This window comes from Bidens hawaiensis, unplaced genomic scaffold (genome assembly GCF_021521415.1).
Source record: "Bidens hawaiensis isolate Kalapana, Puna unplaced genomic scaffold, B.hawaiensis_p1.1 tig00004618_1, whole genome shotgun sequence".
NCBI classification, from domain to species: domain Eukaryota; kingdom Viridiplantae; phylum Streptophyta; class Magnoliopsida; order Asterales; family Asteraceae; genus Bidens; species Bidens hawaiensis.
Genome location: NW_027491282.1, coordinates 3,634 through 147,812, shown reverse-complemented (window position 1 = coordinate 147,812; position 144,179 = coordinate 3,634). Strand labels below are relative to the sequence as shown.

The window sequence follows — 144,179 nt, the reverse complement described above, 5'->3', positions numbered from 1 at the left end:
TACAGTACGTGGATGCAATTGGGATAAATGAATCCCGTAGGCAGTCAATACCTTCATAAAGAATTGTCGTTTTGGGAAAACGGAATTGGTAAGTCGGTAAAAAACAGGGAATCGGTCTAGGTGTGGCACCATATCACGTGCTATACATACGAATTCGTAATGGCGAATTCGCATTACAGTACGTGGATGCAACTGGGATAAATGAATCACGTAGGCAGTCAATACCTTCATAAAGAATTGTCGTTTTGGGAAAACGGAAGTTCCCACAGACGAAGTAATCAGCATGACAGCCATTTTACCAGGTGGTGACAAACTGGCTATAGAACCAGGGGAGGGAAATTCCGGCTCTCATTCCGGTGGAATACCGTAGGTCTCTAACAACTTCTCATACTCTGAATAGTCCCATGAAACCTCTATCTCGTCAATCTCAGTTTGAACATTCGACATTATAGAAAATTTGATGAAAGGATATATGAGAAAGCTCAATGCTTTATCAGAGAGAAAGCAAAATGATAATCAGGAAATCAAAGACGATAAAACTTCGAACAGAAGAAATCTCTCCCTATTTATACCCATCGCAGTTAATGTGATGGGATATGAACAGTTGGGAGAGAAACTCATCGTCTAATCAGCAACCGCCACGTCACGCGGGAAATTCGAAAAAGAGAAAAAGTTGCACAGTCGGGTACAGTGACAGCCGTCATAAACGTTCCATCATCTGTTCACGCGCCTGCGAGTGGCCAACTTGTCCTTTTTTCATGATTATCTATACCAACAGAAGATATTTTCTACCTAACTTCAAAAATTCAAAAACCCCCAACATGCATTAAGTCCAGAATTTCACCCGCATAAAGATTTCACACAGAATAAACACTAGACTGGGGGACTTATAAAGGTAGGGTACCAAAAAGACCCAAATACCCTTAAGTACCACCTGCGGGTGTAAGGCCCCGAACCCGACAGCCCTACTTTAACGTCGGATTTACTCATAAACACAGTTCTTACAATTAGAGTTACTTAAAACTTTTCACGGAATATAAAACATCAATCATTTGTTACAAAACATTAAATCTTTCTTTGATACCATAACACAAATCATTATATTTAAAACATCTTTTCTTCTATCTTCAGATGCCAGCCGTTCAATCCATGCCATGTGCCATCCTCATGCCAACTCTATTATCAGCTCACCTACGTGCATACTAAAAGTCAGCTACGCTGAGTGAGTTCTTGTTAATCAAGCAACTTATCATACAACCACTACATGCATCATATACGTATCCAAAGACACGTAGTCCACTATCTAACCTGCTCATCTTACCACTTAACCTCTTATTTACCCCTACCACTTTGCCACTTTAATAACGAATAACGTTATGCCACTTTGCCACTTTAATAACGAAGTCACGTATAGGCTTACCCTACCACATACTATCGCCATGCCACTATCACACTTACTAGACTCTTGCCACTTCTAACACGCTCTACCCATACTTGTCTACAACACACTTCATATCATTACACCATTTACATAATAAGCAAGTCACACATAACATCTACACACTTATAACCACATAGAGATCATTTCCCTTGCTGACACGTGCAATATCCTAAGATCATTCACGCACCGGCAAGCTTTCTTTCATAACGTTCATACATCATCCTTACATTACATACAATATTCATATCTTAATTTATAACCTGACAGTACGTGCAGTATCCGAAGATCGTTCACGCACCGACAAGCAATCATATAATAGCTACCTCGTATATCATCTATAGCATACACTTACCACTTAAGGTAAGCGTATTCATGCTTCACATCGAGTATGCACACAGTCCCGAAAACATAACAAGGAAATGGGGCTAGAAACTCACCTGAACATGGTTAACAGTTACTCCTTTTTTAACTGTGCGCGACTAACTGTATAACAGATACACATATCAATTAACTATTACTATCCATATCGCGTTTCTAGTCTATTTACAACCCTCAACGAACGGGGTCCGGGGGCAGCGCCCCTGGCAGCGGGGTTTAGGGGCGGCAGCCCCTAGCAGGATCCAAGGGGCAGAGCCCCTTGCTAGGGTCGAGCTTGGAAAATTGTTATTTCTATTAACTGTCTTATCACATTTTCCATTAGGATTTTAAGTCATTATCTAATTCGCCGTCCCAATCCTTACAACGAATTAAGCCTAATTCGTTAACCAATTCGTTGTCTTAAGTGATCTGGTTCGTTAACTAATTCGTCCTCTAATCAGCATCTGATTCATTATCTGAACATCATGCGATTCGTTATTCTAATTCGTTAGCTAATTCGTTATTCTGGTTCGTCATCTTCCATAACGAGTTGAACCTTTATAACGAACTGGTCCCTTAACGAACTGAATCCTTAACGAACTACTTAACGAATTGTGTCTGCTTCGTTATCTCCCCTTGGCGAATCATATAACGGATTACCTTCTAGTTCGTTAAGTATCCGTTAACGAACTAGGTTTAGGTCAGGGAATGTCAGAATGTTCTCTGACATTCTCTTAACCTCGTACAACATTTCCGGCGCCGTCATCGTCGGAAATCCGGGATCTCGCCGGAAAAACGAGATCTCAGCCGTTTCATCACCGTTTTCACCGTTTTTCGTCCCGTTCGATCCAGATCTGAGCTAGGGTAATCCCTAAGCTCATCTTAGGTTCGGTTTATACCCGATTCCACCGGATCTCGTGACTTCAACGGTTAAACGGTGTCGACTCGTCGTTTCGTGACTAGATCTAACGGAGTTGAGTTCATACAACATAATACTATCATTACCTTGGGTCGTAAACTGATTCTCCTCCTTATTCTTCTTCTTCTAGTTTTCGGCTTAGAGAGAGAGAGAGAGTAGGATGAGAGAGAGCTAAGTGTGTGTTTTGGTGGTGTATGGAATATGAAAAATGAAGGATTAATGGTGATTTAAGGTTTATATAATTATGGATCATGGACTTAGGCACATGGTCCTTCCCTCTTTCCTTCATAACCCAAGTCCATAACCCGTATCCATTACCCAACACTAGCCCGACCCATACCAACTCCCACTCTATTTAATTATTTCCCATTAACCCGAGTAAACTTTCCCTCCAATATTAAATAATATAGTTAATATTACTTTGGAAATTTCAGGATGTTACAGCGGGTCATAGAGGAACTCCTCACATAACACCCGCGGGACATATGGATCACCCGCATATCATGGTAGAGGAAGAACGTCCTCGTACCATACGCTGAAGCATCCTGGCACCCTCAGAAGTCATCCGCAGGACATGACGTTTGCCCGCCATAATGACCGGAAAGCAATGCCAATGGGACAGTTGTCACCAATTAACTATCCTCTAGAAGAATGACCACGATTGTTACTTGAAGAATACGTGACCTACCAGCAAATGAGCAAAGGACACATGGCCAGGTTGTTATGACCGTGCACATGGCCAGGGTGCAATTTGTTCTATCATTAGGCGATGCGTGTCCAGGTTGTTATACCCATGCACATGGGACGTATAGCTCAACCTATCATAAGAGGACACGCGTCCAGGCAGTTATCAAAGATCTTCTAGAAGAGGACAGCTGGCCCAATCATCTTCCTGATCCTTCGGCTATAAATACCTCGTCAAACCATATGAGGTATTCATTCATTCACATCCACTCTTATTCACTTATACTTTGACTACACTCAGTCGATATACTTCAGTACTTTCTTCATTACGAACGATACTGATACTCACGCCGGAGGATGGTTACAGGAAGACCCCCCTCTTGTCCTTCCTGTAACGAGACTCACGGTGTCTGTTTTGCAGGTTCCGGTCACTGGACTTTGGGAAGTTGTACTCATACCGTGTTAGTAGTTATCCGTATTTTACCCTGTGGACTCATTGGATCCAGGACCCATACCCGGGGATCGGATACGTGTTTCTTCAATAAATATTATAAACGAATAATGTAAAACAACGTAGTCATACACGCCGATAAAAGAGGTGAACACATATTTCATGTTTATATAATTTGGTTCGGTTTTCGGTTAATCGGTCAAGCCGACATACACCAAAACCGAAACATAACCATAACTTTTGGCTATTTGGTTATGGTTAACCCAAACTATCAGTTATTTATTTGGTTCGGCCAGTTCGCTTAATACGATCATCGTTTGGTTGATTTCGTTATCTGCTCACTCTACCTTCACCCCCTTTCCCACTGTCATCATCATCTGCCGTCACTAACCCCGTAAAATCAATATAGCTACCACACCCATTTTATTTAATTTTTTGTTCTAAAACAATCAACTTTAAGGTTAAACTCGTTTTGGGCATAACTCGTTTTTTACTCGAATCATGTTTTTTGCTTAGGTAGCGCCACAGGGCGTGGGGGACATCGGACAAGCCCAATTCATTATGGTTTGCAGCCCAATTCATACCATCGGCCCACTTGAGCTGATATGCTGCCTGCTTAGCCCATCCCCAATAGTTGGCAACCCACTTGGCCTACTCGTTCACATTCTTATTTTTTAGGTTTAGTTTAGATATCGTGACGAACCTAATTTGATTTGACTATCCATCATAATAGTAAGGTTTTACCAACATATGGATTTAACAAATTTATGTTTTTAGCATATATAACTTTTAAATATGTTCATCTAACGAAATTATTTTTTTGTTTAGTTCCAATATCGTAACGAACCAAAGTGAAGCCGTACGAATTCGTATTGACTCGCTGTCGCAACACCCGAGTTTTACTTTTTTATATAAAAAATTACACGAGTATCAAAACTATTTTGGATGTTTAAAAATCACTTTTTAAGCTTAGCACCAATACTATGATCAGCATAATCGATACCAATCGAATTCGACCTAACATTTTGGATTGGGCTTATTATTTATGGCGGGAAAATCACTCTCACTTTCGCCCCCTTTTTATTAATAACAAGCCCTAATTTTCATCTTCCTTTTGTCTTGAAATTCACAATAACTTGTTACTCATAATTTATCAACCATTTCGTGTACTGTATTGTATGTATGATCCGCACGGCAACGCTTGATTCCTTTATTATATAATTAGTAAGTATACTATACGCTTTCATGTTCCACGCACCTAGGTTTTCATTTTATTGTACCGTAAATCATCAATTCACGTGCGAATTTTGTCAATTAGTTTGTCGATTTACAAGCTAGGGTTGCTGATTATTATAATTTGTAGAACGAATAAACATGGCTGATGTGTTCGAAGAGGAAACTGAGCAAACGGTGTCACTGAATGAGTACCTTGATGAAGTTGAAGATCAGGAGCTTGTAAGTGTGTTCAATTTTTTAATTACTGTATTATTAATGTTTTTTGGATGTATATAATGAGGTTTTACTGTTTTAGTATGTTATTGGCTTAAAAATTTGTGATATTAGACTATTAATTAGTTAATTATTTATTCTAGGGTTTGTTTTAGGATCTTTTAAGAACTGAAGCTCCTACTGAAAGTTAACTACTGCTGGGACACGCAATAACCGAACCGAAAACTGAATTAACCATAAATTGGTTATCGGCTTTTTTTGGTACCCTCGGTTAACCGAACCAAACTGAGTCATTCGTATTTTCGTATATTTCTAGCTCTTTTTACCTCTATTCCATGTATTTATGCTTCCATTTCATACATTTCTAAGCAAAAATATTAGCCCGAGTTTGATTGTGTGGTTATTAGCCGAAATTAATTGAACTGAACTGAAAACTGACAGACTAACCGAGTAAACTGAACCAATTGACAGAAGACTGATTGGTTAATTCAGTTGAGGCTAATACCTGAACCGAAGTGTGCACACCTCTAGGTCATAGTATGTTATTAGCTTAAGAATTTGTGATGTTACTGATTCTAGGGTTAGTTTTAGGATTTTTTACGAGCAGAAGCTCCCATTGAAAAATTAAGTTCTGCTTGGATGACAAAGTTTTTAGCTTTGATATTGTTAGAATAATTAAGTTATTAAAAATAGAGCTAGCAGTAAGCATGGGGCTTTGAGTAGGGGTGTGCACGGTTCAGTTTGGGTCGGTTTTGGGATTTGGGCTAAAGCCGAACCAAATACCAAAAGTTGGGTTTTATATTTTTGAAAACGTTCGGTTTCAGCTTTTTGGGTTTTGGTTATTCAGTTTTGGGGGTTGGGCTATTTTTTAAGCATCTTACTTGTATGTACGCCATAATACATACACTTTAGCCATTTGAGTTCGAAAATTTTGGGCTGAGAAGTTATTATTGGCCGAAATCATTTTTGTTAGTTAATAACTTATTGAATATTATACTGTTGAGCTTAAATATTTGAGTTATTTATTTAGTTTTATTAGTTACTTAAAATAAGAAACAAAAAATGAAAATCTATAAAGGTTTGTATCACATGCAAAATCAAAAACCAAATCGCAAGTCCGGTTTTGATAAAAACATAAAACCAAACTGTTCGTTTTTGTTTCGGTTTGTTTTTTTGGTTTCATGCTCACTTCTACCTTTTTAGCTATTTTACCAAATAATCTTTTTTAATAATCACACCCCAAAAGATTATTCTTGTTTTTCATGTTATTTTACACTTTTCAGCTACATCTATAGCTACTTTCCCGAAAATTTCTATATAATTGGTAGCTATAACTCGATGACTCATATCTACAGTCACAAGACACAATTAGCAATATAGTTTGTTAGCAAAGGTTCACAAGCTAAAACAATTGGATGTCTTTTAGTTTTTAACTATATATTTGTTGTTTTAGTATGAACATCACTGCTGTATTAGGTAGGTTATCACCTGATGTCAGTTTTGCACAAAGTTTGATATATACCTTTGAACATATACCTACATAAATAATGCAATTAACCCAATTGTTGGATAGTGAAAGTATTGCTTGAGCGCACATTCAATCTTAATTGGTTACAGATGAATTCCATACACAAAAGTAGAAGAACTTATTCAATGGTATTGTCTGGGATGTTAGTTTACAAGTTGTGTGATTGTTGACGAACTTTTTGTACTTTGGTTTTTCATTAAAGGAAGCAGATTTAGTTTTGGGCGGTGATGAGGGAAAGGAATGCACATATGCCAAAGGCTATATGAAGAGGCAAGCAATCTTTTCATGCTTAACATGCACTCCAGATGGAAATGCAGGTGTTTGCACTGCATGCAGTTTATCTTGCCATGATGGTCACGAGGTTCTTTTATTAACATTTATACTTAATAACCTTGCCAATTAACACATGATGAGAAAATAATACATTTAACAACTGGTGTAGATCATAGAACTTTGGACCAAGAGAAAGTTCAGGTGTGACTGTGGCAATTCAAAATTTGGAGAATTCTATTTCAAGCTTTTAGCAAGCAAAGATATTGAAAATGAAGAGAACAGTTACAACCACAATTTCAAGGGGAAATACTGCATCTGTGGTCGACCTTATCCCGATCCAGATGTTGAGGAGCAAGTTGAGATGATTCAATGCTGCATGTGTGAAGATTGGTTTCATGAGGAACATCTTGGTCTTGATTCCACCAATAAGGTGAACATCCATAATCATATGACACCTCATCATCTTTTTTTGCTGTAAATCATGTTTAGACATTAACGTTTAGTTACAGATTCCTAGAGATGAAGACGGTGAGCCTCTGTATGAAGATCTTATCTGCCACATGTGCTCGCCAATCTGTTCTTTTTTAACCCTTTACCCTAAAACCATATTCGCGTCAAATCAGCAACCAGATTCTGCAACTCCTTCCAAAGATAAAGGCGTACAGACTGCACCGTCTGCTTCTGCTTCTGGATCTGGATCCTCTACAATTGCTGAAAATGGTACCTCAGAGCTTCTTACTACAGACCCTGCTGTACCTGATAACAACTCCAAAAGTTTGGGCGATGAGAAGCCTGATGCTTGTGTTCTTGGTGCTGACTTGTTGACTGCGGAGTTGACATCTGAAGAAAAAAGTCAACTGATGTTTCTTGTTAAGAATTGGAGGAGGTGCTATGCAAATGTGATAAGTGTTCAGATTTCTATGTAAAGAAGGGAATCAGTTTCTTGGTTGATAAGGAAGATTCGATTGCTGAATATGAGAAAATTGCAAAGCAGAAACGTGATGAGAAAATGCAGCAACAAGAAGGGGCAGAATTGAATTTTTTAAATAATCTTGGGCATGTGGAGAAAATGGAAATACTCTCTGGTATTGCTGATATGAAAGACGAGATCCGCTCGTTCCTGGTAAGTTTAATATTTCCAAAACATTTGATTTGTATACATAGTGCCGTTGGTTTTCTTAACCATATAGGCTTGAGTTTCATTGTTGCCTTTTGACTTCAGAGTTAGTCTAGTCTAGGGCTTTAAATGAGTTGAGCTGGGTTGGGCATGGGCTTGGGCTCGAACTTAAATGAGCTAGCTCGGCTTGTTTGTTTTGACGAGCTGAAAAGTGGAGCTCGAGCTCGGCTTGTAAAAAGCTCAAGCCAGCTCGTGTTACGTCGAGTTGGCTTGTTAAGTTTTTTATTTTTAATTTTTTGACACGTATTTATGTATTGTTTTTGTTTAATTTTTCAATATTTATATGTTATTATTATTATATATTAAAATTTGATGTTAAATTTGAATGAGCCAATGGGCCAGTTATTGAGCGAGCCAGCTCTGGTTCGGGCTTGGCTCGTTTACAGACCAACTCGGCTTGTATACAAATGAGCCTTTCTTAGCGAGCCTTTTGAGAGCTTTTGTTTAGTCATTCATTTACGCCCTGTTCTTGAGTTTTTTTAAAGGATGGAAAAGAAAAGAAAACTAAGGATAGTTAAAAAATGGGTGTTGTTGAGTTTTTTTTTCTTAGGATGGAAAGGAAAGGAGTAGGGGGGATTAAATTAATGTATTTTCCCAATAAGTTATCCTCCCAAAAATGGGATGATTACTAAGGATAACTATTTTCTAACATAGTTATCATTTCCTTTCCCCCTAATTTCCTTTCAACTCAAGAACACACCTAATTAAAAAAAAATTCCTTCCCTTCCCTTTCTTATCCTTCCCTCTCCTTTCCTTTTCTTTCCTTGGTTAAAAAAAATTCCTTCCCTTCCATTTCTTTTCTTAAAGCTGAATTATTATTGGTTTTGTTTGTTTTCTTAATTGTTGATAGCAATCTTTTGATGGATCCAAACCAATCACATCCGATGATATCCACCAAGTGTTTGACAACCTGAAGAAACGTAGAAGAATGGATTGACGTGGGAAACAGTAAGTTACTGTTGTGTGAAAGAGAAAGCATGGGTGGTCTGTTTGGTTTATAGATAATGTTAATCCGCAGTTTGAAACTATGGTTTATTTATTACCGTTTCTGTATCTGTAAGCTGTAAAACTGAACTAGATCTTTGTTTCAGACTTTGTATGTTTGTTGACGTGTTCTAGACTTGCAGGTATGACTTTGACCTTGATCTATTGTGTTTGTGTGATGAAAGTAGCAATATTTTTAACCTTGATCAAGATAGTTATTTGTTTCGAAGGCTGAAAATATAATGCCTAATACTTTTTAGCCTCGAGTGTTGATGAGTTATTTCTTGGTGCATTACTAACTTATATAATTTGTCAAATATGATTTATATATTTCTAAATTTTTTTTTCTTAATAAACATAAGCATAATTAGAGGTGGTAAATGGGTTGGGTTGGGTTGGGTTGAACGAGTCATGGGTTGAAATGAGTCATGGGTCAAAACGAGTATGAGTCAAAATGAGTTTGGGTCAAAACGAGTCAATTAAAAAAAAGGTTGTTTTTGTTTGGGTCAAAAAAGGTTAGGGTCAAACCGTTTTGTTTTTTTTTTTTGGTTTTTTTTTTGAACGAGAATAACGGCGGAAACATTTTAGTTTTTTTAGATATTTCGTTTTTTACTTATATTTTAAGTTATGATTTTTTTAATTATTTTTTTTTGAATTTTTGTTTAGGGGTTTTCTATTAAGATCAAAAACCCTAAAAAAACATTCAAAAATAATAATAAAAAAATTATAACTCAAAATATAAATCATAAACAAAAAAAGTAAAAACACTAAAATGTTTCATACGTTGTATTCGTTCCATAAAAAAAAACCCATCTAGAATCGAACCGAAACCGAAAGAATCGACGAAAATGAAACAAAGAAACAAAAAGCCAAAACCGGACCACATCAATCGAAATCGAAAAAATCAATCAAAACGAAACTAAAAGAATTCATACCGAACAAAAACAAAACTGAAAAAACGTACAAAAACGAGTCCGGAATCGACCAGAAAGAAACCAAAACCCAACACGTCACGGGTGAAAACTCGTGTTGACTTGAAACCTAAACCGAACCCGTTCCGATCTGAAACCCGTTTCGTACCGAAACCTGTCTTGTACAAAAACCCCTTCCGATCCGAAACCTGTCACATTTCCTTATGACACTAACCCACATCGACCCATTTCTTTGAACTTGTCGACCCGTTTTGACCCGAAAATAAAAGGATGGAATTTCAAATGACTCATTTTAACCCATTTATTTAAAATCTTTTACCCAAACAAACTCATTTAACTTTTAAAACAACTCAAATTGACTCATTTGAAAGAGTTTGGGTCAAGATTGCCACCCTAAGCATAATCATATTCGGTTGAACTTCAAAGTCAAATCATCACGTCTGTGTTGTCAATCACATTGCTTTATCAGTATATATGTTTGGTCATTTAAATCTAATTTGCTACAGCCTACATGTGCTTACCAGTTGACCCTTCACCATCAAGCCATATAGTTCATTAGTTTCTCAATGACACTCATGAGTCGTGACCGTGCAGTATACACAAACTATTGTCTATTGATAGACAACAATCCCAACTAACAAAATATTTTGACAGTTTCACCTTGTAACATATTTCACCTAATGTTCCCTTACTAACTGAATCCTACCGTCATTGTCTGTTGATGACATGACACGCTCGCATGTTAAAACGTGGTTATGTGGCATATACGTGTTAAAGTCGTGTTAAAACGTGGTTATGTGGCATATACGTGTTAAAGTCGTGCCTATGTGGAAGATTGCACCATGTTTTTAAGTTTCCTTGGGTGGACTCATTTTCAAAGACACTAGGAATAGATTTGGATCGATGGTGTAAATTTGATATGAGCAATCTGTAAATTATACCCTAGTATATTGTTTTGTTTTGGTGATGAAGAGGTAAGTCCCAGCAGAGCCCAGTTGGACCCGCAAGACTAACCTTGAAGATGGACGTCTGCGCAAGGACCAACTGGTTCCACAGGACCCACCATGCTCAGAGATGAAGACCTTACGCGCAGTACGCCAGCTGTTCCCGCAGGAAAAGCCTCCCAATGGTGAAGTACCCCCGCCTGTCCCCGCAGTTGCGGATACAAGCCATCAGGGAAGGCTACCCGCACTAATAGCAAGGCTACACGCACAAGGCACTCAATAATTCAGTGTCACCTGAAGGAATGAGCAAGGCGGGAATACTCCCGCCCAAATGAGCCAGTCCGTATGCTTCTGGAAGATCTTTTGTACTATATCTGCCAAGGTATGGACAAAATAGACAAGATCTGACCAAAGCAGCCCATGAACCAATCACAGGGTGACAGCTCACCGACAAACAGTACGAGGAGCATGCTCTAGTACTGTTTGTCACTATTAGCCGCTGCCTACTCACCAACCCTTGTCATGGCACGCACATAGCCTGCAGTTGGTGGAAAAGGAATAGTACACAGCCGGCCTGGTCACTATCAGCCGCTGCCTACCCACCAACCAGCATGGCACGTGCGTAGCCCGTAGTTGGTAGAACAGGAATATTATACAGCTGGCTGTACCTGCTTGGAAACCTTACCTTCGGCTATAAATACTCCAACACCTTGGAACGGTAGGATCATCTGGTATTTTACCTTCACTAGCTATTTCTCTCAATATACACTTATATTCAGAGCAATCTAGTCTGATTCTCACGCCGGAGGGTGGTCACAAGGAGGAACCCCCCCTTCTCAGTGACGAGCTCACGGTGTCTGTTTTGCAGGTCATCCGAAGAACATCCTTCTTTGCCAGACCCAATCCCTGTGGGAAACATTATTTAAACCCCAAATTATCCGTAATCTGCCCCGGGTCGCTTAGTGTTTCTTCATTGGCGCCATCCGTGCATAAAAGCTAGAACTAATTCTCAGTTTTTTCAAAATTTCTGAAGAAATGGTTAACGTTACTCCGGTCCCGAGGCCAGTAAGTGACCAAGAAACCCCGATAACCACAACCCAAGCTACTGAACACCAGCGGCTATACAAATTTTACGAACACTACCCCGGTTACCCAAGCCGGGGCAAGTGCAGTAAACAATATTTCACTGGGGTTCACTGATGCCCAGTTGGAAAAACAGGCGAGGCTCCCTCGCCAAACACTCGATTAAGTTAAGGCGTGGGCCGAAGCACGTCAGAAAGAGTTCCAAGCTGAATTGGATGAACGCTTGCGTTCAATCCAACAGACTGACGAATTCGGAAGTACTCGACAACAGCTCAACATGAACAGTGAATGCGAGTACTCGGATGATGATCGGGAGGAATCCGACACCAACGCAAACCCTCGCCACAAGGCGAAAGGGAAGCGTAAGGAAACGGACTTCCAACCAAGGAATTTTGGAGAAACCTTCAAACCAAGGAACGCTGGAGGAAACCCACGTGATTTCTCCAAAACCTTTAGACCAACTGCCGCAAATGCGGGAAAGTCCAAGTTTGCAAGGGACATTGCGGAAGCAATCGCCCCGAGAAGTGCCAAACAGATGTCTAACATCGGCACTTATGATGGTCTATCCGACCCAGACGATCACTTGAACAGATTCATAGCGGGGGCAACCGTCAGTAACTGGACGGAACCCACGTGGTGTTATATGTTCCAAATGACGCTGGTTGGGGCGGCCAGGGCGTGGTTTGATCGTTTACCGGTCCACCACATCTATGATTGGGCGGACTTTCAGCACAAGTTCAGCCAACACTTCATTCAACAGAGGAAATATACTGAAGAGCAGTGGACGATCCTTAACTGCGTAAGAGAGGAAGATGAATCTTTACTAGACTTCATCACTCGCTTCAACTCCAAAAAGCTGAGTCTGGGCAACATAAGTGAAGATCTTGTTCGCGCCGCTTTCATCCAAGGTGCCGAATACCCAGAGCTTATCCGCACGTTGACAGGTAAGGACGGTATGCCATCCACATGGGATGCCATCATGACGGCGGCCAAGCGCTTTGCCGAGACGGAGAAGCAACTGGGTAGGGACCTTCCCCAGAGTACACATCTCTACACGCAGAGGACCAGAGAAAACAATGTTCGGATCGCCCGGCAGAACAAAAAGAGGAAGCTAGGCATTTGGCAGTCAAGGGTAAACTTTGACACCTCATCCAGCTCTCGCCCTCTTGTTGGCGGAAGGGATAACACGCACCCTTCAAGCCGAAAACACCGGTGGACGCCACTCACCAAAAGCGTCACGGAGATATTCGCCACCGAAAAACTCCCATGGTCAAAAGCTCCAATGATCCGGCAATGACCTAATGCGGATCAGAGCAAATTCTGTGACTTCCACGGGACAAAGGGTCACAGTACAGAGGAGTGTACATCCTTGAAGGATGTTGTTGAAACATTCGTCAAGGATGGAAGACTTACACACCTTGTGGCATCAATCAAGAAGGGAGGAAGGAATGATAACCGGTATAAAGGCAATGGACGAAAGCCCGTTGACATCAGCATCCACATGGTTCATGGCTGCACCAGAGGAAGAAAAAGACGAACGACAGAACCATGCGAATGGAAGGAAGCTGAGGTGCGCTTCCCGCGAGTACCAGGAGGACCCAGCAAGGAAGGCCCTATTGTCATCAAAAGCCAGCTGGGGCATTACATAACTTCCCGCACTCTTGCTGACAACGGCGCTTCGTTAACGATTATGTACAGGCAGTTCTTCGACAAGCTAGACGACGAAGACAAAGAACGTCTGGAAACGGTTCACGCCACAATGGAAGGGTTCGACGGCAGAACAAATACCCCTCTGGGTATCCTATCTTTCCCCGTCATTCTCACGGACGGGAAATACTCCCGCACAGAAGACGTGGACTTCGTCGTGATGAGGAAGCCACATCACACATACGACATTCTCTTCGGGAGAGACGGGATGGCAAGATTCAACGCCGTGGTATCTTCAGTCCACGGCATGATGGGATGGCCAACAGTTGAGGGTGTAGCGATGATCACCGGCATTCCCCAGGTATGCATCGCATCTGTCTCATCTAAACCCAAACCAAAGATGGCTAAATCAACCATTATCGAACCAGAAAAATGGGCCCTCAATGGCAGATACCCTGACCAGGCTGTTACAATTGGCCCAACAATCGCTGATCCTACGCGCACCTTACTCAAACGCTTACTACAGAGAAACGCTGACATCTTCGCGTGGACACCAGCTGACATGACTGGTGTACCTCGAAGTAAAGTAGAGCATAAGCTCAAGTGTGACCCGGCTTTTACGCCAGTCATACAAAAGCGCAGAGTAATGGGGGCGGAACAAGCTAACGCGTGTAGAACCCAAGTCAAGGAGCTCCTTGACGCGGGCATCGTACGCGTTAGTAGATATCAAACATGGGTTGCAAATCCCGTTATGGTACCGAAGGCTAACAAACAATGGCGTATGTGTATAGATTTCAAAGATTTAAACAAAGCATGCCCCAAAGATTGTTACCCGGTACCCGAAATTGACCTAAAAGTGGATTCATTAGCACCGTTTCGCCTTAAATGCTTCCTTGATGCATATAAAGGGTACCATCAAATCCACATGGCTGTAGATGATCAGGACAAAACCGCATTTCGGACGCCCGATGGCACATTTTGTTATCAAATGATGCCATTCGGACTTAAGAATGCAGGGTCCACATACCAACGCCTGATGGACAAAGAGTTTCATGCCCAAATTGGGAGAAACTTGGAAGTATACATGGATGATTTGGTCATCAAAAGCCCTGAGCCAGAAGCGACGTTGAAAGACATCGAAGAAACTTTCAACACGCTCAGAAAGATAAACATGAAGCTCAACCCGAGCAAGTGTTCTTTTGGGATGGAAGAAGGGAAGTTCTTGGGAGTCATTGTTACTAAAGATGGCTTCAGAGCGAACCCTGAAAAGGTCGAAGCCATTATCAAAATGGAATCACCTACAACCATCAAGCAAGCTCAGACACTGAATGGACGCTTAGTCGCACTTAACCGCTTTTTGTCAAACCATGCGGATAGGTCGTTCCCATTCGTGTCAACATTGAGAAACTGTTTAAAGAAAACGCACTTCCGCTGGACACCAGAAGCGGAAGCAGCTTTTCAGGAAATTCGGTCACGCTTGATTGAACTCCCAACGCTCACAGCACCAGAAGCGGGGGAGGAATTAATCATATACCTTTCTGCCACAGAGAGAGCAACCGGGGCAGTCCTGCTAGTAGAGCGGAAAGGTATCCAGATGCCTATTTACTATGTTAGCCGTGTCCTAACAGACGTAGAAACCCGGTACTCCACCCTGGAAAAATTAGTCTTAGCACTTGTACAAGCTTCACGCAGACTAAGACGATATTTCCAGGGTCACCCAATCACCATTCTCACCAACTTCAAACTCGCAAACGTTCTAGGCAAACCCGAATTATCGGGACGCCTAGCCAAATGGGCAATTGAGTTGGGGGAATATGCGATTAAGTACAAGCCAAGACCAGCTATAAAAGGCCAGGTCCTGGCCGACTTTATTGCAGAAGTCCCTGCTTCGCGGGAGAAAGAATGCCAGGAGGAGGCTCAACCCTCCCCAGCACAGGATGTCAATGATGTCTGGCGACTCTACATTGATGGAGCAGCCAGCAACGAGGGTTCAGGCGCAGGGTTGAAATTAACCAACCCAGCAGGCCAAGAATATACTTACGCTATTCGACTGGATTTTCCAAGTACGAATAACGAAGCCGAGTATGAAGCATTCTTGGCCGGGCTGAGAATTGCGCATAAGATGGGAGTGAAAAACTTGGAAGCCCACGTGGATTCCATGCTAGTAGCCAACCAAATAAATGGGACGTACACGGCCGTGAACGATACAATGGCCCTGTACCTCGCGCAAGCAAAAACCCTGATGCGCGATTTTAATAATTGTAAAGTCATACACGTCAAGCGTAGCGAAAACAAATCTGCGGATGCGTTAAGCAAGCTTGCATCACTAGCCTTCACCCACTTGGGAAAGGACATCCGTATTGAACTCCTTGAAGCACCATCAGTCCCGCACAAGGAAATTTGTGTCATCCAAACCGGTACAGAAACGTGGATAACACCAATAATAAATTACCTTACAGCGGGTATACTACCAGAATAAAAAACACAGGCAAGAAAAATACGTTGTAAAGCATTAAACTATCAACTTATCGATGACATCCTTTACAGACGTAACTTTCTTGGCCCACTCTTAAGATGCGTGGACAACCAAGATGCTGACTACCTCCTAAGGGAAGTACACGAAGGCATCTGTGGAGTACACGCAGGTCCACGCGCTGTCGTAGCTAAGCTAAACAACGCGGGATACTTTTGGCCGGGGATGCATATGGATGCGCTGGCATACATCAGAAAGTGTAGGTCTTGCTAGCTCTACGCACCTAACACACATCGCCCGAAGAATGAACTTGTTCCAGTCACCTCGTCATGGCCATTTCAGAAGTGGGCCATCGATGTGACCGGCCCTTTTCCTACAGCAGCAGGAAACGTTCAGTTCCTAGTGGTAGCCATCGATTACTTCACAAAGTGGATAGAAGCAAAACCCTTAGCCCAAACAACCGCAAAACATATTAAAAAATTTATTTGGGAATTCATTATTTGTCGTTTTGGACTTCCACAGACTTTGGTGAGTGATAATGGCACCAACTTTGCTGACAAGAAGCTACAAAAGTGGCTAGAAGAACTTCAAATCACCCACACCTTTACCTCAGTGGCACACCCGCAAGGTAACGGTGAGGTGGAAAGAGCAAATAAAAGCATCGTCGAAGGCATAAAGAAAAGACTCTTGGAACAAAGAGGAGCTGAAACAGACTAAGGAAACTGTTGAGTTGTTAAACTCTCAGATTCCTGCTTTTGAGACGTCTGTTGCTTCCCTCGCGCAGGATCGCCAATGGCTAATCTCACAGGGTATGACTCGTTGCGCTTACGCGATGAAATACTCAGACGAGTTTCAGGCCCTTGTGATGGATTGCAACGCTGCCGCGCGCCTGGTGGGTCGAGCTGAAGGGTTTAAGGATGGCTATGAATATGGCATGCTGAAGAAGAACCCATCCGACTACCCTTATCAGAGCGACGCTGCCTGCGCGGACATGGCCGAGATGGGGGAGAAGTATTTGAATACTCCCATTCCCATCCTTGCGCAGGTATTTTAACCTTAATGAGATTACCTTGACTTTTTTTTTCCAAGTCTTTTTTGTACTCATATTTTTCCATATGATTTGCAGATATCCGCGCTTGCTGACCAGCCCGACCTCGGCGCGCTAAAGAAATTACTTGACGAGTGCGAAGGGGCTGGTGGCGGCGATGATGGCGCGGGGAATACTGCTCCTGCTAGCGGCTCTGGCGTGGCCAAAGGATCCGCTCCTGACACTATTGTGATAGAAGACTCCATTCAGGATGAACAACTTGACTATGGTCAGTTTGGAGATGACGAGGAGCGAGCTGCGCCAGATGCTGAGGGCGGTGATGAGGATGATGAAGAGGCTGAAGTCGACGTGGAGACCTGAGAAGCCCTTCATGTTTTTTTTTTATTTGTAGTTTGTATCACATCTTGTAAACTTGTAAATTTCAATGCTTTGGAATGAAATTTTGTTTTTATCTTATTCGCATCTTGCGCATTCCCCATTCATCTCTTTATATTGCATGTTTGCTTGTTGAATATAAGATATGCTTGCACGTAGAAATAAGAACAAGGTTGTAAGGAAATTATTATACTTAATCCTTGTCATATTGTAAGTGATTTTGCCATATCTTGATTATGTTGACACGTGCCTTGGCGTTTTCATTATTCCTCTTTTGCGAGACGTTATCGCGCATTTATTATAGGGAATTATGAGTTTTTTAGCCTTTACGTGCCAGTGTGTTACTCAGATATCCATTACAATTTTATGCGCGACCTCAACCTGAGACCTTAACAACTATGTTTTGGCATTTGCTTTGCCTTAGTTGTGTTTAGGTATTTTTATGGTCAGGCTGCGCAGCATGTAGGATGGATGTTGTGAGTGATTTGAGCTAAGGCTCACATTATTGGGCTAAGGCCCTGAGCTAAGGCTCACATTATTGGGCTAAGGCCCTGACGTTTTAGAGTTAAGACTCGTTAACGCGTTTTTGAGCTTGAAGCTCGCGCATGTATGTTTTACTTCGTTTTATTTTGTTTTGATGTCAATACAATGTTGTCATATTGCTCAAAATTAATAAAGGGAAGTGTGAAACATGTATGCAAAAGGTAATAGAATCCACATTAAGAGAAGATAGCGCGTATCATTATTCATAATGGCTTAAAAAGCCTTGATTACAAACTTGACAATTTTTACATGAAACATTTTCTAAGCTGTGCCGCGTTCCATGCGCGCGGGATCTTCTTTCCATTCAAATCTTTTAAAGCGTATGCGCCTTTTCCCAATTCTTCCGAGACTTGATAAGGTCCCTCCCAATTGGGGGACATCTTTCCCAGGGGTATCGCGCGGCTAGCTTCATTGTTTCGAAGGACAAAATCATTCTTCTTGAAGTGGCATTCTTTCACGCGCTGATTGTAATATTTTTCCAGTTTTTTCTTGTACTTGGCTTCACTGATGATAGCCGCCTCTCTGCGCCCTTCTAGTAAGTTGAGATCCAATCTCCTTTCGCGCTCGTTGTCAATATTGTTCATCATGAGCACTCTATGGGATGGGCATCCAATTTCTGCTGGAATCATAGCCTCCGTTCCATAGGTTAGGCTGAACGGGGATTCGCCATTGCTGGTTTTGCTTAATGTCCTGTGTGCCCACAGGACATTAGGTAGCTCTTCGACCCAAGAATGGGATTCTCCCTCCAACCTTTTCTTCAGCCCATTTAACAAGCTTTGATTCGCGCGCTCCACTTGGCCATTCCCCTGAGGGTGGTATACCGAAGTGAAGATTTGGTTGATGCGCAACTCCTTGAGCCAGTTGGATATCTTCCTGTCAGTGAATTGTTTGCCATTATCGCTCACAATTTCCATGGGCAAGCCAAAACGGCATATGATGTGGCTCCAGATAAACTGCTTCATCGCTTCGGCTGTGATTTTTGCTAGTGGCTTGGCTTCAACCCATTTTGTAAAATAGTCTACTGCCACTACCAAAAATTTTACTCGCCCTTGCGCTTGCGGTAGGGGACCCACAATATCGATTGCCCATTTGTGGAAAGGCCATGCGGAGGTCACCGGAATCAAGTTGTTCTTTGGCCGCATGGTGTTTGGCGCATAGCTCTGACATGCTTTGCATTTTTGGATCTCTTTTAGAGCGTCCAAGTACATGCCAGGCCAATAGTAACCTGCGCTCATTGCCTTGGCAACCACCATGCGCGGGCCAGCATGTATTCCACAGATTCCTTCGTGTATCTCTCTGATCACATAGCTTGCTTCCTCAGCATCTAGGCATTTCATGAGCGGTCCAAGATAAGAGCGTCGATATAATGTACCATCAAGCAGTTCATAGTTCTGCGACTTGTGTCTTATCTTCCTCGCCTGTGCGCGATTGTCCGGTACCTTTCCCTCCTTCAAGAATTCCGTTATTGGAGTTATCCATGATGAAGGGGTTGTATGAGTTACAAGGACAGACTTCGCTACCACCGACGGGTTGCTCATTACTTCTACCCTGACATCTTTGCCAAAGTGATCGAAACTGGTTGATGCCATCTTACTCAGCGCGTCGGCAGATTTGTTTTCACTGCGCGGAATATGAATGATTCTGAAGCAGTCAAATTGCTCGATGAGCTTTTTCGCCTGCTCTAGATACAGAGGCATGGTGTTCTCCTTGGCATCATAAAGGCCATTGACCTGTGCTGCTACCAAGTATGAATCAACATGGGCCTCTAGCTTCTTAACTCCGAATTTGTGCGTGATGCGCAGGCCAGCCAGCAGGGCTTCATACTCAGCTTCATTGTTGGTGCTCTTGAAGTCCAACCTGATGGCGTAAGTATATTCCTGATTCTCTGGATCCACCAGCTTGAGGCCTGCGCCGGATCCTTCGTTGTTTGAAGCTCCGTCGGTGAATAATCTCCACACATTTTCTTCATCATTGGCTCGCGGAGGGTCTGCCTCGCGCTGAGCCTCTTCAATTTTTCCTTCTGGGACTTCTGCAATGAAATCAGCCAAGACTTGTCCCTTTATTGCTGGACGGGGCTTATAGGCGATCGTGTGCTCTCCTAACTCCAGTGCCCACTTTGTCAGCCTTCCTGAGAGCGCGGGACGCCGCAAGACTTGCTGGATGTTGTAACCAGTCAGAACTTCAATGGGATGACCATTGAAGTATCTATGAAGCTTGCGCGACGCGTGTGTTAGTGACAAAACTAACTTTTCCATGATGGAGTATCGCGTCTCAGGATCTGTCAGCACCCGACTCACATAGTATATTGGCGTTTGGATTCCCTTGCGATCCACCAACAATACTGCACCGATGGCGCGCTCTCCTGCCGATAGGTACAATGTCAAGATTTCACCAGGAAGTGGAGCTGTGAGCGCGGGCAGATTTATCAAACACTCTTTTATCTCACTGAAAGCTTGCTCGGCCTCAGGAGTCCATTTGAATTGGCTTTTCTTTAAGCAATTTCTCAATGTGTTGACAAATTGGGTAGATTTGCTTGCATGGTTCGCTAGGAACCTGTTGATTGATACCAATCTACCATTCAGCTTCTGGACTTCTTTCATGGTGGATGGCGAAGGCATGTCAAGGATGGCCTCCACCTTCTCAGGGTTCACCTTGAAACCATCCTTGGTGACCATTACACCTAGAAATTTTCCCTCTTGTACGCCGAAAGTGCATTTGCTCGGATTGAGCTTCATGTTAACTTCCTTTAGGCGCCCAAGGGTTTCTTCGATGTCTTTGAGCATTTGTTTTTCCTCCCTGCTTTTGATCACCAAATCATCCACGTAGACTTCTAGGTTTCTCCCAATTTGCTCGCTGAAAACGGCATCCATAAGTCTTTGGTAGGTGGCTCCCGCATTCTTCAAACCAAAGGGCATTTTTGTGTAACAAAAAACACCCTTGTCGGTTCTGAAGGCGGTCTTGTCCTCATCTTGTGGTGCCATTTGAATCTGGTGATAGCCCTTGTAGGCATCCAGGAAACATTTGAGCTTGAATGGCGCCACGGAGTCCACCTTTGCATCGATGTTTGGGAGGGGGTAACAATCTTTTGGGCATGCTTTGTTGAGATCCTTGAAGTCAATGCACATCCTCCACGACCCGCTACTTTTCTTTACCATCACAGGATTGGCTACCCATGTCTGGTATCGTATTGGGCGGATGATGTTTGCGCGCAGTAGATCCTCAACCTGCTCATTCATGGCCCTCGCCTTCTCATCCCCCATGACTCTCTTCTTTTGAGCAATTGGCTCTACAGACTTGAAGGTGTTGAGAGAATGTTGCGCCAGGTCCCGCGAAACCCCAGTCATATCAGAGTGTTGCCACGCGAAGACCGACATATATGCTGTGAGCAATCTTTTCATTCTCAACCTCGTGTCGTCTGATATCGTAGCGCCAATTGTAATTGTTTGCTCCGGGAATTTTGGGTTGAGAATCCATTCCTCTGGCGCGTTGTCTGCCATTGGAAGTTTCATTCTCCCTTCCCGCGGAGTACTTGTCACTGCACACAAATGATCTCGGTATACAAAAGTTACACCTGTTGGTGTTGGGAACCCCAACGCGCCGTGCGCTGGCGACGGTATGGCGTTGAATTGGGCAATCGTTCCTCTACCCAAGATCATATTGTGGCATGAAGTGGTGGGCAAGACCAAGAAGTTGACAACTTCGGCTCGCTTGTGTTTGTCATCCCCCATAGTTAGCTCAAATTGTATTTGACCTAGGGGATGAATGATTTCATTTGAAACACCAGAGATTGGTGCATTCACAATTTCAAGCCTTGCTTGGTCTGCCGGATCCAGTTTCCTGAAACATTGCTCATACATGATGTCTGATTCGCTGCCAGTGTCCACCAGGACTTTTGACACTTCATAATGAGCAATGTGTGTAGTGATGACAAGAGACTGCTGAAAGAAGGGCCTCCCCTGATTCTTGGGAAGATTACTTGTTGCTCGCGCCAATCTCCGTGGATTTGCGCGCTTCTCTTTCTTGATATTTGCCCTTGCCTTCCTCCCTCGGCTACACAGATTCTTTTGTACTTTTTGCTGGCTGAGGCTCCTTCTGGTTGTTCATTTTCTGGTCTTGAGTTTTTCACCAGGTGAGCCAGCTTGCCTGATTTCACATCTTTTTCAATTGCATCCTTCAAGTGGTGGCATGCATCAGTGTTGTGTCCTGTGGACTTGTGAAACTCACAGTACTTGCCACTGCTTGATGGTCCCTTGTAGTGTAGTGGCTTGGGGCTTTTGAACTGGACATTCTCAGTGCTCAACACTTGTGAAGGCGTTTTAGTGAGGGGAGTCCATATTCTTGGCAGAGGTCTGCTAGGATCTCTGCCGCCTTCCCTCTTATCACCTTCCCCGCGATTACGAATGTCTTTTTGGGGCTGAGGTGAGCTTGGTTGCACCTGTTTTTCTGCGGGAGAAAAACTGGTTGGTTGCAACCTGGACCATACAGTGTTCTGTTTTCCCCTTCTTTCATTGCTGCGCGGTGTCTCAGCTTGATTCCCTCTTTCTCTTGCCCTATCTTGGGCAATTTGTTTTTCATTTCTCGCGAAGACTCGCGATGCTTCCATTAGCTTGGTCCAAGTGGTGGGCATGCCATCTCTGCTTACGAGGGCTCGGCGGAGTTGATCACTGCGCAAGCCTTGTATAAAGGCCACGCGCAATAGTTGCTCAGTGATACCTCCGATTGCCAGAGACTCCTGATTGAAACGAGTTATGTAGTCTTCAATCGTTTCATCATTCCTGCGCACGCAGTGCATGATGTCATCAGGGTCGCGCGTGTGTCTGCGCTGCTGTACGAAGTGAGCTTGGAACTTTTCCAAAAGTTCCTCGAACCCATCGATTTGCCCAGTCGGCAAGCTTTCGAACCAGACACGCGCCGCGCCCGTGAGGCAGCGAGCAAACATGTGACACCATGTTGGCATCGTCCAGCTTTCTAGGTTTCCCGTGTTGTAAAAACCTTGCAAGAAATCGTCTGGATCTGTTGTGCCGTCATATTTGCCCAAACCACTTGGCATCTTGGTTTTGTGCTGAATGGGGGCCTTCGCGATGCGCTCAGTGAATTTTGAATGTTTCACTAAGATGGCTAGCCTGTATGGTGTGGTTACGTCCACTTGCCCTCTCACTGGTGGGCTGTACGGTGCGTGCAGATCCAGATCGGCTCTGGCTCCAGGCGCCATGTTCATTTGCGCGCGGGGCTGTGAGCCTCCTGCATGAGTATCTCGCGTCCTCCTGACGCTGTGCACTGCTTCATCACTAAACTCAGCGTGTTCAGTGTGAACAGAGTGACCCTCTTCCGGCGCGCGATCCCTTCTTGTTCCATGAACAGTTTGCTTATCAAACGCTTGCCTTTGTTTTTTTTGTTTGACCAGCTCATTGTACTTGTCCATTAGACGCCGTTGCTCGTTTATGAGCCATTCTTTAGGGTCATTTGTTTCATCTTCTGGACCCATTGGTCCCTTTTGTTTCGCGCCGGCAAGATTTTGTAACGTGAGATCGTCTGGAGGAGTTTCAGTCTGGCCATGAGGAGTTGTGATGAAGGGGCGGTTACTGGTGGTGCGCGTAGAATCACGCGGCACCCTCAAAAACTGCTGTCCCTCATTAACATCCTCACGTTCAATATCCTCCAGAACTTGATCTACGTTACGAACACCAGAAACCATGGTGAAAATTTTTTTTTTTATAGATCTGATGAGATCTTGTCCCACGGATGGCGCCAATGAAGAAACGTGGATCGACTCACTGGTAGACGATCTACTTTCCTCGGGTGTGATTATGCTATTTCACCGATGGATCTCTGGGATTTGGGTTCTTCCACCTACAAAATGAACAGCACCGTCAACTTACCCCTCAGAAAGGGACAGAGGGGTCCTCTTTGGGGTAACCCTCCGGTGTGAGAATAAGTGTTTGTAGGAGAAGATAATAATATGAGAGTAATGAAATTGAAGTGTATTGCTTGATATAGCTGAATACTGTGTGTTTGTGTTTTGATGTTGAGTGTGTCCCTCCTTGTGGAGTTGATGTGGTATTTATAGTGCTAGGGTTTCCAATGATTGGGCTCAGACCCAATTAGGGCCTTGTTGGCCTCCTCCAATTGCATTGCGCCACGTGTCCTTGGGGACACCTGGTGCTTTTTCATTGGTTATAATCACGTGGTAGCACATGGGTTACGCTGAGTTGTCCACCTTTCATTGGCAGCTGTCAACATCAGCATATTCTTATTCCTTAAAAAGATACCTTCTGGAAGGTTGTCTGACGTGCACAATCAAGGTTGCCCTAATCCTGATTTGGATAAGGACGAGGTTGATTATGTGCATGTGTGATATGCGCCTATCCTGAGGATGCGCGAGGTCTTCTCTTTATTCTCACGCGCAGATGTTTCGTGCGCAGACGTGATATGCACAAGCATGTGATATGCGCCACGCGCGGATGCGCCACGCGCAGGTGTGATATGCGTGAGCATGTGATACGCGTGAGCATATGTGATGCGTGAGCATATGTGATGCATGAGCATATGTGATATGCGTGAGCATATGTTATATGCGCCATGCGCATAGCTTTTGGCTTTGTGCCTTCATAATGTCTTGATTTCAAGACTCTTGTCTATATCTTGTGGGTTGACCCGCCTCGCTCGGTGTTGAGGCGGGTACATACCTCTTCAAGCAACATAGTCTATCGATATTAAATGATGGTTTCGATTGGCAACAAGAAAATTAAAACGATTAAGATTGTTAAGCAAGTGGACAAATTGGGGTATCGAACATTATGTTGATGCTTGACACTTCAAAATAATATTGCTATTAGGGGGACGGGGCACCACGTGATGGATCACCCACCACGCGTGGTGGGTTTTTTGACATCGCCACCACTACCTTGTCACGCGAAATGGAGGGGCTTTGCGTGATGCCCATCACGCATGTGATGGGTTGAATACCAAGAAATGTAGCCGTTAGAAATGTTAGAAATGTAGCCGTTGGAAAATAAAAAAAAAACATATTTTACCTATATAAATATATCTTCAAAACATACACAAATCCAACTCAAAATCTTCTATTACACACACCATTTTTAACATATCAAATGGAGGGTTCTAAGAAACGTGGGTCGGGTTCAAAGAAAACCCAAACCCGACCAAAGGTTCGACAAAAACTAGGCGAACCGACGAGATTTCGCTTACAAGACGAACCCGACACAAACCAACCTTCCCAACAACAACCTTATTATCCACAACCTTTTCAACCGTCCCAAAACCAATCGTATCAAAACCAACCTTTTATTTCCCCTTTTTCTACCCAAAATTACCCAAATAATGTTTTTCAAATGTTTGAATCTCAACCGTCTCAAATGTCCGTTGATCCCCTAGACAATAACGAGGTTATACATCAATTTGCAAGTGCTTTTCGTCACGAAGTGCACACTTTGGATGAAGATGAATCCGCGGATGAGGAGCCGCATCAAAGAGGTGCTCGGCGTTGGTTGGCCAATGAGGAGGTCGCCTTGACCAAGGCTTATTTACATTGCCCCGAATCAAAAAAACACTCAAACCAACAAAGAAAATGTAAGGCCCCGTTCCCGGTAGCCCTACTTTAGCGTCGGATCTGCAAGTGCTACAAATCAGAGTTTATTAAAACTTTCGCGGAATATAAAACATCAATCATCTGTTACAAAACATTTGATCTTTATTTTAAAACCATAATATAAAACATCATATTTAAAACATCATTTCTTCTATATTCAGATGCCAGCCGTTCAATCCATGCCACGTGTCATCCTCATGCCATCTCGATAAACATGTATACATGCGTGCATAATAAAAGTCAGCTACGCTGAGTGAGTTCTAGTTAATCAGGCGACACACAATACATACGTATATCATACATACATACATACATACCCGAAGATACATATACATACTTAGTCAATTACCCTACTACCATACATACATACATATCTACAATCACTAACCTCAGACTACCGAGAGTACGTTCATAGTCCGCCGTCTATACCTGTACTCAAGGTTGTGAACACGTAAAAGGTCCGCAGTCCTTACCTATGCTCACAAGTTTTGGTACGTGCAAGGTCCGCAGTCCTTCCCTGTACCATCCTATTATAACAACACGTACAAGGTCCTCAGTCCTTCCCTATGTTACAACCTAAACCATAGCACGTACGAGGTCCACAGTCCTCCCCTATGCTACCACAACACAAATATAGCATGTATAAGGTCCACAGTCCTTTCCTGTGCTGACACCTATCTACAATACGTATAAGGTCCGCAGTCCTTATCTACGTTGATGTCCATACCTACAACACGTATAAGGCCCACTGTCCCTATCTACGTTTACATCTATCATCTATATCACGTATAAGGCCCACAGTCCTTAACTACGCCATCACCTGCCAAGTCGATGTCCAACAGAAGTTAGAGGATTTGCCATCCTAACTTACTACGTCAGACGTAGAACTCACGTACCATTCCTGTACCTGCATACATTTACTTCGCATATACAATAAACACATCATAGCATAAGAACACTCTAAGCGTTCCTCACATCATTCAATTAACAATCATGCTCTTTATCGGTACGTGCAATATACGAAGATCGTTCACGCCCCGACAAGCATTCATTTATAACGATCATACATCATCCATATATAACATTCGTATCTTCATTTACAACCTGACAGTACGCGCAATATCCGAAGATCGTTCGCGTACCGACAATCAATCATTCATATCTATCACATATATCATATATGGCATACACTTACCACTTAAGGTAAGTGTATTAACTAAACACATCGAGTATGCACACAGCCCCGAAAAACATAACAAGGAGTGAGGCTAGAAACTCACCTGAACCCGGTTACTTCTTCCGTTAATGGTTACTTCTTTCTTGAGTAGTGCACGACTAAATGTATGATAATTACACGTATCAATTAACTATCACTGCCCATATCGTTTTTCTAGTTCAATTATTACCCACAACGAACGGGGGTCCGGGGGCAGCGCCCCTGGCAGCGGGGTTCTAGGGGTGGCAGCCCCTAGCAGGGTCCAAGGGGCAGAGCCCCTGGCTGGGGTCAAGGTGCCAAGTCAGCTTGGAAAAATTTTATTTACCTTAACTGTCTTAACACATTTTCCACTAGGATTTTAATTTATTTTCTAATTCGTTAACTCATTCCTCATAACGAATTAAGTCTGATTCGCTATCTGATTTGTTAAGCGAACATGTCAGTGGCGAACTTATTTCGAGCGAACTTAACATCAACGAACTTATATACAAGCGAACTTATGTGAGGCGAACTTAATTGTAAGCGTACTTATACAAGCGAAGTTAGCCACCAACGAACTTAGCATGTAGCGAAGTTGGCCACCAGCGAACTTGCATGTAGCGAAGTTCAGCCACAAGCGAACTTATTTGGCGAACCCAGCTGCAGCGAAGTTATGCAGCGAGCTTAGCTGCAGGCGAAGTTGCTCTGCAGCAGCCGCTGGTATACCTTAACCCCCCCCATAATCATCTTTGTTTCATCGAAATTCTTGAATATAGTGCTAAGCAAACCCGTACTCAATCCCATGGTCTTTTTCGGGTAAAACACGGCTCGGTAAAGCATAAAGTTTGAGCCTTTAAGATTAAAACGTTCAATAATAGGTTTAGGGTTTATTTTAAACGAGTCATACGCAACCGCGAGTTCTTTAAGTTCGTTTCTAACATCAAGTTCGCTACTTTAATACTCGTTTATATCCGATCTATCCTAGGTTCGGGTTTCAAGGCTAACCGTTCATAAAAACGTGAACTTTAAGGTCAAGAACATAGCTTTACGTGTTTTACGCTTACGATTTAGCTTGGTTACGAAATTTAGGTCTTGTACTTATCTTGCACTATGAGGATCTATCAAGAATCGACGTTCGTTTGGCTCGGATCTCGCCTCTCTCTCTCGGCCGTATATAGTGGTGTAGGATGTGTGTGTGTTTTGGGTGTGTGTAGAGATTATGGAAGATGGAATGAGGAGTTAGGGTTTTAGGATGGTTTAAGGGGTATTTATATCCTTTAAAGCCCATGGACCTAAGGCCCATCTCACCATCTCAATCCATGTAATTACCCAAGTCCATAATTCTTTCTATATTTAATATTAATTAATTATTAACGCTCGTTTCAAATCATTGACTTCTTTTATTTATTATTATAAAATTCGGGATGTTACAGAAAAGAAGCGTTATGGAAACGTATTAAAGAACATTTCTCGAAACTTTCCGGCGCAACCGAACGAAAGAAGGATCAAATGATTGGCAAGTGGGGAGATTTGAATAAAAAAATGTCAAAATTTAATGCTTGTTACGTCCAAGAGGTAACTATTTTAGTTTATTTATTTTATAATCTATTACTTAATTTTTACAATTTGATATATATATTTTTTCTAAATGTTTTTTAGTCCCGAACTCCACAAAGCGGAGCGAGCGAGGTGACTATCATAAAGAACGCTTTGGCCGAATATGTCTGAGTTTACAAATGTAAGGATTTCCCCACCTGGAAGCGTGGGAGATTGCGAGACATCACGCAAAGTGGGAACCGATTTCGTTGGTCGATTTGAACGGACCAAAGGCTCCAAGGAAGAAAGGATCTTCTTCAAAAAGACCAAGAACTTCCGAGTCCGGGGACTGCACAACGTCTACCGCCGGCTTGTCATACAACATGCCAAACATGAACTTGAACGAGGAACCCGAAGACAATCCCGACGAAGACATACCCACACCCACATGGCCGAATCGTAAGAAAAGTGGGGAACCGTCAAAACTTGGAAAGGAAGCGGTGGCCGAAAACTTCATCGAATACAAGTCGGCTAAGATGGCGGAAATGGCCGAGACGAAGGAGCGAAGGAAAGAGGCTCATATTTTAAAAATGAAACGTGAGGAGGCGTATATCAACCATTTGAATGAAAAACAAAAAAACGCCGATCTAACTTTCCTCCTACAACCGCACGAACATCTTCAGGAACCCTTTAAATCGCTCCTACTTCAACGCAAACGCGAGATATGCGACAAGTGGGGTTGGGAAGGGCCGTAGGTTTTTTTTTTTGTCGGTTTTTTTAATTTAGTTGTCTTTATTTAATATAATCTTGTTTTATTTTTTAGTTAATGTAAGATTGTTTTCTTTTTATTTATTTTAATATTTATTAAAAAAACCATCACACACCATCACACCACACCACCACCCCTAGTAAAAAACCATCACATGCGATGGATTTGAGATTGGTGATGTGACACTATTTGATTGGGTGGGATGTGTGATGAGAAAGTTCATCACATCCACCACCCCTCCCCCAGTCCCCCATAGATAAGTGTTAGAAAATTTCAATGAGGCTGTCTATTAACTAATTATTAGAATTTCTGTTAACTTTTTTATGGGGTCGTTAGAATAAAAAAATTATTGAATCTCATGCGGGATTTGATTGTATTTATAATAAAACGAAACCAAAGTTTATGGGTGTCGGGACTCGGGCGAACCCCAAATGGCATGCTTAGGTCTGCCCCTATATATTATAGAAAATTAAAGATAACATTCATGTTGAGGTTAAACCTACATGACATTATCGCATTTAAGGCAACCTTTTCTATCTTACTTAATTAACTTCAAATTTAAACGATAGAGTTTTACATTGATGATTATTTTATGTTTTAGATGGCAAAGACAAAGGTTATTAGCTTCTTCGACTAAACTTAAATACATGATTTTACTTTAGTCATTTTACCTATAAACAAGTCACAGTTTTCTACCTTAATTCATGATTGTTAAGTACTAGCATTAGAAAAATAGTTTGTAAGTTGAAACTCATTTTAAATTATACTATTTGACAAATAAAATCGGCTATGACAACATTAACTTACCTTAATCAAATAGAAAATACAACTTATTATCAACATCTCATGCGGAAAATATTTAAACGTTGAAGACATGATAAATTATTGTGTGCCTTGGCATTTTAAAACACACCAAAATACGCTGTGACATCACTATAATATTTTTCTGTTTTCTTATTATAAATATCGACAAGAGTACGACCGATTGAGGTTGCAAATTAGTCACTTTGATTTAAAAATTTAATATTAAAAACATTATATTAAAAATCTGTACGTGTATATGTATATAAATTACATCAATTAATTTCTTTTACGTTTTCTTAATTATATATACACATAAAACTAAAGTATGTAAGGTCATTTCTATATTTTCTGAAACTGTTCATCATTTATTTTAGTATGTATCAAATTTTATTTATATTAACTAATAAAAAAATACACATACATCAGTCATTACATAATTATTTTTAACATTTTAAAGAGAGCGACAAGTTGATGAGTACATATAAAGAAAACTTTAGAGATTTATGATAACTTTATTATATATATTTTTTTCATTTTCTATAATTTGTAGATTTTTCGACTTTATAATACATCTTTATATTCATTAATAATCGAAATAAAAATATTATTTATTCAACCCGTGTATTATATTGGTATGTGACCTAGTCTATTATTATAATAAATAAAAATGTTTGTGCCACATGACACATAATTGGCTTACTTTTGTGTTAAGTGGTACCCTTATCTTGTAACATTTAATTCATAATTTATCTAATTAAAACAAATTAATTACAACAATCCTTAACAAAATTAAAATCTTCCGTAAAAAGCTCTAATGAGATATAAATCGTCGTTCAACATTGTTTACATACAAAATCTAGATCTTTAAATCGGTATGTTTTGATGTTTCAAACCCGTGTATGTTTATATTATTTTCATACCCCTAAAATGTATTTTCGTACCCCAAAATCCATATTCCGTTTTGTATTTTCGATTGTATGCAAATTTCATACCCCAATTCCTATTCCAATCGGTTATCAAATCTTTATTTTCCCCAAAATCCCTATTTCAATTGTATGCAAACACTAATAATACCCCAAATATGTATTTTCTGAATGAATATGATAACAACCGATTATTTTTTCGATTAATGCCTCCATATGTCGATTAATTGTATGCTTCGATTACGTTGTCCAATTTTTTTCCTCTTTGCATCCATTTATTGTATGTACACTTTCGAATGTGATGACTTTTTCAAAAACTTATTGGACTAGGGTGTATGCGTTTGTTCATTTTTTATTAAGCAACAAAAATTAGTTTGATTTTACCTCAATTACTAGATCGATTGGTTCTATGTACTTAATAATAACCAACTACTTGAATGGTGAAATTTAATTTAATCTTACTATCATATGCGGATACACGCTTTTTATCGATCGTTAGGGCCAAGTGTCTTTAGAATTGTTCTCCAACCACCTAGAAATTATCTGGTAAATACATTTTTTAATTATAATTTATTTTTGACAGTTTTTTAATATGAATGGAAAACTTGGATTAGCTATACTTATTTATATTTACTTTAGGTGTTTCGAACAAGATATGCACATTTATTTAATCAATATAACAATTTTTCAAAATAATTGTTGTTTTATTTGATTATTTATTAATTAACAACCTCTAATTGATCTGTATTCAAAGTATGTTGATAGAAGTTTCCAATTTTGAAGCCTGAGAAAATTTGAGAGAAAAAGCTTCATGGCTTCATTGAATCTAAGTTTTTTTAACAATAAAGTTCTTGACAAAAAGAAGGTTTTGATTTCTATTAAGTGACTCGTGTTCATATAATAAATTATAGCCGTTGTATGTGCTTATGTTTTCTTTACTTGAATTACTAAGTTAAAATTATATGTGTAAAGTACACGCCTGCAGAAAAGTATCTTGAAGTTTGGTTAATGAATCAAACTAATAAGTTATTTTGTTGCAATGCGAACCAAGTTTTTATTCACATGAAATTATTTTTGCATAAGTGTGATTGTTGGTAAGGCTTTCAAGTCATTTTTTCAAGGCATCCTACTTTTTTTTTGAGAAGTAAATGAGTAATTTTATTTTCCACACATAATATTTTATATATGTATATGCAAAGACATAAGTTGTAATTTGTTATGATTGGTTTGATGTATATTTGCAGGAGAAAAGCTGAATTATACTGTCTTTGTTGTATTGTAGCATTAACTCGTCTGGGCATTGCTTTTGATTAATTCAACTATGGCTTATGCAACTAGATTGATCATCTCCAACCATCTTAATATTTTTTTTTCGCATCGTAGGTTTCATAGTTCACGGGTTATTGGCCAAAATGGGTATTTCATGGTTAACGGGCCAATACAAGTCAAGTATGTTTGATTAAACGAATGGTGTATTTATAAGGTCAAAACAAGTTGAGTATGTTTGATTGAACAACTAATGTATTTATAAAGATAATTAGTTCATTTTAAATATATTTTATGTTTTTATTAGAATTATCAACCTTCATATATAATGAGAAACCAAAGTTTATTATGTATCAGGATTATTTTGAAAAAAAAAGTAAAACGAGAACTACGCAATTAAAAGAGGAACAATTGGAAAAACCCGTTTAGAAATCAAAAAGTGATGCATTTTTTTCAAGAACCCTTAACAATATATGAATTTTAGCATTTTAATTTTCCTACCCGTATAACACACAGGTTTTTAACCTAGTAATAATAATAAAAGAAAGTATTATACGTAACCAACATGTATAGCAGAGTAGATAGTAGGTAGTTGTGATCGGAGAGCATCCAACTTATTGTGTACCGTTGGAGGATGCGACGATGTGGGTCACCGCTATATATGAATCATATTATTCAATTATTTTTTTTAAAGGCCAAATATAATAAACCGAAGAAAAAGGCATCTCACAAGAAGACAAGAGCCCTACACAAATACAAACGTTCAAAATAAACGGAAACAAAAAATAAAAACAACCACCAAACCTACAAAGTTACTCCAAAACATTATAAGGGAAAGTTAATAAAACTAAATTTGCACCACTTCTCTCAATCTAGTGAAGGAATTTTGCCTCTATGTTTAACCCAAAGAAAAGAAGTCACTTTAATATCATTTATCACTTTGGCAATGGATAACGCTTGTTGGTTAAAAATCATGTCGTTTCGAGATATCCAAATCGCCCAACACGTCACAACAGCAATAGCTTTCACAGCCTGACATTCACCCACATTTCTTTTATGTTAACCTGGATATTCCAAAAGTTCTTTCACTGAGCCAAAATCACCAAGATAAGGAACCTTTATCCAATTGAGTATGATAGACCATACCCATCTAGACATACTACAATTAACCATAAGATGAATTGAGGATTCTGGCTGTAAACGACATAAAACACACCCAAGCTCTCCAACATTAACTCCTCTAAACGATAACGCTTCTTTCGAAGCGATCCGATCTAGGACTAAACGCCATATAAAGCAATTTACCTTTATGGGAACCCAATTATGCCATGTATCATCATCAACAGGCTGCCGATCCACGTTGTCAATCTCCCACCTGAGTGTCTTCGTCAAGAAAGCAACAGTCGATCCATCAACACCCTTCCAATTCCAAACGTCTGGAATGTCCAACGACCTCACATTTGAAATTAGTAATACACATTCTTCCAATTCCAACCTTTGCTGGATAGTGGTAGGAGTCCTACGCCACCTCCAAATCCAACTTCTAACCCCGTTCAACGACTCAAAACAATCTATAACCAAAACGTCCTTTTTTGTCTCCAGAGAAAAAATAAGAGGAAAACGGACTTTCAGAGGTAGATTTCCAGCCTAGACATCAAGCCAAAGGAGAGTTTTATCCCCCTTGCCAAACTGAACATTTACCTTATCTTGATTACAAACATAACCAGCCGGGCCTTCAACCACCAACCTAGCAATTTGATTCCATGTACCACCCAAAGATTTTTTTACCGGAATCGAATCCCACGTGTTCGGTCCTTGATGGACTGAAGATATAACCTTCACCCACAAAGAATTTAGGTCGTTTTTATATGAATCATATTATTCAATTATTCGTTTGTTTTTTTTAAATAATAATCTATATTTCATTCTTTCGATTTATAATGTAAAACGTTCGCTTTTATATGACACGTTCATATTACACGTTTAATTATTTATCTTAGATATTACATGTATGATTAATTGATTGTTAGTTTTCATAAATTGGATGAGGCTCAATGGTAAAACACTCATTTTACAAGTGAAAGTTAGGGGATTCAAACCTCACTATCACCTATGGGAGATATGAGGGATGCACTGACTTGTCAGGGTTCGAGTCCTGATCTCACCCGGTTTTACCGGCTCCTCGCTGTCGTGCCGTTTGACGGGCGTGGGCGTCAAGTTTTATCCGGAGAATCCCTCAATAGGTGGACCGCTAGGGGCCCGTCCGTCCGGACTCGTGGCTGGCTCAGGCTACCTTTAGCCAATGGAGGCCACGTACCGAATAACTGGCGTTACTAAGTTGGTCGTATAAAAAATAAAAAAGATTGTTATCTTTCACTGTAGCATTCGAGGTTAAATATGTTAAGTTTGTATGTCATTATCATAGTTACATAAATCGTGGTACGCTTCGGTACGGGTACGCGGTTCGCTAGGCTAGACGAATTCGGTACGAAGGGGGATAGGTTCATTTCGGTACGCTTCGGTGCGGTGTACCAAGTAGTCTATCTGTCTAATATATTCTTATGCCTATAGTAATACACTCTTACCAAAACAAAAATCTGAAAAGTGTAGATTTATGTACAGTAATATTTTTATGTCTAATATACTCTTATGCCTATAGTCACATAATAGAGAATTATAGATTTATGTATAATGGAAGTATAGAATATAGATTATAGAACTGACTGTTTTTTGAGTGTGAAATTAGAGATGAAATTGGTGGGATTTATACATCTTATGTAATAATGACATAAATCCCGCCCAAATAAATCTGTAATTGGTGGAAATCGAAGAGTTATTAGACTGATTGGGTTTAGACTGTGTAGTCTGAACGTCGTTCTACAAATCCCGCCCAAAAATACACCACCGTCCCAAATCCAATAGCGATTTCAATACATTAAATCGCGAATTCATAACCAATAATAGCGACGGACCTAATCAATTGAATCGCGATTTAGGTTTTTAGGGTTCGAAACGTACCGGAACTAGAAGTCGCGAATTCTCCGGCGACCGGAACGCCGGCGAATTACGATTGGATACACAACGTACCAATACGGAATTCGTGGGTCTGCCAGCGATTTATGCAACTATGGTCATTATATATACTCTCTTCGTCCCATTATAATTGTTCAAGTTTGAAAAACACAAAGTTTAAGGTGAGTTGAAATTTGAATGATTACTTTTTTTTTTATCAAATGACAATAATGTCATTGAAAAGTGGGTCAATCAATAATGCTTACTAATGTTAGTTGTGTGTGTTTAAGAATAAACTTGAAAATTGACTCATAAATTTTGAAAGTGGACACTTGTAATATGACAAATAAAAAAGGAAATGTGTACACTTATAATGGGACGGAGAGAGTACTTATCATTATATATTTTAGCTTAAAGATAAAAAATATAAGTTCATATTCTAATCTTTGTAAAATATCCATTGAAGAATTTCTTCGAAGCATTGTTTTGATGAGTAATCCAACAAACAACTAGATTATTTATTCAAAATGTACTTAGAGCGTGTTTTCTCTAAACTCTTAAAATACTTGTCTAATCACTTGATAAATTAATTATGCTCATTAGTTGTTTTAACGATTATTTCATCTCACGAACGTCCGTTAGTCACTATATTTTACATGTTATCACACTCTTACACACTACGTTATTTATCTTATATGCTATCACACTCTTATACATTATTATACACTACATTATTTATTTTACTAACCAATTTAAGTTTTAATATCTTTTTTTAATTGAAGAAGTTTAGTATTGTTTTTTTTTACAAGGCTTATCTTGCTATAAACCAGTGTCTAAAAAAAATTTAGCCGGGGAAAAACAAATTAATATCATATCATATATCATATTAAAATATAATACAAAAATATTAAATTTGTCAAAAGAATTTAATACTTTACTCAAATTCATTTTTCTAAATTAACATATTTACTTTATTTAAAGTTTAATAAATTTTAAATATCTATATGCTTTAAAAAAAGAGAAGTTTTGGGTTCAAGTCTCATATGTAACAAACAAATTTTGAGGTTTTAGGTTGGGTCATATTTATACACCAATGATAGGTTTCATCATAATAGTGATCTCTGATACTAGGGGAATGTAGTGGTCCGTCAATGGCCTACAAAAAAAGTTGAATTGACTACACTTTGAAGTTTGCAAGGGATTCCAGTCCCCGTGAAGAGTGTCCGTGAGTAGATAGTGTTACAGTTATTCACTAAATTACAAAGACAAAAACAAAAGAAAATCAAAAGATCACATTTAAACAGTGTGCATAGCCATATAATAATAATAATGATAATAATAAACAGTTAGTTTGAATATTTTGGTGGGTCACTAGTGTATTAAAAAAGACAATAAATTTGCCAACTACATACACCCATATGCTCCCCACATGCATTAGTTGACACTCTCTAACAACTCCTCAATTTCCTCTCCACATATCTTGCTCATTATAAGTTTGTGTGTGTGTGTGTGTGTTTCAGTTAAACAAAAACACACACTTTCTTAGATCACAATTTCAAGCATCTTTATCTTGATTTTGAGAATGGGGAATTACATGGAGACATGTATACAAAGAGAAGAAAAGCCACAAGTACAAGAGAAACAAGAATCAGGAAGACAATTAAGGGGTAGTTATGGCATGGAAAGTGGTAGAATGAGGGTAAAATTGGTATTAACAAAAGATGAGCTTGAGTGGTTGATGTTGCAAATGAATAACAAACAAGGGAAAAGATTAGAAGATGTGTTGGGGGAGATAGAGAAGAGTAGAATGAGTGGGAAAAGTGTTGGGACTTGGAAACCTTCATTGGAGAGTATTATGGAGACTCCTGAGGTACATCAAGACATGATTAGATCATGATACATATATGTTTGATTAATGATTAGGAAATTATTACTATTATTATTCTACCCTCTTCTATCTAGTTGTTTTTCTCTCTTTGAGATGGGATCAAGTTCAGATTTGTAATTATGTGTTTTGATTTGGTATTTTAGATTCGTCTCTTTGCTTTTCTTTTTTCTTCATCTTTTAATAGTATTTATAAAATCGGGTGCGCTCGTTTCAAAGTAATAATATGTTGAGAATTGTGACATCAAATAATGCACTATGTATATTTTTCTTTATAGTTATGCTTGTTTATTATTAGAAAAAGAGAATTTAAAAATAAACAGAGTAAAACCAAGCAATAGATAAGAATAACTATTTAGGTTAATCAAGCTACACATGCTAAAGAAAACCCTATACAAAATAAAAAAAATAAAAACTGTAGTAACTTATTCAACCGGATCTCTTTCGTTTTAGGTCTCCGACTTCGTAACCTCTAAAAGAACAACGCAACAAAATAATTTGCGTGCTTGCTCAAATAAATAAATGATTAAATAAAGCTATCAGAAAGTTTAGATTTTGACAGTTTTAATCTGTTTAAAGTTTTATCTTTATGTGAAACTTCAATTATGATATAGTGAATATGGGACAACTCTTGTTACATGGTCGTAGTGATGACAACAATCTTTGGGACTATTCTTGTTCAGTTATTTGGTGCATTTAATTGTCTACTCCAATATCATCCAAGACAATAATCAAGTCTAAATGCCGTTCTAAAAAGATAAAACTATTCAAGTTTAATTAATTTCAAGAAAGTAACAGGTTTGAAAAGAAAGTATTAGAAATCAATAACATAGGGAACAATATTAACCCTGGTCTTTTTTTTATCAATTTGCAGTCAAATTGATGGGGACAGAAAAGTATATATTTTGAACTGTAAATTGGATTTACATGTAAATTGACTCCCTTTTTCAAACCGAAGAGCTAGGTCCTAGCAGAGCCCAGTTGGACCCGCAAGACTCACCTTGAAAAGGGACGTCTGCGCAGTTGAACCCGCAAGACTCCTTAACGGACGTCTGCGCGGTTGAACCCGCAAGACTTAACTAAGGGACGTCTGCGCAGAAACCAACTGGATCAGCAGGACCCACCACGCTCAGAGACGTGACGTCCTTACGCGCAGTACGCAAGCTGTCCCCGCAGAAAACGCCTCCCAATGGTTTCCAAGTACTCCGCCTGTTCCCGCAGTTACGGATACCAGCCATCAGGGAAGGCTACCCGCGCAGCATGGCTACACGCACAAGGCTTAACTCTCATAATAATTCAGTAGTCACCTGAAGAAGGAATGAGCAAGCCGGGAACAGTCCCGCACAAAGGCGGGAGGGGGAATACTCCCGCCCAAATGAGCCAGTCCGTACGATACTGAAAGATCTTTTGTACTGTACCTGACGAGGTATGGGCAAAAGATCTGACCAAAGATACGACAGCTCATTGACAACAGTATGGCGAGCAGCATGCTCTTGTACTGTATGTCACTATTAGCCGCTACCTACTCACCAACTCCTGTCATACCACGTGCATAGCCTGTAGTTGGTGGAAAAGGAATAGTACACAGCAGGCATGGTCACTGTCAGCCGCTGCCTACCCACCAACTACCAGCATGGCACGTGCGTAGGCCACAGTTGGTAGAACAGGAATACTATTCAGCCGGCTATACCCTCTTGGAAACCTACCTTCGGCTATAAATACCCCAAATGGTATGATCATCTCATCTGATCATATACTATCTTGTATCTTACATATTATACCTGATATCTGCTCTAGCAATCTCTTAATATACATTTATATTCAAGAGCAATCTAGTCTGATTCTCACGCCGGAGGGTGGTCACAAGGAGGAACCCCCCCTTCTCAGTGACGAGCTCACGGTGTCTGTTTTGCAGGTTATCAGAAGAACCATCTTTGTCGGGTCTAACCCCTCGTGGGAAACATCTATCTAACCCCCAGATTATCCGTAATCTGCCCGGGGTCCGATTAGTGTTTCTTCACAAACTAAATCAAGGAAAAATGTCGGCAAATAAACAACATCCTAACGTAGTTAAATGTAAACTATTTTTTGTTTTACTTTCTCGTAATGACAACTCACACATGACACACCTACTTAACAAGCCTGTCTTTTAAATTTTAAATGCCCAAAACAAATATACAAATTTGGTCTCATATAGCTTTCTTTTTAAGTGACCAACAATAACCATAATATTATAACAATAAACAAAGCAAATTCTTACAACAATAACGTACAAAAAAAAATATAAAATTAATTATCAATTGTTGGGCTTAGATTATTTATCAATTAACTAGAACTATTAGAACTTAGGCCCAATTTATCAATTAAATAAAGTGTGAGGCTCATTTGTAGTAAACTATTAGAATTTAGAAATTTGAAGAACTTAAATTCATTATTTTGTTAATATTTGGACTTTAGAATAGCTTTTACACATATAAGATTCGTATATAAACATAAATTTTTTTTATAACATATACATTATTTTTAAAAATTTCAGTGTCCCCAATCCCCTCATTTGGAATTGGGTCTGACACAGCTGACAAGCCCTGTATGGGGTAGGAGTCGACCCCACTACCTAATATACTTGTAATTCTGCTTTATAGTTCACAACAAGACTCGCACAATTGACATCAATCAACACACCAAATTACCATTTGCTAAAAGTCATTTGGTAATTTAAATCACATAAGTCGTTACTAGTGATAATAGTTTGTTGTGTCTTTTTCAAACAATCTAAAGTATTATTATTAAGGGTGTATGACTAATATTTTGATCACATGCCCTACACATCATAATAAAGGTTACAACTACCGACATGTTGGCAACTTTATATATTTTAATCTGTTTCTTTTTATAACTAACTAGTTTGAGGCCCGTGTACTACATGGGTAGTTCTTGAAAATACATTATTTAATAAATAATCAGTATACAAGAAACAATAAATCCGTTAAACACTATCAACACAGTCGTTGTACAATTGTCTTTAAAACAATGTTAAAGTAAAAGATAAGTATAAATATTAAATGTTTGAAAAAAAATCAGAAGTAATATTAAATTAACAAATTTTGAAGCAAAAATTCTAAGAATGGTAACTATTTTTTTATTAATATAAATTTGTTAAAAATGGTGGGGTTTAATGTAGAAGTGACAAGTGGCAAAACTTGTAGACTTTTATTAGAGAGTATAGATATAGATGTTTTTTGAAGATACATTTGTTAATCTGTTCGAGAAATAAGAGGATAATTCAACAATAAAGCTTAGAGATAATATTGTAGTTTGAAGCATAAATCAACGATGTTTAGGCTTAGGATTATTTGGATTATTTAGCTACAAATTGTAATTCTATTAGACTACAGTTATCTTAGATAGTTAAAACATTTGATCAGGGTGATCACCATTGGTAAGTATAATATTTTTGGTGTGATTAATAAAAGAGTCAAAGACAAGCGTGGTTGCAAAATATCGTGTTTTTATGTTCCTACACTGATTATAATCTTCAATATTTAGGTAATTAAAATGTTTTTAATCCAAATTTGGTTATTATTTTATACTTTTTTCTACATAAATAAACAGATTTTTTAATGGATATATTATAATTGAGATTTTTAGAATGTATAATTACATCTGTTTGTGATGTTAGAAGCTTAAAAGCTAAAACTATTAGAATTCGAATTACTAGAAATGTGATTTGATTATTTGAAATTTTCAACTTCATCTTTTATGGGAATTTAAAATAAAGCGTTGGGTAATGAAATTTAGAAACGTTTAATTATTTTACATCCATGGTCCAAGAAGGGCCCATTTGACAACTTAGAGTACTTCAGAAACGTGTTGCATTGACATTGGACAAACTCAATATCCATTGTTTTCACATGTGGGTTGAGCACGGTTCGGTTCGGTTGGGTTCGATTATTAGTTTAACCCAAACCGAAACCCAAGTAATTTATTATTTGAATATACAAATCGTTCGGTTTTTGTTTTTTTCGGTTATTTTCGGTTTCGATTAGGTTATTTTCGGTTTTTTTCTCAATTATGCGTGGACATTACAAAAAAAAAGAAAAAAAAAGAAAAAGAAAATGCATATTTTAAGCTTGTATAAGAACGTATTATAGTACCACACTTACGTTGAATTCAAAAAACAAAAATAGACACGTGTTACATGGAAATATATGAATACAAAGTTGCTAAATAAAGTTTAAAATTCAAAAAAATTCTTAATTAAAAAATAATATAAGTTTAGTCCCAATGTTTATTCATCATCTTATTTATTTTCAAAGTTTAGCCCATTCCTCATCATCCTGATAATCTTTATCACCATCAATCAGTTCGGTTTAGTTTTTTCGGTTCTTTTAAAATGGATAACTGAATCGAAACCGAAAATTTGGTTTTCAAGAAACCAAAAAATTAAACGTCGGTTAATGCTTCCATTCGGTTTCTTTCTGTGGTTAATTTGGTTTCGATTCAGTTACTTTGATTTTATGTTCACCCCTACTCCACACAATTGCCTTAATTATTATCTAGTTTATTTCATTCTCTTTATAACATGCCAAATTCATTCTATCCATCACATTGGGTGTTTTTAATTACATTCCCCTTTAATCCTATATCAAGCTCGCCACCCTCCCCACTAACGGCCATTGACGTCACTACCCACCACAGCTACTGACCACCTCCGCCTTCGACCACCACTGCCACCCACCACCGCTGCCGCCTCCGAGCATCGCCGCTACCCATCACTATCGCCAAAACCACCGCCAGTACCCCCGATTACCATGACCAACAATTTTTATTTTATTTCTTCCTTTTCTATCTATCAAACAACACACAAAAATATTTCATCTCTTTCACACATGACGTCTTACCTCCATCCACCTCTGTGAGAGCTTCGCTGCCTCACCTACCACAACCGAACCTCCACTCTTTCAACATGTAGCATCTTTTGTAGCCCACACCTCCACTGTCACTCCCATCGTACCTCCCCTACCACATGCTTCCACCCATACGATTAGAGGTGCACAAATCGGGTTTTTTCTAATACTCAGGTTCGGGTATGAGACTGGTTTCGGGTATGATCAGGTATTGAAAAATCGGGTATTAAGAGAAATCGGGTAGGGTACGTGTAACACCCTTGGCAAACACAACATCGTCCCAATCTTAGGCTATCCCACATCGGCCGTGGACAAGAGAGATCACTGGTTCATAAGTAATGTCCTGTCTCTTCAATCACCAACGCGTTTTGGGCAACCAAAAACAAATCCGTGAGCTCTTCGTGGGCAGAGTAGACAATATTGGTGGTACGAGAGGCCGGGGTGTTATAGTTGGTATCAGAGCCACTCTTGTGTCGTTCGGGATGTTGGGACACGCCTCATCGAGGACGATGAGTCCAATGGGGGGTTGTCTGTAACACCCTTGGCAAACACAACATCGTCCCACTCTTAGGCTATCCCACATCGGCCGTGGACAAAATAGATCACTGGTTCATAAGTAATGTCCCGCATCTTCAATCACCAACGCGTTTTGGGCAACCAAAAACAAATCCGTGAGCTCTTCGTGGGCAGAGCGGACGATATTGGTGGTACGAGAGGCCGGGGTGTTATAGTTCGGGTAGCGTATTGAGGAGGAAAACTCAACCCTATGTACCCGGTAGGGATGTGCATGGGTCGATTTGGGGCGGTTTTAGGTCAAACTCATAACCATAACCAATATGTCGGTTAATAGATAACCATAAACATAACCGATCCGTTATGGCGGTTTCGGTTTATCGGTTTTGAAGGTTATAGCGAATCGGTTATGGGTCGGTTAACCGTGACCAAACCAATGTATAATTGAGCCTAAAACTTTGGTACTAAAAACAATAAAAATGACATGACATAGTTAAAATATATAATTCTTAATATTAATAAAATATATTCAAAAAAACGATAAATGGATTAACTTTTTAGTAAAACTAAATCATATAGTAAAAAAACGTGAGCGTTATTAGTTTATTATCGTTTTTAATTTTCTCCTATTTATCAATCGTGTGTCTAATTATACTGCATAAAGCTGAGAATCTTGTAAATGGGGCGGTTCGGTTTTGACGGGTTTGAAATTATCTTTAACCAAAACCGACCCGTATTTGGCGGTTTTCAAAAATTCATTAAACCGACCCACTGGTTATGTCGGTTATCGGTTAAAAATCGGTCCGGTTATGTCGGTTATGGTTCGGTTGATGGTTATGACGGTTAATTTGCACACCCCTAGTACCCGGGTAGGGTATGATCGGGTTCGGGTATAACCGGGTATTTGTTCGGGTACGACCGGGTATTAATACCCGGTTGAATTTGTAATTTTTTATACATTTTTAATTTTGTTTAAAATTTAATTGCTTTGTAATTTATAAAATAACTAAACTATATTAAACAAATCATAATCCACTTGAGTACAAGTTATTTACTTAATAATATGCATTTTATAAAAACTTAAACGTAAAATTTGAGAAGTAAACATAAAAATATACTATAAAAACTCATGTATTATTTGGGGTATCTAAAAATTGTTATCTGGTATAACCGGGTATTGGTATAGGGTATGACCGGTTCCGGGTATTTATGGATATAAACCGGGTACGGGTATTGAGCTCGAAATGCATACCATATCCATGCCCTACGGGTAGGGTCGGTTACGGTTTCGGGTATAGAATACCCGGGTATAAAAAAAACCGGTTCTGGGTAATTTTTTCGGGTACGGGTTTTTTGTGCACCTCTACATACGATGACCACCCAATTTAGAAACTACATCACTAAACTGCGTATACCTCTAAACCTCTATAGCAACACTAATATAACGATATTTACATATTAAATCCAACATGATTGCCTCTTAATGATCTAATGTGGTAAACAACCATGATCAAGGAATTAAGTGTGTTGGACCAATCACACATGGTATCTTGTATCTTGCCCGGCTAATACCCATGTAATACGTTGTATTTGGTCATTCCATGTAACACCCTACAAATTTCCATACCAACTTTGACAATTTAGGAAGTTGAGGGACTAGTTAGTCATTTAGTTAAAGAAATATGAGAATGACACGCGTCCTATGACTCACCAACATGAAACGACACATGTCACGTGGTGGAGACACGGAAGGAAACATGCCAACATCTAATGCGTTGTATTTTATTAAAGTGACATGTGGCTAGTGACTAATCAAGTTAGCATGTCACATGTCAACACCGTAAAGCACGACTCATCGCAAGAGTGACATGTGGCGAATGGTGGTGATTGACGGTCCGACTGGGGATGACTATTATAGTGAGCATGGGTTCTTCAGTTTTGGCATCCCGAAGACATAATCACTTCCATTTTCTCGAAGTTCGTGCCATCGAGTTGGAGTCCTAACGCCACTCTAGAGTTTTTGACGTTCCATACCCCCAACACCCTACGTATAGTCAAAGTACTGCGCGTTCGTCCTTAAGCGTTATACCCATTTTAAGGTAAGAGTTATGTTTAAGATATTTTTTTTCATAGCTTAGATCCTAGTCGATGATATAGCCTAAACCTTGGAAAGTTTATAGATATATTTAAGCTTTTTATATATAAAGTTTAAACAAATAGACGTTTCTTTATTATTAAGAACATAAAGTTTTGCATATAAAGGTTATTGTCAATTGACGTTCTTCTAAAGGAATAAGCGTTAATTTTTTATATAAAAGATATTTGTAAATAATTAATCAGAAAAACATGACGGGAATGTAGTAACTGGTAGGGTGACAATGCCGATAGTCGAGTCTCTTGTCTAAGAAAAGTAATTCGTATAAATCTCAATCAACCGCGGGACCCGTTTACTTTCCTGGAGAGCTTGATGAGAGTGTTCGAACCTATTAGGCCAAAACATGCTACATTAATCGTCATATGAACTAAACGTTTTTAAGTAATCATTCTGAATAAATAATGTTTCTTCTAAATGAGGAAACATAAAAGTTTTATAAACACGATTTCTTCAAGAGGAAGAAACATATAATTTAGATGATTTTTTCTACAGGAAGAAACATCAATATTAAAATAGGATTTTATAAACTAAAGATCTAAAGTAATATTTTAACAATAAAATATTCAATCAAGGTTTAAAACTATTTAACAAGACTAAAGGTATGAAGCTAGATCATTTGATTTAGATAATTATTAAGCTATTATATATTCTCGAACTATAGGTCCGGGGTAATCATTCATCAAATACAGAGAAGTTGTTAATTGAGCAACTCATCAAAAAAGTGAATACGCCCCCAACTCTTTTAAATTATTTAATCGAGTCATTTCAGCGAGTCAAAAAGTTTATATGGGATTTCAGATCCCTAAAAACTTTAGTAGTCACTGGCTCTGAGGCTAGATATACGCATGGTTGTTAAAGTAGGCCTACAAGCCCGAGTAATCGCTACAAGGTATGGTGCCGAGGCGACTTTCTCTAACTCCGCCTAGTTACTCGGAATTGGTTAAATATGGTCAACATTAGCCAAAATCAGATCTAGTCGGTTAAATTGGGCCGATTTTGACCTAAAAGGGTAAAATGTAATCCTCATGTCGGTTAAAAGTCAGTCAAAAGTTGGTCAAAGTTAGGCTAGGCGGCGTTGAGTTGGCTGGTTAATTTTTTTTCGTTAACTATGCTTAGTTTGACATATATATATATAATGCCTAAAATTTACTTTCTTTGTATTTGACATGTCCGAGTACTTGATGACCGTCGTTTGAGTCAATCAAAAACCTAATTATTCTAAATAGTTAGAGCAAGTAGGGTATCGTATCACAAGGAGTATGTGGTCAATGTATTCGTGTAACAGATTTAATATTATGAAGTGACTAATTTTTTAGTGCTGATCACACAAGCAATTTTTAGTAAATTCAGAGAACTTAGCAATGAACAAGTAAATGAATCTCAAACAGTTAACAAAGCAAATCACACCCGGGAATTCAAGTAAGCAACCAACAGTATCTCATGCAACCTAACAGATTAATTATTAACGATTAACTGAAAACTGATCAATCAGACAAAACCTTAGATATCAACAATTACTTTACACACGGCACTGGTTATCAAACAGTCCTTTCCAGTGTGACTCAGTTAAGGGTAATTGTATGTTTTATCGTATTCAATCTAACCAAACAGTTATATGACTAATTATCTAGCAACTGGTAACAGATCGTTCAGACCAACGTAAACCTAAACCGACCGAACACTCAGAAATACCAAACATCAATAATCATATATTAATCATCAATAACAAAACATAAGTATTCTTAATCACATGAGAAAAACTGTAAAAGGTTATAAACTATACATCCCGGGTGCGATTCTAGGAGATTAGCCGAGCCTAGACATCATTGAATCTTCAATACGGATGATAGAAATCATATGTAGGGTCTTGACACGAGCTAGGATAGTGGAAATCGCCAATATGAACTGCTGGAATCGCCTCTTGGTCGTCAAAAACGAAGTTAGGGTTTTTCTTGGTGAAAAAGATGTTATAAACCAAAAATCCCGTCTGCACATCCCGTCGCGGTACGCGACGGGTCTTTCCATGTCCAACCGCGTACCGCGATTGACCAACAAAAGTCAACATTAAATTACAACCCATCGCGGTACGCGATGGGTCCTTCAGCAAGCCCATCGCGTACCGCGATGGGACTCAGTTACAGCAAACTTCAATCAACTCATCGTTTTCCGTGCTTGATATCCCGGGTCTTCATTCCGTGTCACAACAGGTCCATACTAAGTACTTTAACGCCTATGACCTGAAATCCAATAAAATACGTATGAAGTATCGATAGTTCTAAAATAAACAGTTAAAACTAAATAATAAACGAACTAAAACATATACAAGTTAACCGATCATCAGTACTCTCCGAGTACTCCCCGATTACTCCGAGTACACCCAACTCCCCTGTCAACCGCCTAGGGTCCGCCTAGCGACTTTTGCAACCTTGGATATACGTGTGTCTGGATCCATTCATATGTGGTCATACCCCGCCACGCTTAGCATCACGCCCCTACTCATTGAGCCGGTCTATAGGGCTATGTGATAGATTTGTTACGCCGATCTATAGGGCCGCTGAGTTGTTACGAGTGAAATTAAAGGTTTATATAAATAATTTAGTGTCGGCGTGTTCACCATCAGTTGTCGCTGACGTATTTTATAAAACTATTTTACAGGTAGTCAGTAGAAAGGTGTAGTAGAAGATGGAGGATATAACCATTTGTCACAGCCCCCGACCCCTATACCCCGGGAGGGGAGCCGTGAACATTGATTGGTGGTATCGGTGTTTATTAAATTATTTTACAGCGGAAAATTTCATCAGAACCGTAGTTAGGAAAAATGATCAGAGTTATAAAAACACCATGATTATTATTATGATAAACCGGGAATTTAATCCCTTTTGATACAAACATAAGTTTTATAGGGTTAAACCCTAATTCACAAAACACGTTTCTTTATTCTGGTGACAAGCCACTTATTTAAGCTGGAAGCCCGCAGGCATCATTCCTTTGTCTCTAACATGTCACCTGAAACATGTTTAAAATATTTGATCAGCAAGAAATACTGGTGAGTACATTCATTTGTAAATGACACATTTTACAGTTACAGCATTAAGATGTTTTTACACCTGCCTGCTTACAAATTACCTAAAGGTACTTGTCACTCGACCGTATCTATGACTGTGGTCATATTACTTATTGGCTAACACTTGTCCAATAAGTAACGTGTAATAGCCCAGTAGGCAAGCCTTGTATACAAAACCCACAATACCAGTAGTAATCATCCCATAAGTCTACAGAGACTTAATCACTGTAATGTATTTAAAATACTTTTAAAAATATATTTGAAACCATTTAAACAATCTATCATGGGTTTTGTAGGTTTTGAAATCACCATGACAGTGTCGGAAAAATAGTTGTCTCACACGAATGTGAGTTGTACAAAAACTCGAATGTCTCACCTTGCAAGTTTACAATTAAAGAACACCTCCTGGTATTAAGCACCTAGGATAAACACAATGTAGTATAACTAGATTAGTATAAAACCAATAATCATAACGATAATCACGAGATTAGAAACTTTACACGATGGCACAACGTCATACCTTAACAGGCAGAGCTTTTGGATTCGTGTATATAAGCTTCTTTCGATAAGATAGGATATCGTTACGACGCTCGGGTATTATACTTATAATATAATTATATGTGTGTGTATAAATTCAGAGAGAAGAAGATTTTGAGCAAAGAAATGAAGTCCCGTTTCCACCCTATTTATAGCAGATTTTGGACCCCGTCGCGGTACGCGACGGCCATGGGCGAAGGGTGTCGCGGTACGCGAAGAGTCTTATAGCTTCGCTGAGTCAGCCCTAGGCCTGCTACGTGGCACGCCATGTGGCAGGCTATGTGTCTTCTGCGTAACCTCCACGTCGCGGTATGCGATGGGTAACCCAAACCCGTCGCGCTACGCGATGTAAGGATTTTTATTTTATTTTAATTTTCAACAAAAATACTAAGGCGGTCCTTAATGCGGCTCGCGGCGATGCGATTGTGCGAAGTGCGCCATCAAAGCACCACATTGCGCCCATCGCACTTCGCCCTCGCCCAAGCCCTTGCCCGTGCGCGTTCGGGTGCTTCGCACCCTCCGCTAGGACCACTGGGTGTGATATGTCTTATAAGAACATTAACATAGAAATTTCCTTTCTTATAAAGAGCTCACTAGTTTGTTAATCTAGCGATGTGGGACAAGAGTTTACAAACCTATTTATACTATGGTGGTTCCTTCTCCATTTCTTTTCCTCCACCAATGTGGGATGGAGTTTTCCTTCTTTTATTTCCCTTCTTTCTCCTTTTATTTATTTTGTGGTTTGCTATAGTCTCCCCTCCTTATTTTGAATCTCGTCCTTGAGATTTGATTGGAATAAGTGTGGGTATTTTCGTTTCATTTCAGACTCCAATTCTCAAGTATATTCTGGTCCACGTTTTGAATCCCACTTTACTTTGACCAGAACTATTCTTTTATGCTTGAGATTCTTGATCTTTTTATCTTCAATTTGCAAAGTTTTCTCAACGAATTTCAAATTTTCATTTACCTTTATATCTTGAAGGGGTACTTCTAGTGTTTTATCAGCTAAACATTTCCTTAAGTTACTTACATGAAATACATCATGTATACCTGACATTTCCTCTGGTAATTCTAGCTGATAGGCTACTGGTCCAATTCGTTTGAGAATTTGAAATGGTCCAACAAACCTTGGACTTAACTTTCCTCTCTTACCGAATCGGATTACTCCTTTCCATGGAGACACTTTTAGTAGCACTTTGTCTCCAACTTGGAATTCCAATGGTTTGCGTCGATGATCCGCATAACTTTTCTGACGATCTCGTGCGGTCTTTAATCTTTCCTTAACTTGATTTATCTTATCAGTACTTTCTTGTATGATTTCAGGACCTGATAATTGTTTTCCTCCTATTTCTGCCCAACATACTGGTTTTCTACACCTCCGTCCATAAAGGGCTTCAAATGGGGCAACGTTAATGCTTGTATGATAACTGTTATTATAGGAGAACTCTATTAGTGGTAAATGGTCATCCTAATTTCCACCAAAATCTATTACACATGCTCTTAACATGTCTTCCAATGTTTGTATGGTTCTTTCACTTTGACCATCAGTCTGTGGATGGTATGCTGTGCTCAAGTTTAATTTTGTTCCCATAGCTACTTGGAAACTTTTCCAAAAATGAGAAGTAAAACGGCTATCCGATCTGATACAATGGATAATGGAACTCCATGTAATGAGACAACTTTGTCTACATACAGCTTAGCTAATTGTTCCATTTTGAAAGTTTCCTTCATTGGTATAAAATGAGCTGATTTTGTTAATCTGTCCACAATCACCCAGATTGTGTCATTACCTTTTCGTGTGGTAGGTAATTTGGTAACAAAATCCATTGTTATTAATTCTCATTTCCATTCTGGCATTTCTAATTGTTGAAGTAATCCGGATGGCTTTTGATGTTCTGCTTTAACTTGTGAACAAGTTAAGCATTTTGAAACATAACTGGTTATGTCCTTTTTCATTCCTATCCACCAATAGATTTTCTTCAAATCTTGATACATTTTATCTCTTCCAGGATGCATTGTGTATTTGGAGTTATGGGATTCTTCGAGAATCTTTTCTCTTAATCCTCCTATGATTGGTATCCAGATCCTGTTCCCCATTCGGAGAATTTCATCATTTCCTTTGACAAGTAGATCAATGGTACCATTTCTTTTCTCATCAGCAATATTATTTTCTTCTATTGCTTGTTTCTGAGCATTCTTTACTTCATCAATTAAATTGATTTGAAGTTCTAATCTTAGAGCTCGCACTCTTTTAGGTTTCTCATGTTCTTTTCTGCTTAATGCATCGGCTACTATATTTTGTCTTACCTTCACGGTATAGGATTTCACAATCATAATCGCTAAGAATTTCCATCCAGCGTCTTTGCCTCATGTTAAGCTCCTTTTGCCCAAAGATATATTTTAAACTTTTATGATCTGTGAATACGGTAAACTTACTACCATATAGATAGTGTCTCCGGAACTTTAGGGCAAAAATTATTGCTCCCAATTCTAAGTCATGTGTTGTGTAATTCTCTTCATGCTTCTTTAATTGTCTAGATGCGTAAGCAATCACTTTTTCACGTTGCATTAATACACATCCCAATCCTGATTTAGAAGCATCACAAAAGACTGTGAAATCTTCAGTTCCCTCTGGTAGCGCAAGTATTGCGGCATTTGTTAACCTTTGCTTTAAAGTTATAAAAGCTTCTTCTTGCTTAGGGCCCTATTCAAACTTGACATTCTTACACGTTAACTCGGTTAACGGAACAGCTATTCGGGAAAAATTTTGAATGAAGCGTCTATAATATCCAGCTAATCCCAAGAAACTTCGAATTTCTGTAGGAGTTTTAGGAATTTCCCAATTAGTAATAGCTTCTATTTTGGAAGGGTCCACGTGAACACCTTCATGGTTAATCAAGTGTCCTAAAAACTGTAACTCTTGTAACCAAAATTCACATTTTGAGAATTTAGCATAAAGCTTATCTTTTCTCAATAGTGTCAAAAGTGTATGAAGATGTTTAACATGGTCTTCACTGGTTTTGGAATAAATAAGTATATCATCTATGAAAACGATTACAAATTTATCCAAATATGGTTTACATATTCGGTTCATCATATCCATAAATGCAGCTGGTGCATTGGTTAAACCAAATGGCATGACTGTAAACTCATAATGACCATATCTTGTCCTAAAAGCTGTTTTAGGAACATCTTCTTCTTGCACTTTTAATTGATGATATCCTGAGCGTAAATCAATTTTAGAGAAATATCGAGCTCCTTGGAGTTGATCGAATAAATCATCAATTCTCGGTATAGGATACCGATTCTTAATTGTGACTTTATTCAGTTCTCTATAATCGATACACATACGCATTGACCCATCTTTCTTTTTGACAAACAATACCGGTGCTCCCCAGGGTGATGAGCTAGGTCGTATGAAACCTTTTTCTAGCAATTCATCTAATTGCTTCTTTAATTCTAACATCTCTGTTGGCGCTAATCTATATGGTGCTTTAGCAACTGGCGCTACTCCTGGTATTATATGGATTCTAAATTCCACTTCACGATCAGGCGGTTGTCCGGGTAAATCTTCTGGAAAGACGTTAGAGTATTCCGATACTACCGGAATTTCCTTTAGCTCTTTTCCTTTGGTGCTAATGATTATAGAAATTATATATGCTACGCCTTGTTTCCTTAGATAGCTTGCCACTTTCATTACAGATATGAACTTCCTAGGCTTGAGCATCTTATCTCCTTGAATTGTAATAATTTCTCCTGTTGGCGAGCGAATTTCAACAGAATTTGTATTACATAGGATTTGAGCATGATTGGCTGCTAGCCAGTCCATTCCTAATATAACATCAAATCTAGCCAGATTCATTGGGAGTAAATTTGCTTTAAACTGGTGGCCTAGTAAGTTTATGTTTTCTTCTTGGAGTACTTCATGAATAAAATGAATGGAATTTCCATCTGCCGTCTCTACCGTGCAGACTTGATGGAGTTTGGTTAATGGTTTAAGACAATACCCGATATTTAATTCCCGAATTTTCTATAAATTAACGTTCATCACTTTTAATGTTTTGTAAGACAATACCCGATATTTAATTCCCGAATTTTCTATAAATAAATATTTTAATCAAGAAAAGACTTCCGCTATGCAACACATATTTTGATATATTTTTAAAACATGTACCAACTATGGTCACACGCCTAGGCCCATGAAGCCGGGTGTGACATTCCATCATAAGTATCAAGAAAAGATAATTCTAAAACGATATAAAGCATGATTGGTCATCAATGGAAAGAGCCAACAAATTCATATTAACTCCAATAAAGCGTTCAAACCATGATTAAACCCGGCCACTACAATTCGCACGAAGGTCTAAATATGGTTACAATATGTATCTTGGTGACAATCTCATTTCTTGGTCCTTTAAACACCAAGCTAAGATCTCTCAGTCTAAGTGCAAAAGTAGTTGAATACCGAGGGGCTATAAATACATACTGTTGCAAAAACAAGTTGGATACACATCTTACTTATTGAGTTTGGGGTTCCGTAGAGATCAACCACTATCATCTATTGTGATATTATATCTATTGTGTATTGTTTGGGCAATTGTGTAAAATATCCAAGGTAACAGGCATGTGGAAATTGACATACATTTTGTTCGTGAAAATGTACGTATTAGGTACTGAAGAAACACGGATCCAATCTCTTTAACGAGTCCTGGATCCAATGAGTCCACCAGGATGGGTCAAGTACAACTAACCAACGATATGAGCACAACCTCCAGAAGTCCAGTGACAGAAACATGCAAAACAAGCACCGTGAGCTCGTTACGGGAAAGACAAGAGGGGGGGGTCTTCCCGTAACCACCCTCCGACGTAAGAATAAGTACAGTTCTGATGGAGAGAAAGTACTTAAGTATTTAGAGTAGATCGTGGGGAGTGAATGTGTTACCTCATGGAGATTGTGAAGTATTTATAGCCGAAAGGTATGGGAATATTATTGGTCCATCTGTCCTTTTCTAGAATATGCCCTTGTAACTGCCTAGACATGCATCCTCTTGTAATTGGTTGGGCTATACGTCCCATGTGTATGGTTGTAACAATTTGGACACGTGTCGATACGTGATAGGACAAGATATATTTGGCCATGTGCACGGTTATAACAACCTGGCCAGCTGTCCTCTATTCATTGGCTGATGGGTCACGTATTCTCCAAGAAAGGATCTTGTTAAATCTTTTAGAAGGTAATTAGTTAATTACAGCTGTCTTATGACATTGCCTTCTGGTCATCTTGGTAGGTGGGGATACTACCCTACGGATGACTTCTGATGGTGTCTGGATGCTTCCGCATATAGTCTCTAGGACGTATCCTTGTTCTTCCTTTATTGAATCATGCGGGTGACATATGAGGAGTTTTCCTCTGAACCGCGGGTGGTACTTAAGGGTATTTGAGTCTTTTTGGTACCCTATCTCTGTAGGTACATTTGTGTATTACACATTGTGATTGACAATCAGTATGATCATATTGTCACATAGGGAGACCCAAGGGGTTATACATCAGTTCAGATCCATTGTATGCATTTGTTCTCCTACTACTAAGAGTGCGAGAGACTATTAAAAAATGTCCAAATTTCCTTTTTAGTTTGTCCTATTGTAAATGGCCACTTTTAAAATTTATTAACTAATTTTCAAAATTACCCTTACACAAATGCAATCATTCAAACTTTAAATTTTGTCTTTTTATATATGTCAAGGGCATTATAGACATTTGCTAAGCAAAAAATGCAATCATTTAAACTTTTTTTAAATTTTGTGTTTTCCAAACCATAACATTTGTAGCGGGCGGAGAGAGTAAATATTATGTATATGTCCTTTGTTTATAGATTTGATTTATTTCCACTAATTTTTCTATTCTATTGTATCTTCCTATCTTGTACTCTATATATAACCATTATACATTTCAATGAGATAATTAATCGAATTATCAAGGTTTATATAAACTATTTAATTAATTAATTATAAAATTTTGAAAAGAACAATTTGATTGATTTAAAAAATAAATGATAATGAATATGATACACTCCAACTTTATAGTTATTATAGTTACAGAATAAGATCGTGAGATTACCCTTGGATCGTTTTTACAACCGCAACTTTTATACATAGAAACAAAAATATAAAACTAACTACTTTTTATGTGAGCCATGATTTGAAATAATAAAAAAATATAGTTTCCATAATTAATAAAGTACCTAGTTCATGGTAGTACGTAGAGGTGGCAAATGGGTTGGGTTGGGTCGAACGAGTCATGAGTTGAAATGAGTCATGGGTCAAAACGAGTATGAATCAAAATGAGTTGGGTCAAAACGAGTCAATTAAAAAAAGGGTTGTTTTTGTTTGGGTCAAAATAGGTTAGGGTCAAACCGGGTTTTGAGTGTTTTTTTTAACGAGAATAACGGCGGAAACATTTTAGTTTTTTAGATTTTTCGTTTTTTATTTATATTTTAAGTTATGATTTTTTTAATTATTTTTTTTGAATTTTTTTAGGGGTTTTCTATTAAGATTAAAAACCCTCAAAAAAATATTCAAAAATAATAATAAAAAAATTATAACTCAAAATATAAATCATAAACAAAAAAAGTAAAAAACACTAAAATGTTTCATACGTTGTCCTCGTTCCATAAAAAAAACATCTAGAATCGAACCGAAACCGAAAGAATCGATGAAAATGAAACAAAGAAACAAAAAGCCAAAAGCGGACCACATCAATCGAAATCGAAACAATCAATCAAAACGAAACTAAAAAAATTCAAACCGAACAAAAACCAAACTGAAAAAACGAACAAAAACGAGTCCGGAATCGACCAGAAAGAAACAAAAGAAACCAAAACCCAACACGTCACGGGTGAAAACTCGTGTTGACTTGAACCTGAACCGAACCCGTTCCGATCTGAAACCCGTTTCGTGCCGAAACCTGTCTTGTACGAAAATCCGTTCTGATCCGAAATCTGTCACATTTCTTTATGACACTAACCCACATCGATCCATTTCTTTGAACTTGTCGACCCATTTTGACCCGAAAATAAAAGGATGGAATTTCAAATGACTCATTTTGACCCATTTATTTAAAACCTTTTACCCAAACCAACTCATTTAACTTTTAAAACAACTCAAATTGAGAAAGGGTTTGAATCAAAATTGCCACCCCTAGTAGTACGTTAAGCAAATTTGATTTTGAAAATGTGTTTCTGAAAAAGGAAAAGTAAGTTTTAAAAACCGGACAAACCACACCCCCCATAGCAGAAAAAGATGGTTCAAAAGTACTTAATCGGGTTAGGCATTTTTTTGGTCCAACCATTTTAAATGAAGACGGTTTTAGAGTACTCAACCGACCCGCTATTTTGAACTTTTTTTCATCCAAAATAATGTATTGTCCATTTAAAGGAATATTCCAAAATGCAGGCAAACATTTAGATATCCAACTTAGTAAATTCATATATCCAAAAAACGTACTAACATGTTATTTTTTTCTCTTTATGGCCAAAATAAAGTTAAATTGATTGAAGATTCAAAATATCTAACTAGAAATTAAACCTTTCAAGATATATGTTTGTCTTGTGTTCCACGGTTACAAAATAATAACTGCAATAACGTCCGAGTAATTATATGTGGAAAATATCAACTCTTAACTAAAATCCCGATGCATGTAAATAAAAGATTTCATGCAATTTCTTCCATGTGTAAAGCAACTTTCCATAGTTGCAAAATTAATATATATACACCAACGTTGATCACCACAAACAAACACAACCACCTTCAAATCAAAATTGCATATTTCATACCTTTTGTCTTTTGTTTTTCATAATGACAATGAACAACCAAAAGCTTACTGTTTTGATGTTCCCATGGCTAGGCCATGGTCACATCTCACCCTTCCTAGAACTAGCCAAGAAACTGAGTAACACGAACCTTTTCGACATCTACCTTTGCTCCACTCCTGCTAACCTCAATTCGGTCACCAAAACGCTGAAAAATGAGCGAAGTTTAGCCTCGATTCGATTCGTAGAACTCCCACTTCCCACATTACCTGAACTTCCACCAAACCTTCATACCACCAATGGCCTCCCTATCCATCTTATGCCTGTTCTCAAACATGCTTTTGACATGTCAAGCCCTCGGTTTTCAAAAATCTTGAAAACCCTAATGCCTGATTTGCTCATTTATGATATTCTACAACCATGGGCTCCAAAGGCGGCTGCCGCCGTTGGAATCCTGTGGTGGTGTTTATCACCACTAGTGTTGCTGCTGCTAATAATACCTATCGTGTCGAGTGCACGGAAGAAAACCGCAAGGATTTAGGGAGTATCATTGGACGTTATAACAATTCAACAAGTGTTATTCTTGTTAAATCGTTTAATAAGATCGAAGGTAAGAATTCTGATTATCTTTCTGTGTTGACTGGTAAAAAGATTGTGCATTTGGGTCCACTGCGCGTCACGTGAACATGAAAGAAAACAGTGTGATCGAGTGGCTTGACAAAAAAAGCACTGGATCCACTGTTTTTGTTTCTTTCGGGAGTGAATATTTTCTTACTAGTGGTGATTTGGAAGATATAGCACATGGGTTGGAAATGAGTAACATGAATTTCATATGGGTTTTAAGGTTCCCAAAAGGACAAAAAGAGATAAAGCTTTCTGAAGCTTTGCCATTAGGGTTTCTTGAAAGGGTAAAAGATAGGGGTTTATTAGTCGAAGGGTGGGCCCCACAAACAAGAATTTTAGGACACAAAAATGTTGGTGGTTTTGTGAGTCATTGTGGTTGGAGTTCAGTCATGGAAGCTATGAAGTTTGGTGTCCCAATAATAGCCATGCCCATGCAGTTTCACCAGCCGGTCAACGCTCGGTTGGTTGTCGAAGTTGGGATCGGTGTGGAGGTGGTGAGGGATGGGAACGGGCGGCTCGGGCGCAAGAACGTGGCGGTGGTTGTGCAGAATGTGATGGTGAGTAAGTTAGGGGAAGGTGTGAGGGAAAAAACCAAGAAAATGAGTGCTGCATTGAGGGTTAAAGGAGAGATGGAGATTGAGGCTGCAGTGGAGGAGCTGCTGCAACTATGCAAGACTGGCGGGGCCCACGATGGCGGCGGTGGCGAAATTGAAGAAGATTCACTTGATGAAAGGGCTGAAAGGTTTATCAAAAAGACTTTGGAAGAGATGAGAAGGCAAGGGTAGGAGTCATCATCTTTAGGAGTTAATTACTTAATTTACATGTGATAATATGTTACTATTTAGACTTTCACAAGAACTTTTTTTTTGGTATTGTGGAGGTAAGTTTTTCTTTTCAGCATGTTCTGGTTTTTAATGACATGTTCGTAAAAGAAATCAACCCCTGCATTTAGTTTTTATATCTATGATTAAGTTTTGGTTTAAGAGGAAGGCTACCCTCTGTTGTGTAGCCTAACCAAGTATCGATCTCAAGACCTTTGAGTGTACGTTTTAGAGGTTTTATCTTTGTTAAAGTATTTATAAAGACCCCTAAAATAATCTTGTTACAATCAACAATCATGAATTTCATAAACAACGTAATATATCGAAATCAAATGATTTATGAGGCATAAATGTTATTTTAATTCAGAAATTTGTAATTTTAGAAGGTGAAGCAACTTGATGCGATTGAAAAGTAACGAGTGAATGCAATATTAAAACCCATATATCATATATGAAATATCTTCTCTTTTTAAAATTTGATTCAGTTCAATATTTTCTTGATATTGATCATGCGTGCTAATTTAGTAAACAAACTTTTGAGCTTACTTAGCCTCAAGGCTTACGTATTTAATGCATAAATTTTAGGTTATATTCAAATTGGGTCTTTTAAGATTTAATTTAGTCTAGGGTTTTTGTTGAAATCTATAGCAAATAATAATGTTGAAAATATTAATGAGATTATTAGTTCTAAAATAATTGTTTTGGTTTTGTATGTTGAATTGAGCCAAGATCAATTTGGGCTAAACATAAGCAAGGCTAGTTGTGAGGAGTCTTGGGCTAGTGCTTGTTAGAGTTGGTGATGGGCTCGAAGATAGTGTTGCACTCGTGGGCTGGACTTAGACTCATCAAGGCGTATTAAAAGAAAAGAGAGAAAGGGTTGTACATTTGAGACCGAAAAAATCATCTCTGATCTCATATTCTCTCTCTCGATCTTCATCTTCATTAGATTTTGGGTTTTATCACGTTGATTGTCTAGTTCTTTTTTGTGATTCTAGTTGTATTTGTTTTGTTTGTCAAGTTGTCGTGTTCATGATCTGAATTTTGATGTTCGTTTGTTTAAGTTCGTATTTCTCCATTTTTCTTGAGTAATAAACAATTTTTGTTATGAGAATAAGAGTTTAAATTCTGGTTTTGAGTTTTTATATGATATACGTGTCTGTAAACCCGATAAACATACACTTTAAGGTGTATAGAGTGGGAGCAGGATGAATTGGGATGGAATGCAAAATACATCGTTACTAATGATTTGTCTTTATACGTGGTGAGATGTGCCATTGATCTTAATGTTGAGATTAAAAAAAATCAAGAATATATTGGATTTGATATTAGGTATTATAATAATAAATTAAATGATAAAAACATTTATTATTATTATTATTATTATTATTATTATTATTATTATTATTATTATTATTATTATTACTTAATGTTAACAATATTTTTATAATTAAAAAAGATTTTAGGATGGATTGGATGAAAAGTGAACTCATTTATGTAATTTTAGGTTAGATGGTCGGGATGAGTGAAAAAAGTACGTATTTTTAACACCTTTAAGACAGGTATAGCGTTATACCCGATGAAAGGTGTGCGTGCTGATGCGACCTCACTCTAATGGAACATCACGCCATCTTGGTGTGTGAGGCCGCATAAGATAAGGCTGGTGAATGACCTCATGCTCATAAGCCATACAAAATCAATTTTCTTAACTATAAATATTACATTAATTAATTTTCTTTAATTCTTCATCATAGATGGGACTGTAACGACTTTTCATTTCTAGTAATAGGGGTTTGAGTACAAGTACGAATATCATCTCGCTGGTTGAATAAATCTGAATATTATATTTTTATTAACTCATGCACACGTCTATAGGATGATAACAAAATAAATTTAAAGTGGCTCCAGAACTAACAAGAAATGATATTAAACGAACATTCAGTCTCCTGAAGCAACGTTGATGTATCATGCAAATCCGGTGCAACAATGCTTAATAAAGAAACAAAGTAGAAGTAATGTATGCTTGCATCATATTACCTTATATGATTCGAGAACACGGATGTCATGCTATTTGTCAATATAATGAAGACATCCAACCGACTTTTGAGCCAACTGATGACCAACAAGTTAAAACAGGCTAATCGTCTAGAGTTATGCAACCAAAAAAACGTAAAACAACAATGGCTTGGATTTAATTGAACATATTTACAAACCTCGTTTACCTGGCTGCGGTGAGGACCAGATATTTAATGAGTGGTATTTAATTATTGTTTTTAAATAAGTGTTTAATAATAATTAATATTAAATCAGTTATATCTAAAATCACTACAAAAAAAAGCCATTCAGTGGCACACGTTTCTAATGGCATTTAGCTTTTGTGTCACTAATTTAGGTTTTTAATGGCACTTTGTTTGCTTACAGTACATTTTTAGTGGCACTTAGTATTAGTGCCACTATTTATGATTTTAGTGGCACTTTGTGTATGCCACTAAAATCTAGTGTCACGCGTTTTCAATGGCATTTAGCTTTTGTGCCACTAATTTAGGTTTTTAATGGCACTTTGCGTATGCCATCTTTGCTTATAACACATTTTTAGTGGCACTTAGTTTTAGTGCCACTAATTTATGATTTTAGTGGCACATTGCGTGTGCCACTAAAAATCTAGTGTCACCCGTTTTCAATGGCATTTAGCTTTTGTGTCACTAATTTAGGTTTTAATGGCACTTTGCATATGTCATATTTGCTTATAACACATTTTTAGTGGTGCTTAGTTTTAGTGCCACTAATTTATGATTTTAGTGGCACTTTGTGTATGCCACTAAAAATCTAGTGTCACACGTTTTCAATGACATTTTGCTTTTGTGCCATTAATTTAGGTTTTTAATGGCACTTTGTGTATGTCATCTTTGCTTAGCACGTATATTTAGTGGCACATAGTTTTAGTGCGACAAATTTATGATTTTAGTGGTACTTTGTGTATGCCACTAAAAATCTAACGTCATACGTTTTCAATGACATATTCTAAAAATCTTACTTTTAAAAAAAAAGATAAATTTGTTGTATACATACTTTATGTATATAGGGATCAGAGTTAACTAATTAATTAATCTTAAAAAATGGTTGCGTAAAAGTTTAGTTTTGTGATGCAATTTCCAAAAAAAAATACCATACCTTTTAGTAGTGGTTTTAATTATTTCTTCTTGTGCTATAAGTCCCGATCCAGATTTGTCAAACTAATTTGATTTGACTGCTTCATTTGACCTTTTCCTCGAATTTTTTGTAGTTTCGGTTTTCGGGTCAGGTCGGTTCCTGACCCAGGGATGAGCATGAAAGCAAAAATCCGAAATCCGAACCAAAAAACCGACCTGACCGAATGCATTTGGTTCGGTTTCGGTTCTGACTTTCGGTAGGGTTGGTTAGGTTCTGACTTTCGGATAGAGTCTGTTCGGTTCAGCTCAACTTCAAATCTTATTAAACAAATATATGTTCTTCAAGTTCTATTAAACAAATAGAAAATATACTTTTAAAAAGTAGAACATATAATAATTTGTTACGTTGTATACTTTTTTTTATATCCAAAAAAAAAAAAAAAGATTAAATGATAGGCAAATTTAGTACATCATGTACCACCAGACCCTATATCGTTTGGTATTGAATTAGGCTTATGAAGGAAATCAAAAGATGAACTTCATTCTCTAAATCGGTTTTTGCAAATTTTCTCAGAAGATACCATTAACTGTGTACACAAAGTCAAACTGAGTTTTGACATTCAGAAATGAATTAAATTTGACTAAGTCAAAAGCATCAGGTCCACTAAATGAAATTGCTACATAAAAATCAACAGGTCCACTATTGAAGTTTTGCATTTGTTTCAAAGCAATTCCTTATTGGGAAAGAGGTCCATATAATCTCTAAAGTGTTTGTCATATAACAAAGAGGTAATCCTTTGGATTTTATTAGTAGGGGTATATCAGTCAAACAACAAGCTATCAAAAAGAGTTAATACTTATTATCATGTTTATCTCTGCAGGAATCTGCTTGTATAGTAACCTTTTCCGTCATTGTATGATATGATTTCTAAGCCCGAGTTTCACATATCGAGATCGTGAGCCTAAACGAGCTTTTTGTATAATAACTATTATTATATATAAACATACGGGACTTTTAATAAACATAAACCTATGTGCCACTAAAATTAAACGTGAACATCATTCTATTGTATCTAAAAAGAACATAACCAAGCGACACCAATTAAAATTAAACGTGAACATCATTCCATTGTATCTAAAAAGTATAAAAATTACTTTTGTTTATTATACATGCCAGTCAACATTTACTCAAATATTTAGTTGGTTTGTAAACGAACCGAACAGAAACGATTGAACACGAGCATTTATAGGCTTCTAAACGAACCGAACGACACATGCTCATGTCTGTTCGTTTAACTTTAACCGAACAACGATCGAACACGAGTAATTAAACGAACAAGGTTTTACAGTACGTGTTCGTTCATTAAGAAACTGAACGTGTTCATTCGTTAGGACAGATGAAAGAACATAACCATACGACACTAATTAAAATTAAACGTGAACATCAATATATTGTATCTAAAAAATATAAAAATTACTTTTGTTCCATTCCTTCAGGTAAAATAATAAAATTAAATGCCTACTCATCAATTCTAAACCTCTAAAAATGGTTTAACCTCCATCAACAAACTGTACTCTTCATTTCTAAACCTCCGCTATGTAGATTCGATTATCTCATCAGAATGTTCAATTTCGTCTCTGATTTCTAAACCTCCGGTATAATTGCTATTCAGATTCACTTATCTCATCTGAATGTTCGATTTTGTTTATGATTTTCTCGATTTGTTGCTATTCGTTTGTTTCTGAACTGTTCGATTTAACTCTAATAGTGATTTGTGTATGACTGAGCTATTAGGTTATTTGTTCATGATTGAAGACAGTTAGGTTAATTGTGATTAGCTTTACCTGTAACAGAGATTTGTGTATGATTGAGCTGTTAGGTTATCGTTTATTGAGATTTCCTTATGATCGTTTTTAGAGATTTCGTTATGATTTAGCTGTTATCGTTTATAGAGATTTCATTATGATTGAACTGTTAAGTTATCGTTTATAGAGATTTCTTTATAATTGAGCTGTTGTTGTTTATAGAGATTTCCTTATGACTGAGCTGTTAGGTTATTGTTTATAGAGATTTGGTCAAACACGCTGTTTAATAATGAATATGATAGTAATGATATTTTTATTGCATGCTTTTTTGAATGGATAGTATGGGTAAACGCAAGAGGCTACATATAATTTCTAGCGACTTGGAAGAGACTATTGAAGAAAATGTTGTAGATCATCCCAATGAAATGAAAGGTGATCAATCAGATTCTGAAGAATGCCAGTCTACAAATGAACAAGGTATCAGTTAACCTAGTGATGTTCGTACTATTTGATCTAGAGAGAGGGTTTCCTATTAAGTTGAATAAATAATTATTGATTGTTAAAATAATGATCTATGAAATTGTATGGAGTACACAGTACCTTGATATGATCTATGAAATTGTATGGAGTACACAGTGCCCTGAATAAATAATTATTGATTGTTAAGATATGTGAACCTTATATCATAGAATGTTAACTCAAACTGAATGTTAAAAAATGTCAGATTCTGTGTACAGTAGTTTACGATTGATTCGGTTCAGTTATTTTTGTTTGGCTGTATCATATTTTTTATTAATTAAAACCTGCTTAGGTGAAAAGAGGTTATACCCAAAAGGCTGAAACATGGAAAATGAATAGTGGTCAAAGAATAGTTGTCACCTTTTATCATTTTGGACAACCCGTGAGGGATGAAGGTAATGAACTTGTTCAGTACCTTGGGACACTTGTGAGGATGTCCGATCATGTATCGATAGAATACTTTGATTGGAGAAAGGTTCCCAAGCAAAAGAAAGAAGATATGTATTCACTAGTTAAGGTATAGTCTTTTATCAAGCTTTATATGTAGTAACTCATTAAGTAAGAGGTATATGCTAATATATATAGTTTTTATTTGTAGTCCAAATTTGTTATTCATCCAAAAGAAACAGATGAGATTAAGAAATGGATCTTCTATGGCATGGGGAAAAAATGGAGAACGTGGAAAGGTTCATTGAAGACACAGGAAAAAATGGAGAACGAGGAAAGGTTCATTGAAGACACGCGCATATGATTCAAGCAAATCCGTTGATGAAATTGTGGCACAACAAATCAAGATTGACAATAGATTGGATCCAACTCAATTTAAAAAACTTGTTACTCGTTGGTTCACTCCGAATTTCAAGTAACAATGATCTATAACTTTGATATACAATATATATAATTATTGAACTAGATTATATAAATCTAATCGTGTATTAATTAACTATTTACCATAGAGTACATGTGATGCTAAAAGATCGAGCCGCTCAAAGATGAAGGAGCCTCTTGTTACCGGGACAAAGTCGTTTGCTAGAATTACTCATGAAGAGGTATTATTTTAGCTATTTTGAATTAAATTATTGTCTTCTTTTTGTTTCTTGTTCCTAACTAAACATCAAACACAATGGCAGGCCATGAATAATAATGGTGTACATCCAACACAAGGAGAACTATATATAAAAACTCACACCCGTAAAGATGGAACAATTGTTGATGAGGAAGCCGCTAAAGTTGTGGTAATGTATATTTATGTAGGGATGAGCTTGATAATTGGTACCGATACCGAATCTGCCGGATACGAAATACCACATCGAATTTGTCGGTTCGGTATCGCTATCGATTTCTATACATCCCAAAATTGTATTAAATACTTGTAATCATGAAAAAAAATAAACTGAAAATTTGATAAAAAAAAATCTAAATAAATGATACTAATGTCATTACATTATGAAAGTCAGTGAAATGTTACATCTTTTCTAGTTTTTACCATTGTACTAAACTTGTGCAGTTAACATAGTGTCCTACAATACAATGCAAAACATAAGAAATATTAGTATATTATTTTTGCAGCCAAAAGATTAATCAAAAACAAGCATATATTTTGATTGCTAACAGGGGGTGAAACGAGCTGATCTGAGCCCGAGCTGAACTCGCAAACTGGCTCAAGATCGATAAGTGAACCTTGGGCTCGGGCTCATTTATTAACATTATACATTACTAGTTTGAAGATATAAAAGTGATCAGTCTAATAACTTAGGAAAACCATCAATTTATAAACATTACGTGTGCTTCGGTCTTTTTCAAAATTACTTACCTTTATTATTTTCTATTTAGGCTTCATTAAAAGCTATTGCAAGTGACTCTACAAGCACAACCGGAGATCTAGGTGATTTTTCAAATGATGACTACTCAAAAGTTAAAGGCCCGGAGAAAAGGGGATACGTTCGATTAGTTGAAAGGATGCCGACCGCAAAAAGTAAAGGTGATTCTTCAACAAAATCACAAAAAAATGATCATTTAATGAATGTTGTCAATGTTATGTTGAACATTATTCAATAACATATTCCTAATGCAAACTTGTCGTCGGTTCTTAGCGATATGAACATAAAGGTACTCACTTTCATAAACTATTGTTTATTATTTTTATTGTTACATATCTATATATTAACATTTTTTCTCATTTATATGTTTTAGGTACCGAGTACAATTTCTTCGGTTAACCAAGCATCATCTTCACGAAATAATAATGGTAATTTGTTTTATGTGATTTGTTTGTAACTCGAGATGCAAATCCTAACCGGTTAACCGAACCAAAACCGGTGTTGGAGAAACCGGTTACTTTTCAATTGACTAATGATTAGGAACCGGTTAGGGATTTTCACATAGGAACCATTTAAACGAAACCGGTTAACGAACACACACACACATATATATAATAAAAATATTTGCCTTGTTAGCCGGCTCGAGCTCGACAATGAAACTTGGGCTCGTTTATAGAACGAGCTTATTTTTAGGCTTGGGCTAGTTTAGCTTTTTCACAAGCTCGCAAGCATTGAGATGGTTGATTTTAATAGGTTATTATCGATTTTAGATTAATAATTAAGTATGCTACACAAGTTAGTGTCCATATTATTTACATATTGAAAAGTTTATTTTTTCTTATTAGGCACCTTGCATGAAGATTGAAGATGGTGAAAGAGGTTAACAAGTGTGGTTAAGTTTTTAGTTTTTATTCAAATATTTCTTATTTTCCTTTTTATATGATTGATATTTGACTTGACTTGAGAGTTATTAGACATATAATATGCATATAGAATGCGGTTGGTGTGTGTTTAGAATGCGATTGAAATTTTAGTTGTGGTAAAATATTATAATTTCTATATTTGACGGTTGTATTTTTATTTATGTTGGTAGATGGATAAAAATGCCACTAAAAGTCCAAAATGTTATTAATGGCATACGGATAAAAATGCCACTGAAAGTTCAAAATGTTTTTGTGGCATACAGAACTGAAAACCCAAAATATTATAATGGCATACGGAAGAAAGTGCCACTAAAAGTCCAAAAAAATTTTAATGGCATATGGATAAAAATGCCACTGAAAGTCCAAAATATTTTAACGGCATATGGAAAAAAATGCCACTAAAAGTCCAAAATATTTTTAATGGCATACGGAAAAAAGTGCCACTAAAACCCGAAAAGTTTGTGTGGCAGACGAGAAAAGTGCCACTAAAAAGCTTTAGTGGTAGCGCTTCTAGTGGCACTTTTCTTGTGTGTCACTCATTCCAACAAGGTTCTTTAGTGGCACTTCTTAGGTTTCTTGTGACACTTTTTGTATGCCACTAAATGGCTTTTTATTTGTAGTGAATGAAATTTAAAATTGTGATGTCTCACCAAGTATAACGCCATTTGAATTAGGTTTTTTTTAAGTCAATATCACTATAAAGATAAAAGGATCACTTGCAAACCGTAGGAGGCCTAATTAACAAAATACAAAGAGTTAAATACTAGACAAGCCAAAACAGCCAACAATTTATAATGAAGAATTTACTAAATTAAAGTTGTATCAATCTTTTCAATCCACGCTTAGCCATTTGAATAAGTGAGTGAACTTGAAGGGTGATGAATGATGTATCCTTGAGGTGGCACTGGCCACTGTGTAAGGTTTCACACTCTTCATGTATAGCACATGATAAAAATTGAATTAAGCACCGTTTTCATGACCAAAATGTTCCATGCTATCAACTTTAACTACTTATCACCATCGTTCAAGTCTATTTAATTTGGATTAAAGAAAATGTTGAAAAGGAAGTAGCTAGGAGAGAAGATGGATAAGAAACTAGGCAGTCTACCTACTTTTGTGTGCACATATACAAAAGCATGTGTTTGAATTTTACATTATACATGTACTTTCAACTTTCAAGTATATATTCAATATAATATCTTTTCCCTTCTTCACAATATTTGATATTAGAGTTGGCATAGAATCATACCAATACAATTCCTCTTCATAAGATGAATCTCAGTCGACTGTTAATCCCCAACGTAGTTGTTAGCCGAGATTGAATATGAGCAAAGATAATCGCTAAACGTAAATCTCTAAGTGGTGGGCGCTCAACGTAAATTTCATTGATCAAAATCATAAATAAAAAAAAAACTTATCGTCCAGCTTTCTTTCAAAAGGCTAAAATCATTAGAAAGAAGAGAAAGCAACTTGCAAGCAATAAGAGCTAAAAAAAAGTCAAACATACAAATCAAAAGAACAACAAAACACGAAGCAACAAACTAAATGGGAAAAATTTTACAAAGTTAAACATGTACTAGTCTTCCCAATCCAAGCTTAATTGACTTTCTACTCCTAAGTTTCGCCCACAAAAACGATGTTGCCTTGATGTCGTTAACCACCTTTTCAACCGAAATTGGTATATCCGGGTAAATCTTGTCATTTGTCGTTCTTCAAATCAACCAAAAAGTAATAAACAAGATTGCTTGTATCACTTCACATTTTGCTTCTATGTACGTTTGCTCGAGATGTCCAGTCTCTCTTTGACCGTACAAGATCTGGTTTAATATGCTCAACTGGTTAATAACTTTTCAATTTCTCACAAAAAGCATACGTAACAAAATATCAAAAAGCATTTTCATGTTGACAAATCTTATGCTTAATTAATGGTGGTGGAACTTTTTCCAAAGTCAATGGAGAACGTAGACTTTTATAGACTGTTTTTTGTTACTTTTGTATATGTGTGTATAAAAGTTATATGTTTCAAAGTTTAATTAGCCACAATTGTTTTAGAAATTTAAAGCCGGTGTAGTTTTCATATTAAAAACTAATCTACAAGAAAATTGAAAGAAACACGGATCTAATCTTTTAAGGGCTTAGATTCAATGGATCCATGAGTTACGGGTCAAGTAATTACTAACAAACAATACGAGTTCAATCTCCCAAGTCCGGTGACGGAAACTTGCAAAATAGCCACCGTGAGCTCGTTACGGAAGGACAAGGGGGAGTCTTCCCGTAACCACCCTCCGGCGTGAGAATAAGTACAATTACGATGGATAGAAAGTACTTAAGTATTTAGAGTAGATAGTTGGGAGTGAATGAATACCTCATAGAGATGACAGAGGATATTTATAGCCGAAGGGTAAGGGAATGTGATTGGTCCAGCTGTCCATTTCCAGAAGATGCTTTCGTAACTGCCTGGACACGTGTCCGCTTATGATAGGACGAGCCATATCGGCCATGTGCATGGTTGTAACAACCTGGACACGTGTCTGCATGTGATAGGACGAGCTAATTTGGCCATGTGCATGGTAGGGCCGGCTCTAAGAATGCGAAAAAAATTTTAGGCAAAAGGCGAAATTTTTTTTGCCCCTTAAGTAAAAGAAACATTTTGTTGGATTTAAACAATTTAATTTTAAATGAGCTTATTTGATAATGATTTGAGTTGTGTAAAAAACTTTTGTATAAAAATAATCTTAAAATTGTCTTAAATAAGACTATAACTCACAACATTTTGGTTAGATGTAATAGCTCTTTACCACTAGACCAAGCTAGTAGTTATGTAATTGTGTTGAAACATTGATTATACATATTTTTTTTATAAAAATACATATAACTTTTTTTGAAGAAAAAAAATTTCGGACCTAGCGGGGTGTCGGGCCTGTGGCCGTCGACTACCCTGCCATACCTCAAAGACGGCCCTGGTACTGCATGGTTGTAACAACCTCGCTAGATGTCATTATTCTATTGGCCGTTACGTCTCGTGCTTTCCAAGAAAAGATCTTGGTAAATCTTCTAGAAATGAGTTGGTTAATTACAGTTGTCCTCTAATATTACATTTTGGTCATCTCTGCGAGTGGGAACAGTACCCTGCGGATAACTTCTGAGGGTGTCTGGATCCTCCCGCACATAGTCTCTAGGACTTGTTATTGTTCTTTCTTTATCTTGAGTTATGCGGGTGATTTATATGTGTAACATCGTGAAAATTTCGAGTTTAAAATATAAACTTTCCAAAGTATAGGGACTAAAAATGCCAAATTCCAAACTTGAGGGTCAAAAAAATGAAAAATCTGTTTTCCTGACCCATCGCGCTACGCGATGGATCAGAAGGAAGACCCATCGCGCACCGCGATGGGATGTCTGACAGCGAGACGCGTGGCACGACACGTGTCCCGACACGTGGCCACACGTGGCAGACCTATGTGATTCACTTGGGCTACGTCGCGGTACGCGACGGGTGCCCAGGAGGCGGTCGCGTACCGCGATGGGACCCAAGATTTTGCCTGTAAATAGCAGCCTCGGGTCTTCATATTTTCACACACAAATTCAGTCTCTCTTTCTCTCTCTAACATCTCTCTACACCTCAATATCCATACCATCAATCCACCTCGATAAACGTGCCCCGATTTCCTCGTTTTATGTACCGACGTTTCCTCGAAGTGCGTGCCACCCTCCACCCACATATCAAAAGCGTTTGTTCTCGAAGTACGTGCCAACGTGTGTTGAAGTTTTGGCATTCATTGATTTGCGTGTCGAGAAAAGAGTTGATCAAGAAGTAAAGCGGCGTCGGAGTGCTGCTCGATTTCGTAGGGTTTCCAATACGCCAATAAGGTTAGGCGTAATGTCAATTGAATATAATATAATATTATATTAAAGGCTTAAGCCTTAAGTCGAGGTTATACTCGATACCTCGATAAAAGAGAAATAAACATAACAAAGAAATGAATGAAAGATAAGATATTGGATATAATTACGTATATATGTGTGTAAGTATATATGTATGCTCTTTGTTATGAAAATATTATTTAATGAATAATGAGTATAATTAAATAATAAAAGAAAAAGAATACGTTTCTTGGAGAAGAAGAAACGTCGGGTTTTTAATATAAACTAAAGGTTTATAATTTACTTTTAAACTAAAGGTTTTCAAGTAAAAGAAAATGAACTAAAGGTTCATCGAGGTTGAGATATAAAATAAGACTAAAGGTCTTAAGCCGGATCGTGTATCCGACTAACAAATATTTATACTTGTACTATAGGTGCGAGATTAAGAAGGGAAAGACCCTTGGACGGTGAGTGAAGCCGATCCTAAAGCGAAAAGGTGAATACACCCCCAAACTTTTATAACTTATTTTAAAATGAGTCAATGTGTTATATGAAATTGTTTACAAGGAACTATGTGTTCCTAAAACCGTTATGAATAAGGGTATAAACCTAGCCCTCAGGCTGTGGTATACGTATGTCTGGATCCTCACATAGGTGGTACTATGCGATGAATGGGCACGATCGCACCATCCTTGGTCGTAGGACGCTCTCCTGCAGGGAGTACGACCGTTGTGTATATTTACGGGTACTTAACTAAGTCGAACGCTGCAGTGTTTGCTGAGGTGACCTAGAGTTGAGGGCTCGTGTTTATAATGTGTTATTTGACTTTGTTATTCCTAAGCCACGTTGGGCCGAGGCAGACGTTGTCTAGAGGGGTAATAAAGTAAAAGAAAATATTTTTGCCTCAGCGTGTTCACCAGTATTCGTTGCTGACGTATTTTCTTACATTTTGCAGGTGAACAAGATTAGCACTTGGAAATGTCGAAGTGCTTTGAATATCCGATGGCTTGGATTTATTCTAAAACTTAATATATGATGGTTTGTAAGTATAAACAAGTAATGTTTTGTTAACAACTCTAACGGGTGTTTTATAATCCCGTCTTTTGAATGTATATATAAAAGTTATATTTTGATCCTTAAAGATTTATAAGTCTTCCGCAAACTAACGCAACTCTGATTTATTTACAATTATGGTACCAACTATTGGGTCACACGCCTAGGCCTAAGATGTGGGTGTGACAATATGTTCCGCGGGTGACTTCTGAGGGGGTCATCTTTCACCCACTGGTGGTCTTTAAGGGTATTTGAGTCTTTTTAATACCCTACCTCCATAGAAATAGATAAGCTTAATATTTGTAATAACAAAAAAATTACCGGCTAGAAAAAATCATTCTCTGCATGCATGTTGGTAGTTTTTTATTTTCAATATAAATTAAGTTCTTAATTTTTAACATCATTAGATATACATAACAGATATTTTGTGCAAAAATGAAGCTAGGTTCTTTCAGATTCCGCAAACAATGTTTCTCATTACTTCACGTAAGCAAATGAAAATACAAAAACATATGATTATATATATGAAGTAAAAAAATGGAGTTACACTCCATTCTAAAATAATTACATATAAACTTCAAATCTATCGAAAGCTTTGATCACAAGCTACGTAAGTGTAACATGAAAATAGTGAATATCCAAGCATATTTAGACACTAAAAAACGTAAGATATTCTAGTAAATCTGAATCAATTAAGCGATCGCTTTTAGGGTTCTTCGGGTATGCTCTCAAGCATGACTTCATTGTTAGGACTCCATGTATGATCATGAACTATAGACACACGACTTGCGGGCATCTTTGTGAGCTCTTTAGCGACGTTCTTGAAACTGAGAGTTCCTGATCCACGCTCACATTTTGATAACATCATCATTGCTTCTTCCTTGCTCATTATCACTTTAACCCTCACCGTACCCCTGTTCTGATTGTCACAAGGGCTTGAGTGCTTCATATCGCGATTAGATACATATTGAGTGACCCCTTTAGTGACAACCTTTTTGTGTACGTCTAGATCATCTCTAGCTACGTAATTTGAAGATTTATTGCTATTCTTCTTAAACTTGCATCTTGCAAGACAAGAGCTCAAGAAGCAAAGCATTGTGCAAAACAAAGGAGTATTAATGAAGGCGGATTAGTCGAAAATCTGCCTATATGTTTTTAAAGATGATGTTGATGAGGAGTTGATGTAGAACCAAAGGCTTTAAAGTTTTATAACTTGTGGATGTTACAAGTACTCCCTATTTCTATAGAGTGGAATGCGGGTTTAAAGTTTGCGTATGAATTGGACTACACTAGTTTCCAAAAAAACATGTTTTAATTTTCCAATAGCAATAATAATAATAATAATAATAATAATAATAATAATACAATAGTATAAAAAGAACAATTGGTGATGTTTTATAAAAGTCGTTGTACGTATAATATTTATATCAATTAAAATAAGTAAAAGGTTACTCATGGGACATGTGATTGCATAAATATATATACGAATTTTAAGCATTTGCAGCATGTGAATATAACTTTGCGTATCTTTATTTTTACATGTAAATTAAACTCTATTGTTGAATGTTGATGGCTAAATCTTAAATTATTTATTTTACTTATCTAAGGGGAAATTGACTAAATAGTTTTTCAAACTTTTTATATCGTTTAAATGAAACCGCCCATGGTAATAAGAAGTTAGAAACAAATTATTGGGATTTATATAAACATGCACAAAAGCTTTCTTCATCCTTATAATATTTTTTTCTGGAAAACAAGTATTTCCTACCTTAAAATCCTCCACACTTTGCTTTTACAATAACTTAAACCCATTACCTTATTTTTGTGAGATTGGACATCATATCGCTAGACCAATATTTAATGAGGTTTAGAAATTATATGAGTTTAGACTTCAGACTACGCAAAAAGCATATACTTTTGTTATAATTGTACACTCCAGGAATGTTTAGTTTTGCATGAATTTCTACTTGATTTTCATATATACTAAAAACAACTAATTTATTTGGGGAATCTTTTAAGTAACAACTAATTTATTTGGGGAATCTAAGTACTTTTTACCTTTTACAATCCCCAAAGAAAACATAGTATATGAAACTTTTAATTACTTCAATTGTAACATACACATGTTAGATGTTTATGTTAACCGATATTATTCGTTTTACTCTAAATAACTAATTTTGTTTTTATCAACCGGGTGATCGAGGATTTTTTCAATATGTAACTCATATGCAATTATCAGAACTATATTTAATGTAAATTATCCTCTTATACATAATCAACACGTTACGTGTTGATATTATTTAAGGTCAAATATTACTTATAAGACAAGCATCTCTCATATGCATCACCAGTTTGAGATTTGTGTCTAGAATGAACGTTACATTCAATCAAAAGATAATTATGAAGCATAAAACAACCTAACAACAATAAAACAATATATAAATGCAAGTGAAATAAAGATACAACGATACATGAGGCCATGAGCTGATGAGCATAATATGTAGATTCAACTCAATGAATTTACACATGAGCATGATAATTATGATATTGTTTAGTTTGTGTAGACATATATTGTATTAGAATATAGCCTGTGTAATACACGGATGTTAAAAAAAATATGACAAAAAAGTTAAATTTAATAATATACGTAATAACCTATCTCATGTATTCATAACATATAAATAATGATAAATAAAATTTAATAATTCATAAATATCTAAAAATCTCATTTAATACATTTAAAGTTACATTTGGCTTTGTTAGTAATTCTATATAAATAGTAGAGTGATGTTACCGTACAATAATTGTTTAACATACGATATGAACGCGAATCACGCTCAAAGGCAAAAACAAAAGCGTTCAAAGACAAAAATACTAAAATGGTCAGCCAAAAACTAAAACGCTCAGCCATAAATTAAAACGCTCAGCCAAAAATACTAAAACGCTCAAAAACGGTTTTCATGAAGAAAAGTAAAATATTGATCGATTAACGATCAAAAACTGTTTATGTCGGTGAACCAATGATAAATTATATGTATTGACGATTTCGAGATCTTGTGATGTGATTTCATGGATCGGTTTTATGAATATAAGTATTCTTGTACCTAATGTACGTTAAGCAATTATTGTATTATATATTTTCTTATAAATAGTAATAGTATTAGCTAGCATCCTAGTTAGTAATTTTATTAAATGAAATGTGAAAGAATGTTTTGTTTTAATAGTATAGGTAGATTTTCAATGTTTGTAACGATGGTTATGAAATTGCCTCTTTTTATTAACAGTCAACGGAATTCAGTCTTAGGCTGAGTTTTGAACTTTAATATGAAATTTGTATCATAAATTAGTCAACATTGATAAAAATAAAAATGCTAGAGATATGAAGAAGCTTCACCACAAATAAGTTAGGTTTCTTAGATGTAACACTTGATGTAGGTGGTCTCGATTCTCAGAGAAAGACATCCATTTGTTTGTTTGTTGCCTCTTCCATTCCCACCAAACCGTTTGCCAATTTATTACTCTCTCCGTCTCTCTATAAGTGTTATAGTTTGAAAAATTTTTGCTTAACAACTGATTATAATACCCTGACATATATAAAAGATAAAATTTAAGAAAGTTTGAATGATTGATTTGTGTAAGGGTAAACTTGAAAATTAGTTAATAAATTTTGAAAGTTGACATTTATAATTGGACAAACTAAAAAGAAAGTGTGGACACTTTCAAATGGACGGAGGGAGTATTATTTTTAAAGCCACTTTATTAAAACTGCACCACTCATGGTTAGAAAATCCTAATCGAGAGGGAAATAAAAGAAACAGATACATACTAAGAAGCTGATTTCTAAGCCGCTCTACTAAGCATTAATCTAAAATTACGATTACTTGAAGAAAACCAAAAAAAAAAAAAAAGACATCAAAACGATTCAATCGAAAAAGAGTGTTTTGAAACTCTATATAGCCTCTTTTCGAGCTCTCTAGATTATCCATATTATTGCCTCTTTTATTTTTATTTAATTGGTGTCATTTTATTTTAGTTACATATCAGTTTATTTTGGAAGTGAATTTTTTGCGAAAAAACAATATTTTTCTAATCAGATGAGTTTATGTGTGTTTTTAATTATTGTTTGATGCTTTAATATATAATTGAAGCATAGGCTGTTGCGTTTAGGGGTATTCGAATCAGACTCGAATAATTCGAAATTTGATTCGACTCGCATTCGAATTTGATGGTTCGAATTCGATTTTTAGTCATTCGAATTCGATTCGGTTCGAACTCGATTTTAGTAATCAAATTTCGAATCGAATACGAATTTATAATCATAAATTCGTATTCGATTCGAAATTCGAATTCAAATTATACATTTTATTTTTATTAGATATATACATACTTATGAAAAGATAAACTACATAAATCTTTTGAGTTATAGAGATTAAAAATAGAAAGTTTATCATTTTGGTTAATAATTAATGTAATTGAACGTTAGCATTGAATATTTAGGATGTGATAACTTTAAATGATTTATTTATTTTATAGATTTGTACTTTTTGTGGTTTAAAAACTCAAATTTATAGAGGGTTTGAAATAGAAATGTATTTTTTTAACTGAATTCGAATTCGATTCACACTTCATTTTTGAATCGAAACGAATTTCGAATTGGCTATTCTGAATTCGAATCGAATCGAATTTGTTGAATCTATTTCGAATTCGAATCCAGCTTCAAAATTTCAAAATTTGAATAATTCGATTCGAATAAATTCGAATATTCAAAATTCGATTAGTTGAACACTCCTAGTTGCGTTATTTGACAAATTCTTAGTTAAAAAACTTAACAGGAAAAAAAAAAGGGAAAAGTTACATTTTTATATTTAGTGACACACATCATGACCACTAAACCTATAATGTTCTTTATACATATTTTTTTAATCTCTCATGTTGCACGTATATTTATTTTACTTGTCAAATAAAAGAAAAAAAAGAGTTTGTTATGTGCCAGCCTCATGGGTTTATGGAACAAGTCATTCATTTGTTTTTATTATTTATGTCATATTATTTTTAATTAATTATGTTGTTGAGTTAGTTAAAGATGGATAATGGGTGGTTAAACTCTCCCATGTCCACCATGTTCCAGTAGCAACATTCTAGCAGTGGTTGTTTGTATGTTATCCTATTTAAGGATCATTTCTTAAGTTAATTATTATGAATGAAGAATATCAATTAGTCTCAATTTTCTCTCTATTTGCTAATCTGGATTCCCGTCTATTTTCTATGGCCAACGATTAATTGTTGGAACCACAATAGTGGTATCAAAGCCGTCGTGATCCCCCAACCCATGGCTGCTCAAACTCTATCCGAAACTGAGTTCTATCAATGGATGAACGAATCCCTTGTGAAACTCGAGTATCAATTTCAAACCGCATTCACCGCGCTCCAATCGATCCGGACCGCGCTTGAAGCCCGTGACAACCCGTCAACTCCACCAACAGTTTCTGCCACCACAATGTCAACATCGACCCCATCACCACCCACCGTTGTCATCAACCCACGGGTTTCCTCCACCACACCACCACAATCACCGGCCCTAAAAACCGCCACCCCACCTGCCTTTAAAACCGCACCAACATCAGCCCAAAAACAGATGCCTCCACATATGCCGTCTACACCGAAATGCCTAAAGGCATTTGTTGAGCAACCGATGACGGCTGTTGTGAAACCAGTGAATCAGAAGAATGGATTTGTGCCTGTTGCAGCTTCAAAAGCAAACGCCACGATTGTGGAATGGTTAGTTACTGGTTATTCTAGCCGCCTACTATGTTACGATGTAAAGGTCATAGTATCATGTCTTGTTGACTCTATCATGGGTCCAAATAGTCTTATTAACCTGTGGCGTCCACCATGGCTCTTGAGTATCAACACTCCGAATTCCACCGAAAGAAGCGAGTGGCGACCACCGTGGTTTCGCCAAATCCTTTTCGGGTTCTCCATGTTGCTTGTTTCTAACCTTACGGACAAGGTTTTCTTAAGAGGGGTGGAATGTTATGTGCCAGCCTCATGGGTTTATGGAACAAGTCATCCATTTGTTTTTATTATTTGTCATGTTATTTTTAATTAATTATGTTGTTAAGTTGGTTAAGGATGGATAATAGGTGGTTAAACTCCCATGTTCACCATGTTCCAGTAGCAACATTCTAGTAGTGGTTGTTTGTTTGTTATCCTTATTTAAGGATCATTTCTTAAGTTAATTATTATGAATGAAAAATATTAATTAGTCTCAATTTTCTCTCTATTTGCTAATCTGGATTCCCGTCTATTTTTTTTGGCCAACGATTAATTGTTGGAATCACAACAGAGTTTTAGCCATTTGCCTATATCTTTAAACCCGAGAGTTCCTCCATGACTACATTTTGAGAGCAGTGCAGTTGCCTCTTTCTTCGTTTTCAACACGTTTATTTTCATTGTCACCCCGACACCGTCATTTTAACAACGTCGTGCTTATGTTCATGTTTCACATACTAACCATCTCCCCCACATTGTTTGGACAATTGAACCGCGTTATTCCTCAACATAAATCCTTCAATGGAGCTAGATGTCACAAAACTATGCATTGTCACGGTTAGGAACACAAATATTTAATTAACTATGCATCGTCTATAAGGCCATGTGTAGTAGAGGGGCTACAATTTGGGGCGAATTGTGACACGTGGCGCCCAGTCAGCATGGAGTGGAAATTTCTTTTTGGGGTGTAATGGTGTAGGGGCTACAAGTTAGGCCCACAGTGTGTTTTTTTATTATTTTCTTTTTATAACTAAACTAATTAAATAAAAACCAATTTATTTAAATAATTAAATAAAAATGCATTAAAATTAAAAAGAAATACAAAAAAATTAAAAAAACATAACTAATAATGCATTAAAATTAAAAAAAATACATAAATAAAAATAATAAAAAACATAACTAAATAACATACTAATATCCATAATATTTGCGCATTTTTTCAATTCGTTGTCGTTGCAATAATGCGGCCTCTTCGTGTGACCCGGCCGCTTTGAGGAATTCGTATTTTTCACTCAATTCCCGCAATTCCAACATCTGGTCAATCTTTTCGTGTTGTATGTTGGTATCGTTCATGACATCGTTGAGTTCCTCGACAAATTTTTTTTTTGTTTTTTGATGATTTCTCTCATGGTAGCGGCGATTTCCACGAGTGTCGGTTGGTTCGGGTTGTTTGTAGGATTCATTTTGCTAAATTTTTTGAAGAAGGTTTATGTTTATATAGATGTGAAATGAAGTAGAAGGATATGAAATGAAGAAGAAGGTATATGTTTATATAGATATATAATATATTGTTTTAATTGATTTTTTTTTATTTTGTACCGTTTGACAACGGTCAAAATAATAAAATATTATTATTTTCTCAAAGTTTAGGCAATAAAAAGAATCTGCCCCCGCCCCAAATCGCCCAAAAATCGTCGGGGGGGGGGGGGGGGTTTGTTCTAGCCCTTTGTCGCCCTTTCTCGCCCCCAACTCCCGCCCACTACACTCAGCCTAAGAAGTGTTATAGACGATGGTAGTTAACAAACACAAACATTTAGTTAACTTTTATATGGAAGCCGGTGGATGATTGTTAGTTATGTGCTTGACTGCTTGGAGTGAAATTCGAGGCTAAATCGACGTATAATATAGGTTTTGTTAAGAATTCATAACAGTCTGTGTATCGCTATCTCAATTAAATGAAACCACAAAGGATTAAAAGCAAAACATAATAATCATTTTGGTAAGAATGGTTATGACATTATTATAGTTCAAGCCACTACCAGACCTTGGAAAGGAAGTCAAAAGTGGAGAGCTTCACAATCTTATCCCAATAGGGCTAGCAATTGGGTACCTGTAGAGACATGATAAGACCTGTTAATCAAAAAAGTGCGGTATGTGAATTTTTTATTTTCTTAAATAACTAAAATTACTAGACTAGACTCCCTCATTATCTCTTATTGGTACACAAAACTTAAAACTGTCTTATAGTCATGACATATAAAGTAGTTAAACGAGTCGTATTCAAGTTTGATATTTATGTTACGCGCGTCGCCTCTTACTTGTTAAACCTGATAAGACACGAATTGCCAGCCCTAAACCCACAATAGAAGAATCCCGAGATGGCTTTTTTAACGACGTTTTTAACTGCGTCTAATATCCGAGTGCGTTTTTTTGAGACGAGATATCAGCCATTCATATTGTTTTGACGCTCCAGGTCTGACTCACCCAAGACGCAACAATCAAGGATCAAACCCACCACTATGTAAAACCTTCTTAAGTCAGGTTTCGATCCTGATATAATAAGAATTCCAAGATGTTAAAAGTTAACTAGAACTGTATTGCATGCAAAACAAGTTGATAGTTATTTCATGCCTTAGAGCATTCTCATCCAACTCCCTATCCCTAAATCCAAAATTACACTAAAACACACTATATTTTCTCTCTTTTTCAATTAAATAATACATTTTATACATTTATCATTACAATTTCTCTTTCATTCTCTCACAACCACTTTCAAAATATATTAAAAAATTATATAGGGTGAACAGTAACTTTTCAAATATACAGAAAAATCATTACGTTTTCTAAAATATAAAAACTCTTCACTCACCCCCCTCCCCCTTAAATCACTCTCTAAATTATAAAAAACACACCCCTCACATAATATGAAGGATTGGATGAGAATGCTTTTATACTTGTTTAAAAAACATTAAAGATATTTAAAGAAAGCATAACAAAGAAGTTAAAACGAGTTAATTTTATTTAAAATGCTTTTAAAGCTTTAAATTTATATATATTGCTAAATTGTTTTGTTTAAAGCAAACTATTACACTGACATAATGTAGTTTCATATTTGTATTTGATACATACATAAACTGAACTGTTTTAGGTTGATTCCCTTTCAATCTAATTAATTTCGGTTAAAGCGGAACGCGAAAATTAATACTCGTATCTAACAATAGCAATTTAACTAGTAATGTCACTCATTAGTGAGTCAATGAGTTTGGTCTTCAATAACTTTTCAAACACGTGATTAGAAGAAATTACATAGTTAGATAGGTCAACGAGAAAGAAAAAAAATAATTACAAAAAGTTGAAAATGAAAATACTTTTCTTTTGATTTTTCCCAATCAAGCTTTCGTTTTAGAAAACTTTGACCCGTTAAAAGGGTATTATTGATTATTCTTTCAAAACTAAATTACAAAATTGTTGAAATAAATATTAAAAAATAAAGATGATTTCTCATTAAGCATGGAATCAGTCAGACAATATATATATATATATATATATATATATAATATGATAAAAAAAACATTTTGAAAGTGAGAAATATTTTGATAACTCAAAAAATCATTTTGAAATTGAGAACTTTAATACTCATTTTGAACCACAAAAAACCAAAAAACAAAAAAATCATAAAACAAAAAAAACGCATAAATGAAAAAAAGTAAAAAAAAAACTAAATTTCTATTTATCATCCCATTTCATTAAAAAAACGTCTCGGTTTAGCTAAATTATATATGTATAATATGTACATACATGATTTATTCATTATACACATATGTACAATTTAAGATAAATGATAATGCACATTACGTAATTAAAGATTAAATAAAATTATACACATGTGTATAATACGAAATTTTTTTATGAAACCGGAATGAAATATAAAAATTTTGGTTTTTTTTACTTTTTTTCATTTTTGCGTTTTTTATTGAATCCATGAGTTGAGACAGAACGCTGTGGGGATTTGTTGGTATCAATTCGGTTAGTTATAGTACTGATGCTCGCTATAGCAACGAGAAAATCCAAGCCAACTAGTTTGTTTGTTGGATTTTTAATGATTTGCGTAAAATTTATTGCATAACTATTTTTACATGTCGGGTAAATGAGTAACAATTGTCCCTAATTAGTTATATATGTTGCATAACTACCTAATTTTTATACATAATTATTTACTTTCGCGTAATTATGACGCTAAAATCCTTTGTACGTTTTGTACAATAAGCTGTCATTTATATAAATGTTTATATGTTCACACACATAATAAATAAATTTATATATATAATTTTACATCAGATACTCTGTTAGTTTATAAATTTGATTCCGTCTTAAAGTTTGAATTTTGAACCACTTCTAATCTAATTTAAAATTTTGAAAACGAATTTAAATCAAATTCCGAATACCAACAGTCTTAACACCCATACTTTAGGTTTGTGCAATTCAAATACCAATCAACATCTAGTCTGTTTTGTCAAAAATCTTGTAGAAGATTAACTTTAGGAACAATGATAGTTTACTAAGGGGGGATGGGGCCGTGCGTGATAAGCCACCCATCACGCGTGATGGGTAATTGAACACCGCTGTCGGTCCTTTCTTCAAGCGTGATGGGTATGGTTGCGTGATGGCCATCACGCAAGTGATGGGTTTGAGTGATGGAACTCTCTCTCTCACACAAAAACCTATATGTATATATATACACCCCAAATACACTCCTCTCACTCACACAAAAACCTATATATATATATATGTATGTATGTATGTATACCAAAACATATCACACCACACCACACCACACCACCCCTTCTAAAATCCATTAAATGTGATAGATTTGGAGCTAGTGATGTGGCACACCACCAGGTGGTGTGTGTGAGAAAAATGGAACCACCCCTCCTCCTAAAGAAAAATTTTCACTTAGTAGTAAACACGTTTTTCAGTTATTTCATGGTCTTGCTTAATATTTACTTGCAACGCATATAAAAGTTTCAAATAAGTTTAAAGCCTACAATAAAAGTCAAAATATATTATAAATATTAACAAAAATTTTGAGTGATTTTAAAGAAGAGAAAATTGTCATTTGCCTCCCTGAGTAATATTGGCGGGAGCACGATAGACCATTGAAAACTATTTTGCACATGTTGTGCCATTGTATATCTCTGGAGGGCTTTTTTTTCTCCTTCCGTTAGTCAAACTACCCTTGACCATCCAGTTGACTTGTGTAATGACTATTATGTCCTTTTCAGCTGCGCAATTAGAACATCTGTATTTCAAATAATTAACAAATGTACCCCTTATACTTAATTCCCTCCAAAATTTAAAAAAATCATTTTTTATTATTTATATCATCGAATCGAACCGAAAACAACGAAACGAACCTATTTACTTTTTTATATACTTTTCACCCGAACCGAACCCGAAAACAACGAAACGAACCTATATATTTCACTTTTTTATATACTTTTAACCCGAACCGCACCCGAAAACAACGAAACGAACCAATATATTTCACTTTTTTATATACCTTTTCACCCGAACCGATCCAGAAAACAACGAAGCAAAACTATATATTTCATTTTTTATATACTTTTCACCCGAACCGAACCCGAAAACAACCAAATGAACCTATATATTTCATTTTTTTATATACCTTTTCACCCGAACTGAACCCCGAAAACAACCAAACGAACACAAATTAATATATTGTTGAATCTAAAAGACAAAAACTTGTTTCCGTTAACCTTTTGTATTAATATATTGTGATTGTCTTGATATTGGTGGTTTCTGGATAAAACTTGGTTGCCGGAAAATAGGTGGTTGCCGGAAAAACGGAAAACGGGTGCCGGCACTGGAAAAACGAATGTGCTTCGGGTGGTGATTTGGTGGTGATTTGAGAGTGTCGACGCCGGAAAAACAAGTGTTGACGGTTGAGATGGTGATACGATGGTGCTCGGGTGACGAAGACGGTGGTGCTTGGGTGAGGTGCTCGGAGGGTTTGAATGATGGTGGTTCATGAATGGTACTACGATGATGCTGCTGTTGTTGTTATTATTATTATTATTATTATTATTATTAAAAGATTACCATAATGTCCTTGCCATCTAAGGTTAACGCTTGGTCAACTGACGGAAGGGGCAAAAAAATCCCGCCGGAGATATACAATGACCGTATGACACAACATGCGCAAAATAGTCTTCAGTGGTCCAACGGTCTTCCGCCGATATTATCCAGGAGGCAAATGACAATTTTCTCTTTAAAGATTGATAAAACACATTAGTATTGTGTAAAGTTATAGTTCAATTAATTCATTAGTAAAATCACATAATGCAACATTTTCATAAATAAAATAAAATAGCATAAAACAAAAGAAATAGAGTGGAGAGCTCGTACATTTAAGTCAAATTTAGAGTCTTAGTTTACTGCTTTAATAAGAACATTAAACATCGTAAGACTATAAATAGTGTTCATACAGTACTTTTGGTTATTAATCGAAACTAATCAATAACCAATTTAATTGAAAATTGGTTAGCGTTATTTTTCATACCCCCAAGTATTTGAAATTAACCGAATCAAACCGTTCATATTTTAATATATTTAAAGCTTTTATACCTCAATGTAACCCATTCCTTGTTTTATACAACAACTTTATGTATTTATATCTTTATTTTATAAATTTATATCTTCATTTCATGTACTTATATCTCTGTTTCATGCATTTATGCATTCAACTCATGCATTTCTAAGTAAAAATTTTAGTTTAAATTTGATTTGATTATTAACCGAAACAAACTGAAACCAAAAAGTTAATCGAATAATGGTCGAGTCTGAAAATGGAACTAAATTGAACCGAACCATGTACACTAACGACCAAGAGTAACTTTGAACCTTAATAAAATTCTAACTTTGCCCCATATAAATAGAAACTAGGGATGCAAACGAGCCGAGCCAAGCCTAAGCTCCACTAGGCTCGAGCTTAGCTCATTTAACTTACATAGATTTCGAGCTCGGCTCGCTTACTATATATCAATTATTATTTATATATTTTAATTTATTTTTGATAACATTTTATATATTAATTAATAATTATTAAATATAAATATATATTTTAAAAAGTTATAAAAATGACATACTCGTTTAAGCTCGCGAGCTGACTCGAGCTCAATAAGTGAAGCTCGGGCTCGGACTCGTTTATTAAACGAGCTTACTTTTAGGCTCGAGCTCGGGCTCAAACTCGATTAAGCTCAGCTCGATCGAGCTTTTTAACGAGGCGAGCTCAAGTAGCTCGCGAGCAGCTCGGCTCGTTTGCGCACCTAATAATATTGTAAACAAACATTAATTTTCTCTATTCGCTCTTCTTTGAATTAAAAATGACAACACATAGAGATGAGATGATACCGGTATCAAAAATACCAACACCGATTTTTTTAAATTCTTAGTAATAGTACCAAAAACAAAAGTCAAAAAATACCGATTTCAAAATAACTCAAAACTTAATACGGATTCGGTACCCGTTTCCTCATCCCCTGCCATACACGCCAAAAAAATATGGTCAATTCTTTTCATTATTACTCCGTATTTTATAACCAAAGACCGGTCCCTTGGAAATCGCAACCGCAAAATATTCGTTGATTGCGTTCGCCGTCGCCGCAAACCACCGCAGCTTCCGATCGATTAAGCTATGGGAGCATCACAGGCGTTGAAGAGAGTTCCACGGATCAAGTTTCCACAGCGTCATCACACGCCTTCTGGTTCGTCTTCCTCTTTCTAGGGTTTCATTTTTATTCCTTTCTTCGGATTATTATTATGATGTATCTAGATTCAACATGAGGAAACGTGTTATTGGTTAAGTTAGATCTAATAAGTTATGTTGTTAACTCAAAATGTGTTAGTATTGATGTTTAGGGTTAAGTTATCCTACAAAATGTAACACAAGGCCGAAAATAAACAAAAAACACAATGATATGAACAAAGCGAAAACCTTAAATCTAATATCACAGAGTTTGACCAGACGGTTCTAATGCTGCTCGTTTGAGTTCAATCGGAGTTTGTTACTTTGTTTGATACCCTTTTACGTTTTAGAAGACTATCTATTTCAAGATTGTACATCAGAGTGTTATTAGTTAGTGCATCATTTACAATTGTGTAATATCAACAATATGAACTCATTAACCAAAGCAGGCCTTGTCTTCCTATTTTTGGGTAATTGAGGGACTTAAAATCAAGCTTTGAACAAGTGAATATCCAATAAGGTTGCTGCATTGTGGTATGTGGGACGTGTCATGTATGTTTTCATAAGCTTTTACAGCTTTATGATATGTCAAGGTATATAAGATAATATGTTATAAATCCTTTACACGAATTAGCTGCTCGTATATTATTGATCTGGGGGCATTTAAGTTGTAGCTATTGGGATCATTCTGCAGGTTCAGGGGCTCAGACACAGGCCGCACCTGCTGCCAGTGATTTACCATCCACTTTTTTCTCAAGGTCTGCTCCATCTGATAAAACTCTAGGGGGGAAAGCCTCTCTTCAACCCAAAAGAACTCCAATGACTCAAGAGGAGATTGATGCTATTATGGTAAGCCATTTCTTATCGTGCTTCTTTGTACTTTATGTTGGAAACCTTGAGCCTAGCATTTTTTTGAAGTAGATTGCTTTTAAAAATAGATGATGAAAACTAGGGTGTTTTTTTGGTGGGGTTCGAGAAATAGGTTAGGTTTTTTGTTGTTTGAGATGGTGACTTTAGCTAAGACAGAATTCTGGAACGCTGGTTTGATATATTAGCAACTCCAAGACAACAAGTCGTTATCTTAGATAGTGACTAATCCGCAATTAAAGACAAAAAGTAATGGCCTTGTTTGTCATCAATCCTTTTGAAACAAATTATGCTTCTTTATACTAAATGTTGGGGGGAAATACTGAAAATGATTAAACATAGCAAACGAGGGTGAAAATAAAAGAAGACTAAATTAAACATAGGCACTTGAGTGGTTAGCCTAAAGACAAGTCAAACAAATGTGGTGATTTTTAGTTGGCTGAAAAAAGCACTAGCTAGTGTTAAGGGACTTCTTGCTAGAGTTGAGCCAATGTACTCATGTTTTTCTGTGATGGTTTCACCTTGGCCAACTGGCCGGCTTTGCACCACTTGTGATCTTAATACATGTTTTTTTACTTTGACAGTTGGGTGGATGCTTTTGAAGTTGATGAGGCTTTTACAACTCGTCTTTTGTTTTCATATTCTTCTATGAACGATTGCTGTATGTTATGAGAAATCAAAACCAATTTGAAACTTTTGTCCATAAAGATATGGTTGAATCTTAATTCTCCATTTTATGTATTATGGGTTGTTCGCAATCTTGATACTGGTTATTACTTCATTCAGTGTAAACTGTAAACTAACAGCCAAGCTTTGTGTTGAGTAGATTAACAATTTCAGAGGTGTGATGACTTGTGCCGCGAATGACATGTTACTTTTTGTTTTTGTGTTATTTATATCACTTTCATATAAAAATATTTCAAGTTGTGAAACTGTTTTTGATTTTCAAAAAAAAAAAACAACATTTCAATATGTACTATGTTGATTATTTACCAAATGTACTTTTTTTCTTCTAAAATATCTATATTTAAAAGTCATAACCAAAATAAGCAAGTTATGGCTGTTATGTTGTGATTGTAAACTGAATTGGGTTGTTCTGCAATCCGGGGGACAGAAACCGTTAACGTTTTAATGATAGCTTCAAAGCGTAAGTACGTAATGTAGAAGCTAAGAACACAGTTTGATGTAAGTTTGGTTCTGAAACACCATCAGCAAGCATTCAAGCAACCATTGTCGTCTTCTTTCCTCTCTATTCTCGCTCTAGAATAAAGTTTCTTCAATCTGCATTTAGGAGCGACAGAGTGTGCCCACTCTCTTCAATTGCTTGATGCTTGCTAGAACCGCGCAAGATTCAGGTTGGAATGAGTAACCCATACCCATGGAAACATTTAAATCATTTTACCTTATCTTAAGTTGGGATTATACATAGTTTATAAGTTATCGAGATATATGAAACATTTTAACATGAAAGGATACCAACCCAACCTGAAAAGACCAAGACCAACTGACCATAAATCGGTCTCGTCTTTGGTTTTGAAATTCTAGAAATTTTTGAGTTTGTTTGCTTCAATTCGGTTTGGTTTCAACTTGACACACACGATTTTTTATGTTTGCTACTACATTAACATAATGTTGGCCACTTTAATCTATAACAATGCTTTAAACCTTATGGAATGCACTTGTTCGGATCTGACCCACTAGTTCGGATCTAAGTTGTTGTGAGCCAAACAAACAACACACGTTATTGTAAAAACAATAGTCAAAACTCAAAAGGTAGTACTTTTAGTTTTTACCCTCCAAAAATTATGTTTTATAGAAAAAGCCATGAGGTTTAGTGCATGACAAAGAAACCCACCCTTGTTTATCAAACACAAACATGTAAATTAATTTGAAGATTCAATAACTACTTTTTTAACATATTAAAAAAATTAAAAAGAAAAAAAAACCTTGCGTTGTTTTGTTGATATTTGTTATCATTTTCACGGTCTACATCTTTCAAGTAACTAAAATCAAGAATAATTTGTAGGTTCTTAGCTCAATTTTTGTTTACTGTATCTTACATATAACATATCATATTTTTTGTGTCACGCATTTCTTAAATTCCACTGCTCCTGAATAAGAGAGTTGTGGGGTCGTAATAAATGCATCGCCTTGAACTTCATTTGGTTGTGAATAAGACGTGAACTTCATAGCTCAATGTGATTAAGTAGAAAACTTCCAAATTATTACGGGTGATTAAAAATAAAGTTATGAGCTTCAGGTGGGTAAAATGAACATAACATGACTATGTGAGTATCTGATGCTACATTTATGAAGAATAAACAAGAAAACTTTTACCCCATAAGTAACATTTGTAGATTAAATCAAAAAACAAAGGGCCAACTTTAAGTTAAATGAAAAGCGGATGGATGGAATTGTAATTTAATGCACACCTTAAGGTCTTTTTTGAATTTCCCAACTGCTAACCACATGTTTAACTGTTTTAAGATCCTTTTCTCCATATTGAAACCAAAACAAACACATTTTGTACCTTACTTTGTTGTCACTCATTTTGATTCCATTTTTCTTGTTAATTCTGGTTGATTGTCGTTATTTTGATTGATTGATCGTCGATTGAGAACGACGATGAGTTCTGAAATCTACAGATCCGCCTCACGGGCTGCTAGATCTCTTCTCTTCTATGCTTCCAAACACAAGCATCATGTTTCATCTAGTAAGTTTTTTGATCAACTTTGTGAATTCAGATTATGTTGTGTGATTCAAATTTGAGTTGTATAATTTGATTTGTGTGTTGCATAATGTACATTATTAAGTGTGGATCTAGTTAATGTATAATGGCAATTGTTGATGATTTCGAATTTTTGTTACTCGTGGAAATTTTTTTTCTATATGATATGCAGGGCTGGCATGACATGTCGAACACGAGTACACGACATGATTACCTGTGGTGGACGACGTGTCAATTTTTCTAAACGTGAACCTGTTTAGAAACAGGTTACACGACAAGCCACAATAAATATCACATGTGTAATGAAACAAAAATTGCCAAAAGTTAATAAAAGTCTCAACTAATGCATAATCCTTAACACATTTGAAACAAAAATCCAAGTACACGACACACAACGTAACTAAGGCATGTCATATATTTAAAAAAAATTAAAAATATAAAAAAGTTTTTTAATAGGTTAACAACTGTTTAAACCTGTTTAGACACAAACTTAACCGCGTCTTAACCGTTTCGCCTTGATTAAGACACGAAACTGGTTAACCTCAAACCCAAACTTGTTCAACTCCTTGCCAGTTTGTGTAAAATTTACTTTGTCCGTGTTATTCACGTAGAAGGACGAACAGCTGCAGCAGCAGCAGCAGTTTCCTACAAAGGAACGGTACCAGCTCTAGCGTCATTCACCGATTCCACTAACACCTTCAACAGATGGATCGCCGGAGCTCTTGCGCTTCCTGCTGCAGGTTCAAACTTTCAAATTCTGTGATATTATGATATCATTCGCTTCCTTATGAATTGTTTACCTGTTATAACTATCTGTTTACAAATTACACATGTCAATCAATATATATACAGCTTACATGCTTCAGGATCAAGAGGCATATGCATTACAGGTGTTTATTTAATTACCAGTTTCATTTTCTGTATCTGTTAGCAGCGTATATCATCCTCGAAGAACTAATAATTACTTGAATTATGTTTCAGATGGAACGCACCTTCATTGCTATCAAGCCTGACGGTGTGCAAAGAGGACTGGTAATCCATAATTCAACCGTATAATAATAATATTAATCATATTTCACTATATATAAAACCAAATTTATCAATGTATTATACCTTTTAGTCCTTTTTGTTTTCTAGATTTCGGATATCATAGAGCGATTTGAACGTAAAGGGTTCAAACTTGTAGCTATCAAGCTTGTGGTACCTTCAAAAACCTTTGCTCAGAAGCATTATTATGATCTCAAGGATAGACCATTTTTCAATGGCTTATGCAACTTCCTCAGCTCCGGCCCAGTTCTTGCAATGGTAACAATAAATCATCAAAGAACAATAAACGTTAAACAAACAAGTGGACTTATTATAACATTTTCGTTTACTCGTTAAGGTTTGGGAAGGAGAAGGCGTGATTACATATGGGCGTAAACTTATTGGAGCTACCGATCCACAGAAATCAGAGCCCGGTACCATTAGAGGTGATTTAGCCATTGTTGTTGGAAGGTACTGCTTATAACAAAAGTCATAACACAATATATTGTTTACATGTTACTTAAATTATGCATTTTGAATACATGAATTATGCACTTGCTAAATGTCACATTAATCTGTTTGCTTTGTAGGAACATTATCCATGGAAGCGATGGTCCAGAGACCGCGAAGAACGAGATCAACCTCTGGTTCAAACCGGAGGAGTTGACTAATTACACAAGCAACCAAGAAAAGTGGACCTATGGAGTCAACTGAACAAAAATCACCACAAAACCAACTTTCTTATATTTTCAGATGGCATCTAATATAGATAAGCAGGTCTTTTGAAAAATGTTATACAATAAGATGAATACATTTTATTAATAAAAGCTTGGTCTCTTTTCAATTTCACATGTGAATCATTTTATATATGTATGTATGTATGTATGGCACATAATTTATTATATTCTCTTAATGAGGCCTATAGTTTAACCTTTGTTAGGTTTGCTTCACTATAGATTTATCGACGTCTCTTGTCCCATTCATTGTCGATAAAATGTTTTCTAGTCAACCTAAATAGTTATAAGTTACAACCATCACACAAACAAACCTTGAAACCACTAACATTAAACCAGGGGATAAACGAGCTGAGTGTGAATAAACCAGGGGCTCAGTTTATTTCACTTTTCGTTATTAAACCAAGGAAATAACATAATTCATTCTCTGTATTCGCATGTTATCACAATTTACGACGAACATCAAGTTTTTATGTTATGTTTTTATCATAATGTGTCTCCAATTGCTCAAGATCTCTCTTTTCAATCGAGAAACAAAACAAGATCATCTCGCTCCGTTTTTAGTCAAATACCGACTCATGCAATACACATAAGGATGTTTTGATCTTTTTACTCTCATGCGGAGAATACTCATGTAGTTTAATGAAATGATAACACATTAAAGAAAACAAATTTGTAATCTTTACTTTATTAATCTAAAACTAAATAAGAACCAAGTTTCTTGGAATTAAGCCAAAACCGAGTTCCTTGAATCGAACCATAATTAACCAAGCAAGACGATCAGGTTGAATCACATACGAACAAAGTTCAAGCTCGATTTTTCAACTAGATTGATGATTTTGCCGATTCGAGTTTTTAGATTTCGCCCTTCATAACATCACAACCAAATTTAACACCGCCACAAAGACCCGTGTAATTATATATATTACTAAAAATCATGGTTGGTAATGTGGCTGTCATCATTAGTTTAGGTGACACTAGGGGTGCAAACGAGCCGAGCCTGGGCTCGAGCTCGGCTCGTTTACTATTTATTAATTATTTTTTTATATATCTCCTTCTATTATAATATTATGTATAAAATAATATATAGTATTTAGTTATTTTTATTTATTTTTTCATAACTTTTATATATTAATTAATAGTTATTAAATTTATATTTATAAAATTATATAAATGACAGACTCGTTTAGGCTCGCGAGCCGGCTCGAGATCGATAAGTGTAGCTCGGGCTTGTTTATTAAACGAACTTACTTTTGGTCTCAAGCTTGGCTCGATTGAGGTTTTTAATGAGCCGTTCTCAAGTAACTCGCGAACAGCTCGGCTCGTTTGTACCCTTAGGCCATATGTAATGGGGCTACAATTTGGGCGATTTTGGGCGCGAACACCCCCCCCCCCCACCGGCGATTTTTGGGCGAAAAGAGGCGGGGGCGGGGTTCTTTTGTCACCGGGATGGTTCGAATAATAATATTATTATATTATAATGACCGTTGTAAACGGTCAAATGTAAAAAAAAATTAATTAAAACAATATATATATAAACATACACCCTTCTTCTCCATTTCATATCTATTTCATACACAATTTATACCCAAATTCTTCAAGAAATCTAGCAAAATAAATCCTACAAACAACCCAAACCATCCGAAACCCGTGGAACTCACCGCTATCATGACCGAAATCATCAAAATACACAAAAAGTTTGTCGAGGAACTCAACGATACCATGAGAGAAACCAACAAACAACACGAAAAGATTGCCGCTATGATGGAGTTGCGGGAAATGAGTAAAGAATACGAATCCCTCAAAGCGGCCAGGTCACACGAAGATGCCGCATTGTTGCAACGACGACGGGTCGAAAAAATGCGCGAATATTATGAATATTAGTATTTTTTTTAGTTATGTATCTTTTTTTAGTTATGTATCTTTTGTATTTCTTTTTAATTTTAATGCATTTTTATTTAATTATTTAAATAAATTGGTTTTTGTTTGATTAGTTTAATTATAAAAAGAAAATAATAATAAAAGATACTATGGGTTCAATTTGTAGCATCTACACCATTGCACCCTAAAAACAAATTCTTACCCTTTGCTGACTGAGCGCCACGTGTCACAATTCGTTCTCATTTGTAGCCCCCTCCACCACACTACACATAGCCTTAGGTGTCACATTTTAGTGTTGTCACGTTGTCATTTGTTTTCACGTTTTAGTGTTGTCACATTTGTAGCCCCCTCCACTACACTACATATAGCCTTGGGATGAGAGGATTAGGCGTGATTTGATAGATCTAAATCTCTCAGAGGACATTGTTGGAGATATGAATTCTTGGAAAAGTAGGATTAAAATTAAAGATTTTTAGGAAGAAATGAGCACCATAAGGCTTCTATTCATCTTATTTTAGTATGTGTATTATTATTATTATTATTATATTATTACTATTATTGTTTTTATTAGTACTATTATTATTATTATTATTATTATGTCATTTACTTTATACACCTCTTATCCAGTTGGATAGAGGTACGGTATGCCTCATCCTCTCCAAACCATACTTATAGCTTTGATATTGTTGGTGGTAGATATGAGTGATTGTTTCATTGTTTTTTATAAATTATTTTGTATAAGGCTACTAATTTATGTTTTAACTATGGCTGGAACCGACTGAATCATATCATATGAAGGCATCTCGTCGAAAACCCTAAAAATCTTCACTTCGTCGTGTAAGCTCATCGTTAACCGGAATATTAATCGTCAATCACACGCGCCTTCGTCAAGCTTGTCATTCGAATCAGGTAATGATGAATCTGTACGGATCATATACGGTTATGATGAATCTATTTACCAACAGTTATAAGTATAGATATGAATGTTTAATTGTTTATAATGTTGTGGAATGTGTATGACACATGTATACAACTATAGATAGTGAGTGGATCATTTTTTTATTAAGCTTAGGGGTGTAAATGAGTCGAGCTCGGCTCGTTAGTAGTTTTTTAAGTTTGAGCTCGACTTCGGCTAGTTTCGAACTCTATATATAAAGCTTGAGCTCGACTTGCTTATAATTTATTAACTCTTTTACTGATATTTATATCTATTTTCTGTATATTTTAATTATAATTTCTATAAATAACATAAATGCATAATAACATATTATTTATTATTTATATAGATAAATAATAGGTTTGTTTAGGGCTTTAGGCTAGCAGGCATGCTCGAGCTCGACAAGTGAAGCTCGGGTGTGCGCCCGTTTATTAAACAAGTTTATTTTTAAGCTTGACCTTGGGTTCAAGCTCATTTAAGCTTGGCTTGAATCGTATTTCTAACGAGCCGATCTTGAGTAGCTCACAAGCAGCTTGGCTTGTTTTCACCCTTAAGCAGTTAACCTTACATGTTGTGTTGAACTTATGCAGATGGCAGAAAAACCACTTATGAAAGCTGAAGTTGCAATGACAGAGAAGAAAATGGACATGCCATTAGGTACAAATAGCATGCACTTGTCTCAATTTATATTGTATTTTCTTTCTGGTAGCTGATATTGTAACTCTGTTTTCCGCCAGATGATATTATTAAAATGTCTAAGAATGGAACCGGAACTAATAAATCCAACAAGCAAAGAATTCCTGTAAGAAACTGTCTATTCGATGTGCTTAGATATGTCGTATATCTATTGTTACCTGATCCTGTTCAATTGCTTTTTGATTTCATGCAGACAAGAATAAGAGATTTTTAAACAATGTTGTTCAAGATAAATCTATGAAGTTGCGCCGCTTTATGGGCAGTAGGTCATCCATTAGACAGGTGTGATGCATTTAATAACGCGCTGGCGTAGTTTTAGACAAAACACTGCAGTGGTGTACAAATACACATTGTTTTTATTTGTATATTAAGTTTTGAGTTTTGACACTTGTTATCATGATATTAGGGTGTTCTTGGTCAAAGAAGAACCAACTTTCAAGGTAACCAATTCCCTTTGGCGGCTGGGGCTGCTAGAAAGGCTGCAGTTGCTCCTATTCGCAATGGTAATTTCAATCGTAACCTGACAGTGACTTCATTTAGACCAAGGTAAGTTTTGTATTGTGTTATCTTTTATATTTGTTAGCATGTGTTATAATTTTTCTATAAGAGATTTATCATGCGTGTGAATTGTTGTAGGCTAGCTGTGGTTGTTCTACCTAGTCCACGACTTAGCAACGTGCTTTAGCACCAGTCTTGTGCATGAAATCATCATAAGTTAAATAGATTGTCTTGTCTGATTTGAGCTTAAAGTAAGTTCTTTTGAATGATTAAAACCCTTGTGTCCTGGCACTTGGAAAGCTTTCTTGTATATTATGTTGAGAAAATTTCGATGTATGGTTGGGAAGTTAGTCTGCACATTGCACTTTATCTGCATTTTGTTAACATGTATAATGGGATTTCTATTTGGATTAGATTCAAAACATACAACAACAACCATACCAAGTAACATTCCATCAATAGCAGAGCTATTGGTAGAGTCTGGGGAGAGTGAGATATAGGCGAGTCATACAAGGTTGCTTCTAGAAAGACCCTCAACTCCAAAACTCTATGTGGACATAAAAGTATATTAGAAATGTATAAATTTCAGACAGATGTTACACAGTAGAAAACAGAAGGAAACTAAAAGCATAGTATTAGCAGGATACCACTTCCCGAAAATTGTACCAAAAGCATGATAATACACATAAAGGCGATATACAGTATCTCCAAGTCTTAGTTTAAACACGTGTTTTGAGAAAATCAACAGCAGGTTTATGATTAATGGATCTCCGAGTCTTAGTTTAAACCTTTTGTGTGATCCTTGGGTCAATATCTGTAATTCTGAACTTGACTTTTCTTGGCCTAGTGTTTTTTATACCATTGGAAGAGTTCTTTGGAATCATCTTTTTGCTTGCTATGACATTTGGTTTGTAGAGCATGTATCCTTGTCAGGCTAGTATCTGGTATGAGATAGTGTGTTGTGTTGAGTTTGTGCTGAATAGAACATAACGTTGACAGCCGTGTCACATATTCATTTGCTTATGTAATCCAGATTTCCCTAGGAACTCCTGATTATTCTCATAGACAGTTTAAATTCTCTTAAGCACACTTTTGTATGGTTTCCGAAACTAAGATGAAACCATCCATGGAGAGGATTTCAATGATCTTATGAAGGTTTGAGATAGGTGGATTTCAAGTGATATCAACTTATAGAAAGATCCATATGGTGCTACTGTTATACACAATCTAATAAAGTCAATACATTATTGGAGATTGTAGTGTAAGCTGCTCCTCGCACCAAAGTTATAGAGGCTAGTTGGAGATTGTTCATTTGAATACAAGACACGGCCACCATGGACTCACGGAGATTATAGAGTTTTGGATGTGATTGCAACTTGGTTTTTAGTACTTAGGGGTGCCCTGTTCTCTGCTTTGGCTGCAGGTTTAGTGTTCAATCACAAACAAGACTCTGCATGCCTGAAAATTTGCTCTAGCCCTCTTTGCTTTTGGTCTGTTTTGATTTAACTATGTCGTTAAAATGATTAATGGTAGGTTTCGTGTTGCCTCGATTAATGGTCTGTGAAACTTCTGGTTCATGATTTGGATTGATGGTAGCTGCAACGATACTTACAATAAGTAATATCTGTTGTGTTGTGCAGGGTTGTGGCTCGACTAGTTCAAAATAGGGGTTCAAATGGAGGAGGCTTTGCTATCATGGTACTATATTTATACTAATACATTTAGTCAAACATTAACTATTTTATGTGGACTCCGTGAATGTATGCAGAAACAAGAAGAGAAAGTGGTGCCGAAACAGAAGGGTCAGCGTCAGACTTTGGATTCATTACTTGCAAACATGAAGGAGCAAAGGATGAAGGTTTTATCGCAGCAGCAACGACACAACAGCAATGTAGGGAGAAGAAATGGAGCTGGACAACAAAAGCCTAGACCCTCATGGACCAGAATCCCAGAATCAGATATCACAATTAATTTCGAGTTTGCCAATGTAATATAGCTTGTTCTTCCATCTGGGTAAAGCCGCTAATGTATTCCGGATTGATTCATCTTACCAAACATTGTATTCCTTTCATTAGTTTGTTAGTTAAGTTTTTGGCCATCATATATGGTTTGGGTTTTACTTTATCAATAACAGGTAAGGGTCAAATTGGTTGAAGTTGTAGTATTAATACTTTGTGGTAAAAATCCAAGAATCCGGATTGAATTCTCGTGTCATAAGAAAAAAAAAAGAATAGTTTGTAGATTAGTATGAAAAGATGGATTCACTTTGGCCTCTTAAAAATGCACTGTGGTCAGTTTGTTTTGCTTTAATGTTTTTTAGACAATCAGGATGTGTGTATGAACTAATATGAATTAGGAGGTCGTTGCTTTCATCGTAATAGATAAATTACGTGAACAGACTATTGTTTGTTTAACTAATACTGATGAACATGAATGCATGCATTGATTGTTTATTTATGTCCATTTAATGATTGTTAATATACATTTGTTTATTATATATTCATTCAAACTCATATATTACTGATAACAATAATATATCAATCATACTCAATAAAATTCTCATCAATAGCAAAATTATTAGCAAACAATAATATATATATATATATATATTTTAATTCATACCTTTGGTTTAACTCATTTATTTAAAAAAAGAAAATTAATTTGCACTATAGCAATTCTTGTAGCTGTTATTGATTACTTTAGTTGGATACTTTTGGTTGTGTTCGTTTACGTTTGGGAATTCGATTTAAAATAATAATGAACGGACATAAACAAACACAAGCACATTCATTTTCTTAACGAACCAATACGGATTAAAAAGAACGTTGGTTTAAGAAAGTTAATATACTAATTAATCCAGTAGCGTAGAAACAAAGAAAAGGGGATGTAGCTCATATGGTAGAGCGCTCGCTTCGCATGCGAGAGGCACGGGGTTCGATTCCCCGCATCTCCAACTTTTTATTATCGTTTTGATATAAGAGTTAAAATTCAATTACCGTATTATTATTATTATTATTATTATTATTATTATTATTATTTTTTTTTTGTCTTTTAATTTAACGGATAACTTCCCCTTTCATATCTTATCAACTCAGTTGTTGGAGAATATGTTTCTCCGATTCAGTTACTAGTTTTTGCAGTGAATCAATGCCAATCAATGGTGTCTCATGGGAAACAATAAGTTTATCATTACTTCCACATACCACTAAAAATGGTTCCGCAATTACCCTATCTAAAAGGCAAGTTAGTTAGTTATGTCAATCAAATATGAAATGAAGTTCATTTAGTTATCATATGATACTAACTACTTGGTCCTCAAATAATACTTAATTACTGACTGGTATATGTATATGTGAAACATATATATAATTAAACTTACACCATATACAAATTATAGTTTTGATGCAATCTCATTTTAAGAATGAGGATTTAACAACCATTGATCTGTAAGTTTGATTCATTTTATGTATGTAGGTTTGAAATGCCCAATCCCGGACCGGATGCCCTACAGTCTAAAGAAAGTTTTCATCTGCTGAAGGTGCTTCAAATTCCTACTCTACTATCAATATCATATCATTAATCATTCATTGTAATATATTTACCATAATTAAGAGATATGAGTGATGTAAAAAGCCAAGCCCGAGCTTGGCTCATTTCAACCTCTTTTCCCGAAGCTCGTATATTATTTATAGTATATTATATTTACATTTTTAATTATATTTATATATTTCAATTAAAACCTTAACGAACCAAAGCTCGGCTCAAGGTCAAGCTTGGCTCATTTCAAGCTCTTTTTCTGAAGCTCGATCTTGGCTCAGTTATTATTTATAATATAAGTTATATACATTTTAAGTTGTATTTATATATTTTAAGAAGACCCTTAAGTCTTAACGAACCAAAGCTCGGCTCTAGGTCAGCATTGCAGTGTGAAATTAATACATAGAAATCCAAAAGCGTTAAAACTTGAAAATACACTAGGCTCGTTAAGTCTAGACGAGCCTAAACGATCTTCCCTTTCAAGGCTCGAGCTTGGGCTCGATAACTAAACGAGTTTTATATGCGGCCAAGGCTTGATAACTAAACGAGCTTTATTTGAGGCTCAGGCTCGATAAGGTCCGGCTTGTTTCGAGCTTTTTATCGTTCCGATCTCAAGTAGCTTGCAAGCGGCACGGTTCGTTTGCACACATATTTGTAATTAGCCCCATTGTATACCTAAGTATAGTTGGTTAATCAAAGCATATATCCTAAATTTCTAATATTGTTAGCTAAATCCAGCTCCATCAAGGCCTAGAATCATGCTCAACCATGGAGAAACTAAAGCAATATCATTCCCAGCTCATCAAACTCGGGCTGCAAAGTGATAACGATGCGATGGGTCGAGTCATCAAGTTCTGTGCTACCTCAAAAAACGGTCATTTGGGTTATGCGCTCAAGGTGTTCGACAATATACCTCAACCAGACACATTCATTTACAACACCATTTTTAGAGGTTACTTGCAATATCACCTCACTGAAGATTGCATATATTTGTACATACATATGCTGCACGCTTCCGTCACACCTAATAACTTTACATTCCCTTCTGTCATCAAAGCCTGCACTTTTAACATTGATGTTAAACAAGGCCTGCAGATTCATGCTCAGGTTTTGAAATTCGGGTACCAATCGGACGTTTATTCTCAGAACAGTTTGATTCATATGTATGTGAGTTTTGAGAGGTTGGACGAAGCAAGGCGGGTTTTTGACATGATGCCACAACGGTCCGATGTATCATGGACAACTTTAATTAGTGGTTATTCTCAGTTACGTTTCGTTGATGATGCACGCGAACTGTTTAATAAGATGCCTGAGAGAAACCCTGCTTCTTGGAATGCAATGATTGCAACATATGTCCAAAGCAACTGTTTCCATGAAGCGTTTCAACTTTTTGATCAGATGCAACGGTCTGATAAATTTAAGTTAGACAAGTTTGTTGCTGCTAGTATGTTATCAGCTTGTACCGGGCTCGGAGCATTGAAACAAGGCGAGTGGATACATGATAATATCAAGAAAAGCAAGATAGAAATCGACACGAAACTTGCGACATCTGTCATTGATATGTACTGCAAATGCGGGTCCCTCGAAAAGGCGTTTGAAACGTTTAATAAGTTAGAAACTAAAGGTATCTCGACATGGAATTGCATGATTGGTGGATTTGCGATGCACGGAAAGGGGGAGGAGGCGGTTGAAGTTTTCAAGAAAATGGAAACCGAGTCAAACGTTTCTCCAGACTACATCACGTTTGTGAACTTACTGACCGCGTGTGCTCATTCTGGTTTGGTCAAACAAGGTCAACACTATTTCAAACACATGGCCAAAGTTTATAACATTGCACCTAGAATGGAGCATTATGGATGCATGGTGGACCTACTCGGACGAACAGGGATGTTAACCGAAGCGATGAAGGTTATAAACGAGATGCCGATGGACCCAGACGCACGTGTGATGGGTGCACTCGCTGGCGCGTGTAGGATACATGGAGACTTGGACTTAGGAGAAAAAATTGGGAAAAAAGTTATAGAATTGGAACCTTATAATAGCGGGCGATATGTATTATTAGCTAACACATACGCGAAGGCTTGTAAATGGGAAGACGTTGCCAATATTAGAAAGTTAATGAATGACCGAGGCGTGAAGAAAGCGAGTGGGTTTTCTTTAATTGAAACCGATGGGACGGTTAATGAGTTTGTTGCAGGAGGAAGAAGTCATCCTGACTGTGAAATAATACATGCAAAAGTGAAAGAAATGTTGTCGTGTATTCGGTCTGTTGGGTACGCGCCTGAAGGTGAGGGTGTCGGGTATGATATTAGTGACGAAGAGGATATCGAGAAGGCGTTGTTTTACCATAGTGAGAAACTAGCGATTGCGTTTGGTTTGTTGAAAACGAAAGCGGGGGAGACTTTAAGGATTACTAAGAACTTGAGGGTGTGTAAAGACTGTCACGAGGCGAGTAAACTTATTTCTAAGTTTTATAGTCGGGAGATAATCGTTAGAGATAGAAGTCGGTTTCATCATTTTAAAGAAGGTGTGTGTTCGTGTAACGATTACTGGTGAGATGATTTTTTATAAATTGTGAATTTACTGGACGGACTAGTTGAACCGGTATTAGATATCAGATTACATTGTAATTCCTTGTAAAAACATAAAGTATATATGCATTGCATAGAAATTTACTGTAAGACTAGTTGAAATAGTATTGAAAACCGAATGACATATTGACATTATAATTACTTTCACAAAACAAAAGGTATATAACCAGTTAATCAAACCAAAACCGACTTGGAATTGAAATCGGTTATTAACTTGCACCATAGAAGGTTAATTTCAATAAGTCTATAAGGTTAACCAAATTTTAAGTTAACCGGTTACAAAGGTTGGTGTTTTTCCACTCAAACACCAGTTAAAAACCTTAACCAGTTATTGGCAATAATTGGTTTTAACCATTTGTTCAATAACCTGTTACGGTTGATAACCGATATTTTAAAAACTGGTTAACCGGTATTTGCATCTCTACTCTACATCTACACATGACTAATAAGTCCAATACCAATTTTACATCTATACGCTCTATATATGTGTGAAGTAAACCATTGCTGATTGAATTAATGAGATTCATCTTAAATATTGTGTTCATGCATTTTACGGAACAAAGTCACAAACACGTTTCTTTGATTATAAGTTGGATGGTCAATTTCTTAGGAAAGAACAAAAAGCGTTGACTTTGTTTTGTTGTATATAGTTGACTTAGAATCAATCAAATACTAAGATTTAAGTTTGTTACATATCACGAAATTAGGCCACAAAACACACCTTATAAACAAAGTATGGTATTCATTCACCCATTCTTATATTACTCTTCTAATCAAGTAAAATAACAAGTTATGTGTCAAGTTCACATTTATTTCTGCATAACTTTTTCTCATAATCTCCCGATCTCTTGTCTCATTCATTCTAGTTATTCAGGAATCATGGGTCAAAACTATTTTGACAATTAAAATATAAAATAGTAATTTTGTCTATTATAATCTCCCATCTCATTCATCATAGCTATTCATGGGTCCTGGGTCAAACTCATTTTGACAATCGGGTTATAAAATAGTCATGAAATAAAAGACAAAATATTGACCGAAGATCAAACAAGTAGAAATATGAAGTTAAACAAATTAAAAATAACCGAGAACATTTTTTTTTGTAAGGATTGGTTTGTTCCCTTGATATCTAGTTTTTTTCTATAGACACTATATGTTGCATTACCCGGGGTAACTAACAGACGTGGTCTAAAATTGTTAACATTGGATGTCGATGACAATACTTGTGATAAAACAACAAATGCTATACATAAATAGATAAATAACGTATCTTATTTACATTTATTATTTAAAAAATATGTGCCATACACATGTTCAGAAGCTAGTATAATTATAAATTAACCTTTTGTATTTATTATCTCCCGTAATTACATGTATAATTATATTTATTGTGTAATTATAAACTATATTATATTATATAAATCAAATTAACCAAAATTGGAACAAAAGTTATTTTATATATTTTTCTTTTATGTGGAGACTGTATTGAAGCAAACCAAACCGATTCATCGTTTCCAGGTCCTCATTCTACCTCAGTTCGAGCCGAAGATACACCGGTTGAATATGGTTTCCCAACACATGCATGTTATGTTTTATTTGTTAGGTACACAATCATTATTATTGGTATTATTAAATAATATATGTATTCTTTAATGTTATTATACGTATGATCACTCCTGGACTTCACATGGTTGTATGCAAACTTTCCTCACACATAATGAATCAAAAGCTCACTTCAACTTTAATTTCAAATACACTTTAAGCCGTTATCACACTAACTTTATCGTATTTTAACTTTAAAATATATATTGTAAAATAAATAGGTAATAAGAAAATGTTTAGGCTAATTAATAAGTATATGGTTAATCTATTTGTAACATCTCGTTTTTCGTATCACCAACATTGTCCGCTTTGCCCTTAATGGGATGATCCATCCAGGAATGCACGACTTTGTTTTTGGTTGTCTCGGTAGAGACTTCCCAGGAGGTTACCCATCCTAATACTATTTCACATAAGCACGCGTAACTTTGAAGTTCTTTCGTCCACTAGCATTAAGCCCATAATGCGCTGGTGATTTAAGAGGCGTGGGCATTGCTTTTGAACCAAGGATCTCTCATGTCCATGACTAATGTAGGATTTGCCTAAGGTATACAATGGTCATGTTAATCTTCTTTGTAATTTCTCTATCGTTACACTATTATTTGAATTAGATAATCACACTTTATATGAAGTTTTAAACTACGAGTTGTAGATATGCCTTAGCTCTTTTTTCTATAATTTAGAGAGTGGGCAAAATAAAGAACGAGATGCATATGTGTTTTAGCTATTTTCTATATTATTTAGAGATGAGGTACAAAAAAGGGATATGAGGGCTTTTAAATGGAGGATTGATTTACACTACTGAGTAAAAAAATAGGGGTCGGGTCACTCCAGGCCCTCAATAAGCTTCGTTTATGGTCCTGCAGCGTTAAAATCAGTATAATGGTTGACATCCAGTTGTCTCGAGAATACTCGCTCGAGTATTTGGGTTGTTCCAATATCTAATTATTTAGAGATGGATGGCAAAATAAAAATGGATATAAGTGCTTCTAAATAGAGGATTGAAACCATACCACGAAAATATATCCACAAAAATTTGAGATAAACTAATAATCACATACCCGTTATTATAAACTTCTTGTGTCGTAACAATTAATCAAAATCTGATTATTCGAACTTTAAATGAAAATTCAAGTATAAGACCCAACGCTATGGGCGTCCTTTTGGGGTTTTTTTTGGGTGCGGAATACGGCTGTGGGGCGCGGTCCAACCATGGGCGACGAAGTAATGGCCGTTCCAACGGCCGGCGCGGTTGATGAATTGGGTTGGCCCCTCTCAGCAGCTCTCTCCATCCCTCTCTCACACACACATACATACATATGCATATATATGTATAATAGGGGCGCCCTTGAAGCATTAAACCATAGCGGAGCATCTTTGGGTGGGGCTTCGATGCTCTCGGTGCTTACGTGGCGCTGGCATGGCAAGGTGGAAGGGCTTCGAAGCCCCCCCCCCACCCCACCCCACCCAATGGATGGTCTAAAAATATTTCTAGCACTTGTCTTTTCCATTATCAATGGCACAAATATGTCAAAACTTGAGCAAACCATTTAAGTTGATGTTCCCCAAATTTCTTCTTTTCCCCAAACTGGGGTTGCCAAAACTACACTAAAAAACCTACATTTTGACCTCCCTCCATTCTTCCAATCTGTCATCACATGTGTAATTATTTAATGTATAATTAATTATTGTTAAAAATGTATATTAATGAAAAAAATTCTGAACCGGTATTTAAATCACTGACGAATTACAGACCCACTCGATTATCTTCATTCCATTACCCAAACTGAAACCTCTATCTTTTATCACATGTGGGAATTAAATCCAATACCAGTTTTTTAATTGAAATCTTTTGATGACTAACCTCAATTATTTGGACCGAGATCATTAACGTATAATTTAATAAATGTATATATACAAATAATGTTGTTAAAAATGTATAATTAATTATTAATGTATATGTATTGAACAAAATTAATTGCTTTTCAAAAAAAAAGGAAATCAATTAATGTATATATAAAATTATTTAATTTAATGTATATATAGTCAATAAGCTTGTGGTGGAGTTGTAAAAAAGAGACTTGGTGTTCATTAGTTGGATCCTTGAACTGAACAGATTTTATTTCACCGCACGGTCGTGCCTTTGGACAAGTGTTCACGGGCGTTGGCCTTAGGTTAAAGTTTTCCCCATATTGAAAGATGAGAGTATCCTGATGAGGTGAATTTAGCCATTATCTCATTTGAAGAATCCGTTGGCCATTCAAAAAAAATGTGTATGTGTATATAATTAATTGTTGTAAAAAAAAAGAAATGTATATGGCAGCCTTGAGTTCTCCACGGGAAACCCAAGTTTGATTCTCACATATGTCATTTTGAATGGATATTGACAATACAAGATTTGAGCTATGTTTTACAAGGTTGTCAGTTCGAATCTCGAGTGCACACGTGTTTTCGTCCCACCGTGTGTTACGCCAGAGGCAATCGATGATTTGGTTTCCCAGAGGGAAAGACCAAGCCAAACTCTGAAGCCAATGTAAAGCCGGTTAAGACAACATAGTTTGATTAGAGTTGAACAACAATACTCTTCAAATTTAAAGAGTAAAGTGGTCTAAATATAAGTTATAAACAAAATTACCGTATACATATAATTAATATAATTAATTGGTGTTTCAAAAAGAGTATAATTAATTAATGTATGTATAATAAATACACAATTAATTATAATTATTTAAATGTGTATATATAGAACATAACACAACACAATTCTCCCATCTGTCTGTCACAAAATATTATTATTCCCTTCATTCATTCCCAGATCCCTCACATCACATATATAATAATAATAATAATAATAATAATAATAATAATAATAATATTAATATTAATAACTGTACATAACCAACCAACCAACCAAAACCCCCAATTCTTCCTTAATTCTTCTTCTACAGATTCAGTCACCTGCAGTTCAATCCGATTCCGATTTCACAGCGCAACATTTGTTGCTCAATTCAATTGATTATTAATTATTATCACAATGTCGCCATCGCATTGCGTGTTGGTTACCGGTGGTGCCGGTTACATCGGCAGTCACACCGTCTTACAGCTCTTATTAACCGGTTACAAGACGGTTGTCATTGACAATTTTGATAATTCTTGTCAAATAGCTCTCAATCGAGTTCAGGAACTTGCTGGTGATCGTGCTGTTAACCTCATTTTTCATCAGGTTAGTGCTTTTGTTACAATTTGTTTGGTTAATTTGTGGAATTAGGGTTAGGGTTTGTGGAATTGGGGGTTTTTGGTGGGTTTTGAATTGGGTTATGGCTTAATTTGGGTGATTTGGAATTGGATTAGTTGATTTAGACATTGATCTCAATTATGCCTAAATTGTTATGTTTGTTGATGTGGACCTGTATGCTTAAATTTTGAAAGTTGATTTGATATAAAGAATATATTTTTAATTTGTTTTATTATTATTGTTATTGCTAATTTTCAATTAATTGCTGTTTTGAGCAATTAGGGTTAGGTTTAATTGTATAATTTGTGAAATTAGGGATTTTTATTTGTTGAATTGATTTAATGCTTAATTTGAGTAATATGAAATTGGATTAGTTGATTTAGACATTAATCTCAATTATGCCTTAATTATCATGTTAATTGATGTGGACATGTATGCTTCATTTTGGAGAGTTGATTGTGGAAAAGAATATATTTTAATTTGTTTTTAATTTGTTGTTGAATTTTGATGGGTTTTTAATTGATTTGATGGTTGATCTGAGTAATTTGAAATTGGGTTAGTTGATTTTGACATTAATTACAATTATGCCTTAATTATGATGTTCAATTTAGTTTTGTTTTTGAGCAATTAGGGTTTGATTTTGCGAAATTTTGTTAGTTGAAGTTGTTAAATTTTGATGAGTTTTTTTAATGATTTAATGCTTAATTTTGAGCATTTTGAAATTGGGTCAGTTGATTTAGACATTAGTCTCATTTTTGATTAAATTGATGATTTGATGTGGACCTTTATTATGGCTTTATCCTTCAGTTTGAAAAGTTGACTGAGGAAAAGAAAATATTTTTAATTTGTTATTATTATTATTATTATTTATCTATTTATGAGTTAATAGTTGTGTTTTATTTATTTTGATTCACTGCAGATTGATATTAGGGACAGGTCAGAGTTAAAGAAGCTTTTTGCCTCTACAAAGTAAAAAAGCCTTATTTACTGATGGTTTATAAGTTATAATTTATAAACAACTTGGAATCTTTATTGATTTTGATTGTTAATTGTTACTTAGGTTTGATGCTGTTATACATTTTGCTGGTTTGAAGGCGGTCGGTGAAAGTGTGCAGAAGCCGTTAATGTATTATGACAACAATGTTGTTGGCACTTTAACTCTGTTGGAAGTTATGGAAACTCACGGATGCAAAAAAGTATAAAATTTGTTATTTTTTTGCTTCACTTTGTACATATTATGTTAATATATAGTTTGTAAATGTGACATGTTTTTCTTCGAATTTTAAACGTTGCAGATCGTGTTTTCATCATCAGCTACTGTTTATGGTTGGCCTAAGGTGTTACCTTGCACAGAAGATTTCCCGTTATCTGCAGCCAGCCCATACGGACGAACCAAGGTACCAAACATTTCAAATTTTATCATTATTCTAGGAATTTGATGTGTTTAACGTATACACGTTTAATTGAAATTCAGCTGATGGTTGAGGACATTTTTCGTGACATTTATGCTTCGGATTCTGGATGGAAAATGATAATGTTAAGGTATTTCAACCCAGTTGGGGCCCACCCGAGTGGGTATATTGGTGAGGATCCTTTGGGGTCTCCGAACAATCTTATGCCTTTCATTCAGCAAGTGGCTGTTGGTAGGTTACCTGCACTTAAAGTATTTGGAACTGATTACTCAACCAAAGATGGAACAGGGGTATGTTTTTGCTGCCCATATTACATTTTCGTCGCACTTAATGTGGAGTTTAATGTAATATCTTCTATTCAGGTGCGTGATTACATCCATGTTTCAGATCTAGCTACTGGACATTTGGCTGCTTTGAGAAAGCTCTCGGATCCTGAAACAGGTAGGTTTTTTTCTGTTATAGTTGGAATAAAATAGGATTATGTTTTATTCTACGGGTTTATAAAATATAAATGTTATTATTATTTATAGGTTGTGAGGCTTACAATTTGGGAACCGGTAAAGGAACATCTGTTTTGGAGATGGTTGCAGCATTTGAAAAGGTTTCGGGAAAGGTATACTAAATTTCTTTAAAAAAATCACTTTTTTTATTATGTTTTCTAAATTATGCAACTTTTACACCTGTTTTTTATTTGCTGTAGAAAATTCCTCTAGTAATATCTGGAAGACGACCCGGTGATGCTGAGGTGGTATATGCTTCGACAGCCAAAGCAGAGCGTGAGTTAAACTGGAAGTAAGTATTCTTTTTCTGTTTTTGCAAAAGTTATTTATTTATAAAAGATAAATAAATATAATATAATATGTATGTATGTATATATATATATATATATATAAATACTAATATTTTGATTTGATGATGAGTGTAGGGCGGAGAATGGGATAGAGGAGATGTGCAGGGACCAGTGGAACTGGGCTAGTAAGAACCCGTACGGTTATCAGAGCAAATAAACAGGTGCACAAAAGGCGGTTGTGGAGTTTTTTAAAGTCAAAGTGAAATCTTCGAAGTAGTGAGTAGAAGGTTAGATAGGGTAATTATTACCATAAGCTAAACAATAAGCATTTGATAGATAGTCATATTCTTTTTCCAATTATTTAAGTGTTGAGGGGTACCCTTTTACTTTTTACATATAGTTCACTTTGTTCTTGTATATCACAATTTAGTGAGAGATATGGTGGTATGCAGCTATTGAAGAGGCATATGTCATATACATTTGGGAATTATTCTATTTATATATTTCTCTCTTTTGTGAAATCCCATGTTTTGTGTGGGTTATGTTTGGTCGTAGAGCGAGATTAGGCAAGCATTTAGAATCGTTTAATTTCTTATTAGCCAAGTATTTAACCTTTTTAACACCCGTTACACATAGTCTCTAAAAGGATGCAAGTTTCAACTATCATAATCTTCTCTATATTCCATACACCTGGCAATAGATGAAGGAAGATATGAAGCTAGATCAAATACCACATTCTCATTGGCTACCACAAAATCTTATTATCCAATGTCACCACTAGACGTGCACAAAAAAACCGGTTCCGGAACCTAACCGGTGGAACCGAACCGGAACCGGTTCCAGTTCCAACCCGGTTGGAACAATACCCGGTTTGGGTATTTTTGTACCCGAAAATCGTACCCGGTTCTAATATTTATATGTCAGTACCGGTTCCAAACCGGTTCCTACCCGGTTCTTAATTGGAACCGGTTTGGTTCGTACCCGGAATAACCGGTTCCGACGGGTTTTTTTGAAGGGTCAAACAAAAGTCAAACTAGCCGTTGGAACCGGTTCCAACGGTAATATAGCCGTTGGAACCGGTTTTTTTAGACACCAACTAGCCGTTGGAACCGGTTCCAACGGTAATATAGCCGTTGGAACCGGTTTTTAAGACAATATATCCGTTGGAACCGGTTCCAACGGTAATATAGCCGTTGGAACCGGTTTTTGGGCCAAACCTATATATAAGTTGTTTCCATTACTTGTTTCACCACCAAACTCAAAAACAAATTACGATACTACTCCTTTAGCAAACCCGTTCCTTTACCCGACCATCCAACTAAATATTATTATGGCACCCATCAAAAAAACTAACAACAAGGCTAAGAAGAGTGTTTTTGTTGCCCCCGTTCCTGTTACGGAGGACCCAAGGGTTGTTACGGTAGTTAACCATAACCGCAACCAAGACGTATGGAAGAATTGGGATTTGATTGTGGATGACGAAGGTTATCAAAAGGCTCGTTGCAAACTATGTGGTTCAATATTAAAGCACGATTCCAACTCTACTTTGAGAAAGCACATCGAGAAGCCATATTGCAAGGCGTTGAAAGGGATTGGCGCGACCGATCAAATTGACTTGGGTAAAGATGGTACACTATTTCGTTACAACACGACTCAAGTTCAAGATAGAATGGCAAAGTTCGTTATTCAACGAGGTTTGCCGTTTAACCACTTTGATGACCCGGAGTTGACGTCGTTGATTCGCGAAACTCTACAACCGAGATACACACATGTAAGTCGTACTACCTTAAGACGTCATTGTATCAGGTTGTGGGAGTGTGCTAAAAAAGAGTTAATCGAGTCTTTTCATTCTTTAGAAGCCATGGTTAGTTTAACTACCGATGTTTGGTCGGCACCACACGGGTTGCCCGAATCATACATATGTGTCACCTCTCATTGGGTTGATCCGGTGACATGGCAATTGATGAAACGCACCATCGCTTTTGAAAACTTCCCGTTCCCACATACCGCCGAAAAATTGTTTGAATTACTTGATGAAGTTATAACGACTTACAACTTGAGAAATAAAATATTTTCGATTTCGTTTGACAACGCTTCAAACAATACTAAGGCGGCTGAAAAATTTATCATTAAATATTCACCACCTTGTTTCGGGGATTTTTTTCATGTCCGATGTGTTGCACATATCATCAACTTGGTTGTCCAAATAGGTCTTGACAATGAACACATTTGTGATGATTTAAAATACTTTAGACTTATGTTACAAGATGTCTTCAAAAGTGGTAAAAGAAAACATCTTGAATATAAGAAGACATCTTGTAATTATTTGTTTTGGTAAACTTATTTGTAACTTGTTCAACTAATATTTAGTTTTGATTTGTTTTATTATAATTACTTTTGTTACTCATGATTTCAACGGCTATAATGTTTAAATTTCAAAAAAAACCGGTGGAACCGGTTTTTACTTAAAAACCGGTTCCGGTTCCAACCTACCCGGTTCCTAAAAGTTTGCATTTCTGGGCATCGGTTCGGGTCGGGAACCGAACCGGTTCCTGACTGGAACCGGTTTCATTTTCTACCCGGTGTGAAAAAAACTGGTTCCGAACCGGTTCGGGTTTTCAAGGTGAACCCGATTTGTGCACCTCTAGTCACCACCCAACCCCACCTTATCCCAACATACACCAAAAACCTTAAAACCACCACCACCATCATCACCATTCACAACCACACTTCACCAATATGGCCATGGCTACACAAGCATCCCTCTTGACACCGCCAACAATCTCCAACCAAAGAAAACAACCCTCACCACTCACCACCATCAAACCCCTCAAAGTCAAACCCACCCCACGGTTGACCACCATCAAAGCCACGGCAGAAGAGGCCGTCACCAAAGAAGCTCCGGTGGGCTTCACCCCACCGGAACTCGACCCAAACACCCCCTCCCCCATCTTCGCCGGCAGCACCGGCGGCTTACTCCGTAAAGCCCAAGTCGAAGAATTCTACGTCATCACATGGGACTCCCCGAAAGAACAAATATTCGAAATGCCAACTGGCGGTGCCGCCATTATGAGACAAGGACCAAACTTGCTAAAACTAGCAAGAAAAGAACAGTGTTTGGCTTTGGGGACAAGGTTGAGGTCTAAGTACAAGATTAAGTATCAGTTTTATCGGGTGTTTCCGAACGGGGAGGTGCAGTATTTGCACCCGAAAGACGGGGTGTACCCAGAGAAGGTTAATCCGGGTAGACAAGGGGTGGGACAGAATATGAGGTCCATTGGGAAGAATGTTAGTCCCATTGAGGTTAAGTTTACTGGAAAACAACCTTATGATATATGATTATGGAATGATGGTTTTGAGATATGTTTGTGATTATGTGATTTTCAACTCGATTAACAAGCAGTTTTATGTTTTTTATATTGGATTTACTTGCTATGTTTGATGGTTATGACTTATGATTACAAACAAAATTACAAAATGACTTATAGACAACTTAAGTAAATAAGTTACAACTAAAAAGTGCTTTTAAGTTTCCTTCAATCAAAAGTGAGCCGAGAAATACATATCTAAACGAGCCAAGCTCGATCCCCTTTTAATTTAAAATGAGTCGAGCTCAAGTCTAAACAAGCTTGCGCATGACTATGCTCGTTCACAACACTAGCCGGGATCAAGTCTAGATGATGCCTGGCTCGACAAGGCTTGCAAAGATTAGTTGTTTTTTGGAATATAGTAGTAATAATTGAAAAAAATAAGTACACTTAATCAATTGTTTGAAAAAAAACTAACCCTCGTTAGTAAAAAGGACGAACCGTGCAACGTTTTCTGAACATAAAGGATCTTTTCTGTCATTAAGTTTGCTAAAGGACATCTATTGAAAAACCGTGCAAACGTAAAGGAAGTCTTTTGCCATTTTGTCAAATAAATAAGTTACAAAAGAATTATATTTTCATAAAAATAATATGATTAATTAATTAATAAACTTTAAAAGTGATAAAAGGAAAAAAAGGAGAAAGTGAATAAAAGAAAAGAGAAAAATAAAAGGAAAATGTCAGTTAGTAGAAAGAAGGACAAGAAATGTGACAACATATGAACTTTAAGCGTGTTTTTTTGTATTTACTGAACTTAGATGTTACAACCTGCAAGTTGTATCTCATAGACAAAAGACAGAAACTTAATTCATCCAAACTTGAGTCTGAAGCTTTCTCTCTTAAACACTATGATAATGATTCATAACAATAACATTGTTAGTGGGTACAATGCATTTAACTACAGAAGCCAAATTCAGCAAGGAGATCTAAAAAACACCATTGCTGATCACACTTTTATTAGTATTGCTCTTAATAAGCAAACACTTCACAATAAAACTAGAAGCCACACATCACACCATCCAAAACAAATCAATAACATATACACATGACACACGTACACCTAAACACGCATATTCTCGAGTTCGTAATCCATGATTTCAGACACAGTTTCAAGAAACGAACCCTTGTTCATTCCCTTTAGCATGGACTCATGAGCTTTCTTAACCATCTTCTCAATCATGGATTCTTCGTTAACCTTCACTCTGCACATGATTTGACCGATGGCAAAAGGCGAGAGCCCTTTTGATGCACCTTTTTTCAAAAGCATGGTGGAAATGCGAAATGTGTGCGCGCACTCTCGCGATAGGTCCCACCCGTGTGACCTCAAAAGTGCTATGTCTTCCTCTGCATCCAATGAGTTTATGTAGTCGATAACTTGTTTTGAGTACGGTTCACACGCTTGTGGCCAATACAACCAATCAAATGTGCAGTCTTTAAACTATAAAAAGAAAAAAACCAAGAAATCATATTATTATCAAAATTAAGGACCGAAAAATATATAGTTTTGAGTTCTTACATTCTCGGGCAAGCAGTATCCATGGTCAATAGGGGTCAACACAATCCGACCCTCTTCTCGGTTCATCAAAATATTCCCCGCGTGCCTATCAGCATTCGCGGTTCTTATATCCAAAACCGTGATCTTATGCACCTCTTCAACCGGAAAGTCCCTCGGCCCCATATCTTCACAACTTCCACAGTTTTTCACAAACATTTGTAAAGATCCAACTTTTACATTCTCGGGCCCACCAACGTACCCTAACGGATGATTAAACTCCGGGCTCAAACACTTGACCATGACCGTCGGTGGCACACCCGCAAAACCCATTTCACGGTTCGTTGACCGGGGTCCGGTCAACGGATGGTCCAAGATATAGGCTGCAACTTCTCTCAAAGCACCACCTACTTTAGTCCCTCTCTTTAACCCTTCACCGGTTTCTGACACCGGAAGCCCGTTAGGGTTATTAACCGCCATCGGTTCTTCATCTACGGGTTTAAAAACAGCAACAGTCTCGTTACCTACCGCGTGTCGCATAAAATACGCGCCTCCTGTGCCTTCGGTCGATCTAACCGGCTTTTTCCCAAATTTCAAACCTCTAGATGCCGAATTTAACATACTCCATATCACATTAGGGATTTTCAAATAAGGGTTTACAATAACAGGCTGCAACAAGTAACCAAGATTCTGTATCTTTTGTTTCTTGACTAGAAACCCTTTACATGTTTGAACCTTTAACTCGACCGATGCAACCGAATCGGACTCCAAAATACACATGGGAATCACTGAACCGGAAACAGTTAGGTATATGACAATGGGTTTGTGAACATTATGAGCAAAACCCATATGAATCGGACCCAAACCCACATCAACAACAGCTGACATTGTTTCAGTTTGACTCACAAAAAGTCAAACTTTTTATCACCTCTTCACTCTCTTCTTCTTTAATTACAATATTTCACACATTTCAATCAAATTGAAGATTATGAATACACAAATCTTCAAATTACTTACAAGATCAATAGAAACAAAACCCTAATTGGATCGTATCAAAAGGGCATTTTCGTCAACTGGCTCCAAAATGCAATTCATTTCTGGGTTGGGTAGATTGTTACCCGAATTGAAAGAATCTAAAGCCAATTTAAAGAAATTGATGAATTTGGTATGATCTGGTGATGTGAATCGGTTTTTAGGGTTTGTTTCAGATGGACTCCAAAACGCAATTCATTTCTGGGTTGAGTAGATTGTTACCTGAATTGAAAGAATGTAAAGCCAATTTGAAGAGATTGATGAATTGGGTATGATTTTGTTGATGTGAATTGGCTTCAGATGGATTTATGATTCCGGGATAGCGAGAGAAGGAAAATATAGCCGTTGGGGTGTGGGTACTTTTTTTTTTTCGAATGTTAAAGCTTGCCTCCTACTATTTACAGTAAACCGCCATTGCCAGGGATCGAACCCTGGACCTCTCACCCAAAGGCCTAAGCCTTTACCATCCCACCAAAGTGGAGATGGCGTTGGGGTGTGGGTACTGTCTTGACCTGAAACACCAACGGGTCTTTCGAGCGGTCTCGTCTTTTTATGTGTTGTAGCTTTTGTTTAATAATACATGCACATTTGAATAAAGTAAACACTCATGAGTGCTTTATGTGCATTGCACTTGTCAAATACTTGATTATGCATGTAAGAAAGCAAAAGCATACGAAACTTGAACACCGGCGTAGATATTCGGTAATTCGGGCATTATTTGCGACTTATATTGCTCGTATAGCATGACAACCGAGCATGGTAAAATTAATAAACTTACACTTATATCATTTTTTCAGTGTAATCTTATATTCTAATTTTACAATCAGTCAACAACTTTTGATAGAATCTTATAAACTATCACACAAATCTTTCACGCTTTTATGTAATAATGATGGAAAGTAGTACTATACGAGTCGTATAGGCTATGAGACTCGTATAGCGTTAATAACATACAAAAAAGACATGTTTAACTACAAACTGGCAAGTCGAACATTGTCGTGCAGGTAATGTCTATATGGGCCATATAGACTTATACGATTCGTATAGGTCTTATGTAGTTCTAGTTTCTATTCCAAATGTCAAAGGCTTGTCCGAGTCATATAGCCTACAAAAAGTTGCGACTCTGATGTCTCCATACATGTATCAGGCACGCATTATGTATATAGTTTGTGTAGGCCTATGTGAGTTGTATAGGTCTGTATGGACACCATAGGGGTGGTGTTTGTATATAACATCTCAAGTAAAATGTATACATGTATTGTATTTTGTATTTCTTAAGTAAAATCATTTTTTACTAACTTAGTAAGAAGACTTGAGTTCTTTGATGGAGACTCAAGTTCGATCCTCACTTGTGTCAATTTTGGTGGATTATAGTAATGAACGATTTGAGCTAGGCCTTGCGTCAGTTCAATTTCCGAGCCCACCTGGGTTTTCATCCCACCGCGTGTTACGCCAGAGAGTTCACTCTTGTAGCGGCACAACGACTGTCAAGTGTCAGCCGACGATATGGTTTACCGAGGAACGCCCAAGCCAAACTTTGAAGCAAACGTGAGTCTGGTTAAGACAAAATATTTTGGTTAGAGTGGGACAACATGACTCTTTAATATGGGGAGTGTAGTGGCCTAAACATCAAAAGAAAGTCGTCGTTATAAAAAAATACTATAAATTTTGTTTCATCTTTCACATCACATTCTTCATCTTATTTCTATGTTATTTTTTATATTATTTATTTATACTTATATGCTTCGAGCACAAACTGAAATGCTTAGGATAATCGTCAATATGTTTGATACCATATTTAAATTTTAGGGACGTGAATACTGAATCTCTATAATTTGAAGCTAGAGATACCAATTCAGATAAAGAAGTATTAGAGCATTCTCATTTCATCAATTATTTTTTATCCTATAATTTAACTAAAATTCATACTTTTTAAAATTCAGTACTCATTTTAAAAAATCTCTCACAGCCCATCCATCATCTTTATCCTTATCTTACTCACAAATAATTATTTTATTATATATCTCATTTTTTATACACTCACAATGATGAATAGTAACTTTTTATAAATAAAGAGTTGGTGTATCAATTTTCATAATTTAGGGTTGGGGTAAACAAATGGTGGATCGAATGGAGTTAGTTTTTAGCACAATTTTTTTAAATTTAAAGATCGGGGAGAAGATAATGGATGTGATGATAATGCTCTTACTAACGACATTTCTTAAATTTGGAGATATAGATCATTGAATTTGAATATGTGATTTTCAAATTGAACTGAGAATTGACATGAATATTCGAATCCATATTTTATAATTTAATTTTGTTTATTGATATGTTCTTATATTTGAATTTTGTTCTATAAATTTCAAGATGGACTAACCTGAAATCCTATCGTTTTACTTGTGTAGCATTGATAAGTTTTTTTTGTTTTTTTGTTTTTTTTTTTTTGCATTAAATCGTTTTGTTAATTGATTTAATTATCATCTATATCCAATGCATTATTGTCACATGCACTAAAATTAATCTTTTGACGTTGTTATGCATTCTAAATATTTAGATTCCTTGGTCTCGTTGTCACATTCGTGTTCACGATATAACCAATTCATGGTTCATAATACAAAATGTTTAATTCTTGTTTATTTAGAAAAATCAATGTAACAATTATGAACTAGTAGCACATAACCTCCGGTCACATGATGGATGATACTAGTATCATGTGGCCGGAGGTCCAGAGCTATTCATTGTGTATTCGCTTCATAGTTTTATTCGGGGTCTTTCTCTTTCTTGTTCATTTGAAAAAGTATAGTTCTCAAGAGTGTTTAAGTTTAAACATTGATCATGAAAAAGGTTTTTGATTATGTGGAAATTAACTAGTAAGCCTTCATATAATAACCGGATATAAAAGTAAATAATATTCACAATTTAGTTTTTTCTTAATAATTAAACATAGATTAATGAGATAACCATGACAAGAACTCCTAACTAAGATTTCAAATTTCAAATACAGATTATGCTCTCTAAAGTTGTCAAACCCATATAATTTAGGGTAAATTTTAAGAAAACCATCAAAATCACCTCTCCAATTTATTCTCTATTATATGGATGAGTTATATGACAACTAAAGTAAATCCCTAAATTTAGGTACTCATTTTTGATATATATCATATGTCTCCCAATCACCATTTACTATATAATAAGACAAAACAGAAAAAAATAATAAAGAATTAATTTATGGACATGAATAGGGAATATAGGGAATAGAATTTGGAAGAATTTTGAAAAATGATAGATAAATTTATGGAATGATGTTTTTTAGCTAAATTGTAGGAAAAAATATATGGAATGGGATGTGAATGCTCTAAGAAGAAACTTATGAATATCCATTATATTTATTTATATTGTTTTTCAAATGCCTTTTTTCCTAGAAATTCATCCGATAATATCTTTTTTATTATAATACTAAAACCAGGGGAATATATAGTTTTACATTATTTGTAATTCAAATTTTTGCATTATCTTCGGTATTTCCTGGTCAACATACTTCTTAAATACCTCATTCGACAAAATTTGTTGTTAAGATCGGTTTTCATTCCCATAAGATACAGTATGTTTCACCCATCACTAGCATTGTTTGGTCCTTTTTACTAATTGATATTATAAAAATTGTTACCTCCAGTCACGTGACTGATAATATTGGCATCAATGAGTTCTTTATCAAGCTTTTGATCTCGAGTCCTGCCACAACTACCTATCTATGAAGCTTGATAAATAACACATTGACGCTAATATTATCATATGCGATGCTTATGTTGGCTCCGTGGAGAAGACATCCTATATTTTGTCGGTCCACGGCTAGACTTTGAAGAATCATATTTGATGATTATGATCCAAACGAGTCACCGACTGGTATCGATATGGTGTGTACACAATTGTGCAATTGTGCTTGTATTGGTAGTTGTCATTAAAGATTACAAGAGACGGGTTATTAATTAAAATTCACATTTGCATCACACTACATATAACATAAGTCAGTTACATTGTGATCTAATATCCCCTCACAAGTTAAGGGAAAGAAGGACATGTGCTTGGACCGCAAGAACATGTTCAATCTTTTGAGATGACAACGACTTTGTGAAGATGACTGTAATTTTGATCGTACGTTGATATAAACTGAATACGCATATTAATATTACAAACCCTCAATTAACACATTTTTAGAAATAAATAATATTAACTAAAATACTTTTAAAAAGTGTCACTTAAAAAAAAAGATACAATAGAATAGAATGGTTAAAAAGTATGACCCGATCCATGTATCTAAAACATTTGGGACGGGTATGAGACTAACGAGCATTGGACAAACACGAAGCACGATTTAAACAAGGTATAAGAGTTTGATTTCTTTATCCGTCTCATTGACATCCCTTAGGTTGATTGTTATATTTAATGGTATTCAAAGAATCAGATATCAAACACTCAAACTAATTTAGCACCCGATTCGAAATTCACATCTAAATGTTACGAATCTAAATGGTAAATCTTAAAGTCTTAGAAGTTTTATATTCGAATCGTAAAGCACAAATACCGAACACCCTTAACTTAAATTCATTTTCAATCGAGTTTCAAATTTTCGAGTCTGCTTCAAATACTGAACGCCCTTAACTTACTAAACCAATTTTATTCACACCATAAAAACTTCAAGGGACTAATAAGTCATTCACCAAAAACATGTAGTTATGTTCATGTAATACCCTTCCAAATATACCGGAAGACAAAAAGTGTGTTCCTCGTAAGACAGGTAAACTTCTCCTGTCCACTCTTAATTACGTAACTAAAATAAAAAACCACGAGGTATGAAGAAGAAAGCCATCAGCATTATTCATGACGCATCTGCAGACGTACAAAACCTTAAATCATTATTCATCAAGAAATCCGAAAAAGAGAGTTTCTTAAAACTCTCGTTGCCTTTAATCATTACGTTTTGGTTTCCTTTTATCATCTCTTTCTCTACGTTTCGCCCCAATCAAGGTTTCTTATCTCAATATTTATTGGATTTTGTATCCAATTTGTTACAAATTAGTATATGCTTTCATTACATTGTTTAATGTTTATAGGCATTGAATTCATTGCATGGATTGATGTATATGTATGTGATCACGTGATCTTGGATCACGGGTTTAACAATTTGTTCTTCGTTTTGCCTATGATCGGAAATTGCTGACACGACCCGAACCTGACATGAAAAAAAACAAAAAGTTTTGGGTTGAATAACATGACAAGTTTAATACACGGGCCAGTCGGGTTCGGGTCGACCCGAGTTTTTGTGTGTACGGGTTAGGGTTCAAATCTTTAACATGATTAATAATATGGTCGAGTTTGGGTTGCAGTTTTCAACCAGTTAACCCACTAACCTGAAACGATTAACACCCTTAGTTTTGTTTTATAGTTAGGAGTGCAAACGAGTCGAGCTGCTCACGAGCTACTTGAGATCGGATCAATAATAATCTTGAAACGAGCCGAGCTTTTTCGAGCTCGGCCATCAAATAAAACTCTTTTAGTTATCTAGCCAGAGCTTGAGCCTTGTGTATTTTTAAATTTTAGCTCTTTTGAGCTTTCACATGTTTAAGGTTTCTTGAAATATATAAAGATAGTTAAAAATGTTGATAAATCAATTAATAAATAATATATGAGCTAAGCTTGAGCTTTATAAAAAAGAGCTTGAAACGAGCCGAGCTTGAGCTCAGGCTCAGCTCGTTTGCACCCCTGCTCATAAGTGAGTGAATTTTGGAGTTATATTTGATGTAATTCTTGCAGGGATTGTAGGTGTTTTTAACAAGAACATTACTAATATTAGCTCATATCCACCCCTTAAAAATCAAGCTCTAAATCATACCGACCCGGTTCGTTTAGAGTTCAATATCTCTACAATTTATAACGACTCAACAACTAACCAACCCGACCTTGATGAAACCGAGGATAACCCGCTTCAAGACACAAGCCCGACCGAAGAATTATTTTGGAAAGTTTTATGTTATTCGACATTCGTTTGTGAACGACAAGTTCAAGACATTTATTTAGAGCATAAACAAGAAGAGGTGCAAAAGGGCCGAGCTCATTTAGCATATCTCGAAGGTAACAGGTTAAGTGGTGGGCCAAACGGGCTAGTCAACATCACCCATCGTCTCAAGCCAGATGGAACCAAGTACAACTATGCAGCCGCGTCGAAAGGAGCCAAAGTTGTGGCTCATGATAAAGAAGCCAAAGGTGCAAGCAATATTTTAGGGGAAGATCATGACATGTATTTAAGAAACCCGTGTTCGGTTACCGATAAATATGTTGTCATTGAGCTCGCAGAAGAAACATTAGTTGACGCAATAACAATCGCAAATTTCGAACATCATTCGTCAAATTTCAAACAATTTGAATTATCTGGTAGTTTGGTTTTTCCAACCGAAACATGGTATGACCTTGGAACATTTGTAGCGGAAAATGTTAAACATCGACAGTATTTAAGTTACCCGAACCAAAATGGGCCAGATACATAATGTTAAGATTAATAACTCATTATGGTTCGGAGTTTTATTGCACGCTTAGTGTTTTTGAAGCGTACGGCGTCGATGCACTTGAGAAAATGCTTGAAGATTTGATTATGGCGTCTGGGGAATCGACTGATAGAAAGTTGTCAAACGTTAACCGGACTGTGTTAACGGATAATAACGGGTTTAGGAAACCGGATGATGAGTTTGATAGAAAGATTGAGGGGATTGTGATGAAAGTTCCTGATAGTGTGACCAAAGGTAATGGGAGAATACATGGTGATGCTGTTTTAAAGATTTTGATGCAAAAAGTTAGGTTATTGGAAGATACTTTGTTGTTGGAAAATAATATTAATGAGTTGGATAAGGTACAAGGGGATGCTTTTTCACAGCTTGATAAGGACATTGTGAAGTATTCGGGGCTCGTGGAGCAAGCGCGGTTGGAGATCAAGGAGTTCCGGCCGTGGAAAGAGACCATGGTAAGTAGGTTCGAACTATAAACCGAAGTGGTCTCAAGATGGTTCAGTTTGATGGTTCTATATACAGAACCAATCAAACTGAGCAAGGTTGGGTACTGCAAACATTTATATTTGTTTCTATTTAAATTTATAAGTAAAAGTAAAGTAATAGTGAAATCTAATTTTTTTTAATGAAACAAATTTATGAGGTTTAATATTATCCAATACATGGTGCATGACTTTCAACTGGTTTACATTTTAGACCCTTCTTTTTGTTTTTTTCTAAATTTATCCATCTGACCAGGTGGAGTGAAAAAAATAACCCATACTAGCTCGTTAATGGTCAAACCAATAAACGAGATGAAATTCACCTATAGGTGCTTATTGCTACCTTCTTTTTGTTAACGTGTCATGGTTAATGATTTCAGGAGAAAGAATTTACGGACTTGGAGCCATGGAAGGCTTCTGTGTCGTTTTGTTTGGAGTCGGTTGTTAAAGAAAACATCATGTTAAGGTAAAGTTGGCTGTACAAAACATAAATATAAGCTTCATTTCTTGAATTCCATAATTTGATAATGTTAAAGAAGTAAAAAAAATTCATTATTGACATGTTGTTTGCCTCAATGTGGACTATTCTTTTTGCCTTTTGACCTGAAAAGTCAAAACACTTTTTTGATTTTAAAAATTTATTAACATGTGGTTTGCAATTTTGCATCCATGATATACCCTAAAACAAGATTAAAAAAAATCACTAATAATGGGAATATAATGACATTTAAGCCCTTAATGACGGAAATTGGGCCCACATGTTGATAGTTGGGCCAGAGAGTGTGGTCTTGTTGGCCCATTTTTCAGATTATTGCTAACTCGTGTTAAGTTGTTTTGTAGACAAGATATAGAAAAGATTGCCAACGATGAAGAAAGACTCGACAAGGCCGAGCACGCTTTGCTTTGCGCAAGTCTTTCCGTCACCATTGTAGTGGCATTTATGATTCTTTGGGATCTCATCTCAAACCCCAAGTCAGCCTCCTCCGTTGACTCATCACACAGAAAAGTACGAAGGTCAAAAGGCGGGTGAAAAGTGAAAACCTTTGGTGTTTACCAGTACTTTTATCAGAGTCGTTATTTTGACATTTTGTTGACTTCCTAACCTATTTGTACACTAACCTTAGTATAGCCATTTTTGCTTCAAATTGCTTGCGGAATGAAAATCTTCAGAAAAGTTTTGATACCATTTTTTTTATTTTGTTGACAAGAAGAACTTAATATGATCACTTTGATCATCTAAAAAATAGAATTCTAGAATATTAGAAAGTGTCAGTATTTGGACCACATGTTGAATATTGGGCTTGAGTTGGTGGCTTGCAAAGTCAAAACATTCAATGGTCCAAACTACCCCTACCCCAACCACTTTGTCCATTTCAAGATTGTGATGTTGAACCTGTTGGTTGAACCGTTCAACCATAACCAAATTAATATTAAACGAACCTTCTATTGGTATACTTTCTTTATCTGCTATATCACATAAAAAGAAACACTTTTCTTTTCCATTTTTTTTTAAGGTCGATGATTCAAATCCTATAACAAACAGGCTAAAAAAAGCGCATCGAACATACAAACATCAAACCTTAACATATAAATAAAAGTCGCATTATATTTTATTAATTCAAACCGAGTTTGTATTTTTGCATATATACCGAGCCAAACAAAGGAACCATCATCTTCATGGTTACACACTTACATGTACTACTTTGCTCGATTTTAACATATATTAGTTATGTATATATGACTAAATACATTTCTCATTCTCCTTTATAATACATATGGATTTCTTCGAATGTGTCTCAGTTCTTGTTCTCGTCAAATATGTCCAAAAGCGAGAGTGCCTGCAACAAAACACTTGTTAAGCGATTTGGATGTCGAAATGTGTTACAAAGGACCGGAAGGGTAAAAGGGTAATTTACCTCAGGGATGTTGAGTTCAAGGCGAAACTTAGGGCCGTCATAGTGGTGAAGAATTGGCCTGAACGAGTCTTCTTCTAACGGCTCAGCTAACTTTCTAGTGATGACTCGCACTTGAGCCGGGAAGCGCGACTCGCCAGGGTTCTTTTTGTCTTCCCAAGCGGTCGGGTCGATGTTTGTTCCACCAAAACTTGCAGCCTAATCATTGAAACCAAATTCCATGTTAATATTCTGTTAGGTCAGGCTGCCTATTAAAGTTGCAACATATGCACTTTATATTATAATTTTAATTATAAAAGCATCTTTTATTAAAATAGAAATCAATTACATGAAACTTGCTCTAGAAGTTAAATGAATGTGATTGATTACCTCAAAAACACCACGAAGCTGGTGAGTGGAGTAGTTGTAAAGGAAAAGAGGCAGACCGGGTGTGATCTGCCTAACCGAGTCCCGGTAGCGAGGAGGCAAACCTGAAATTCAGATTATGGAATATTATTAGGCAAATTCATAATATTACTATACCTAAATCTGTAAAAAAATAAAAAAAAAACATTCATAAATTATTCAAGAACTGGTAAACAATATCAATCAATCAATCAATCAATCATACCCAGTAAAATCCCACCGACAGCAGAGCTATAGCTATAGGTAAACAATAAAGATGTCCAAAAAAATTTAGGAAAAAAAATGTTATTGTTTTAACTCAAAAAAATGTGTAACCAATTTGTAAAATCTTCCAGAAACTAAAATTTGACCATGTGGAAGGAGTCAAGAACATCAAAAACCAACCCATGTTCTAATTTGTGGCCACAATTCAACATTGACCTAAAAACAAGTTTAATTGTTCTCTTATCCTTAAAACATTATCACCTAGAGGTGTTACACAAATTATTATCTATGTACAATTGCAAAAACAAAACAAAACAAAATATAAAAAATCACTCTAAATCTTGAAAAAACAAATACACCCTTAATTTATTTTTAAAAAAATCACATCCTAAATCTTGAATAATAAAAACCAGCAACACTTACACAACTATACAAGCATAAAATTAACACAAAATTGATCAAATTAAATGAAGAAAAAAAACATACCAAAAAGCTGTCTTTGAAGATTCTCTTGCATAGTATCATTGTTGCAAACAAAAATATAGCCACCAACAGTCTCATTCCTCGGCAAAGATTCCGACGGTGGCAAAGTCTTAAACCTCTTATCAACACTATTCTTATTATTATTATTACCATCATCCTTCTCATTACCATTATTATTATTACTCTTCTTCTTATTCTTCCCATGTTTACCCACAAACATATTATTATTATTATTATTATTATTATTATTATTATTATTATTATTATTATTATCCTCCTCACCCAATTTCCCATCTTTCTTATTCACACCAAAATTAATATTAATATTATTATTCAAACTGGGTTTTGAATAAATCCCCTTATTAAACCCACCATTAATCCCAAAATCATTATTATTATAACTATTATTATTGTTATTGGACCCAATTTTCCAATCAAAGTTAAACCCATTAAAATCTGAGTTGGTGTTTCCAGTGCCGGAGTTGCTAAACTCACCGCCGACGTGGATGTCAAAGTTCCGGCGGTCTTTTTCCGGGCGTCTGGCGGCGTAATTGGTGCTCCAGATGGAGTCGTTTAACGAGAGGTTGTTGGTTTGAACACGAAGCTGATCACTGAACTGGTAGAAAGATGATTGATGGGTGTTGGTCTCCATGGTTTAAGATTGATAATTTGTTGATACCCAGATGGGAGTTTGTGATATTTGTAGGAAACTGTGAGAACTTGTGAAATGGGTGTCGGTTAACATGAATATGAAGAAGAGAATGGTGTGTGATAATGATAATAATATAGGTGGGAAGTTTCTAGGAATGATGGTGATTGTATGGACTGCGTGTTAATTTGTGTGAGTTAGATATGAAGGGTGAAATTATTCTACACAGAGGTAACAAAAATGAGAATTGTGAGAAGCCTATAAATAATTGATATGTGTTAAGTGTGGACTAAAAGGAAGAGAGCATAGAGGTAATTGTACATATTTTCTCTCTCCACATGCATGACACATGTTAATACCCCTATCATTTTAGAACGTCTATAACTTTTTCGTATGATATTTTAAAAAAAAAAATTCATCATAATAACAAGCGTTTTTTTATCTTTAATATGAGTATGATTTTGTTATATAAAATTTAAAACAAAAATCACGTCATTGTGTCTTTTCGCACACCATTGTGTCTTTTTCGCTTATCATTGTGTCTTTTTTCGTCATTGTGTCTTTTCGCACACCATTGTGTCTTTTCGCATATAATTGTGTTCTTTTTCATCATTGTGTCTTCTCACACACCATTGTGTCTTTTCGCTTATAATTGTGTCTTTTTTCGCACACCATCGTGTCTTTTCGCACACCATTGTGTCTTTTATCTTATCATTGTGTCTTTTTTCGTCATTGTGTCATTTCGCACATCATTGTGTCTTTTTCACTTATCATCGTGTCTTTTTTCGTCATTGTGTCTTTTCGCTTATAATTGTGTCTTTTTCGTCATTGTGTCTTTTCACACACCATTGTGTCTTTTCGCACACCATTGTGTCTTTTCGTTTATCATTGTGTCTTTTTTCGTCATTGTTTTTTCTTCATTGTGTCTTTTTCGCACACCATTGTGTCTTTTCGTTTATCATTTTGTCTTTTTTCTTTATTGTGTCTTTTCGCACACCATTGTGTCTTTTCCCTTATCATTGTGTCTTTTTTCGTCATTGTGTCTTTTCGCACACCATTGTGTCTTTTCGCACACCATTGTGTCTTTTTTCGCCATTAATACATGTTACACAATAACTTGAAACGTAAAACACAATGGTGAATACGTATAAATCAATGACCTAAAACGTAAGACACAATGGCGAATACGTATAACACAATGGCCTAAAACGTAACACACAATGGTGAATATATATATAACACAATGACTTGAAATGTAAAGCACAATGGAAACAACATATTACACAATGACACAATGAACAACAAAAAAACACAATTAAAAAAACATTAATTTTTTTTTTGTTTTTATATAACAATATGATACTCATATTAAAAATAAAAAAACGTTTATTATTATGGTGAATTTTTTAAAAAAAATAACGTCGTATGAAAAAGTTATGGACATTTTAAAATGATGAGGGGATTGGCATGTGCCTTGCATGTGGAGAGAGAAAATCAACAAATGTGGGTTATTACCTTAATGCCATTTTCATCAATTTTTATTTATTAAATTAATCTCAGTCATTCAAATCTAAGATCAATGAACTGGATTCATTCTCACCTTTCTCATTTTTGTTGTCCTTTGTATTTTAACTTTACCCGAATATGAATAATGAATAGTATATTTTAACAAAAAATTCTAAAAGTGTCCCCTATAATTTTTGTTTTCATAATTGTCCCTTACATATCGTGTCGTTGGTGACGTGTTTGATATTTCTAGCGGCGTGTTAGCAACCCATCATAGAAAGACGTGTGGCTGGAATTGATCGTCAGCGATGTATTATCCAGGCTATCCCATCAACGAGGTATGTTATCCCCAACATATTGTGTCGTCGGGCTGCTTTTTAATTATATCTAGTTGTCCCCCATTATGTAAGTAGCAGATCACGTTTATGTGGTCTCATTTTATAATACCTCGGGAGCTAATGAAACTATTTTAGTAAAATTGAACTGTCTCAATTCTCGGGCAATCGCACCAAAAACTCGAGTTCCTTAGCAGATCACGTCATTTTTGCCTTATGTTAAAAGTAGATCTACTACTAACCACTAACCTGTGCCAAGACAACGTAATTTACTTCTAACATAAGACCAAGATAACGTTATCTATAAAAATAAGGCGAAGACGACGTGATCTATCAATATATTTGAGTTGCATATTTATCAAGTTCTTATAAATTATTTTAAAAGGAAGATGAATATCTATAAATTTAATTTGATTCGGGCTTTTTTGGTTTTTATTACACGAAAAACAAAACTGAACTATAAGGTTTGGTTTTTACAAGTAACATAAAACCAAATTGTCACCTTTACTTATTATATATATGGATCTCGTCTTTACTTGTCAATGATGTTGGATTTCTATTACTTATTTGCTAAAATGTTGAATTTTTTTGTTAAATAAAAAGATGCTGGTTATATTCTATTATTCTTGTAATAAACAAATTTGTAGATTTAAAAGTATGTGTGTAGACTATGAGGTGGCTAAAAACTTATTTGTTAATGGTTGAAATAATATACTAGACTAATTGAAAAGAGGAAAAGGTAAAAGGTGATAATAGATGATGTTTGGTGAGAATAGAGGGTGCCTGAAATAACGCGTTAAGATTTGTGTGAGAAAGACACAGCTTTGTATGTATCCTTGATGTTTATGGTTATGTACCATTATGACCCCTGCAAAACATGGGTTGGTAAGACTTACCCTTAAAAAAGTAGTATTATCTTTTGGGGTTGATTTCATTTTGAATGTATAATGGATTCTTGTTGGTTGATGTATTGTTTGGATGTTTCGTGTGTGGTTTTAAATTATAATTGTTATTGTAAACTTTTTAGTGACATGACTATATGATTGGTATTAGGGATACTTGTTGGTTGTTATTTGTTTTGTATTATCTATAATTAATTATGTTAGTGTAGGTATGATTAAAATGAAAGTGCAATAAAAATGGATACTATCAATAACAACTATCCAACTCAAACAAAGAAAGTAAGATTGATGCCTAGAGAGATGACATTGATGCATGTTTGATTTGTGGATAAACCGTGCTAGGTGTTTTGGATAAAAATCTGTTAAGGATCAAGTATCCAAATATGTTAAGTGAGGTAAGGTGCTAACTTGATAATAACAAGTGCGTAATCGTAATATTGGTGAACGCAAAGGTTTGATCATGAGGGAAAAAGCCCTTAATCACGATAGTCTTACTTCGGTCAAAACTTATCGAGGTAATCGTTGGTAAAATAACTCTGGTCAAGGATTAATAGGATAATCTTTGGTCGAAGCACTTTAGTCAATGATCAATAAAGTAACCTTTGGTCGATGAGTATATGGTTATCGTGGTCTCCGGCATAAAAAACCCCCGGACGGTGAAAACTATCACCGTCGATTATATTAATAGAACGAAAGGTGGTTACAAATGTGGTGGAGAATATGATCGAGATTACAGAGTATGCTAGTGTGTACAGAGAGAATAGTGAGTTCAACTCTGAGTGTGTGTGAAATACAGTGAGTTCTCTAATCGATCATATCTCAATTGTTTATAAAGAAAATAAATACAACTATAAATCCTATCTTTAAGGCATTACTCCACTAGCCACTCCCATCACTTCGACCACGTGCCATAGAAGTCCAGTAGCGAAATAAGTGGATGACTAAGTCTAGGAGCCGTTAATGTTGATAAATATCAACATTCATATGAGAAACAACCGTTAACAGCTCCAAATACCGAGGATCCATGATCTTGACACAGCTCTGCAACTCTTCGGAAGGAAACTTGATCCAGACATGTCTTCAAGAATAACATATCCTCAGTACTTAGTTATTTGTGAAACAAAAAGAAGTCCTATAAATGCGCCACATTCCCACTATCTTCATCCACGACTTTGATCACGTGTTTGACAAGTCCAATAGCGAGATATCCGGTGGAATAAGTCTTGGCGCCGTTATACTTATTAAACAACAACCTACACACAAGAAATAATTGTTAATAATACCAATTACTGAGGACCACTGATCCTGACAGGATCTGTCTAAGGATAACTGATCCAAGAACATATGTCAGGATAACGTATCCACAGTGTCAAATTTTCGTGCCCTAACAATTGCCCCCAAAATGGCGGTTGTGATAATATCGCAGCTGTCATTTTGCCTTTGAATTCAGACTTCCTTTCAAGCTATATATCCGAAACCTCTTATTCTCCTGCAAATCATGAACAACTAGTAATACTTGTTTAACCTGGGTAGATGTTCCATCTTTCTAATGGTGAAATCCGGAATAAGATTTTTGGTAATTGCAAGTATGTTTAATAAATAATATATTTTAACTATCTGTTGATTGCCTGTTATTTTGAAAGTTTGTCTGATATAGCTTTAGACTTGTTGAAAGCTTTGAGAAATATTCTTTAGTAAAAAGGTTTTAGGGTAAAATATCCTTGCAAAAATAAACCAGGATCTTAAATCCTTATAAAAGTAGATTGAAAATAATGAATCCTTATATCTATGAAGATATAAACTGAAATCAAATAAGTGTAAACCGATAAACAGAAATCATACCGTAAGGTCTAGTTAGACCTAAGTTACCATAAGTAATGATCCTTCTGTGATCCTGCTAGAAGCAATTTAAGGATCTTGAATCCATAAGTCTTGATCTTCACAATGAACTTAGAAAATCTGTTGCAAACAACTTATAATATTAACTGGTATTAAACCCATTAAGCTGGGGACAAGCCCATAAAATAAACCGGGGACAAGCCCGTGCAACTGGGGACAAGCCCGTGTAATCTGGGGACAAGCCCGTGCAACTGGTGTTAAACTGGGGACAAGCCCAAATACTAGGGACAAGCCCAAACTGAGGACTGGCCCAAAGATATGGATGTTAACTGGCGACATGGCCCTTGAGAAGAGGTGAAAACCCCTTAAACCTTAGGATTAAACTGGCGACAAGGCCCTTGAGAAGAGGTGAAAACCTCTTAAACCTTAGGAAATGGTACGTCTACCATAATTTGTAGGATCCTCCATATAGCCGGAAACAACGAAATTGTCAGCCACTAAATGTGTACTGGTCCCGCTGCCCCGGACTATACATCGGATAGCGTGCGCAACTGGCGATCGTGAGAAAGGTGAAAACCTTTAAACCTTAGGGGATATGACCATCGGGGGTCATACCCAATCGTGGGCAAAGCCAAGGGAAATAGTAAAGTACCTTATATGTAAAGGAGAGGTGGCCAACCTCTTAGATATTGAACCTCTCATTAGAATCTGCATTGTTACTTAAAAACTTGGAAAAGATAAACGTCAAAAATATATTATCCTTAGAATAACAAGAATATAAAATGATAAGTAATCAGATAGATATTACCAATTTTAGGATCCTTGATCCTTTAAGGATAATATATCCTCTCAGGATATTGGATCCTAATTAGAAAAAATATTTCTTTAGGTGGATAGCATTCCATGCTCTTGGTAGTCTATTGCCTTCCATTGTAAGCAAATGATATGCCCCCTTTCCTGCTTCCGACTCAATCTGATAAGGTCCTTCCCATTTGGGCGCTAGCTTCCCATCAGCCGAATTTGTTGTGTTTTGGAAGGCTTTCCTTAACACCAAATCTCCTTCTTGTAATCTTCTGATTCTGATATTTTTGTTGTATGCCCCAGCTACCCTTTGTTGATAAGCTGCCATTCTGATCTTTGCTAGGTCTCTGAGTTCTTCTATAGTATCCAAGTCTTCAAGAAGGATATCCTCATTGGCTTGAGGATCACGGATGCTCGTTCTCGCAGTAGGAACCACCATTTCTGTGGGAATTACTGCTTCGGATCCAAACACCAGTGAAAAGGGCGTTTGACCTGTTGCATTCTTTGGAGTTGTTCTGTCTGCCCAAAGAACATAAAGAAGTTCTTCAGCCCATTTTCCCTTCTTGGATCCTAGCTTCTTCTTCAGATTGTTGATGATGATCTTGTTGCTAGACTCTGATTGACGATTGGCTTGAGGATGAACCGGAGTGGAAGTAATCATTTTATGCCCCAACTGTCACAAAAGTTAGTGGTTCTATTCCCGATAAACTGGGAACCATTGTCACAAATAATTTCAGCAGGAATACCAAATCTAGTTATAATATTTCGTTTAATAAAAGATATTACTTCCCTTTCTCGGACTTGTACAAATGCTTCTGCCTCAATCCATTTGGAGAAGTAGTCAGTCATGGCAAGCATAAAGACTTTTCCATCGGGTGCTTTTAGTAACTTACCTACAATATCCATACCCCATTTCATGAAAGGCCATGAGGAGGATATAGGATATAAAGGCTCTGTTGGCTGATGAAGGATGTTTGCATGTATTTGACAAGCATCACATTTCCTTGAATACTCCACTGCATCCTTCTTCATTGTTGGCCAGAAGTATCCAGTTCTAAGTATTCTAGAAAATAATGCTCTTCCACATGTGTGATTGCCGCAATCTCCTTCATGAAAATCCTTGAGTACTTCTTTGATCTCAGGATCCTCAATGCATCTTAAGTATGGACCTACAAGAGATTTTCTATATAGCATATCATCTAATAAAATGTACTGTGATACCTTGAGTTTGAAGGATCTGGGATTCTCTGTTGTTGGAATTTCTCCTGTTTGTATATACTTTTTGATCGGGAGGATCCAGGATCCTTGATTGTCCAAGGATAATGGCCAAAGCACAATCTTCTTATCATTTGTTATTTCCCCAACTTCTTGCTCTCCTATTGCTGGAGAGAGTTTGTGAATAATTGGGATCTTGGTATTTTTTGGTATTTTTAAGGATGAGGCTAGATTTGCCAAAGCGTCTGCCCCGGCATTTTCTTCTCTTGGTACCTGTACTATACTAAACACTTCGAAGGATTTTGCTAATTCCTTCACAATTTCTAAATATTTGATCATATTTTCACCTTTTACGGTATAAGAACCGTTAAAGTGGTTAGTAATGAGTAAAGAATCCATATAAACTTGAAGATACCTGATCCTCATATTTTTGGCTAAGAGTAAACCTGCTATAAGTGCTTAGTATTCTGCTTCATTGTTGGTAGCTTGGAATGCACATGCAATGGACTGGGGTATTATGTCCCCTTGTGGCGATTTCAGTAGTATGCCCAATCCCGTTCCTCTTACGTTGGATGCTCCATCTGTGAAGAGGATCCAAGGATCCTTGATCTTTTCCAGTTGTTGGACCTCCAAGTCAGCTTTTTTTTGTAGATCACTAGTGAAATCAGCCACAAAGTCCGCCAGTGCTTGAGACTTGATTGCTGTTCTCGGCTCGTACTGGATATCATATGCACTTAACTTCACTGCCCATTTGGCCATTCTTCCTGATAACTCTGGTTTTCTAAGAACATTCTTCACAGGATAATTAGTTCTCAAAATAATAGGACGAGTTTCAAAATAATATCTCAATTTAGTAGAAGCCATAATTAAAGCGAGAATTAATTTTTCAAGATGAGAATACATGTCTTCTGCATTTAACAGAATTTTACTTACATAATATACGGGGTGTTGTTCACCTTCATGATCCTTAACGAGAACAACACTTACTGCATTACCTGAAACTGCTAAGTATAAATACAAGGATTCTCCATCCACAGGCTTCATTAAGGATGGTGCTGAGGATAAGTAATCCTTCAACGACTTGAGTGCTGCCTCATGTTTTTCTGTCCATTCAAACTTCTTATTCTTTCTAAGAATATCGTAGAAGTCTTTACATTTCTCGGAGGATCTTGAGATGAATCGGTTGAGAGCGGCTATTCTTCCTGTGAGCCTTTGGACATCCTTTGTATTTGCAGGAGACTTCAAATTGAGGACGGCTTCATTCTGCTCGGGGCTTGCTTCAATTCCTCTCTTAGTCACCATATATCCCAGAAACTTTCCAGCCTTAACACCAAAGTGGCATTTTAACGGATTTAGTTTCATGTTATATTGGTCGAGGATGTTGAATGCTTCCTCGAGGTCTCTAAGGTGATCCTCAGCTTTCTTTGATTTTACCACCATATCATCTATGTAGACCTCCATAGTCTTACCCAACTGATCCTTGAACATCATGTTGATTAATCTTTGGTATGTTGCCCATGCATTTCTTAGTCCAAACGGCATGGAAGTATAACAGTATATGTCGGTATGAGTCATGAATGCTGTATCCTCTTGATCAGATGGTTCCATCTAAATTTGTTGAAATCCAGAGGAAGCATCCATAAAGGTAAGCATTTCATGTCCTGTCGGTTGCATCCACCATGGAATCTATATGTGGTAATGGGAAAGGATCCATGGGGCATGCCTTGTTTAAATCAGTAAAATCGACACACACCCTCCACTTTCCAGTCTTTTTTGAAACAACGACCACATTTGCTAGCCATCGAGGATACTGAACATCTCTGATCATACCGGCCTTAAGAAGTTTTTCAACTTCTTCTTGTATGATCTTGTTCCTCTTAGGAGCGAATTTCCTTCGCTTCTGATGGACGGGTTTAACTGTTAAATCAATGCCGATTTTATGAGTGATTACCTCTTTTGAAATACCTGTCATGTCCGAGTGCTTGAAGGCAAAGGTAGATCTTCTTCGCCCTAAGAAGGATATTATATCCTCCTCAATCTTACTTGGGATACTGGATCCTAGGAACACCTTTATTTCAAGATCCTCGAGGTCCAATGATACTTCTTTAAGGTCTTTCTCCCGAGCTTCCATCACGTCCCTAGGATGTTGCTGTAGTTGCTATGCTATGGTCGGCTTGGCTGTTGGCTTCATTGATGATGAATAATAATTCTTGGCCTCCGCTTGGTCACCTACTATCTTTACAACTCCCCAAGGAGTAGGTAACTTGATGCACTGGTGGTAAGTTGAGGCTACAGCCTTCATTCCATGGAGCCACGACCTACCTAAAATAACATTGCAACAGTAAATGTTATCTATAACACATAATTTTTGGTATGAATTTAACCCTTCGATATAAATTGGGAGGTTGATGTTCCCCAGTGTCTTCTTGGTTTCGCCACTGAAACCAACTAGCACCGATGTTCTAGAGATGATTTCTGAATCCGGGATGTTCATTTTCTTAAGGACATCATGTTGGATAATGTTGACCGAGCTGCCGCCGTCTACTAGAATCCTGTGTACATAATGGTTAGAGATAAATAAAGTAATAATCAAACCGTCATGATGAGGATCCTGAATGTTCAGCTTGTCTTCCTGATCGAAGAAGATTCTCTTGTCTGTTGTTAATGTGGTCGACACTATTGGACGATCTCCGTTATCTATCTTGATCTCCTTGGTGAATTTTTTTGCAGCAGAGAAGGAAGTTCCACATATGTCTAAACCTCCCGAGATGAAATTAACTGCTCGCACATCTGGCTTGTCTTGTTGAGGATCCTGGATCCTTGAATTATAAAAGATTCTCTGATCAGTCACTCAAGTAGTGGGGATGAGTGGTATTCTCTCATTATCCAACTCGAATTCTTCTACAGGACTCTCTGCTACGGCACAAGAATCTCTAAACAATTCGTAGTCTATGGAGACAAAGTTGATCACATGAGCATCCGGCGGTGGCGGTGTTGCTTTTTGTGGAAGATCTTCAGGATTCTGGATCTTGGATTTCTTCCTTCCCAAGAGTTCTTTAAAGTGACCCTTGCTCAGGAGGTATCCAATTTCTTTCCTAAGGCGATGCATTCGTCTGTCGCGTGGCCAAAATCTTCATGAAAAGCGCACCACTTAGACTTATCCTTGAAGCCGACAAACTACATTTATTCGGTCAGTAAAACTCGGGTGTTTGTAAAAATCGAGTGTTGCATGTCTTGGCCGTTGCGGCAATGAGTTGGTAAACTTGGAGCGTTGTCAGTTACGAGTTTTGTGGCTGTGAGTCGACACGAATTAAATCGGTTTCTATTACGTTTGTTACGATACCGGAAGTAAAAAACGTGACCCAACGTCGGACCGCCACTTGACCCTATGGGATGCTAGCGACACTAAACTTCTATTTTATATATATTAGATAATTAAATAAAAGTAAAGTGTATGCACTTATGATTATATTGACCATGAGAATTAATTAAACATCAATCCATGATCTTGTCCTAAACACCTAGAAAACGCCCATCTAAAATGGTATTCAACGCTCTTTTAGGTTGAGGTAGTCATAGGAGTTAGCCCATTACGGATACCGTAAATCACTATCATTTGAAATCCTATATTAGTCACTTTTATTAAATTTTTTGCATACATTTATTTTCAAACAATCTATTTTTTGAAACGTACTCTTCATCATTGACTCAACTCGTCTTTTCATCTTATCACCATTCACCTCTGTAGAATATATTTTATTATTAAAGATTTTAAAAGGAAACAAGAATAACAAACTTTAATTAAGTTAAAGTGAAGCAGCCGTTGCCATTGGTTCTACTTCTGGATACATACGTGTACCGAACAACCCTGTCACGTGTTAGCAAGTTTGCTGTTTACTTGTTTAAGCTTTAATGGGCCTTTGGTCAATTAATATGGGCCGGCACAATTGAAGCATAAACCCAAGATGTGGCCCGAAGCTATGTTTAATGACAATTTTAATGACACGGGGTGTTTGGGATTCCTTATTTTACCTCCTTATAAATAAGGCATAAGGTATAAGTTGCAATGTTGTAACTTATACCTTATACACTCACAAAACTCAACTTTCCCAAACACCTTATAACTTATAACCCATAAGTTATAAGGCATAAGGAACACAAAATAAGGAATCCCAAACAGCCTCTAAAAGAAATAAAAATAAAAAGAATCCGTGTATCGGGTAAGTCATTCGGTCAAGGTCAATCCAATAATAAGTATGTCGGAGTTGCTGCCACGTCCCCTTAATAACCCTTGCTGCACCTTGGTGCGATGTTTAACGCTCATTCATGCAACTAAGCTGGAAAAGCGATGCAACGTCGGCCTTAGTGAATTCAAAGTGTTAGAAGGGTGGGCCAAGGCACACCGTCCAACACTAATTTGTAGTGTAACATATAGCTCAATTATCTTACCTAAGTCTAAATTTCCACCATCCAAAACTTCAAGTCCAATGTCTAAGTCAATTCTTTTGATTTTTGAATGCATCGTGCCATCGTGAAAAAACTTCTGCCTTCCATCGCTTTGCATGATGTGTCGAATTACAGTTTCCACCGATCTGTATTGTGCCCCTAGTAAAAAATTCCATGTATCTATCTCTACGTTCGTTTGTGTTTGATTACAAAATTAATGAACAGACATGCACAAACACAAGCAAACTCAATTCCTTAACAAATGAATGCGAACACGAAATTTCGTTTAATAAAATGTTGATAAACCATCGTCTGTTTATTGAATAATAGGTTAACAAACTAACACAAAAGTAACTAAACATTTCACATGTTACTTTAATCCCTCACGATAGATTTGCTGGTATACTTTTTGACTTTTCGTCCTCTCACATGTTATGCTTCCATCTCTACCCTTATTTTCTTTATATTAATGCTCACATCACAAACCAAACCAAACCAAACCAAACCAAACCAAACCAAACTCCTCTTTTCATTTTCACCATTTTCAATTTCACAGGCTTCTTTATACATAGAACTTTGTTTGATAAAATGTCCGTTTATCTTAATCTTTTTCCGATCATCACATCCACCTGCCTCGGCCAAACCATCATCAATGACGTTTTCTTAAGCTTTAGCAAGGCAAGTCTTAATTTTTGTCCATTGAGTTATGGCTATGCTTTACATACTGGTTCATAGATATAGTCACCAAAGATTCGCCTCCATCTCGTAACAAAGGTTTGCCTCTGCTTCTGTCTCCGGCTTCGTGTCTATTTGAGAGGTATTGTAGCACGAAATATCAGCATCTGTTAGACCAAATATGGCTCTAGGCGTTTTGGGGGCGATTTAGAGCTTGAGCGTTTTGTAGGAAACGCCTTTTCTTTCAGGTCGGTGGGGGTGTTTGTGTTTTAAGGCAAAACCACTACGTGTGGTCTTAAGTATCGTATTGTAATTTAGGGATGAGCAGATGGTACCATGTACTTTCGGTACCCACTTTTTGAGGTTTTGGGATCTGTTCGGCACGGGACACAACCGAGCATTTTCGGTACCGGTATCCATTTTTGACAATTTTTAGTATCGGTGTTTTTGTATGTTGTGTTTGATGATCCGAGCTCGTCCCTAATTAATTTATTCCTGTGTTCCGTTAGAAGATCCGTTTGTGATTTGTGTTGGATAATTAATGTTGGTGACATGTTATGTTTGAGGATGAGTGACCTCGTTGTTCACTACTGTATAAAACATAATATTTGACGATTTTTTATCAGTATTTTCTTTATCGATACCTAGACCATCCTAACTTTTTTTGTATGTTATGTTAATTGTTAGATGATCCATTTGTAATTTTTGATGGATAATTAATGTTGGTGACATGTTTTGTTTGAGGATGGATGACTTGCGCGTTGTTCATTACTGTATGAAGCATAATTTTGGCATTTGACTCAATCTTTGTAAATTTTTAATATGTTATTGGTGGGTCAAGTTATTCTACAAAGGGAAATAAAATAAGAAATGTGAGAAGCCATAAATAATTGACATGTGTCAAGTGGGGACCAAAGGAAGAAGGGTATAAAGGTAATTGTACACATTTTTTCTCTCAACATTCAAGGCAAATGTTAATACCCTCATCATTTTAGAACGTTTATAACTTTTTCGTATGATATTTTTTTTAAAAAAAGTTCATCATAATAACAAGCGTTTTTTTATCTTTAATATGAGTATGATTTTTGTTATATAAAATTTAAAACAAAAATCACGTCATTGTGTCTTTTCGCACACCATTGTGTCTTTTCGCTTATCATTGTGTCTTTTTTCGTCATTGTGTCTTTTCGCACACCATTGTGTCTTTTCGCTTATCATTGTGTTTTTTTTCGTCATTGTCTTTTCGCACACCATTGTGTCTTTTTGCTTATAATTATGTCTTTTTTTCGTCATTGTGCTTTTTCGCACACCATTGTGTCTTTTCGCTTATCATTGTGTCTTTATTCGTCATTGTGTCTTTTTGCACACCATTGTGTTTTTTTCGTCATTGTGTCTTTTCGCACACCATTGTGTCTTTTCGCTTATAATTGTGTCTTTTTTCGTCATTGTGTCTTTCGCACACCATTGTGTCTTTTCGCTTATCATTGTGTTTTTTTCGTCATTGTGTCTTTTTGCACACCATTGTGTCTTTTCGCTTATCATTGTGTCTTTTCGCACACCATTGTGTCTTTTCGCTTATCATTGTGTCTTTTCGCACACCATTGTATCTTTTCGCTTATCATTGTGTCTCTTTTCGTCATTGTGTCTTTTCGCACACCATTGTGTCTTTTCGCACAATATTGTGTCTTTTCGCACACCATTGTGTCTCTTTTCGTCATTGTGTTTTTTCGTCATTGTGTCTTTCAACTTATCATTGTGTTTGTTTAAATAATAATAACACTATTGTGTAATAATAATATGTAAAAATAATGATAAAATAACAGCAAATTATCTAATACATAAAACACAATGATTAATACATGTTACACAATAACTTGAAACGTAAAACACAATGATGAATACGTATAACACAATGACCTAAAACGTAAGACACAATGGTGAATATGTATAACACAATGGCCTAAAACGTAAGACACAATGATGAATATATATAACACAATGACTTGAAACGTAAAACATAATGGAAAAACATATTACACAATGACACAATGAACAACAAAAAAACACAATTAAAAACCCATTATTTTTTATTATTTTTATATAACAATATGATACTCATATTAAAGATAAAATAACGCTTATTATTATGGTGACTTTTAAAAAAAAATAATGTCGTATGAAAAGGTTATGGACATTTTAAAATGATGGGGGGAATTGGCATGTGCTTTGCATGTGGAGAGAGAAAGTCAACAAAAGTGGGTTATTACCTTCATGTCTTTTCCATCAATTTTTATTTATTAAATTAATCTCAGTCATTCAAATCTATGATCAATGGACTGGATTCCTTCTCACCCTTCTCATTTTTATTGTTATTTGTATTTTAAGTTTACCCTATGTTATTGGCATTTTACTTGTTTCACAATTAATCCTCCTTTCTAGGGCTGTAAGCAAACCGGATGGCCAACGGATGTCCGGTCGTCCGTTCGGCAAAAAGTTCGTTTATGTTCGTCTGTTTAATAAACAAACCGGACATGAACAAAAAAAATTCGTTTGATAAGCTTAGCGGACGAACACATACGACGGCCAACTCCATTTCATAGTGCTCATGAACGTTCGATTACGTCCGGTAACCTTCATCCAGTATTGTAAGTGTTTAGATCTATCCAGTATTGTAATTTAATTATAGAATTTCTAGTGTTTTTAATCATACTTTTTTATTACTACATTACTACATATGTCTATGTCTGATATATCTTATAGTGTGATCAACTTTTTTGTTAATATATTAAGTGTTAACTATATATTTGAATATTATATGGTGTAATTCAAAATTTATAGATGAAGTTGTTTGGATTTATGTTTGGAATTAATATGTAACTGTTTATGTTTGTCCATTAGTGTCTGTTGTCCATTAATGTTCACATGTTCGTTTGTCCGTTAATTCCCATTAGTGTTCGTTTGTCCGTTAACGTCCGTTTATAATATTAACGGACGGACACGGACAAACTCAATTTCTTAATGGAACGTGCATGAATTTTCATTCGGTAGAGTGTTCGTGAACCGTGCATTTGTCTGTCAAAAGCTTAACGGACGAACACAGACATGCTCTCGTCCGGTCCAGTTCGGTCAGTGTACACCCCTACTTATGTCTTCAACCATTGATACACATATAGTTATTAAAAGCCCTTAATTCTTTGGCCTATACCTATTTTTCAGGTGAGGCTCAATAAATGCACTTATAGTTCTTAGTGCTTCAGCACTAGCTAATTCCTCTAGGTAGCGTTTGGTATGCAGTAATCATAGAGGGAATGAAATGATTCATTGCTTGGGAATGAAAAATTTGGTGTTTGGTTGCTTATTGGAATGGAATCATCCATTACACATGGAATCTCATTCCATCAAAACTATTCTTTCCCACCCCTTTCTTTTTTTTCATTCCATCCTCATTCACCATACTTTCTTAACAACATCACCACCTAACAACATCAACCACCACCACTACCATAGCCACCACCACCTGCCGCCACCTTCGCCGTATCCACCACCACCTCCGACGCCACCACCACCACCACCGTCGTCACCACCACCGTCGTCGCCACCACCACCACCTTACCACTAGCAATACCACCGCCACCACGCCGCCGCCGCCACCATTGTCACCATAACCACCACTACCATTTCCACCGTAACCACCGCAACCATTGTCACCGTCGCCGCCTGACTATCACCGCCACCACCACCTGACCTCAACCACCGTCGCCACCACCCTACCATCGCCATCACTACCAATGCTACCATCGCTTGACCACCGCCACCACCACCTGACCTCAACCACCGTCGCCACCACCCTACCATCGCCATCACTACCAATGCTATCATCGCTTGACCACCGCCACCCCTCCCACCACCACCACCATAACCACCGCCCTTGACGCTTGACCGCCACTACCACCACCGTCGCCACCACCATTTTTTTTGTAAAATAACTTACTCCGAGAAAAAAAGTGTTTTTATTATTTATATTTCATTCCTATAATTTTTTTGGATACCAAATAACATTAACTAATGATTCATTTTATTCCCATAGGTTAACCAAACAAGACAAATGAATGGTAATGATCCATTTCATTTCCTTGTTCATTTAATTCCTTCTCTCATTCCATTCCCCCTTCATTTCATTACCTCCAACCAAACATACTCCTAGGTTGAGAGAAAAAAAGTTTAATCTCCGGTTGTGATTATACTAATTCTAACTTCGAAAAATTAAGAATAGTGGTTGACTAATTAAAATGATTTTAGGTCAAAATAAAAATAAGAGTTAAGTATCATTTTAGTACTCATGGTTTGCCTATTTACACAACTTTAATATCATTTTTGAATTAATTGCAAATGGCTACCCCACTTTTCTAAAACTAGTCATTTTAGTATTTTTTTTTTCTAACAACGTCTATTTTTTCCGTTAAGTTAAGGGTAAATTGGTAATTTCGTTTATATTATTTATTTTCTCTTTTTGTTAAGTGTCATTTTCATACACGTGGTTTGTTCAATTACGCAACTGTAGTATTTTTTTTTGAATTTATTGCATCTGGATACTATGATTACTTTCGGATACATAGACAAACCAAAAGACACATTACATATTACATATTACAATTAAAAGGTAACTAAATATATGATAAAAAAATGAAAAACAACCATGAAATATATAACATATTTTTTAGCCTTTTGTTCTTGATTGCCAATTTACTTTCAGTAGTTTAAGATACTAGTTCATCTCGGCCATTTTACTTGCATTTTCATCAGCTATGATTTCTTTTTTTAAAAAAGTTCGGGTATGATAAGTTGATAACAATAGCTCTTTGACGCATCAGATTCATCCCCAATACCCGTGTGATGTCTCTATTGGTTTGTCTATGTATCCAAACTGATTTACCCCTGTAAAATGTTTTTTTTTTTAATAGCGTTTGGATTCATTCCCAGTACCCGTATAAGCCTTTCTGGAGATGGGATGTCAACCGTCCATACTGATTTTGACGCTCCAAATCTGACTCACCCAAGAACACCATCAAGGAGGAAATCCATCATTGTCGGAAAACCCCCTTGAGTCAGGTTTCGACCCTAAGACCTCAAAGATCCCAAGTCTTGTCGTGTTTATTATATTCGTGTGCATTTGGAGTATTATCGTGTATATTATATCCGTTCTTCATTTATCTCGTTCTTGAATCACCACGGTGTTAGGATTCCGCACTAACATCGTGTTCGAGTTGATATCTTATTGTAGTGATCTAGATTCAGGACTTACAATATATATTAGATAATTAAATAAAAATAAAGTGTATGCTGTAACAACTCGGACTTTTCGAATTAATATTTTATTTAATTTAATATAATATATATAAACTACTTTGAAACATATACGTATTTTAACCCTACACTAAATTTTACCCCTAAATGTTCCCCTCCCTAATCTACAAGGACTAAACTGAAATATCTGTTAATTATAACCATCCAACCCATATACCCATCAATCAACCTGGATATCCATAACCCAAACCCGCGACCCATTTAACCAGATCTTATCTTGCACCTCAATTATCGCCACGAATATGGAAATTGAATCAAAACGCGTATTAATCATTCCTTTTCTGGCTTACCGACACTCTAAACATGGCTAATTAATCAATTCTTATTAGTGTTTCTATCTTTAACCAAACCGACAAATCGTCAAACAACCCTTATACACGAAATCGATCATAATATTTCAATTAATTATGCATACATCATCCATATACCAACGCCTAACAAGCGCCTACAAGCGATTATATTATCATCATCGTTTTGTACCCGTTCTTGATTGAAAAAGGGCCAACCACTGTAACCTCAGTTTAACCCTCTTCCGATCGTCGATAGAGGTAATTAAATATATGGTTATGATCGCGAGAACATGTAGATCAAAAGCCCTAAGTTGTCTTGATTAATTATACACGGATTCAATTAATTGAATTTGTTAGGGTTTGTTCTTGATTTTTGTTTAAATAGTTTTTGTTTATAATTAATCAAATCGGATCCCTTTTGCATATTGTTGGTGAGCCCAGCTGGTAAATACTCTTGGTTATTAGGGCAGAAGTCACGGGTTCGACTTCTACACCCGATATTTTAGTGTTCTTTTAGATTTATCTTTTTAAACCATTTTATTAAATATAATAATTATCATTATTATTAAATAAATTATTTTATTAAAAACCGACTATACTACTTATGTTTCTCGTCCGTGTATGAACGTATATGTGTATTTAGTTATACATATATGTATATATACGTATATATAATACCACGTAAACAAATATTTTTGATTATATATATATGTTTCGGTCAAAAATTAACAACTAACTTTTGATCAAATTAGTGCGTGAGGCTAGGTGCTAAATGGTAAAAAGATCGGACACAAAGATATAATCACGAGGGAAAAAACCCTTGATTATAATAGTCTTCGTTTTGGTCAAGAGTTTACAACTTAATCCTTAGTCGAATTTGCTTCGGTTAAGGATTATGAACGTAACTTTTGGTCGAATTAACGCTTGATTATTATGATCGCCGGCACAAAAAACCCCCGGACGGTGAAAATTATCACCGTCAAGTTTATTAATATCGAAAACAAGCGGTTGCAAGGGTTGGAGCTGATTGAATATCGAAAGCTAGGTGTTACAGTGATTGCTAGTAGCTAAGTCGTGAAAAAGTGTGTGTATCCTATCGATATTATCAGCTCTATATAATAAGAGATTACAACTGATATCCCGATTATTCAGGGAACCCTAGACTAAGTCATCAGCTAGCCGTTATTGCCCACGTTGTTATTTGACGAAGTTTAAGCAACATTCCGTTGCAATCCATGTTCATATAAACATATTTAACACGTGCTCTTATCTGCAAAACAGTTAGATATTATAGAACAATTGAATTAGTCAACTTACCTTCCTCAGAATAACCGCTTGAGTCAATATCCTTAAGTTAAGCTCAATTCCGAGGATAAAAATCCGCACCCAACAATTGCCCCCAATTTTTACTGCATGACAGCTGTAAAAATTTTTAAATTTCAAAAGCAATAATATCGCCGATATGTGAAATGACGTGCGCGGGAATCGAGGAGACTCTACAGCTGTATTTTTAGGTTATAATCAAACTACTTCCAATTTCATTAATCATAACTCTCCTCCCACCGGTTCATAATCAGGTTAGTTTCTTTCTCTAGCTTTCTTAATTTCTTAAAATTTTTCTTCTGATTCGAACAAGAATGAGGAAGAGAACCGCTCGAGCGCTCAAACCTTTTTCCTTCAAAACCTCGGAAGATTTCGTTGATCAAGCCCTCGTTCCGGCCACCGATGAAGATCAATGCCCTTTTAAAGACCTTGACATTAGGTCTCTGAAAGATTCAGGTCTGTTATCTGTTGACGCCGTTATCAGACCTCATGACTCTCAAGTCAAGGCCGATTTTTCCTCAAAAACCTGGGTTTGCTTTTCCTATTACCCCTTTTCGATTGGCCTTTCATATCCGTTTCCCCCACTTATCCAAGAGTTCTTTGACGTAACCGGATTCTTGTACTCACAAGTCATGCCAATGGTGTGGCGGGTTCTAGAAACAGTAGATCGTCTGAACAAAACCCATGGGTTATCCATAGGTGTGCCTGAGATTGCCGCGACTTATAACCTTCGAACCCATGGATCCTTTCTCTATTGTCTTCAATCCAAGTCCAGCCGGATTTATATGATTCCCAATGTGTCCGGTAGCGACCCTGATTGGAAAAAGTATTTCTTCTTCGTTCGCCGGGATTCTATTCCTGATGGGATGAATCTGCCTACTAAATGGGTTCATAAGAGTAGGAAATCCGTAGGATAAAACTTCTTTTTATAAATGATTTATTCTAACATGGTTTGTTTTTTGACAGTGGTGTTTGAGGATTTGATAAAGCTTAGGAAGAACACGAATAAAAGGCCTAAGGCGTTGTTCAATATTCCAGCAGAGGAAAGGGAGTTTTGGTTAGAGGAAGAAACAGGAGAAACGAGTGTGATTGCTGAGAAACCTGCTGAGAGTATGACTTCTGGTAAGTATTTTAGGGATTTTAGGTTTTCTAAGGATTTTGGTATCTTTGAAAATAATTAGATAAATCGTTGTGTAGGGATGCCGAAGCCAAAGTCCTTTTGCTTAGTTGATTTAGACAATCTTATTGAGGACAAGCCTGTAGTGAAGCAAGAGCATTCCAAGACACTTTCCCCTTCGGTGAGAATTCCAACTACTCGCCAAAAAAGTGCTGCACAAAAGAAGAGGAAAGCCACCACTTCGGCTGAAACTGAGCCCTTTGCTGACATGACCATCTCCGATGCTGCAGAGAAACTTCAAGCTCTTGCTAACTTTCTTAGAACAGTAAGTACATTTTGCTTATCCTGAAAATAGTAATCTGCAGAAAAACTAATATTAATTTGGGGATAACAGAAAGCCGAAAGTTACCGTCGGATATCCCAAGATGCTGAATTGTCCAAGAGAGAGGCTGAAGCCAAGCTTGCCGATCTTCTACAAGCTGTTGATACAAAGACAAGCTGCTCAAAAAGAATGACAAAGAGATTTCGGATCTCAGAGCCTCATTTGAGTAAGAGAAAGCTGAGTTTCTTGAGGATGCTAAGAAGTGTGCAGCCGCCAGCATTCTGGAGTCGATGATCAAGATGTCCGAAGAAGTGCAAGCGAAGGGTCATGTGATGGATACCTGGAATTCCATAGCTTGGAAGAAAAAGCTCAAGATGCCAAGGGGAGAGAATATTGAATAGGATGAGATGGCTGGGACTTCTGAGGTGATTAAGGATGCTGGAGCTGGTGAAAATGTGAAGGAGACTGAAGCTAGGGAGGCGACGGATTTGGAGAAGAAGGAAGGTGAGGATGCTGAAGGT

At 36.5% G+C, this 144,179-nt stretch overlaps 9 protein-coding genes, 1 long non-coding RNA gene, 1 other non-coding gene and 3 pseudogenes across 12 annotated transcripts; 12 read left to right on the top strand and 2 right to left on the bottom strand.

Moving 5' to 3' along the window:
* Positions 1-5,226: 5,226 nt before the first annotated feature.
* Positions 5,227-9,382, top strand: LOC143627212 (uncharacterized; annotated as a pseudogene). Its single transcript, XR_013152556.1, has 5 exons — positions 5,227-5,307; positions 7,032-7,190; positions 7,272-7,532; positions 7,612-8,225; positions 9,130-9,382. The product of XR_013152556.1 is annotated as an uncharacterized LOC143627212 (transcript).
* A 27,622-nt stretch (positions 9,383-37,004) lies between these two features.
* On the top strand, positions 37,005-37,319 carry LOC143627245 (uncharacterized). Its single transcript, XM_077097116.1, has one exon. The coding sequence runs from the start codon at positions 37,005-37,007 to the stop codon at positions 37,317-37,319; it is 315 nt and encodes a 104-aa protein (XP_076953231.1).
* An 18,715-nt stretch (positions 37,320-56,034) lies between these two features.
* Positions 56,035-57,700, top strand: LOC143627211 (UDP-glucosyltransferase 29 pseudogene; annotated as a pseudogene).
* A 5,838-nt stretch (positions 57,701-63,538) lies between these two features.
* LOC143627244 (uncharacterized) lies at positions 63,539-65,265 on the top strand. The gene is made up of 5 exons (XM_077097115.1): positions 63,539-63,724; positions 63,806-63,933; positions 64,184-64,256; positions 64,338-64,442; positions 65,041-65,265. The coding sequence occupies exons 1-5, from the start codon at positions 63,539-63,541 to the stop codon at positions 65,263-65,265; spliced, it is 717 nt and encodes a 238-aa protein (XP_076953230.1).
* An 18,969-nt stretch (positions 65,266-84,234) lies between these two features.
* LOC143627210 (uncharacterized) lies at positions 84,235-86,052 on the top strand. The gene is made up of 3 exons (XR_013152554.1): positions 84,235-84,423; positions 85,099-85,253; positions 85,856-86,052. It is a non-coding gene; the product is annotated as an uncharacterized LOC143627210 (long non-coding RNA).
* Positions 86,053-87,890: 1,838 nt separating this feature from the next.
* On the top strand, positions 87,891-89,941 carry LOC143627209 (nucleoside diphosphate kinase 3-like). Its single transcript, XM_077097090.1, has 7 exons — positions 87,891-87,984; positions 88,611-88,739; positions 88,852-88,889; positions 88,981-89,031; positions 89,137-89,304; positions 89,384-89,496; positions 89,616-89,941. The coding sequence occupies exons 1-7, from the start codon at positions 87,897-87,899 to the stop codon at positions 89,737-89,739; spliced, it is 711 nt and encodes a 236-aa protein (XP_076953205.1). The 5' UTR covers positions 87,891-87,896; the 3' UTR covers positions 89,740-89,941.
* Positions 89,942-92,449: 2,508 nt separating this feature from the next.
* On the top strand, positions 92,450-95,769 carry LOC143627207 (uncharacterized). Its single transcript, XM_077097089.1, has 6 exons — positions 92,450-92,549; positions 93,168-93,234; positions 93,315-93,555; positions 93,680-93,819; positions 95,412-95,469; positions 95,540-95,769. Exons 3-6 carry the CDS (start codon positions 93,511-93,513, stop codon positions 95,765-95,767), a joined length of 471 nt encoding a protein of 156 aa, XP_076953204.1. The 5' UTR covers positions 92,450-92,549; positions 93,168-93,234; positions 93,315-93,510; the 3' UTR covers positions 95,768-95,769.
* An 882-nt stretch (positions 95,770-96,651) lies between these two features.
* On the top strand, positions 96,652-96,724 carry TRNAA-CGC (transfer RNA alanine (anticodon CGC)). The gene has a single exon. It is a non-coding gene; the product is annotated as a tRNA-Ala (tRNA).
* Positions 96,725-97,249: 525 nt separating this feature from the next.
* Positions 97,250-99,970, top strand: LOC143627206 (pentatricopeptide repeat-containing protein At5g66520-like). The gene is made up of 2 exons (XM_077097088.1): positions 97,250-97,309; positions 98,047-99,970. The coding sequence occupies exons 1-2, from the start codon at positions 97,253-97,255 to the stop codon at positions 99,862-99,864; spliced, it is 1,875 nt and encodes a 624-aa protein (XP_076953203.1). The 5' UTR covers positions 97,250-97,252; the 3' UTR covers positions 99,865-99,970.
* A 4,394-nt stretch (positions 99,971-104,364) lies between these two features.
* Positions 104,365-107,438, top strand: LOC143627205 (UDP-glucose 4-epimerase GEPI48-like). Its single transcript, XM_077097087.1, has 9 exons — positions 104,365-104,721; positions 105,653-105,702; positions 105,794-105,929; positions 106,029-106,130; positions 106,208-106,435; positions 106,508-106,586; positions 106,676-106,758; positions 106,846-106,937; positions 107,071-107,438. The coding sequence occupies exons 1-9, from the start codon at positions 104,533-104,535 to the stop codon at positions 107,150-107,152; spliced, it is 1,041 nt and encodes a 346-aa protein (XP_076953202.1). The 5' UTR covers positions 104,365-104,532; the 3' UTR covers positions 107,153-107,438.
* A 2,202-nt stretch (positions 107,439-109,640) lies between these two features.
* Positions 109,641-110,352, top strand: LOC143627204 (photosystem I reaction center subunit II, chloroplastic-like). The gene has a single exon (XM_077097086.1). It carries the CDS (start codon positions 109,675-109,677, stop codon positions 110,272-110,274), a length of 600 nt encoding a protein of 199 aa, XP_076953201.1. The 5' UTR covers positions 109,641-109,674; the 3' UTR covers positions 110,275-110,352.
* A 792-nt stretch (positions 110,353-111,144) lies between these two features.
* On the bottom strand, positions 111,145-113,172 carry LOC143627272 (phosphatidylinositol 4-kinase gamma 4-like). Its single transcript, XM_077097132.1, has 2 exons — positions 111,820-113,172; positions 111,145-111,741 (listed from the first exon to the last, which is right to left on the bottom strand). Exons 1-2 carry the CDS (start codon positions 112,681-112,683, stop codon positions 111,364-111,366), a joined length of 1,242 nt encoding a protein of 413 aa, XP_076953247.1. The 5' UTR covers positions 112,684-113,172; the 3' UTR covers positions 111,145-111,363.
* Positions 113,173-117,680: 4,508 nt separating this feature from the next.
* On the top strand, positions 117,681-120,963 carry LOC143627243 (SUN domain-containing protein 5-like; annotated as a pseudogene).
* A 611-nt stretch (positions 120,964-121,574) lies between these two features.
* On the bottom strand, positions 121,575-123,640 carry LOC143627203 (DCD domain-containing protein NRP-B-like). Its single transcript, XM_077097085.1, has 4 exons — positions 122,878-123,640; positions 122,152-122,252; positions 121,786-121,980; positions 121,575-121,707 (listed from the first exon to the last, which is right to left on the bottom strand). The coding sequence occupies exons 1-4, from the start codon at positions 123,524-123,526 to the stop codon at positions 121,666-121,668; spliced, it is 987 nt and encodes a 328-aa protein (XP_076953200.1). The 5' UTR covers positions 123,527-123,640; the 3' UTR covers positions 121,575-121,665.
* Between the last annotated feature and the right edge of the window lie 20,539 nt (positions 123,641-144,179).

What these genes read in the sequence shown, in the direction of transcription:
- LOC143627209 (XM_077097090.1), top strand. Translation starts at nt 87,897, where the DNA reads ATGAGTTCTGAAATCTACAGATCCGCCTCACGGGCTGCTAGATCTCTT. An exon ending in TCTTGCGCTTCCTGCTGCAG is followed by an intron (nt 88,740 to 88,851) that starts GTTCAAACTTTC and finishes ATATATATACAG; the next exon opens with CTTACATGCTTCAGGATCAA. An exon ending in ACGGTGTGCAAAGAGGACTG is followed by an intron (nt 89,032 to 89,136) that starts GTAATCCATAAT and finishes TTTGTTTTCTAG; the next exon opens with ATTTCGGATATCATAGAGCG.
- LOC143627203 (XM_077097085.1), bottom strand. Translation starts at nt 123,526, where the DNA reads ATGGAGACCAACACCCATCAATCATCTTTCTACCAGTTCAGTGATCAG. An exon ending in TCTTCAAAGACAGCTTTTTG is followed by an intron (nt 122,253 to 122,877) that starts GTATGTTTTTTT and finishes TCTGAATTTCAG; the next exon opens with GTTTGCCTCCTCGCTACCGG. An exon ending in TTGAACTCAACATCCCTGAG is followed by an intron (nt 121,708 to 121,785) that starts GTAAATTACCCT and finishes GTTTTGTTGCAG; the next exon opens with GCACTCTCGCTTTTGGACAT.
- LOC143627205 (XM_077097087.1), top strand. Translation starts at nt 104,533, where the DNA reads ATGTCGCCATCGCATTGCGTGTTGGTTACCGGTGGTGCCGGTTACATC. An exon ending in AAGCTTTTTGCCTCTACAAA is followed by an intron (nt 105,703 to 105,793) that starts GTAAAAAAGCCT and finishes ATTGTTACTTAG; the next exon opens with GTTTGATGCTGTTATACATT. An exon ending in GAGCGTGAGTTAAACTGGAA is followed by an intron (nt 106,938 to 107,070) that starts GTAAGTATTCTT and finishes TGATGAGTGTAG; the next exon opens with GGCGGAGAATGGGATAGAGG.
- LOC143627245 (XM_077097116.1), top strand. Translation starts at nt 37,005, where the DNA reads ATGGGGAATTACATGGAGACATGTATACAAAGAGAAGAAAAGCCACAA.
- LOC143627244 (XM_077097115.1), top strand. Translation starts at nt 63,539, where the DNA reads ATGAATAGTGGTCAAAGAATAGTTGTCACCTTTTATCATTTTGGACAA. An exon ending in ATATGTATTCACTAGTTAAG is followed by an intron (nt 63,725 to 63,805) that starts GTATAGTCTTTT and finishes TTTTATTTGTAG; the next exon opens with TCCAAATTTGTTATTCATCC. An exon ending in AAAATGGAGAACGAGGAAAG is followed by an intron (nt 63,934 to 64,183) that starts GTTCATTGAAGA and finishes TGATGCTAAAAG; the next exon opens with ATCGAGCCGCTCAAAGATGA.
- LOC143627206 (XM_077097088.1), top strand. Translation starts at nt 97,253, where the DNA reads ATGCCCAATCCCGGACCGGATGCCCTACAGTCTAAAGAAAGTTTTCAT. An exon ending in AAAGTTTTCATCTGCTGAAG is followed by an intron (nt 97,310 to 98,046) that starts GTGCTTCAAATT and finishes AGCTAAATCCAG; the next exon opens with CTCCATCAAGGCCTAGAATC.
- LOC143627204 (XM_077097086.1), top strand. Translation starts at nt 109,675, where the DNA reads ATGGCCATGGCTACACAAGCATCCCTCTTGACACCGCCAACAATCTCC.
- LOC143627207 (XM_077097089.1), top strand. Translation starts at nt 93,511, where the DNA reads ATGAAGTTGCGCCGCTTTATGGGCAGTAGGTCATCCATTAGACAG. An exon ending in GTAGGTCATCCATTAGACAG is followed by an intron (nt 93,556 to 93,679) that starts GTGTGATGCATT and finishes TCATGATATTAG; the next exon opens with GGTGTTCTTGGTCAAAGAAG. An exon ending in GAGGAGGCTTTGCTATCATG is followed by an intron (nt 95,470 to 95,539) that starts GTACTATATTTA and finishes GAATGTATGCAG; the next exon opens with AAACAAGAAGAGAAAGTGGT.
- LOC143627272 (XM_077097132.1), bottom strand. Translation starts at nt 112,683, where the DNA reads ATGTCAGCTGTTGTTGATGTGGGTTTGGGTCCGATTCATATGGGTTTT. An exon ending in GATACTGCTTGCCCGAGAAT is followed by an intron (nt 111,742 to 111,819) that starts GTAAGAACTCAA and finishes TTCTTTTTATAG; the next exon opens with TTTAAAGACTGCACATTTGA.